The sequence below is a fragment of the Phasianus colchicus genome, chromosome 1 (assembly GCF_987193195.1).
Source record: "Phasianus colchicus chromosome 1, bPhaCol1.hap1.1, whole genome shotgun sequence".
Lineage (NCBI taxonomy): Eukaryota > Metazoa > Chordata > Aves > Galliformes > Phasianidae > Phasianus > Phasianus colchicus.
Genome location: NC_143436.1, coordinates 190242188 through 190373099, shown reverse-complemented (window position 1 = coordinate 190373099; position 130912 = coordinate 190242188). Strand labels below are relative to the sequence as shown.

The following is a 130912-nucleotide window of genomic DNA, read 5'->3' as shown; positions in this document are numbered from 1 at the left end:
AGCACTTCTTGGAACATCCATAGTGGTACAGAAATACACGAGTCTATCATTGAACTGTCTAATGAGAAGTTGTTTATGCTACAGAAATTCATAGAATCACAGAATTATGGAGTCACCAAGGTTGGGAAAGACCTCTAAGATCATCCAGTCCAACTGTAATTTCCCACGAAACCATGATCCTTTGTACAACATCTCAATGTTTCTTGAACACCTCCAGAGATGGTGACTCCACCACCTCCCTGGGCAGCCCATTCCAGCACCTGACCACACTTTCAGAGAAAAAAACTTTCCTAATACCCAACTTGAACCTCCCCTGGCACAACTCAAGGCCATTCCCTCCCATCCTATCGCTGTTACCAGGGAGAAGAGGCCAACCCCCACCTCAACACAACCTCATTTCAAGGAGGGTAGGGAGCAGTAAGGTCTTCCTTGAGTCTCCTCCAGGCAGAACAGTCTCAATTCCTTCAGCTGCTCCCTGTAATACTTGTGCTCCAGACCTCTCACCAGCTTTGTTACCTGTCTCTGGACTGAGCTGTCATACCAACAGTGTGTCTAGTGTGCAGATTTATCTTTTCCTGCAAAAGCATTCACCGTACATTGCGTATTTGAAACTTCCTCCCAAAATCAAAGCCATCCCACCAGCTTTGCTGAAACCACTACTTAGAAATGCTCCTGGGACAAATACGTGCCACCTCTTCTCATCTCATTTGGCATAGCTGTCAGTCAGTCTTTTTTTTTTTTTGTGCAGATGTGGCTGGAGCTTTTGCTGGTATGAAGCTCATCAAAAAGCCTCAGGACTAGACCTAGTAGTGGCACACTTGACTTGAGAATCACCAGTAACTGATAACTAAGGAAACCTGTCAGGAAAGTTGTGATATAATAGTGCTACATGAGAAAACTTGTCAAGGTAAGAAGGCAATCAAGAATTTATTACTTTCCAAAACCTGTACAGTTTTGCTTCTCTTTGAGTTTGTGCTTGAGCTGGATTTTTGGGAAGTCTAATAAAATTCCTTTAAACTGTTTTGTGGCTAGAAAACAACAAAACAAAAACATAAACGATGTCTGGGCACCCAGAAATGGCCTTGCCATTTTTATTCTTGTGTAGTAAAATCAATCAATACATCAATCAATCACATTTTTTTGCTTTTAGAAAACAAAAACACAGATACTACAAGAGACAAACACTGTAGGTTTTTAAACATAGGTTTAATTACATGCAAATTACCCCACTGTACAGGAGCTCAAGTCCTTTGTTCTCCAGCCCAGATTCACTTAAGGAAGCAGACAGTGCTTCTCTGTGGTTCCTCCCAAAGGGGGAAATACTCTCCCTGCAAGTCTCCAAAGCAGCTCTGCTGTCATAAGCATTACTCTTCAGTCCTTCATCTGCACAACTGTCTCAACCAGAAAGTTTGCCAGTGCAGCTACAGGGGAAGAGCTGGTAAAGCCTCGTAGAGACAGAACCAAAGTTAGATCAGTACAATATATCGCTTCTATCAAAACTGCAGAGGATGTTTCTCTTGAAACTGCATCTTAAGGTTTTTGCCTTACTGAATGTTGTTCTAGTCCTGGCATTGCTAAGTCAGCAAAACTGTAAAATAAGCCACGCCTCTGAGCCCTGCCAGTGGGAGCACTTGTTGTCCAGGTTAAGTAGGATTCATACTGCTGCTCACGCTTCTATTCACATTTAGAGTTGTACCTTGTTGACCTCTCTCAAATAACCACAAGCTTTTTATAGCTGGATTATCTCCTATTTAGAGCTAAGCACCCGGGTTACTCTGAATGCGAGTGCCTGGTTTTGTTTGTAAGGTCAAACCGAAGGAAACACTGGAAATGCAAACTCTGGAAAGCCCCCAGAAAATTCATTTTATTCTCCCAGTGTTGGTGGTAGGCAAGTAGAGATGCATGGTGAAGGAACCATCTGCTAGCATTTCTGTACATACGAAGTTCAACGTGTAACTTTTCCAATACAGTTTGCGTTTCATGGTCTCAGAAATTAAGACAACCTGAATATATTCAGTAACAGATTATTTGATATGCTGATAATTACGAAAAATTCAAACACTGACTTACTGAAAAATATGTTTAATATGTCTAGACAAACCTGCTAGCCTGTATCACACTTCAAAGCTTTGCAAGACAGTCCTGACAGCTTGTAATTTCCATACCGTTTTCATTGAGGTGGGTTGCAAACAGCAACAAGCCAAGACTGAAGGCTAGAAATAGGTAGGGATATAATAGTTAAATCCACACATTCCTTGGTTAATCTACAGTAAATGCAGTGATATAAAACTGAGATATATGAAACATTTGGGATGATATTAACAACCCTGGTGCCTGATATATGTACCTGTCATAAACACTGTGATAGTAGGCCTCTGACTTCAGCTAGCTGGGTACCAGCAAGAGCCTGAGACCACAGCAGCTTGTATGGTCAGCAGCAGCCTGAGCAGATGTGAAGAGGGCTCAAAGGCTCATGTAGTCTTTTGAAACACTGTGTTGTCACAGCTGGGTTGTTAGCTGTCCCCGAGTTAGTCTGAAAGCTCTTCTTGGGTCTTTGAGAATGAAGGGCTCAAGGCCCAGATATACTTTGCTTTGGCATTTCTGTGTCATCTGCAGCTACCCAAGCAGATATTTATGACTGCTCTGCATTACCTGTGACTGCTGGGAGACATTTTGCTGGGTGAAGTTCTGGGTTGCTACAGAAACTGTCTCTGTAGATCCATCCGATCAAGCAAGGCTGTAGTGACAAGGCTTGCACTTTCAGCAAGAACATAAATAATTCACATTTTTGCTGGCCTGCTCTCCTTGCCTTTCCTACAAGCAGTCTGAGGGCCCAAGGGAGAGCAGCTGTGATTAGCTGGAACACGCGTATCAGAATTAAAGGTGTGTTTACTAAAATATATTTTCAAAACATTTTGATTCAGAGCCCAGTATTTTTTTTTTAGAAGAAGGGCAATGAGCAATACTCTGTCAGCGGTTTTTTAGAAAGATAACAGGAGGAGTTCTTCTTCCAACCCAAACTGCTCCTATCTCATTGCATCACACCCACCAGTTACCTCTCGCTGCAGTAAGCTGCCCAGGAGCAGCTGCTTTCCTGACTGATAGAGCACAGCCACGTGCCAACCGTCAGCTACCCCCCTCAACCCACCCAGCTTCTGCTCTTCTGATCTGGAAGTTCAATGCTTCCTCCTGCAACAACAATGTCCACTTTTACAGCCAGTTGTAATGAGTTTGGGATAGATGTCAACGAGTATGGGATAGATAATCTGCAGCAGTGTTTGGCAATCTTAGTTTTCATCCGCCTTTTGCAATTCTGTCGCAGAGCTTTGTGAATGAATTCCATGCAGTGAGATAGCGTTCAGTTTGTGTTTGGCCTTTGCTAAAGGCATGGCACGACCTTTTTGTTATGTTTCAGTGTGGTCTGGTAACAAGCAGGCTCTGTGGTATGTAATATGTCACCTCTAGATAAGTAATTTTTGGAAGAAGCCCTTTGGCTCTTAGATGTCATTTGTCATCTCAGCGGTCAGCTGCATCTGCTGGAGGTTGTGGTTGCTGGGAGCTGCCATGCAAGCGGGCGGCCCCTCCTGTCCTGATCACAGCTGTGTCTGGCTGAGGGATTATCCATATATTCTGGTGTTTCTGTGCATTGAATCCTTTTTGAATGTTGTGAAGTGTGTGTGGGAGACTGCATCTTTCATTGGTCCTCTTTTCAAAATGTTTGTAACCTACCAGCTCTGTGCAGCAAACTATACAGAGCCTGAAATGCTTTTCCTGGTCTCCCTCCCACCAAACTCAACAGCATATGGATCCTCCTTGGGGCAGAAACCTATTCCAGCCACTGGGATCAATGCAGATGCCATTTCTGGCACCAAAAGCAGTGGCAAGGTATGAGCGATGATGGATGGGTGTTGTGATCCGTTTGTTCTTCAGATCTTTTTGGAAGAAAAAAACCAGCTGCCTCACTAGCTCTTCCTCATCCTGTATTTGTGCCACTGATGGTTCATGCCTGACTGTTAGTCTGGCATAGAAAGAAATGTGACTGTGGTGATGAATCCATGGTGGCTGCTACTCCTGTCCTTATAATCTCCCAGATGCTCGCAAACAACTTTTTATCTGCTCCAGACTGAAGGAACTGAAGATGACTGGTCATTAACTTGTTATTTCCAGAAGCCAAATCCATCAAACCCTGCTCCACACATGGCATGAAAGCTGCTTGCCTTGCATAAACCCACTAGAAAAGCTGGAGGTAGTTTACATAACACATCTGCACACATCTGCAGCCTGCATAAGCGCTGTTCTCCACGAAGCCCTACTGAATTGCCTATCTTTAATGCTTTTTTCCCTCTTTGAGGGAAAATCTTCTTACACAAACAAGGATTTAAATTGGTTTGAGATCTTTTTTTTCTAATAAATTTATGTTGCTGACGTCTTTGTCACCCACTACAGAAAAAAAAAAAAAATTAAAAAAAAAATATATATAAAGGAATTATAATCACAGAATCACATAATTGCAAAGGTTTGAAGGGATCTCAAGAGGTCATTGAGTCCAATTTCCCTGCTAAAGTGTATATATATACATATATAATGTATGTGTTATTTTCTTAGCAAAGTTTAAGATCCTCTTTAATCTAACAGAAGAACACTGTCTATCAGAAAATGCATAGTTTGTTTCTGAGATGCAGAGTAGTTTTCCCTGAAGTCAGCAGATCGGATGGGTGGTGTTTGTTCCTTCTGGCTCTTTGGTTGGATTAGAAGGAACCTCTGTGAAGTTAATTTGATGTTGTTCCTTGGGGTGATTTTCTGGGAAAAAAAGTTGTCATTCTCTTCTAATTTGTTTATATGATGAGAAGTGTTGGTATTGGGACCTGCTCACACTATTGCTTTTTATTCTGAAAAATTTCTGTGAGTGCATGGAATTGTAGAAAGCCAGAATAAGAGTTGTATGGCTTGGAAGGCTCCTCTGGGGGTCATCTATTCCAACCCCCTTCAATCATTTAGGTTGGAAAAGATCTAAAAAATCACCAAGTCCAACCATCAGCCTCAACTACTGTGTCCTTTCACTGCTCTGTGTCCCTTAGTGTCTCTTAAATGCCTCCAGGGATGGGAACTCCACCACAGCCCTGGGCAGCCCATTCCGATGACTGACCACCATCTCCATGAAGAAATTCTTCCTGATATCCAACCTAAACCTCCACCGTGCAACTTCAGATCACTCCTGAAGAAGCCCATCTCCCCTAATCCCGTCCTGGACAGGCCCCTTGAGGAAATGAATATTAAAAAATAATAAAGACCCACAATGGGCCAGACTCTGAGGTCACTTACGGCCAAATAGCCATATAATGCATGGAGAAATGGCAGCATATCCAGCACAGTGTCTCTTGTGGTCTCAAATAGGCTCTTCCCTTTTTCTTCAAACAGGATTTTCCTGTTGCTGTGTGGGGGCTGGAAGGTTTAACTACAGTCTGACTCTTCCTGCTGCTGTGACAGTAATAGGCTCCCAAGAATCTTCATGGATATTGAGTAAGGAGGCACTACCTGGGTGGAATAGCTTTCCTAGGTACAGCTTTTGTCATCACAAAACAGATAAGGAAGCGATCCCAACCCCCCCCCCAACCCTTTACATTAAAGAATATTTTTTGACTTAAGCCTATTTTGTGTCTCATAAGAAGATTAAAAGAATTAAAGAGGAACCAAGCAACCTGTTTAGTCCATTTAATATTAAGCATATGACACATTGCTTCATCTTTTGTGGGGCCAGAGTAAGCAGAAGGGCATCATTACACACCTTTTGTGCTGCTCTTGGCTTCCAAGCCATGTCTTCACCCATCTTCAGAGGATCTCACTGATAATGCTGTTCTTCAAGAGCATCACAGAAGTCCTGGGCTGATTCCCAAGTGCTTTAACCATCCACCTGACTGAGTTTCTAACAGGAAAAAAACTCCAACAGCAGTTTTCCTACATGCTACAGAAGGAAAGGAGCACCCAGCTGCCTAATATCCCTGTCTATTTGCAGCGCTGATCTTGTCCAAAAAAAAAAAATGCTTCCAGTAAACACTATTCAACTTGTTAATCATAAACCTGTAAACCATTAAGGTGCCCTCTTTGCACTGGGAGCATCAGGCAGGCTGGGGTTTGCTATGAGGATCACCATCTGGAGGTGTGCCAAGGAAGGCAGTGCTTTGGGCAGGTTCCTTGTGCTCAGCTCTTGCCTTGTAGTGCCTGCGGAGTATGGCACAGCGTTACATACAAATAGACAAGGGGTGAAAGGTGTGTTTTGTCATTAACAACTTCAGTGTTGTGAAAGGAGCCAGAAACTATGCTCGTACTGAAACATGCCCTGGTGTATATATGTGTGTACGTGCTGACCAGCTGCTGGAGTGCAGCGGGACTCAGCAGCAGCAAGGACATCAGTGGGTCCCTGATAAAATGTATCCAGATAAAAAATGGATCACTGGGACCTGGTTTTTCTTCTTCTTTTCTTTTCAGCAGAAATTCTTGCTTCCCCTTTTGTACTTTTTTCACCTCACGCTGCTTCTGCATTAGGAATAAGGAAGCACACACATAACTACTTTTTCTACCCATCCTATGCATAACGCTGCAAAACTTACACACTGGCACATGAATAGGGGCAGCAAATAGGCTTTGGACAGGCTTTACACATATCAAAAAGGGCCCCATGCTTCAAAATTTGCAAAACCACAAGTGTTTAAAGGGGAAAAATCCAACTGGTTAATGTAGCTCAGTGCAGCTTGGCTCTAGTGAGGTGCTTCACGAGTCTTTCTCTGCCTTGCCATCATATCACTCTTCACCTATGTACTCAGCTTGTGTAAATAGGAATGATCATGATTGCACCTTAATGTTTCCAGGCCAAAGTTTAGCAATGGATTTACATTTAAATCGCTGTGTTTTGCAATCCAGTCTTGCTTTATAAATGGGCAAATGAATACACTAAGTACTGGGCAGCAGAACACCATTTTCAGCTTTTAACTAAGGAATTCACATTATAATCTTGCATGACAGCTACAGGAAGGCAAATTCATTTTGGAGGTAATAAACATATAATGATATTAGCAGCATGGTAGAGTCAGCAGATCTCAAAACACAAAACACAACTCCAGAAAGCCGATTTTTACTAGAACATGCAAGTACTTTTAAGCAGAGAATGCTTTTATTTAAGCAGAACTTTAAATTTATAAATGAATTTTCCAAGGAACGTGATAGATAATAATGAACAGAAATAGATACTGAAAATGAACAGACAGGAACAGAACAGGTACTGCCTCTGCAGGCTGGGAAGGTAGGCTGAGTGGTGGTGGCTGTTTTGCCCTGCAGAAGTTGGCTATTGCTCTACATAATTGCCTGCTTGGTCTTGCTTGAAACATGAGTGTTCATTATGGGCAAATGTATTTGGCAATTGTTTATCTTGTATTGATTAATGGAGGTGAATAAAGGTGTGCCAGCACGTCCAAAGGCATGTACTTATAACTGATAAACAGCTCAATTCCCAGCAGTGTGAGATGGAAACTCTCCTGGTCTTTGATTCTGGGGATGCTGCAGTCTATGTGCTCGCTCTGGAGGCATACAGAGGAGGCTTAGGATTTCACTCCAGAGCTGCTGTCTGCCTTCTGAGCCCATGACATGGGTTTCAATGTGATGAATTGAAACAGATCTCATGTCCTGGGAATGGACTGCATCCAGAGGGAGAGTGTGCAAATGTAAACCTCCCAAAGTGCATTGCTTGCTTAATTTACATTTAATTTCACCAAACTGTTTAAAAAACAAAGCAATGTGCTGTATTTTGTATTGCCAATTTTATTGGCAGTTTTAGTTAAGTCAACAAATTGAAATTAGCCAGTTCCCAAGTTAATGCAGCAAATAACTGGATTACAATAACAATTCTTTTTTTAACCTTCTCTTAGAATTTAACTATTAATTTTTTTTAGTCTGGTTTTCTTTTAACCCGGAGAACCCAGCACCTTCTTAGCTAATTGTTTATTGACGTGGTTAACATGGTGGCTCTTGGATATTAAGTGTGTAGTTTGGTCTCAGGCCAGTTTAGTGATGCATGCAGACAGTAGCTGCACCTGCAGGTCAGTGCCAGGTGGTTGGTTGTACTGTGCCTGTGCCACAGCTTTGAATCTCACTGTTACTCCACGGTAGCAGCTTGATGTGGTTCTCTGGCAGTGCTTGATGCGGTAACAAAAGGTCTTTTCAGACATTTAATATGCAGATGATGGCTGAGTCATCTCCAGCAGCAGTTTGCATACAGTGGGTGGTGATGCACTGGAACAGGTTGCCCAAGGAGGCTGTGGATGCCCCATCCTTGGAGGCATTCAAGGCCAGGCTGGATGTAGCTCTGGGCAGCCTGGTCTGGTGGTTGGTGACCCTGCACATAGCAGGAGGTTGAAACTGGATGATCATTGTGCTCCTTTGCAACCCAGGCCATTCTATGATTCTATGATTTCACTATGAGAAACAGCACTCAGGCCGTTCAGCAGCTATAAGAAGCAAGGCTTGCCCTCCTCATCTCTGGCTGTGGCTTGGTGACACAATGTGTGACATTGGGTCCCTGCTACCAGAGCAGATAATGCACACATACTCCTCTCTGTCTGTCTTGTCCTCCTGCACCTGCTTCTGTGCCCATCCCAGCACTCTTCTTTTTCCAGGAAACTCTTAAAATAACTTGGGAAGGCAGAGCACAATTTCCATTGTGTTCTTCAATGGCACTCATTATCAGATACATTCCAAAACTCAATAAAGATACTTTAGAAATCACTAAATTTTGGCCACATCATTACTATTTGTTTGTAAAGTGCCTTGAAAGAGGCCACGTTTAGAAATGAATTTTGCTAATATTTACCACTTAACTTTATATAGATGTCTGCAGTTGTCCTGATTTCAGTGGCATTGTGCAAAGCAGGCTAAGCAAAATCTGATGAACAATACATGAAATACATGCGCCCATTTTCATACATGAAGACTCCTGTTCACCCGTGCACTGCCACACGTAGTGTGCGAGGGTTCTGCCTTTCAGATGAGACTGCAAGACCACCATTAGCATCTATTTGGGTTTACAAAAATAATATTTATTCAGTACAGTACCTCCCCACAGCCATTCTTTTCTTGTCAATTCGAGTCTTGTCAGCCTAGCCATCAGCTTTTTAAAAGCCCCCTATGTTTTCCTCTTTGTGTGTGAGGGGCTGTTCTGGCTTGGGATGGGCTAGATACCTCTCCTATAAAGAAAGGCTGAGGGAGCTGAACTTGTTCAGCTTGGAGAAGAGAAGGCTTCAGGGAGATCTGCTTGCAGCCCTCCAGTACTTAAAGGGAGCTAATAAGCAGGAGTAAAATCAACTTTTTGCATGGGTAGATAGAGACAGGACAAGGGGGATGGTTTTAAACTGAAAAAGGGGAGATTTAGACTGGATGTTGTGGAAATATTTTACTGAGAGGGCAGTGAGGCCCTGGCACTGCTGCCCAGAGAACTGTGGGTGCCCCATCTGTGGATGGGCTCTGGGCAGCCCAGTGTGGTGGTGGCAACCAGCCCACGGCAGGGGGTTGGAACTGGATGACCTTTGATGTCTCTTCCAACCCAGATCATTCTATGATTCTGAGATGCTTCTATGATTCATTTTGGTTGGGGCATTTCAGGGACAAGTGAAAAGAGGAAGATGACAGTATGACAGCTTGCCCTCCAGCTTCACTGCTGCTTTCAGTCAGATCTTGGATTCCTGGGTACTTGGTTTAACTAAATTTCTGAGAGATACAAGTGCTCTGCATGCTGCTTAGCACCTCCACAGCTCTAAAATTGATCTCTGTGTGTTAAAGAAACGGCACTTTTTATGTACACTTGGGTTTTGCATTGCTGATTTATCTTAGAAGACAGACGTGTCTATCCGAAGCCACCTGTGGCCAGTCAGCAGAAGGGTAATGAGTGGTATTTTTGTCTGCTATTGTACCAGTGCATACTTCCTTCCTTCATCTTAGTCTGCAGCATGTGTTGATTCAGTAGAAACCCAAACCCTGCAATAACTACAAAGACTTTAATCATTGCAGTCCCAGCTGGTTGTAGTGCTTGTTTTAGTTCAGCTAAACAAGAGTTTAAATAGCTTGTGAATAGATGTTTTCACTACAGTAAGTTCTCTTCCCCTTGGCTTCTCACAAGATGAAACATCATCATAGCATTGCCACGAGGCAGAGATGAGACATCTGCAGGAAAAGCAAAGCTTGTTTTGCAGAAAAGACTCAGCTTTTTGAAACAGAAGTAGCCCCTCCTCTGAGCGTGCATTCTCTTCAGACATGTCACAATTTCCATATTGCTAATGTCCATCCCTTCCATTCCTTCCTTGCTGATTTTGGCAGAAGGCACATCTGAATCAACTAAGTGGCAACAAATTCCTGCTGTGAGGAAATAAGGTCCCCCTGGGAAAACTGAGCACTGCCATTAAAATGTTCCACAAGAAAAAGTATCATGTTGCATTCGTATTTCTCTTGCCAAAGATTTTGAAAGATTCTGCCTCGACAAGAAATGGGAGCAACCATCATGCGCTATCTTTTGTAGACAAGGGATACAATTCCCAACTGTGCAGTTCTGAGGAAAGGACTTACGTTCTGTTTTCAGACACCTCTTCCATTTCATCCCTTAGATGGTCAGATTGAGGAATAGATGGTTGGACTGGATGATCTTGTAGGCCTCCTTCAACCTTGGTGATTCTATGATTCTATTCTATGGTGTACTGCAGTGATTCAAAAAAGATTCCAAAAAGCAGAGAAATAGAGTACAGCTTCCAACTGAAGTTACAACATGCTTTCTTTACAGTTTGGTTCTATTTAACAATGCAACAAGCACTGTAATCACGATGAGACTGGAGCATGACCTTCTCACATCTCATCTATCCATCTACATGGGTTGGCCATGGTATGGAAAACAAAAGCAAACCAGAGCTTGCCTCCTCTGTGGAAAAGATAAAGGCTAAAACACTGATATAATTTAATCTTGCTTTAGGGAATCAAAAACTTGAACTCACAGTGAATGCAAGCATTTATTCCCCAAATTAAGAACTAGACACAATTTGATTTTTTTTTTTTTAACATTTTACTGTAATTTCTATCAACAGTAATGGAATTCAAAACTTTTCCCCAGGAAGGCACAGCAATTCATCCAGAAGTGATGTGTTCAAGTAAAATCTCCTCTCTGCTGCTATCAACCCAAAGTGTAAGATGTGGCAAATGAGAAAGGCTGTTCAGGGAAGGCTAAAGCTTTACAGATGAGTCAGTGTTTCACTGCATCACTGCAAACAGGAAGAGGCTATTTTATAAATAATGGGTCATTTCCATAACCTGAAAGCCCACATGTGCACTAACAGGTCCTTGCAGCAAGGAGTCACACACCAGGTTTTCCATATCGTTAACCACAGAGTTCAAGCAATGGGCACACTTAAAACCCTGCAGGTAGCTCTGCACAGCCTTGTGTAGACTGGAAAGTGTGCTGGAAGAGCCACAGAATATAATGATCCCATGAATGTATCCCTGTCTGCAATAATCTCATTTCTAATGACTCTGTTCCTTGAATCTTTTTAATAATTCCCATGGCATTTATCTGCCTTCAAATAAATCAACCACCCTTTTTGCACTTTGGACACAGTGTTGGAGCTGGTTCAAAAGGCTTTAGCCTTGCAGAAGGCAAGGACACAGATCCTGCTTGTGTGTGCTTGCTGTTACCTGTGTTTTGTGGAATGGAGAGCCAGAAATAATCTGCTGTTTGTAGCCACTGTGGAAGATGCCTTGGAAATCTTCAGTCTTCTGCTGGAGTTGGTCTCTACCTTGCTCTATTTCTGCAAACTGATAAGGGTGTTACTTACTGTAGCGGATGCTATGGCCTCAGCTGTGCTACACATCTGGAACCATTCAAAATGAAGACTGCTGGTCTTCATTTTTGTATTTGTTTGGCACTTAGAGCACTTCAGACAGGAATTCAGTTTTGAAAATACAGCTCCTGAACTGAAATCACAGATAGACATTTTTGAGTTTTTGTTCAAATGTGCTTTTTTTTTTTTTCTATATAAAAAGCATTACAGTAGGAGAGTTCCCAATATAGCATCCAATACAGAATATGAAACACTCTGTATTAGAACATGATAAAGTTTCTATCATCACTTACTATTGCTGTTCATTAGGTACTTCCTAACAGTCAACAGCCTGAACACTTGTGCAATTGCTCCCACATGGAATTCTACTGATTTTACAAAAGCTAATGACTATCTGCTAATTATATAAGTAACTGTTGTGGTTTCTGCCATCAGCTGTGAAATCAGATCCCATAAAAGATGATAAACTCCTACAGACCTTCAGAGATAAGGCAGGAATTACCCACTGTTAGTAACATCAGCCAGCAGACATGCTGGGTGAGGCTTACTTAAGCTAAATGTGTAGGTATCTTTGAGCTGTCCTAACTTCTGCTTCCTTTGTAGTCAGCTGAGAGGAACAGACATCTCAAGAGAGAAATTAGTTTTCCTGTAACACAGCATGAGAATTGAGCCCACTTGGCATTATAGTTCTCACATAATTAACTGTCTAGTTGTTAACTGTCAGAAATAGGGGGATTCCACATGAGAATAATTATACATGCACAAATAACATTTGGGATCAGACTTTGGCTAGCCTTTGTTCTACAAACCTAGATTCTCAAATCAGGATAAGAGATGTCCATGGTCCTCTTTGCAGGCTGCAAGTAAAGCTATGGACTGGGCACGTACACGCCTCGAGTCTGGTGATACCCCACTAATTCCATGCACAAATCTAACAGCAGAGTCTTAGTTTCAATCCCTAATCAATGCTAGAGTGCTGCCAATTTATTCCATTACTTCTTTCATGTATTTTGGTCCAGAACAGAACCAGCAACTGGAGCAGCCTCCCATGTCAAAGCAAGCAGAGACTCACACATCTGACACGTTTTGCAGCACTATGTAGCACCTGCATACACTGAAGGCTTCAGAGGTGTGACTTGAGCAGGGGGGACCTTGGAAAGGGCTGAGCTCCTCTCCCTGCCTGTTAGCATGATGGGTACTGCAGTTCTGCAGTTGGGGAGCCATGCTGTTCCCTCCCATTGCAGCCACAGCCAGACATTGCTGGACCTACACATACAGACATCCCCACAAGGGTCTGTGATGGGAGAGAAGACCAGCAGGATTTCTGACTGCTAACGTGATCTATGTTCTCTTTGCAGCTCTGTAAGCAAAACAGATAGGCCAGCAAACCAGACCTGTCTGAATACCAGCTCTGAGAGGGCATGCATTCATTTTGTTTAAATCTAATTTTGTTTGTGAATCTAATGGAGCGCATTAAAATACAGAAATACTGTAGAGGTAAAGAACTGTTTAAATCTCCTTTTAAAAAAATGTTATTAAATAGGTTTCCAAGGGATAATAGTGTTAAGAACACTGTAAAGAAGGGCTGTGTTGGCTGCAAAGTCTTTTCACTATTGCACATCAGTAGTGACTGCTTTGTTTTTAGCAACACTTGTGTTGTGCCTTCACTTGATACCTTCAGCATGGCACTTCTGTCTGAAGTACTTAAGGCACATAACCATAGAGGTCTACTATTCAACCCTGGGTGTCATCAGTTTAGGAACTGGAAGGAGCTACTTAGAGAAGCCATCCAGCACAAAGCGTGGTCCTGAGGCATAAGTGATTTACCCCCTGAAGGTACCACCACAGGACCCAGGTCCTCTGAAGCTTGAGCTCAACAACTTTTGTGTCTTATGGCCCGATTTTAACATTAGGTAAGTGAAGAAAAGGAAAGAAGGGAAGAAATAAGAGACTTTTTTAGCAAGGTCTGTTGTGATAAAACAAAGGGAAATGGTTTCAAGCTTGAAGAGGGGAGATTTCAATTAGATATAAGGAAAAAGTTTTTTACAGTGAGGGTGGTGATGCACTGGAACAGGCTGCTCAAGGAGGCTGTGGATACCCCACCCCTGGAGGCATTCAAGGCCAGGCTGGATGTGGCTCTGGACAGCCTGGTCTGGTGATGTGGTTGATGCTCTGTCCTTGGAGACTTTCAAGATGAGGCTGGATCAGGCCCTGGGCAACCTGACCAAGCTGTGGTGTCCATGTTCACAGGGGAGTTGGATGAGATGGGCTTTAAAAGTCTCTTCCAACTTTAAGGATTAGATGGTTCTATATGAATATTTGAGTAACTGCATGAATACATGCAGCTGTAACATAAAGCATGAAACAAATGCCTAAGAAATGTCAATTGTTGGCCTTTGCATAAAAATGACTGTATGAAATGGAAGGTTTTTCTATAGGCTTTTAACTGAAATACCAACTAAAAAGTAAGAAAGGGTCAAACTTTTTTCCCCTCACCACCTCTCTGAAGGACCATTTGAAAAAGAGTAGCGCCACATTTGTGTTGCAAGCTCAGTCTTCCTACTTGGCAAAATATTTCAAAACCCTAATGCAAGATTTCCAGGTTAGGGCTAAGGAAAAATATTTGATCACATCCAACCTTCCTTTTCTTTCCTAGGATGATGAGATGCAACAGCTGGAGGAGTGCAGCCAGCAGTTGTCACCAGCTCCAAATGACCACACAAATATGGAATTATGAGGGCTTTTGTGCAGAGTGAATACTGACTGTGAAGTGCTGTGTACAGCCAACAGGGAGCTACTACAGAAAAGAACAGAGACAACTGGGGTGTTACCTAGAATGAAATAGTGACAACTCCAAAAGCCCTTCATGGGTGGTGGATGTGAGCAAAGGAATATCTTGTATTTACTACTGTACCACTGCCTGACTGCTGAGGGACAAGTTCCAGGTTCCAGGCAGCCCGGGGCAGCCATCCCACTGTGCCCTACAACGGTAACACTGCCTGAGGATGTGCATTTAAAGAACTACCTAAGCACTGAGAAATTTCAGCTGCATGGTGGCTTTGGGAGGAACAAGGCTGGCAAATTGACTGCATCTAAGAGGCAGAACTATCCACTCCAGAGTGTATGACTGAGCGTTACAGGAAGGCAAGCATATTCGAAGCCAAGGCTCTTGGCTGTTCTGACTTGTGCCTAAATTTACCTTCAGATAATGAAGAACTGTAGCAGGAGACTGGGATATTTGACATAACATCATACTCATCTAAATGAGGCAGCAACCACTCAGAATGAACGGCAGCAACATCATCCATACTGGAGATCTGCAAAGCTGAGGTGTTGACAGTAACTTGTGAGAGTCCCACACGTACCTGCTCCTGTGTCCAAGCATGTCACATGCCCTGATTCTCCTGACAAGGTTAATCCACAGCCAAAGAACCTTCTCAGGGATGAGAGTTGAAGAGACAGATGGGATTAAAAACTTTTAACAAAGCAGAAGCATTCACACAAACTGTATTGTCTAGGACACCTCTGAGCTTTCTCAACAGGGAACTGCCGCTCCATTCCAGGGTTCTGTCAGCAACACATCACACTCTTCTATTTTTCCTTGACTCCCTTGGCTTATTGATTTATATAAAGTGAAAAATTGTGTCAAGAAATAGAAGCAATACGTTATAAATACATATAGTGTGTAGGATTGGGCCACCCCACTACCCAGGATTTGAAAGGAGCTTTTAGCTGGCAGGGATCTGCAGGAGGGTTAATGGACTTCATTGGGATGAACTCATTAACAACACAGTTCTACATCCCAGGTGAGATGCAGCACCCACTTGGCTGTGCAACACCCTCCTGCCAATTCACACCAGGACTGCATCTGCTTCTTATTTTTCCAGAAAGCTTAACAACAGCAATAATCCCTCTGGGGACTATTTCAGCAGAAATGGCTACAGTGAAAGCAAAGCCTCACAGAGGACACAATTCACCAGAGTGCAGACAGTAGAACACGTTTGCATGGTAAGGAATTCCACTGTGTACTCTTATCAAGAAGCACTGCAAAAATACTGACATGGAAAACACCTATCTTATATGTGAAATGGCTGAGTTCCCAATTCTCTCTGTGCATATCTACCTTGCCATTAAATAGAAAGGGTGTATTTGGCTAGGTGTGCAGGAGTAACATGTAAATCCTTTACTGTAAGAAATTAATTGCATCATATGTGTACCCTCCGTAACAGTTACAGAAGATAAAACTGTGGGAAACCTGCTCCACATCTTACTCTAGATCTCTCATCGTTTGCTTGACTACACCTAGCATCACCAGTGCTGCTCACAGACATCGTGGTTCCTCAAGCTCAGAAGGCAGCACACAGCAAAACACTCAGCATCAGAGACCTAAAGGAGAAAAACCAGCATTAACCACCACGTACATGAGGGACATGTAGCTGCTCCTCCCCTACAAACCAAACCCCACCTTCAGGTGCATGATTTAATGAGTTGAAAGCTGCAGCAACCCAAGGACTGACTTTTGCTGTGTCCCCCATCACCAGCTTTTACTGCCTTGTCACAAATGCTCTCAACCATCTCACTGATCCACTCCAGGTTTTCAGAGAAGTCACACAAACTTCTCATGCTTCCAACTTTGGCTAAAGAAAAGCATGCACAGGGCTGGACGTGTAACAGCCTGCTAATCACGCCGTTGCTGCAGACAGACCTGCTGGCATGCCTGGAACAGTGCAGTGAGGCACAGGAGAGCAAAGGGCAAAAGATAACACTGAGCTCCTTAAATGAACAGTGCCATCCAGTCCGTATCACACAGCTGCGATCTTGGAATTCAAAGCCTGGGGAATGCATGCCCCAAAAGGCTCTGAGTACAAGATGGCTCTGGGATAGATGAATTCAGAACCAGGGAATGAAAGGGCAACTCTATTTTCAAGGAGATAATAGTCAATCTCAAACATCTATGCTAGTTTTGAAATCTCTCTCCTATACTGAAGCACACCAGAGCTGTTACGATATGATCATCCCTTTCACTTGAGTGCCCTAGGGCTCGTGTATGCAAGAGCAAGGTTCAGAACAGATCTGAGTTGTGCAACACAGCACGTAAAGCGACTGACCCCAGCCTGTCCTTTTTGTAGTTTCTGCATGAGCAGATCATCATGCTGTTCTTTCATGAAATAGTGCAACCAAGGGCTGTACGAGTAGGCAGTGAATTCACAGTAGAACGCAGCCTGGGTGAGCCTGACTTCGGTGGACTGAAGCCATACACAAATGTTAGTGCTTACTAGTATTCCACTAAATTATATCCTTAGGATGCTGCATGTAAATAACTTGACAGAATAGAGCAAGCAAAACCATGGGAATGGAAGCTTGGCTAGCAGTTTGAGCTACTTACTGTTATTGTGTTTTCCAGGAAGAGGTACTTGCAGAGAAATGGCAAAACCAAACACAAAATAGTTGGGTTCATGATGAGGTGGGAAAAGAGCCAATGAATGACAACATACTGAAATTATTTGGGAAAACCCAACAGGGAGCTGGGGAGAGTCCAGAGGAGAGCCACAAAGTTGATCAGAGGGCTGGAGCATCCCCCCACGAAGACAGGCTGAGGGAGCTGGGCTTGTTCAGCCTGGAGAAAAGGCGGCTGAGGGGTGACCTCATTGCAGCCTTCCAGTACCTAAAGGGAACCTACAAACAGGAGGGGAGTCAACTCTTTGAAAGGGTAGATAACAGCAGGACAACGGGAAATGGTTTTAAGTTGAAGGAGTAAAGATTTAGGGTGAATGGCAGGGGGAAGTTCTTTACAGAGAGAGTAGTGAAGTGCTGGAACAGCTGCCCAAAGAGGTTGTGGATGCTCCATCCCTGGAGGTGTTCAAGGTCAGGTTGGATGGGGCCCTGGGCAGTGGGGTCTATTACTAAATGTAGAGGTTGGTGGCCTTGCATACAGCGTGGGGGTTTGGTGCTTGATGATCCTTGAGGTCCCTTCCAACCTGGGCCATTCCATGATTTTGAGATATGAAACTCCCATCAAAGGCAGGAGCAGCAAACTCAGGGGATTCCAGCAGAGGAATGTGACACCTCCTGGCAGCTGGGTGCTTCTTCACATTGCACTGTTACTCACCCAAAAGGAAATGCCTTATGTGTGTTAATGAATGCTCCAACTGCATTGCTGTTAATGTGCTCACACTGCAGATGTTTGGATTTTCAGATGAATGGCACCAAAACCAATGTGTAACTTTGTGCCACTGCATCTGAATAGCCAGAGAAAGTGAGCACAGTGTTATACATAGCCACGGACTCCAGAATTAGCAGTTTCCTTGCAGGACTTCCTTATGGCAATACAAGATTTGACACAAATTCCCAGCTGTCTTACGTATGTTTTTCTGCAAACCACACAAAAGGACAAAGAACAGTGTTGGAAGTTTGCTGTAACTGAAGGGCCACGCTACCTTAAACATACCTTACAGTTCTCTTTTCTAGAAAGTTATTTTCAGTGAGCTCTGGATTTCAGTAGTTTGTGATTCATGAAGGAAAGAACCCCTACCTATCCCCTTTACCCCTTGTTATTTTTACAAGCATGAGAATTGCCACCGTGCTTAAGGATTTGTCAGCTCACAAACTGGCACAGGCACACACATGGGCTCACCAGCAAGATGTGGTACAAACCCAGGCTTAGAGCTTCTCCCCAGGCCTACTGGCAATAGTGGGGCCTGCAGCTAACAAACCTCAAAACCCAACTTGCTTTGTACAACACATACCCCTTTGTGCAGCACGTACCAGCTACAATTATATCAGTGCATCCCAAGTGTTAACTTGTTCTACTCAGAAGCGCTGAGGTTCTTGTTGGTTACACAAAAGTGGGGACACAGCCAACCACAGGGTTTCCATCCAGGCCTGGACCCCAGCCAGGTGTGCAGAGGTGTATCTGCAGTGCAGTGCTCCAGTCCCCATAGCTCTGCAGGAGCTGGGTGGGCCAAACAATAGTACTGCTTTTTAAATAACAAAACATGGTCTCATTTGACCAAGGCTAAAGCTGTGCGAGTAGTTCTGGACTGTGTGGCTCTCTTTATGGTCTCAAAACAACTACCCCTATTCAGTTGAGCAGCAGACACTCATCCATTCCCTCTTCTCAGGAAGTTTCCGCCACTGCTAGTTGGGAAAGTGAGTTTCCCCACAGCTGCAATCTCCTGGACTCAGACAGCCTGCACTTCTGCCAAGGTCCATCACCGCATCCTGATTAACAAGTATGATCACTCATCCCCCCCATCCAGTGTCAAAAATAGAAGTAACTTCCTGTTTCACCATTGCCCATGAGTGCTCACTTAAATTCATGGAAGTTCCACGAGAACCTGAGGTTTCCTCTCTATTAAAACTGGTTCCTGTGAGGCCACAACTTGCAGTAGCCTGTGCACCCTGCACCCCATGTTGTGTAACTGCTATTGAGCTGCAGAACACGTCCGCAACACCTGAAGAGGCTCTTCTTGTGCTGAAAAACAGAACATAAAAAAGTTACCACAGGAATCCTGAGGTCTTCTAAAAATGTAACAATTGCTTCCCCTCAGTTTCATTTACAACACTTAGATACAAAACCCTTCCATTCTCACCTGTGTTTTCCCAAGTTTTCACACTACACAGAGGTACTTACCTACACCCAGCTGAATCCACACCCTTACCTTGAAGCTGTTACCACTCCACAAAGCATTTCTGTAGATCACAGAAGGAAACCATCACAGCAGCTTCTCCAATGTCAGGATCAGAGCACTCATTTCAATGCATCTTTACCTGCTTTTTTCACAGGCCCTAAGGCAGCAGTGCACCAGTGACTCTACAGCTCTCCCCCTTCATCCAAAAAGGCTGCAGACAACAAAGAATTTTGAAACTCAAAGAGAAATAAAAGTTGTGTCACCTCTACAAGCCATTATGAAAACCTTCCCACCCAGCTGACTTGTGTGCTTGCAATTACACAGGGTCAACAATTAGAACACACAAACTGAGAGAAGGCCAACATCTTCACAGTTCTCCGAGCTCTGCTGACATGGGATGGTGACCCCACAAAAACAAAACTCCTTAAAACTTATCCAGAAATGCTTTTACACTCCATCTTGTATATGCACACGTTTTTCATGTGGATTGCAGGCATGTTTTCAGTATGTCATCCAGTGAAGGCTGAATTTACAACAAAGTCTTTTAAGTTCTAATTAGGAGCACAAATTTACCATGATGAAAGCAAGGAAAGCATACAAACATGTACTAATTGTTTCTTTGCAGAAGGCCAACACATTACACATTCCTACTCATCCTTGTTCTCTGTACCACCTTCCACGACTTCCAGCTGCTTCTCCTCACTCTCAGGGCACAGAGCAGTTGCTTACCTGACTGTACTCAGACCAAATTCATTTCTGCAAAAAGGAAAACGTGTGGTTTCTGCAGCGTATGATGCTGGTACAGCAAAGCACAGACAAACATGACAGCTTAGCAGGTTCAGGACCATACAAATACTTGAAGCAGTTTCCATAAAATGCATTAAACCAGAGTATACCCATGTATTTAGAATACAGCAAAGGCAGGCCTTCAGTTCTTTAGTCACTTCGTGTCTTTTCACATGGAACACTGACACAGTGCTTATTTCTGCAATATGGCTTTAAGCTTCTTGTGGATCTCACAATTAAGACCTGCTGGGTCAGGAGGTAAGTGGGTGTGAGCATTTCCAGAAGAACAGTGTAAGAAGATTACCTAAGTTTGAGATAATACAGGTTTTAAAATTCCAAGTTCTAAGCAGTGTAAAATCTAGCCTGACAAATATTGGGTACCCCCAAACTGTGGTGAACTATACCACACAGGAAACGATTTGTTGGGCACATCAAGCATTCCCTTCATTACTTTTTCACATCAATTCTCTCCTCATTGAGACATCAGCAGGATCTACACCATTGGATAAAGAAACACATAAAACAGTGAAGTAATTTCATCTGTAAAGCAGAATCCTTGTCTCCTACCCAGAGCAGCAGCATGGAAACAAGATGGATGAAGGAAGAGAAGGAATCATTGCAGGTGATATCAGTGATATTTAATACAAAAAAGCAAAGTATGTAGTTACTATGTCAGCAAATTTATCCTGGACAATTTCATATCCATGTTTTCTGCCATTTGTAGAAAAGACACACACACCCTATCACACTACTTACCATCATTATTTGGTATCATCTGCACAAACATAAGATGAGCTTAGCTTTAAAGTTTAAGGACAGCAACAGTTCTGATATATAATACTATCTGTTTTTTTCCCCTTCAACAAAGCTAAAGCATTCACATAGAGAAAAAAAACAACAAAGAGAGTGATGCTTTTAATTCAAAATTCTTCAGATGCGTAAAACTAAACTGGAAATTATAGTAGCAGAAGAGCTTTATATTCTCCTCTTCTGTGATGAATGAGGCAAAAATGGCTAAGGTGGGGTGGGCAAAAGCTACATGAGGTGTATGTGCTGTCCTAAGATGCCTGACCTTTTGTGGGAAGATGTAGAAGGCAAGAAGCTGGCTCAGATCCTTTGACAAGAGGGATGTGGATTTAAAGAGATAGAAGGATGGCAAGTAACGCTACAATACCAACAAATATTTCAAGACGCCAAGGTTTAGGTTTTGTGATGTGAATTAGTCAGCATCTCATGATAGTCCTTCACCATCTGATAGCACCGTGGGGAAGACAGAACACCACGTCTGTGCAGTTTACTGTGAGGTGTTATCCTGAGAAATTCACTGCACTTACCTCCAGGAGGAGCCAAAATACTTTAGAAAAGAAAAACTCGCAAATTCTTTTTCCTGACCTATACCACTACTGGGCTTTGGCCCATACTTCCAGGGAGCCTATGAAATTCTCCAACTCCTCTCAATGGAGTATCTTCTTGAAGGAATAAAACACTTTATTTCACAGGAATCAGCTGTAATGAGAAACAAAGTTATTTAACACACCATACAACACGCTGCGCTTCCTCCCACTTTGGAGTAAGGATTATTTCAGCAATAACCACCCCTTCCCTTAACAGAAATTCACCTCCCCTTTGACAAATTCCGTGACACAGAGCACCACACAAGCAGCAACAATGCTCAGTGCACAGAACTCTACACGCCATTTCCTCAAAGCAGCAGCCAGGAAGAGGGTGTGAAGCTGAGGCAGCACACAGTGGGAGTGCTGATAAAGACTAGCCAATGTGACACAGCAAGCACTGCTTAGAAAGCAGGGAAACAAGGCAGCTCAGCCAACTCAGGCTGGCTGAGAGAAGCCTGGAGAAAAGAAGGCTGTGGGGTGACCTCATTGCAGCCTTTCAGTACCTAAAGGGAGTCTATAAACAGGAGGGGAATCAACTCTTTGAAAGGGTTGATAACTGCAGGACAAGGGGAAATGGTTTTAAGTTGAGGGAGGGGAGATGGAGGTTGGATGTCAGGGGGAAGTTCTTTACTATGAGAGTGGTGAGGTGCTGGAACAGCTGCTCAGAGAGGTTGTGGATGCCCCATTCCTAGAGATGTTCAAGGCCAGGTTGGATGGGGCCCTGGGCAGCCTGGTCTGGTATTAAATGTGAAAGTTGGTGGCCCTGCATGTGGCAGGGGGGTTGGAGCTTCATGACCCTTGAGTCCCTTCCAACCCTGGCCATTCTGTGATTCTGTGAGAGAAATGAACCCCACAGAATGCCCTGGGTTGGAATGAACCTCAAGAATCATCAAGTTCCACCCCCACAGCCACAACCATCCTTCACATTTAATACTAGACCAGGCTGCCCAGGGCCCCATCCAAGCCGCCCTCGAGGGTTATCCCATTATCCCACCTTACCCTCTCCCCGCGCGTGACTCTATAGATAAACGGAGAACAGCGCGCTGAGCAGCGAGCAAAGCTCCTCCTGCTGGCCACAGATCGCCCTCAGCAGCCACGCACCCCCAGCTGCAGCACGGCCCAACGGCCCCGCAGGCACACGCTGCTCCCTGAGTGCTTTCCCGCCTCCGCGCCGCCTCAGCCCCGCAGACAGAACGCACGAAGGGCGGGCAGCTCGGCGCCGCGTTCCGGCAGCCTCCCCTCCCGCCTCAGCGCGGTCCCGGCTCGCACCGCCTCACACGGCCGCGCACCCACCTCCGCGGGCGCCGCTCTCCGCCTCAGGACCCCGCTAACCGCGAGCCGCCACGGCGCCCTGCCCCTCCGCTTCCAGCCCTCCGCACCGTCTCGGAGCGGCCGCCCAGCTCCCCGTTTCCCGACATCTCGCAGCCGCTCCTCCTGCGCTAAAGCGATCCCACGCCACCAACATGGCGCCCGCCGCCCGCTCCCCCCCCCGCCCTCGGTCGCTACCTGGAGGCTGCGCGGCGCGGGGGCTGCCGGGATACCGAGTGCTCGAGCCCCTTCGCTCCCTACGGCATCCAGGCGCCAAAAACTACAATTCCCAGAATCCTTTTCTCCAACCAATGGGAACGCGGCGCCTCTCCCTCTCGCTCCGCCCCCGCGGGCGAGAGGGTGATGTCATCGCCCGTTCATTGTGCTCGCGCGGTGCCGCCTCCCGCTGCCGCTGCCAGCGCCGGGCACGGCGGGGGGGGGGGCGCGGGGCTGCGCCGCGCTGCGCTCCCGCTCCGTGCCCTGCGCCGTTTGGGGCTGCCCCAGTGCTGGACCGGCACACCACGCCCCACCCCCTTCCAGCCCGAGGTTTCCGAACGCATCCCGGGAGCGGCAGGCAGCCGCACGCCGGCGTTCAGCTCCCTGCTGGGGGTGAACGGGGCTGCCCTGTGCCCGACCCCGGGGGGGGGCGGCAGCGCGGCGCGGGCTGCCCGGTGCCAACCCCCGGGGGGGTGGACACAGCCGTCCGGCCCCGCTGTGCTCGGCTCCCGCCTCGTTTTACGGTCGTGGAGAGGGAGGAAAAATCCCAAACCAGGTGAGTGCTGCGCTCCTTTTCTTAAAAAAAAAGAAAAAAAATACAGAACGTGCGGGGATTCGAGGCGGTTTTTCGTTTAGGGTTGTTGAATTGTCCCCCCTCCTTCCTCCTCTTCAATGCGTTTGTCCAACGCACGGTGCATTGCCCAACGCGGGGAAGCGCTGCCGAGCGGGTTTGGGGAAAGGGAGAGAGAAAAAAAAAAAAAAAAAAAAAAAAGGAAAAAAATCCAGACCGAAGGGGAAAAGCTAAATTGAAGGGAGAAATCCAAATTTAGGGGAACGAAGCCAAATTCATGGGGAAAAAAACAACAACAACAGCAAGAAATGACAGAAATAATTCGGCTACGGAGCGCTGCGCGTCCCGGGGAGCGCCGGGGCGGGGATGGGGACGGAGCAGCGCCCCGCGTGTCCCGCATCGCACCGGCGGGCTGTACCGCTATGTTATGTCATGTATTACCGTTATGTCACGTATTACCGCTGTGTTATGTTATGTATTGCCGTTATGTGACTGCTTGCTCCCATTGCCCCTCCTTTCGTGATGCACTGAGATCGGGCTGGAAAAGAAACAAACAAAAGGACCGACCTCGCAAAAAGTCGCATAAGGGGGGTGTTTGTTTATTCGTTTATTTTTTCTTCTCTAAGTTTTGTTTTGTTTTTAGGATGTTGTTAAGGTTTTTCCTTGTTTTTTTTTTAATTTTTTTTTTATTTTTTAATGAGCCTTTGGGATCGGTGGTGCGTGGTCCTGCAGGATCCCCCCCCTCTGAGCCCTTTGCAGTAGGTTGGGGTTCAATCCTGGCTGTGTGCAGTGATTTCAGGCTCCGTTTCCCAGCTACCCGCTTCCTTATTCCAACTTCCATGCTGTCGGACACAGCCCTTTCCCTATTGACAAACATGAGAGGGCAGCTATTTTAAACTTCTTAACAACTTTGTGCTCTGGCAGAGCTCCATTCTGCCGCATCCTCTTTGCTCCTTGCGAGATCTTCTCTTGCACATTGCTATGTCAGTGCAAGATGCAAAGAAACTTCCCCAGCATGGCACCCCATGGGGCTTTTCCCCTTCTCCAACCCCGCTGCTGCAGCGTGGCAGGGTCCTCTTCTTCCTTCCTTCCTTCCTCTGCAGTACAAACTCTGAGGAGATGAACAGCTACATGTAGAGGAGTTGCCTTTGTTGTGTCATTTTTTTTTTTAAACCATATTTATTTCCTGGAATGCCATTTTCCTCTTTATTTTAGAAGGGAAGGAACTGGGAACCTAACGCAGGATTTCCCTTCCTGCCTATGAAGGAGAAGTCTTACAGCAGTGATTTCATTAGGTGTGAAGGTGGCACTGGGAATGACGTGATCACTTGAGAGCATATCCTGGGAACTGCTCTGGGAAATGGTGATATGGAACTTGCAGGAAGGAGCACAAGTCCATGGGTTTGTGGTTTAAAACTAATGCCACTTCTGTGATGATGCTGATATTGGATGCTGCTGTCATCTTTATTTGCACTTCTATCTTTATGTAGATTTATTGGGATCAATGCTTTGTTATTATTGACTTCTGTGCTGGCATCCAAGTTACTCAAAATGTAATTGAAGAGGAATTTAAACTGAGACAGGGGAGGTTTAGGTTAGATATTAGGGGGAAGTTTTTCACTCAGAGGGTGGTGAGGCACTGGAACAGGTTGCCCAAGGAGGCTGTGGATGCCCCATCCCTGGAGGCATTCAAGGCCAGGCTGGATGTGGCTCTGGGCAGCCTGGTCTGGTGGTTGGCGACCCTGCACATAGCAGGGGGTTGGAACAGGATGATCATTGTGGTCCTTTTCAACCCAGGCCATTCTATGATTCTGTGATAAGTAGTGCAGAAATCTGTGCTGTAAGATGAAATTTTGCTTTGCAGCATTAGACACAAAAATGGACCAAAAGCTGCAAATCACTCAGGAACTCAGTGACTGTGGGGCAAACACAAAGCTGGACTCAGGAATTCCTTCCTTTTCAGTAATTGGAATCAAATGGTTTCAAACTGAAAGAAGAGAGGTTTAGATTGGATATAAGGAAAAGTTTTTTACAGTAAGGGTGATGAGGCATTGGCACAGGTTGCCCAGAGAGGTGGTGGATACCCCATCCCTGGAAACACTCAGGCTGGAGAGGGTTCTCAGCACTGGATCGAGCTGTAGGTGTCCCTGTTCATTGCAGGGGAGTTGGACTCAATGGCCTTTAAAGGTCCCTTCCAACTCAAATAATTCTATGGATTTCCTATCCAGGAATTGAGGTCTGGGGAGGAAATGAGTTTGTTTGAGGAGGAGGTGGTGGAGGAGGGTTCTGTGCCAGAGGCTGAGCTTCACTACGGGATGGACAGGGCAGGTGATGGTTATGGAGCTTTCCTCTGTTATGCTCCCCTTTTCTCCAGCCTTGCAAAATGTAGAATCAAAGAATTGTAGAGGTAGGAAGGGGCATCCAGAAATCATTCGGTCCAAACAAGAAATCATAGCAGCTGGGGATTGAATAAATTCGCTAATTCTTAAAACATTTCTTTTTTCTAGGGCAGGACCAACAGTATGAATTCAAGCCTTGCCCTCAGCAAGGACTGAGAAATGTGGCAGGAGCTAATTCCTGCATTTTGCCATCAGCTCCCAGGCAATAGGACAGCTAAAGATTCATGGCAGTAGTGTGACCAGCGTGGCAGGAGCTTGTGGGGAGGGCATGCCCAGCAGTGCTGAGGCTGTTGAAACTGAGAGGCTTGCATGAATGCTTGCAGAGCTTGAGAACTGGGGGTTCAGTAGACAATAAAATGACCTTTTTTATTACAAGGTGGATTTCCAGTGCTAAAACCATCCGGGTATGTAGACAGAGGTTTGGGCAGAGATGTGTTCTGCAGCCCAAGCTGGGCTGGTGCTGAGTGTTACGTGACCTAAGGCAGTGTTTTGATTCACTCTTCAGCTCCTGTGATTTCATTTTGCAGCAAGTCACTTAGCTTCCTTCCCTCCCATCGATTCTGTCAGTAGCTGACTAACTCCTCATTTTGTTTTTAATGGCTCTCTTACAGTGTGAAACAGCTGTTCTGTCATGTTTGTCATGCAGTCCTGGTGGCTTATGGTCATGAATTTATATGGAGAGAGTTGGGTCAAATATTTCTCAGGTGCTAATATGTTGAATTAATTAGGGCAGAACAGGACTTGAACATGTCCCTTGTCAGTACTTAAACAGAATCTGCACCACCTGAAAGTATGTCACTGTTACAGTAGTTTTATAACTAAGCTGTGCTACTAAGCATTGGCTCTGAATGTAGGACAAAGGCAAGGGTATTAGTGAGATTTGTGTTGTGGTGTTATTTGATTTCACCTTACGTAGATAAAAGTGATTAGAGGGCTTGTTGCGTTGGGCTCTGGAGGGATATTGAGGCTGCAAACATCTTGAGAGCTAATTGCTGTTTGTCACCTCACCTGGAGTTACTGCTCTTCCACTTCTCTCTATGAAAGGACTGTATCCTGCAGAATGAGTTTAAATGAGGAAATAAAAGGATGTTACAGGTGCCAAAGTTGCAGAAGTCAAGTGATGCCTGGGTGACCCGGTCCTGCTAGAGGTGCTGGATGCAGGAAGGAACGTGATGCAGGGCCCCAGCAGCCCAACCCATGGCTGCACTGGGCTGCTCCTCATCTGCCAGGAAGTCACAGGGAACTAAACTGTGCTGTTTGACTGTGTGTGCACCGATAGGGAAGGGGCTGCTAAAGATGCTGGACTAAAAGAATGACGTGTCTGATGAGGAGGTCATGTTCTGCCCTGAGCTGGTTGAATCTGAAGGCGCAGGGACTTGTCAAGCCCTCTGGTCTTTCTAGCAGTCATAGAATCTTAGAATGGCCTAAGTTGAAAAGGACCACAATGACCACCTAGTTTCAACCCCCCTGCTATGTGTAGGGTCACCAACCAGCAGACCAGGCTGCCCAGAGCCACATCCAGCCTGGCCTTGAGTGCCTCCAGGGATGGGGCATCCACAGCCTCCTTGGGCAACCTGTTCCAGTGTGTCACCACCTTCTGAGTGAAAAACTTCCTCCTAATATCTAACCTAAACCTCCCCTGTCTCAGTTTAAAACCATTTCCCCTTGTCCTATCACTATCCACCCTTGTAAACAGTCGTTCCCACTCCTGTTTTTTTACATTCCTTTCAAGTACTGGAAGGCCACAATGAGGTCTCCCCAGAGCCTTCTCCAAGCTAAACAAGCCCAGTTCCCTCAACCTTTCCTCATAGGAGAGGTGCTCCAGCCCTCTGATCATCTCAGTGCCCTCCTCTGGACCCGTTCCAAGAGCTCCATGTCCTTCCTGTACTGGGGGCCCCAGGCCTGGATGCAGTGCTGCAGATGGGGCCTCACAAGAGCCGAGTAGAGGGGGACAATCACCTCCCTCTCCCTGCTGGCCACCCCTTTTTTAATGCAGCCCAGCACACAGTTGGCCTTCCGGGCTGCAAGCACACACTGCTGGCTCGTGTCCAGCTTCTCATCCACCAGGACCCCCAAGTCCCTCTCTGCAGGGCTGCTCTGAAGGGGTTCTTTGCCCAGTCTGTATAAACACCTGGCATTGCCCCAGCCCAAGTGCAGCACCTTGTCCTCCTGCTCCAAGGTATCATCCATAGGTACTGAAGTAGTGAGAACTGTGGAAAAAGCTGAGATCCATGTTCAGGACTTAGATCAATGCCTTCGTTTTGGAGGTGAGTGTTGATGTTTCCAGGTGATCAGATGCCAAGTGAAAGGGATTGCTGGGCTTGGAGAAGAAGTTACTCTCCAGCTGCCCAGATTTTGGTTTTGCTGTACTGTGAACTGTGCTTTCAGTAATAAAAAGCTGACTTGAAAAATAATCATTAGCACTTCTCTGTGATTTAAATTTCATTGCCTGAGCTCAGAGTAATGGAAAATAGATCAGTCAAAGCTTTTTATCTAACAAGTTTCTAAAGGCAGCCAGCTTCATTTCTAATTAGTGAGAGGTTCTCTGTAGGACCATCTTCTCTGCTTCCAGGGCCTGATACATGTTATGTTCGTGACTGTTGTGGATGCAGCACTGGAAATATTTATTTCAAATAACTAATTTTCTTAAAAAACACACCAAGGCAAACTTATACATGTATAACTTATTTCTTGGACAGCCTGATTTCCTGTTAACAACCTCAAAAAGTCCAGTAAGAGGTCTCTGTGCTGCTAACAGAGCTCTTTACTGCCTTATTTTCCTAACACTGGAGGTTTAGGATATATTACAATGGTGTCTGAACCTGATCAACAGAGAGGAAGAGCCTCTGAAAGTAAAGTAGTCCTGTTTGGTTCATGCTCTATAGTTATTAATTAAAATATCTGCAGAATCAGAAAAGCTTTCACAATTTGTTTGGTATTCCCATGAGGTCTTCTAGAGAAATGGGATCACTCCATTCTGAGATGAATAAAATGTTTGGATGTGAGACTTGGGCAGCCTCTCTCCGTTATTCTGAAGTTACCATGAAAATATTGGCTCATTCTTGAGGAAGAGGTGAAGGGAAATGACAGCTTTTTAATTCTTGCATCTCCCCTGCAGTCTGTGGTGTATCACATCCTGTGGGGAAAAGGTATTTATGCTGAAAAACCTACAGTAATAAATTCAATTAAAACCCCCACAAAGATGGAGGTGATCTGTAGCTTTCACAAGGGCACAGGGGTGGGCTCTGGGCTCCAGAGGACCCTGGGGAAATCTGTTTGGATTCATGGACTGGGCAGCCCATGATGAAGGTGGGCAGCTGGAAGTTTGAAGTTCAACCTGTGCGGTAATGGCTTCCAGCTCTGCACCTCCTCTCTGTAATCCCTCCATGGCATGAATACAGAAAAGGGATGCCACTACAGACAATTTTAACACTTAGCAGCAAATTCCATGTTCTCTAACCAAACCCTGCTCTGGTGAAGTCAGTATCCATGCCATCCCCAGCTCCTCCAGGCGGTACCTGCCTCCAGTCTCCCCATTCTGTAGCCAGAGGAGTTCTGCGTTGCCCTCCAACTTCTTAAACATGCATCTGATAATACAGACATCCAGCTGTAAATATTTACTCTAGGGACCATTACGTGGTTATGGGGCAGTTCTCAAACAGTGCTGGGTATGAAAAAAGTCCTGCAGAGGTTCTAGCTGCATATACCAGAAGCCTGAAGCATCAGAAGCAGAGTTGGTGCCTGATTTCTCTATTGCATTTGTCCTTGTTCAGAACAATTTGTTCCTTCTAAAAAGGGAACCGTGCCCATTTTCTTCCAGCCAGCAGTATTCACATTTCAAAAATATGGTAGTAGCATTTTGCTCGAATAGATGGATGTGTGTGCGTGCACATCAAAAACCCTCCAAATAATGTCAGGTTTCTGTTAACTCTTTAATTTCAGAAGCCAGGTAGGAACTGCAGAGTATGAGCTTTTCAGGCTAGTGAGCTTGTGATTGACTTATTTATAAGAGAGAAGCACGAGTGTGTGGTTTGGTTGGAAGCTGCTTTGTGGTGTCTATAGGGGTGAAGTTTCTTCTTGTGCTCTTGGGTGCTGCCAAGTGCTGACCATCTCCCCTATGAATATGGTGTGTATTTGGTGCAGGATCCAATCCTACATTCCATTCTCATCTACCCCCCAGCAAAACTGGAAAGTTATGTTCATACTGTGATCCTTAGGTAATTTGCAATGTTCCCACTGTGCTTCCAGATCTTGGAAGCTAATTTTGTTAATCAGAGTTTTCTTAATTAGGAAATCTTTATTTCTTTTGCTTATATATGTATTTATATTATTGTATATTATATGTATATTGTTATATTTAAGTATATTATTCATGCATTTATCAAGTATATTTTAAGCAGTTCTGCTGTCTCAGTCCCCTAGAAAAGCCATCTTGCATTGCATTCACTCTTGGCTGTGCCAGTAGTCAGTCCTGTGGTGGAGACCAACCCTGTTTTGCCAGTATGGGGAATTCTTAAAGCTCCTCATGGAGTTGCTGCACTGCTGTGCTTCCACCACCAATAACTTGGTCTTCCACACCGTAAGCCTTCAGTCCATTGTCAGTGTTGTCTCTAAGCTGTTGTGCAGCTGGATTAGGAAACTACTTGTTTAAAGAGAATTTTATTTTATTTTTCCTGTTTTTTTGGATATTTTTGCTAAGTTAGCTTTCTTGGAACAGCGCCTCCAAACCAATTCATTTTGCAGCCATGCAGATGCTTACCTGGTATTTAATTTTAAAAAGTCTCTTCTATTGAGAAATTCACAGAACCATAGGATATCCTAAATCGGAGGGGACCCACAAGGATCACCAAGCCTCTCATCCCCCAGTCTGTGCTTACAGCCAGGGCTGTCCCATCCCAGGTGAAGCACCCAGCACTCGCTCTTGTTAAAGTGAAGAAATTCAGAATAAATTGAGCGTTGATGTGCACAACTAAATAACCAAGGAATGCATTTACTGCGGGCTGGGGCTAATCCTGTTCGAGTAAAGGAGGCTGATTGTGAAATAAATATTAAATAAAGTGTCTCATTAAATTGTGCCGTTTTACTAAAGCTGTCGCCGCAGGGAGGAAAAACCTGGCGTGAATTAATGTTTGTTTACTTCAGCTGTCAGTCAGCACGGCAGTGAGCTTGCTGCATCAGTCTGCAGAAGGGCCATTAGTACCCAGGACATCCCGCTTCAATGTCAAACTCCTTGCTGAAAAATGTGTGGAACTGCATGAAAAGAGATTTCCATCGCCTTAACGCATCTTTCACAGTATTCCTTATTTTGCTCGATGACATCAGTTCTTGAAGATGCTGGAATGCTGTAAAAATATCTCCTGTTCAGTGTTGGGTGGTGCATAGTAAATCCATTTACTTATGTCTGTATCTGATAGTTGAAGGGTTGCTCCTGAACCTCCCTGGTGCGATGCAAGGCCATTCCCTCTCATCCTATCAGTGTTACCTGCCAGGAGAGCCAACCCCCACCTCACTGTTATCTTCTTTCATGGCATTGTAGAGTGCAGTAAGGTCTCCCTGAGCTCCCTCTTCTCCAGACCTAACAATGCCATATCTTTGTGATAAGACTTTTTTTCTGCCAGTCCCTACTTTGTACTGTGAGAATCTGAATTAGCTGCAGCTTGTTGGTGCTATGGTAGTAAAAATAAGCTGTACCTGGGTGTGTGGGGTAATCATAGAGTGATAGAATGGCCTGGGTTGAAAAGGACCACAATGATCAGCCAGTTCCAACCCCCTGCTATGTGCAGGGTCGCCAGCCACCAGACCAGGCTGCCCAGAGCCACATCCAACCTGGCCTTGAATGCCTCCAGGGATGGGGCATCCACAGCCTGCTTGGGCAACCTGTTCCGGTGCCTCACCACCCTCTGGATGAAAAACTTCCTCCAAAACGAAATTAGTGATCTATAGAATGAATCTTTAGTTTCACTGCAAAGCGATCTGTGTATAATTTGCAGTTTTCTCTAAGAGAGCTTTGCAGGCAGAACAATTGAGCTGTGCATCTAAGTGCTTCATGATTAAAGGCAAGGCACTCCCAAACTTTCTGTCTCCTGGTTGCCTCCATCTGTAAGATTGAGATAACCTCAGAGGGTTGCCTTGAATATTCATCAGTGATTTGTTGTGTGCTGCCGATGAAAAGTGTTATGGGCAATGTTAACGAAGCTAATAGCTCAGCCTCTGCTTCACATTGATCAATATTTCAGCCATCTTCAGTCTCCACACAGAGCACTAGCAAATTCTGAACTGGGCTTAGTCTGTAGATGACAATAATAACTCGTGTTTATGCAGGGCTTTTCCTTTGGAAGAACTCCAAAGAATTTTATGAACTGTCATGCAAGCTCTTGGCGCTGCATGATGGGTTTTGTAATGCGTTTGGCAGCAGTGTGTGAAAGGAGAGGAAGAGAGAAATAATGGTGTGCGTGGTGAGGACGGCGCAGGTAGGTGAGTAAGGAGTCAAGCTATCACTGCCAGAGCTGTGGCTGAGCTTTGAGGTGATCTGGGATTCCTAGAGCTCATCTGGCTGTCATGCAAAATGCGACATATTTCTTGCGGTCCCATTGCACTGCAGCATGAATTCAATCCCAGTGAAGCAGAAAGAGCACGGTTTGCTCTCAGGGGTTTCCTTCCTGCAGACCATGTGCGCTTCTGAAGATCATCATTCCAAAACTGTGGTACAAAAATGTGATGTCAGTGATTTCTCAGCTCGAGTGACAGCACGTCTCATGTCCTCTTACAGAGGCAGAAGTCACAGTCACTTGGAGTTTGCTCTGTACGTCCAAAAGAGCTGAAAGTATAGCCCAGAGAATTTACACTCCAACTGAAATCCCATTAACTCTAAATCCTCTTTGGTAGCGTAAATCACTTTGCAAAGATGTTGGTTAAGGATTTGTTATGTTCGATTGGATCTGTTCTCTGAATGATGGAGCGTTGTCTTCTCTGAATCATGGACACCTAAGTTGGGTTCTCTGAAGTTGAATGTTGTAGGTCCCAAATGCTGTCACCGGGGAGAGATGGTAGATTCAGAAGTGCTCTGAGGTGCTTATCTCATTCACATATTAAATAGGGAATCCGGGTCTTTTATGAGAGTCAGCTCTTCAAAGGTAGTTAAGAAGAAACACTGCCACTGGAGGTGCAGTGCAGTCTGCCGGAGCAGAATCACGTGCTGCTGCTTTTAAAGCCTTGACACAGGGTTCAAGCTATCAAATGAAAAATGATTTTATCAAATGGAAATGGTTTTAAGTTGAAGGAGGGAAGATTTATGTTGGATATCGGGGAAGTTCTTTATTATGAGAGTGGTGAGGTGCTGGAACAGCTGCACAGAGAGGTTGTGGATGCCCCGTCCCTGGAGGTGTTCAGGGCCAGATTGGATGGGGTCTGGGCAGCCTGGGCTGGTACTAAATGTAGAGGTTGGTTGGCAGGGGGGTTGGAGATTTGTGATCCTTGAGGTCCCTTCCAACCTGGGCCATTCCATGATTCTGTGAAATCATTTACTAATGAGAAGTTCATCAGCTTTTGTACATCCCATGTGAGAACATATTTCAGAGAGGTTTTGAGCACTTGACCAAATGCTGAAGCTTCAAGAGCTCAGAATTACTGAAAACCAACCTAGAGAGGATCGGAAAGTGGGTACCATAAATTAGTACCTACACCTGGAAGCTATGACAGGAACACAGGGAAGAAATGTGTTGCTGCTGTATGTGCTTTTGTTGGACAGCAACAAATGTCCAAAGCAACCAGGCAACTGCAGCTAAACAGGAATGGCAAGAGCCTGTCCACCTTCATTACAGTGTGGCCACTAATTTGGCCTCATTCCTGCTTGCCTGTTGATTGCAAGACTTGTAGAAATCGGATTCTTCTTGTAAGTTTTGCTGAAACAATTCTTCCTTTGGAACCTTCTGGCACCTGTTTACGTGATTGCAAAAGACTGCTTTCCATTTCAAAACGGAAATAAAATGTACATGACATTTCAAGGAAAGGAGAGCTCGTCAAAGTCAGATTCTTGATGGCAGTGTTCAACCAACACTTACATGCTGTGGAGGTCTGCTTGCATTGTAGCATCTTCAGGGTTGGTCCGGGCAAACTAGTACTTCTGTTTGGAGCTCCATCATCCCATGGCTAATGGAGACATCGTAAGTCGATAAAGCACAGTTTGAGGCTTGGCTTCCTGCCTGTGCCTCCCAGTTATATATGCACACACTGAATTTTACAATAAAAACAAAACACCAAGAATAATTATAGCCTGCTGAGTGATTTTATATTTGGGGTATATTGTGTTGCTGGGACTCTTAAAGCCTCTGAGTCATGGATTCTGGTCTTTCTAGATGCTTATAATTCTCTGTGTTCTATATTTTGCTAAACCCCACCCCTCATTAAATATATGTATTGATGACAATCAGTGACTGCATTCATGTTTAATCTAGTACATTTTTCAACTTAGGATCTCATTCACCCGTATTGTTGTAATTGGTCCCCCCTAGAGCTACTGCTTTTAAAACCTTGACACAAGGTTCAAGCTATCAAATGGAAAATGATTTTATCAAATGGGAAATGGTTTTAAGTTGAAGGAGGGGAGATTTATGTTGTACCAGAGTACCAGAAGTACTCTGGTAATTAGAGGAGAGGTTGGTTTGCAAAGGTTACTGTGACACCTATAACCACTCTATCTCGTTTTGATCCTTTCATTACCTATGCTTATGACTTTGTGTCATCTCAAGTAGGACCTGCTGTTTGTGTGCAAAATGAAGGAGGAGTGTGAATTTTTCATTTGCATGTTAATGGAGCTTTGTCTGGGAAGGTATGATGAGGATTCAAGCAGTGCTGTGCAGAAGAAGATAACATGTCCAGTATGCAATTAACTTTGATGGCTTGTAGTTCTGGCATTGCTAATGGCAATAGCATTGCTAAAGGCCTTTGTCTTCTGGTATTTCATGTGGACCAAGCCAAGTGATATGATTTAGGGAGAGAATTATTATGGGATATGCCTTCCTGTAAACAGCATCCATCTCCTCCTAGGAAGGAAGTGCTTGTAATTTGTACACCCTCTTGAAAGTGAGGATGTATTAATTGGGCCTTAATATGTGATGTGACACATAGGAGCACAGTGGTAAATATTGTACTCTGAAACTAGCTGAATTTCTCATGTGTAAGACATGCATGTCACTGGGAATTTGGGTTATTCTCAGTAAATGCACTGAAGTGCTGATGTACTGTTATTTTGTGAAGTTAGTTTGGCTTTGAGGGCTTTGTCTAAGGCATTTTATCCTCAACTTCTGGTTTTAGAAAGGAGCATCTATTATTTTATTCTAACCCTGAAATGGTTCCCAGTGCAGCATGCCTCAGAGTGTGACTGGGGTCATTTGTCCTCCTTCAAAGGACAAGCTCATATAATGGCTGTTTTGACTATAGCTGGAAGTGTCACAGCACTCCCCATCATGTTCCTGCTTTTGTGTGGGATGAACTCCCTCTGCCCTGTCACAGAAATCCCTGTAAATACAAAAAATGCATCTTACATCACTTGTTCACGTCCCTCATAACTCCCTACCTGGCTGATGTTGCCAAGGAATTTGATGGTGAGTTTAAATCGTGTGGCTCAGCATCTCAGCTGGAGCAGGGGAGGTTCTGGGTCCTTTGTGCATCAGACCCAGAGCAGAATAAATGACGTGAGAGTAGTGACCTGGCATTTCCACCTAGGAATAACAGGCCTCAAGAAGGGAGCCTTGCTGCTTTAAATATGGGGTGGTTCTCTAGGCAGGACTTGTGTGCATTACACACTGTGTTTCATCATTGCTTGCTGAGGAACTGTGCAAACACAAAACACAGCTTCCACTGGGCAAAGCTCAATGTTTTCTGGTGGGTAACAACAGGTCATGGCCATAAATGCAGAGAATGAACTCATTTTAAGCAGCAGTCACAGATGAGTTGGAGGGAGGACAGCTTGTTGCAGAGATCTGCCCATGCACATCCACTTGTGTATTGGGGATTGTGGCTGGGATTTATGTGAAATGGCTGTGGAATGAATATGAAAAGTAATAATAAGGGAACCAGTGGAAGGGAGAGCAAAGGGAAGCCCTGAAGTTGCAAATGAAACATTATCATTCAACGATGTTGTTGTTGTTGTTGAATGGATGCCAGCGAATGAGATCTGTGAAGGCCAGAGGTCAGTCACAGTAACTGAGGTGTCTGGAGGTGCTGAATGGGATCAATCCTTTATTTGTTAATTAATTTATTTAAAAAGGATTCCCCGATGTACTTGGCATGGAAGAGCTCTCTTGTTAACAGACCTTAAGCCAGTTCTACAAATACACAACCTAGGTTAATGGCAAAGCTGCCAGTGGTGAGGCTTTGCATGGAGAGGGTAGAACAGTCCTCTGGAGCAGTTGGAGCTGAGAGCTTTGAGAAGAGGTGGATATTGACCATTTTAAGCTGGAAAAGTTGTAGAGAGGTACAGTTGGCTTTTGGAGCTTCAGAGCTGCTTTAGCTATCCAGAAGTTTAACGTGTGTAGCAGAAATACTGAATGGCATGGTTTAGTGAGCATGGTGCTGGTGGGTTGATGGTTGGAGCAGATGACCTTAGTGGTCTTTCCCAGCCTTAATGAACCTATGGTAAGTAGTATCCTTTTGATGTCTTCTGCTTACGGAAAATTACATTAGGACTGAAAGGCTTTCCAGTGGGATCCAAGGAAGGGAATGGCAGTAGGATATGAGGGAAGGATGTAGGCAGCTGGAGAGCAGCAAAGTTTCTCTCTGCCTGGAGAAACGAGGAAGACCATGGAGGGAACACTGTGCTGCCACAGGTAACTCCTGTGTTCCAACACTGGAGGTGGGCAGGGAGAGGGGCAAGAAGAAATGATTATCTGCTTGGTGTTGGTAGCTCAAACTTTTATACAAAGTTTACTACTTGAAAGGGGCATTTCCTGAGTGCAAAACCCAGAACTGCTTCCTAGAGAAAAACGCCTGCCCTGCTACACCTTTCTTGGCAGTTGCTGAGCAAAGACAAGTGTACGTGTAGGAAGGATAACAGAAGGGCAGTGGAAGGCATGCGTAGTGACTGCAGAATGAAAGATAGGAAAAAAAATGCATGGGTAGTTAAGAAGAGCAAAGCTGAGTTGGGAGCAGCAGGGGGATGAGTCTGCAGAGGTGAAATAGTTTATTGAAGAGACTGTGAGACTTGGATCTGGCTACACAGAGGCTGATCCCAAATGTCTGACCTTGGGCAAATAACTTCATCTGTTATTTTTCCCCATCTGGCCCATGTGTACTGAGATCTCCAAGGTGGGAAATAAAGCTCACAAAGTGATTTTTGTGTAGTAGGGAGGATGGTGAGGTCATCAGCCTGGCTTGGATTACTGTAGTAATACAGTAATTAGAAGTTACAGATACTTCTAGTCTGTAGATTAGAAGTTACTCTTAATTATGAAGAAAGGGGAAAAACATACACAGTGTGCTCAACCCGTTCGTTCTGTCAGATCTAAAGGTTGTACTTGTGGGCACATCTGCAGGATGGAAATGTACACTCCTTGCAAAAGTTAAATGCTGAGTGAAAGTTTTGATTTGGACTCGATGAGCCTTAAAGGTCCCTTCCAACTTGGGATATTCCGGGTTGTAATGTGGGCCTTTTAGAGGGTTCTTCCAACATAATAGCAGTAACAGAACATCGGTATATTCTTCCAAAGCAAAACTCCTTTTTATGATGTTGGGGTCTGTATGGCCTTCTGTAGAGGCTGGTGTGAATGAAGCTTGCATCGTGCACTCTGTGATACAACCCAGCAGCAAGCAGTGAAAGCATGGACAGCCTGAGGACTGGGACAGACAGTGAAGCCACATTGTAGAAGCTGTAACACTGCTCATGTTTTTTTAAGTAACCCTACTGGCATTCAAGTTACCTTCATGTTTTTGACTTGCTGGTTGTTGTAAAAACACGATGAATGAATAATTTAACCTCAGAGCCGTGTTATATTGTTGGGTTTGGCTTCCTGCACATTCATCACAGTGAAGATGTAGGTCCTAAGGGTGATGGGGATGATGTTTGTAACCGTGCTTGAGCTCTGCTTTGCTGACTTCGGGCAAACACAAGGTGACACAGAGCTCCAAAGAGCAGGCAGCGTCTGCACTGACTTCTCAAGAAATACACGAACAAACCGTGCTTTCTGTGACCTTCATCATCTGCACCTTCAGCGAGTGTACCTGGGAAGCCTCCCTCTGCGCTAACCCAGTTTTGTGGAGGGAGAAGAGAGGCTGTAGGTTGCCAAGAGAAGAAACTTGGAGCGATTTCAGTGAGCTCCCAGGGCTGCCAGCTTCCGCCCTGCGCTGCGCGTGGGGCCACTGCGGAGCAGCAGCAACCAATGCAGCAGATTAGTGAGCACACAGTGAAATCTTGGATTTCTTTGCTGGAAATGAAGTTCTTCACTCCAAAGGCTACAAAAAGCCTTTTGTTTTACTCTTTCTGATGTGGGGAACTTGTTTTTGCCATAAGCCAGCTTACGTTTCTCTGCCAAAATGGTGCTTAAACCCGTCTCCTTGTTTTGCACCACAAATGGGATACTTGATGCTTAAAGCCCAAATTTTCATGATTGTTTGGGGTTGTTTTGTGCTTTTTACAGCAAACCAAAAGCCTGTCAGTGAGTTAAAAGCATGTATTTCATTACTGATGCATGGCTCGCCTTTAGGTGACTCTTGCTATGATTGGCACCAAGATTTGTACTCCAACCCTATTTGTGCTCAGTTTTGGGAATTCAGATTCCCAAATATGAGGCACAGTTTCACCAGAATACACATCTGCTTTGTAGTTTTAGCAGTGGTGCATCTTCTGACTTTCCACAGAGCTGACCCAAAGGCTCTTGCTCTTGTCCCTGCAGGTGTCTGATGTGTGGATCAAGGCTCAGGATGGCTTTTGCCAACTCGTCCTTGCCACTGTCCCTTCCTGGCTGCATTTCTCCTGCCCTGGTTTTGCTGGGACTCATGATGCTCCAGCAGCCTCTGCAGGGCATCTTTATCACAGAATCATAGAATTATTAAGGTTGGAAAAGACCACTAAGATCATCTAGTCCAACCATTGACCCATCCCCACTGTGCCCACTAACCACATCCCTCAGAGCCACATCTCCAGGGACGGTGACTCCACCACTCCCTGGGCAGCCTGTGCCAATGCATTTTTGCTCTTTATAAGAAATTTTTCCAAATATCCAATCTGAACCTCCCTTGGAACAACTTAAGGCAATTCCCTCTCATCCTAGGTCCATCCAGTCCTTCTACACTTCCGATTTTTTTAATATTTTCTCTTCTTTTATAGTCAAAATTGCCTTATAGTTTCTTTCTGCCACTTCTTTTTTTTTTTCTTTTAAACCTAGATTTTACAGCTAAAACATTTATTTTCCCCATAATCTGTAACAATTCCAGGTATTTCCAGCTAAGCAAATACCGCAGTCCACATGAACCCAATTTTGCAAGCTTTTGTTACTGTTTGCTTTTTTCATGCATGTATCCAGTTCTTCAAGCTGGCTAAATATCAGTTGTTCCATTGCGTGACTATTCCAGGAACACTGAGGTGCTTTTACTAAAAGGGAGCAGCAGTGCATGGTAGTGATGAAGATACCAGTCTTGGAAATAGTGGGCGTTTGGGCTCATCCCTTGGAGGAAAGCTAGATGGAAAAGCAAAGGAATTTGGAAAGGTGGAATTTGCTTGTTGTCACTCAGTTGGCTCACTGCAGTGCATGTGTGGAAGTCTTTGCAAACTGTCTGAAAAGTTGGAAAAAAAAGAACAAATAGTGACCTTAAATCTGTTTTCAAACTTCAGTTTTAAAGCGATGATTCCGCAAAAGTCCCTTGCACAGAGCTTTGCTCACTGGTCTCCTTGTGAAACGCTGAGAGGGAAAACTGTTTTACTAAATGAGAATGCCTTCTGCTCAGTTTTGAGTTACAATTGTTGTTATTGGGTAATCTGCTCGTCTGTTAAAGAACAAATGGTGTCAGTCCAAATAATTTGATATCAACTTAGGGAACGGCGAGGAAGGAACAAATGGGAGATGTTACATACCCACACAGAGGCACAAGCACAGTCTGTTCATCTCATGCCATTTCCTCTGACAAGCTGTATCCTAAAGAAAAATGTCAAAGTCTTTATGCGTTTAAGAAGCTGATAATGCAGGGTTTTTTTGTAACCAAAACACACTTTTCTTTCAGCAGTCAAGATCTTGAGCCTTGAATGTAACTAACTGGCAGTGGCCTCAGGGCAAAGTCTCCCAGCTAGGATGAAAGACATTTGCTTTGCCACGTCTTTAAGGAAGAAAAAATTGTCTGGTGCCCCTTCCAGTTCAGCAACTGTCAGAGAATTCTTCTTGCTTGCAATCACAGAACCATTAAGGCTGGAAAGAGCACTGGGATGTAGTCCAACCATCAACCCATCCCCACCGTGCCCACTAACCACGTCCCTCACAGCCACATCTCCACATCTCTTTATCATCTCCAGGGACAATGACTCCAGCACCTCCCTGGGCAGCCTGTGCCAATGCCTCACCACTCTTTCTGAGGAGGCCCCTGCTTTCTTCTTTACCATCTCTCCCAGCATCCACCTACTCAGGGAGTAATTCGGAAATGCTCTGGACTCTAAAATGCCAGAGAACAGCAGTCATCTCAGAGCAAGGATGCTGCAGTACTCGAGGGGTACCCTGCCCCAAAGTCCTGTTCTCTGTGCTTTTGGCTTATTTTGTGGGCAGAGGAGCCAAGCCTCTTGTTGTGGGTTGTGGTTGGAATTCCAGCAGCTCTGGCAACCTCAGTGCAGTGGGTCATGGTTAACTTATGAAGCTTTTGTGTTGCAATTCCATGTTTCTAAGATGAAAAGTTGTGGAAATCTGCTTATCCCATCGTGGGTGCACACCTCCTGTTGGTGTGTTCATATTGAGTTGCTGCCCTATGAGCACAGTTTGTCCCTGGAGAGGAGGAAGATGAGGAATCTCCTGCCCCGTACACAAAAGATAAAGGATCCAATCTAGTTGTACAAGGCTAGGTTGGATGGGGCTCTGTACAACCTGATGTAGTGCCTGATTTAGTTGTTGGCAACTCTGTCTGTGGCAAAGGGTTGGAACTGGATGATCTTTGAAGACTCTTCCAATCCAACCCAATCTGTGATTCTGTCATACCAGTTGTCTTTGTCATACCCTGTTGCCTTTAATTTGCACCCCTGATCACAGCAGAGCTATGAGGTGATGCCCACTGATGCCATCACTTTGCTCATCTGTGGTTCTTGCATATGCAATGACTTTGAGTGTGACACTGCAGTTCTGTACCCAGTTCCTTTTTGGGGAGCTTGTGTTTTTGTGTTTTCCATTAGGGAAAAGGCTGCTGCTTTCCAGTGAGTCACGTCTGCATTGTGCAACTTCTGTAGTCCCAGCAGATGGGGGTGGGAAATGTGGCAGGAAGGAGCCTGGCCCATAGAGGAGCATCACTTCCAGCAGCTTACAGCAAACATGATCCCTCGGGGTCCTGTTGTTCATCCCAGACAAAAGGCTGGAGCAGAGTGCAGAGGAAGGCTTACAGGAAGGGAAGGGCTGTGAATAAAATGGGCAGAAGAAGCCGTGGTGGTGAAAGGGGTGATGGAGAGCAGCAGGCATAGCTGGAAGGAGCCAGCTCTTGGGGTCCTGCTTTGGCTGCTGAAGTTCCAGCCAAAGGAGCACCTACCTCTGCTCAGAAATTCTGCTCTGATAAGATGTGTGCATTGCTGTGCAGGGTTTACTGAGTGCATGGGTTCATGAGCTGTTAGCAGGAAAACGTTCCCTTCTAACCATGAAGAAAAGGCATTTTTGTTGTTTCCTTTCCTACAAAACACACAAGTCAGAGAGTTGGGGATTTTCTTTGCCATGACAACCAATGGAACTGCAGAGCTATGTGATTTCTTTATCCTTCCTATGATTAATTTTTTTTTTTTCTTAAAGCCACGTTGCTGACTGTGTTGGGAAACATCAGGTGGTATTTGTTTTTCTCATGTAGATTAGGCAGCGTTTTATTGCATGTTTGCTTGAAAGGCAGAGGAAGCTGGGGATATTGATACTGCCATGACTCATAGAATTATAGAATGTCCCAAGCTGGAAATGCACCCATAAGGATCATTGAGTGCCAGCATTTATCCTCTTTTAAAAATTGCTATCTTCTGCTCAGGAATTTCCCCAGGGTGCCAAATAGAGACTCAACACCAAAAAAACCCAACAACACAGCACACTAAAAACATCCCCTGGGGCTGCTCTGTTGCTAAGGAATAGAGATAAATGGTCACACACACGGAGCTGATGTGCCACCCAGCATCTCTATGGCTGTGGCAGTGTGTTGGTGTGAGCTCTGTCACTGGGCACTTCCCAGACTGCAGTGGAGGACTGCCTGCTGTTTGCTGTAAGTACAGAAATCAATGATTTTTCTGCTTCCTAACATTAGCCCCACGGAGGTCAAAACTTCAGCGGGTTGCTGCCAGGAGATTGGGATCAGGAAAGGGTGATTTCTAACGTGTGATAGAAATAAACCATTGAGCAAAGGGAATGCACGTGCTGTGCTTTGGGAGATTATGGGCTCTGTCATAGGGCTGTCACATGCTGACAGCATCCAAAGGGTGAGTACTGGTGCTGCAGAATCTGCAGTTGTGCCACCTTGTTCTCTGCAAATGCAAAACTCCATCAGCAAATCTCTGCAATAATTTATTACCTGGGTGGCTGGAGATGGGGAGAAGCTGAGCTTGGGAGCAGAGGTGAGCAGAGGTGAAGACATGATTTATCAGGACCAGACTGTTGTGACAGGTGCTGTACTTTAATGCGTGCACACACACGAGAAGCTTGGTGCTGTGGGCTTCTGCCTGCTTTTCTCCTCAAGGCACCACTTGCTGCTTCAGCTCTAAATAATAAATCTGAAGGACCCTTCCTTTGGAATGCTGCCCCTTGGGAATGATGCTGGTGCTGGGGATGTTATTCAGACAGCATGCCCAAAAGCTGTTTGAGTAATGTCTCTGCAGAGGTGGGAGATCTGAAGCAGAAAGCTTACACCAAGAACTGGTGTTTTGTCACTTCTGAGGATTTCTTTTAGTGTCAGTTTTAACCCATGCAGACTCTTGAATTGCAGCCAGCTACCATGGATCACAGAATCACAGAATTGCCAGGTTTGGAAGGGACCTCAAGGATCATGAATCTCCAACCCCCCTGCCACATGGAGGGATGGATAACTGTGCTTTAGCAGTGGATTTGGATACGTGAAAAGTGCTGTCACCATCTGAAAGTCTAAGTGGAATTGAGAGCTGGCCACATGTTTGTTAAAATTTGGCCAGAAAATGGATATAAAATCATCATCTAGGTTGGATGACTTTCAAGATCATCAAGTCCATTCGTTACGTCATGAAGAGATTTATGGTATTCCTATAGTAACCTTGTTTGGGAGCCATCATTATGAGAAATGGCAATGATGGAGGTATTAGTGATGCTGAAGGTACTTTCCTATAGAAATGAAATTCTGGGAGGTGCAAGCATGGCCAGCAGCTGCAGGGTTGGGATGGTTTTGTGTCATCACTCCTGTTTTGTTTCCTCTTTGTGTCATCACTCCTGTTTTGTTTCCTCATTTCAGCCATGAGCTGCTCCTCTGAAAATGAAACCACTTTGTGTTTCTGCAGGTAAAATTGGAGCATTGCGCCAAAACCTGAAACAATGAATAGACACAGCAACTCGTAACCATTGCTTTGGTTGAGCTTTGGAATGGGCTGCAGTCCCAACACTGGTGGTATTTAAGAGACATGTGGATGGGGCCTAAGGGAGTGGTTTAGTGATGGGACTTGGTAGCTCAGGTGGGTGTTTGCACCTGGTGATGCTGAAGGTTTTCTCCTACCTTCAGGAGCTGCTGCCTGTCCTTTGTCCCCAGGCTCCCACTGCCATTTGGGGCCATGAAGTCACCTGCAGCCTACAGCCGAGCTGAGTCAAACCTCGTTCTGCTCTCCCATCCCCAGAATGCTTCCCATCTGGATTGGGACTCAGCTGTCAGAGTTTGAGCTGCCTCAGAGGCAGCAGGGCTTAGATTGGCTTAAACCAGTCGTGAAGCTACGCCCAGCTCTCTGTTTTTTTTTTCCCCTTTCTTCCCCTTCTGAACAACTTGTTTTCATGAAACATCTGCTGCTCTGGCAGATTCTTGCGGTTAGAAATATTCTGGAGCCTTTCTTTGCAGAAGTGCAGCTGCCTGTGTATTCCTTATCAGCTCAGCTGAAGGCTTGCTGTCAAATGAGAGCATTTTTGAGGAGAAAATGCTTGTGCTGGCAGTGTGGCTTTGTTACAAAGCAGAGGTTTATGTGTGCAAGAACATACGCGATTCTACAGGTAAAACATGCTTCCTGGGTGGAAATGACTGAGGGTTATGAATTGCTTCTGGGAACTGATGCACTGTCTCCACCATCTTAACAGGGGTCTGGAACTCTAATTTTATTGTACTCCTCTGTCACTTTGTGTTCAAAAAGTATTACATTCTGGAAATATTCCATTAAAATGCAGCAGAGCCCTTGGGAAAGCTTTGTTACAACGCTTTGGGCTGTGACAAAATGTATGAGAGATGCTACGTAGGGGTCAAGCTTCTCAATGATGTGTTATCCCTCCAAATAAGGAGGATGTGATGTGTTTATTTTTTTTTTCCAAATAAACCTGGTTTATTTATTTTTAATACGGTTTGTCCTACAGCTGCAGTGTCTTGGCTTGTGCAGTCTAGGCTTTGAGTCTTGCTGCTTGTAGCTGTAGTGGGAGAGAGAGCATCTCCTCTTTGGAGACCTGGTGATACAGCATGCAGGCTGAACCTAGCAGAAATGAGTGGCAAGATACTGTCTGCTCCTCAGGAGGTGTAGCTGTCTGAATATTAACAACATCAACCCAGTGGATGAAGTGTGGTGTCAAGAAGGAGTTTCTTCTTGCTTATTTCTTCTTCCCTTCACTGCTGATATTGATCACTTACTGTTGTATTTTGGAAATGTTACCTATAAGTCCAGTGTATCTTTCCCAAACCACTGATCCAGGAGCCCAAACTTAAGCTTTTTGTGGATCCTGTTGTCTGTTTTGAACAAGCAGCAAACTTCCATCTCATTATAGGAGTTAGCCTTTTGATTGCTACAAATAGGCACAGGTCTTCTACCATTCACCTACCCTTAGCCCAAATTTCTGCTTTTGTTACCAAAGCTTTTTAGTGATGCCACATCTTGCTTTCAGGGTGCTGCTGAATTGTTGTTTCACCCCCATTGATAGAGGTTGGTGGAGCTCATCCTCTGCAAAGATCAAGGTCCTGTTGTCACCCTGAAGTGGACATCTATGTGCCACATAGCTATCAGCCTGCTCCTCAATATGGGTGATCATGACAGTTGCCCAAGGACTGGCAATTAAAAAAAACCAACATACCACAATCTCTACCACAAACAAAACCCAGTGATAAACAGCAGCAAGATAAGTCATGGTCTTTAAAACTCAAAAAAGTTTTCTTGGATGTGCTTTTATAACCCAAACTATCTAATGCCACAGAATTACAGGAATTGGAAGGGACCTCTGGAGATCGTAGAGTCCAACCCCTGCTAAAAGCAGGTCCCCTACAGCAGGTTGAGCAGGAAAGCATCTTTCACAGTACAGTTGTGGCACTCATGTCACTGGTTAACGATAAACACGCTGCTTCTGCATTTGTAACCTCATTTCAGTCATGATGTTCTGGTAAATATCCACATCTTTCCTTACCTTTTCTCTTATCAAAAATAAGATGGTGTCAAACAGTCTAATCCAGCAAATGTTTTGTCAGAATGCTGTCACCCAGTGCTGAGATATATCCACATGTGACTGTGACACCATTCAAACCCATGCCAACCCCATGAATGAATGCACCTGGGGATGTTCTTTGTATACCCACATCCCTTTCTTCTGCATCAAAATGGAATCATTCCTCCTTTGGCATTAGCACACCAGTGACGAATTTCCCTTGGGAATTGCACGGATGGGTACCATAGCTGGTGTTGCTCCTTCTCCCTTTGCTTCACCTGTGGTGGAGTGGCAGCTGCCCAAAATGCAGCTCTGTAAAGGACAGTTTTGTTCTCTGCTGCAGAGAGCTGGACACACAAAGCTTTCCTGGCTTTTCCATGCAAAGCACAATCCAGTGAATTCTTGGCTGTGGTTTTAAAAAAAAAATTGTTTTTTTTTTTTCACATTTGGGAAAAGGCTGCTGCTTTTGAGTGGATAAAACAGCATTTTTGGCTGGATTTTTGGCAATGCAATTTTTCCACCTTTGGAAGTCAGTCTGTCTGCTTTGCTGGCTGATTCTTTAACCTCTTCCATGCAAAAATGTGTTGCGGTGCAGTTTGCAACTTGGTCTTTGGAGTGACTGATGTGCACATCAGCATTTTTTTCAGTCCTAAAGAAATTATTTTTTTTTAATTTAATTTTTCAAGTGGTATGTGTGTGATTTTTCCTAAGTAATGCAGAAATTATATTATTTCATAGAATCATAGAATGGCCTGGGTTGAAAAGGACCACAATGATCATCTGTTTTCAACCCCCTGCTATGTGCAGGGTCACCACCCACCAGACCAGGCTGCCCAGAGTTGCATCCAGCCTGGCCTTGAATGCCTCCAAGGATGGGGCATCCACAGCCTGGAGCATCATCACTGATGAACAGCTCAGTCCTCAATTATATTTGATGGAAAATACCTTATTTGTGTGTGGGATCTTGCATTTCTGTGTCCATTCCTGGTGCCAAAGGGTGTTACAAGTGCTACCAAGTGAAGGTGATAGAAAAAAATTAAATGAGAAATTAACTTTCCAGAAGATGAGAAATTTAAGTGGGGAATCTGGACCAGAGGAACAGTTTTGTTTTTGATCTCTCCTGAAGAGCCTTTGGTGAGACTTAGAACCTTCAGTGACGTGTCTAACCCAAACACTGCCCATCCTTCAACAATTCAACAAAAATTGATTAGTGAGGTACATTAATCCTGCTTTTGATGCTGGTGCCAGCAAAGCACCCCAGAAGATGTTAAGGCATGTGAGGGATGAGCAGGGCATGTGAGAGAGCCAGCATGGCTTCAGCAAGGGCAGATTGTGCCTGACCAATCTGGTGGCCTTCTAAGATTGAGTGATGGCATTGGTGGACGGAGGGAACTGATGTCATCCACCTGGACTTCTGCAAGGCCTTGAGATGATGGACACCACATCCTTGTCTCTGAATTGGAGAGAGATGGATTTGAAGGGTGGACTGTTCAGTGGATAAGGACTTGTTTGGATGGTTGTTGTCAGTGCCAGAGGGTTGTTATCAATGGCTCTATGTCCAACTGGAGGCCAGGGATGAGGTCCATATTGGGACTGGTACTCTTAAACATCTTTATTAGTGACATAGGTGCTGGGATAGAATGCACCCAAAAGATTGCTGATGATGCCTAGGTGAGCAGTGAGTTGATAGGACAGAAGGAAGGGATGCCATCTAGAGGGACCTCCATGGGCTTGAGAAATGGACTTGTGAACCTAATGAGGTTCAGCAAGGCCAAGTAGAAGGTGTTGCACTTGGCTCAGGGCAATCTCAAATAGAAGGCACTGCGCTGGATGTCATCTACACAAAGACTTTTTTGTCGTTACAGAACAACAAGAGTGCATGAAAATCTAAAAATCGCTCCTAAATTTGAGACTTGCAACCTACAGCATTAAGAGGAAAGGGCAGATGGAGTGGGCAGTCTACAGTTTGTTGTCTGTGGAAGTGGGTAGAGCTGGTATCTGCCTGTAGGCCATGCCAAGGCTGGGCCTTCTGGTGTTGTGAGCATAGGCATCACCTCAGAGCATCTTGCTCTCCTAAGCAACTGCCCAGTGAAGCAGAGCTCCTATTCTGGGCTCTTCTGAGAAATGATATTGGTACTGGATTTATCTGGTGAGGCACAAGTCACTGGTTGGGGTGTTACATGTACTTCTTGAGGCCAAGGAATGTGTGACGTAATTGAAGTAGGTTGGTGAGCTGCAAGTTTTCCCTCATGGCAATAGAGGAGAGGGGGAGAGCTGTGTGCTCTGTGCAATCACTGATGCAAAACCCCTCAGCTTTAGCATTTTTATTAATTACAGAAATATCTCTGTAAGACATGAGAGTTTGTACCTGCCACTTATTTCACTTGGTTTCTGTAAAGAAGAAATACCCTGAACAAGGATATGAGGAACAGAAATCTCTCCAAATAAAATTCTTGGGTAGGGTTGAGGTTTTCATAGTGCACTACTTTTTCCAATTGGAAACCTTGTATGCAGTGTTGGTGGGGCTGCAGTGTGCAGGGCAGCCCTGCACATCCCTGTGATGTGTGTGGCAGCTTAGTGCCTCCTGGGAGCATCAGATGGACTTAATGAGCCCAAATTTGTCAGTGGTGGCAAGTGCACGGCAAGCCTAACATGCCTTGGATGCTGGATGTAGTAGCTAACTTGTGCATGGAGTATATACATCTGTGTTTTGACTGGGCAATCACCAGGGTATGGAACTTCTGCACTCTGAACCTTCTCCCTGCATATGAGAGACTGATCTTTTTAAAGAGTCCACCTAAATGAGCGTGTGGATCCCACCTGGAAGCGGCTTTGCTGCCACCAGCACAGATCAGGGCTACGATGCAGCTAATCTCAGCTTTAATGGGAATGAAATCTCTCTTAATTCTTTCTGTTTGGATGGAAAGAAAGTTCAGCCTTGTGGAGAGAGGGAGCAAGGAAGGTGGGCAAGGGCGCAGGAGGAGATCCGGGCTTCTGCTTCTCAGAGGGACGTGAGCTGGGCTCGTCCTTGGCAGGCACAGGAACCTGCTTGAGCTGGCAGGTGCTCTGGAAATGGAAATATTTTATCCTGCCTTATGTAATGCAGCAGCATGTCCAGAGCTGAGTCCCCTGCAATTTTCTGGCCCGCAAGGGATAATTTTCTGCTTGAAATCTTGGCCTTAGTTGTGAATTTCCTTGCTCGTGTGGTGTGTGTGTTCCATGTGATTTCTGTATACATAATAGCTGCTGTTTGAACTTCAGTAATTTAGGTAAATTTGTTTATGGCTGTTGGATGATTAAGAGCAGAAAATCTTTGTTCTTTGAGTTGTATAAATACATCCAAATACACCCTGCCCTACTGGGTAGCTATAGCAGTAGAAGGGGCTGCAGATCCTCCTCTGCATCTAATTGAAGTAGGTAGTAAATGCATACTGTGGGGTTGAAAAGTAGATAGGACTGGAATTTATATTATTGGGGTTCCTGGCTTCCTTTAGTGCCTCAGTTTCAGTTTTTATCCCTAAACGTGGAGGAGCCTCTGCAGTGTGGATTGGACTGGCTGTAGATAGTTATGAATGACCACGCATGGCACTAAGCCTGCTCTGATTTGGGGCCAGTGGTCCCTGACCATGTCTGGTAAGCAGAACGTGCCCATGAAGCCTTCTGATACCTCCTGAGGCTGTGGGAATTGATAATCCATGAGAGGTGAGCGTGATGGGCTCAAAAGCCTCTGCAACTCAGGAGGGACCGAGATACTGCAGGAATGTAGAAACAAGAAGATTATTTCTGTTTTGTTCTTCTAAAACAAAGGCGTTGAAACGCTCTTTTAGACATAAGAGGTTTTTGACTTTGGATGAGGGCTGCTCATGTTCCCTGAGGACGCATTATCTGGTGATCTGGTGTGCAGAGGTTGGCACACCTTGAGGTCAGCTGAGTTAGTCTTGTTCCTTTGAAGTCTTATGCCTTTCATGAGCCAAAACAACTTGGGCAAAACCATCATCGTAGACTCTGCCCTTGTCAGGCTTAGAGATGGAGAGTTATCCTCAAGCAAAGGAGTCAAGAGAGAAGCACCAGATGTTTCATCATCTAAAAACCTCATTCATACTTGTGTGTTTTGGGCAGGGACTACAAAGACTTGCTAGTGTAAAAGCTGGTGAAGGACATGCAGGCTAGAAGTTGCTTCCATGTGAAGGAGAAACCAATCACTTCAAAGCCACTAATGCCTTCTGGATGGTTTCTGCCACTTATTTGTTACTCAGAGAGATTAAGCTTGGCGTGGTCTCAGGTTGTGACAGGGGAGATTCAGGTTGGATGTTAGGAAAAAAATTCTCTGAAATGGTCAGGTGCTGGAATGGGCTGCCAGTGGGGTGGTGGAGTCACCGTCTCTGGAGGTGATCAGTAAATGTTCAGGTGTTGTAAGGGACATGGTTTAGTGGGGAAGTATTGGTGATAGGTGGATTGTTGGACTGGATGACCTTGGAGGTCTTTTCCAGCCTCGGTGATTCTGTGTTCAAAGCCAGTCAGAGCTGAGGTGCAGCCCTCTGTGCCCATCCAAGGTAATGAGTGAAAAATTGTGGCAAAAAGAAGATAATTAGTTCGGATGATAAAGAGGGCAATGGTGAACACTGTGAAGGAAACTGAAGTGGGACAGGGAAAACAATAGGTGAACAGAGCAAATTCAGGAAGAGAGCATCACGCTGAGGAATAATCTAAAATGTGTGGAAACAGTAATCCCTATTTGCTGCAGAAAAACTCCTTGCCTTATGATAGCAGATAGCAGATAGGAATGTTTCAACTCCATCAGCTGCACAATTTCACATTTAGATGCAATGAAAAGCCCATGGCAGGTAAAGCAGAGGGCCGGGTCCTGCTGACCATGCTTACAGAAAGGTTTCTGTAACTGTGACTCTGGGTGAAGGGATGAGGACTATTGGATCACACTGGTTCTCCCTGCATGGGGTTGGCAGCCCACAGCTTCTGCATGTCCTTTTTTTTGGCTCTTGAGGTTGGATATCATGAAGAGTTCATTCTCACAGTGGTGAGGCAGTGGCACAGGTGCCAGTGAGGTGGTGGAGTCTCTGTGCCCAGAGGTTTTCAAGAAAAGGGTAGATGTGGCGCTGAGGGATATGGTGTGTGGGCATGGCAGGTGGTTGGACTGGAGGATCTTAGTGGTCTTTTCCAGCCTTAATGATTCTGTGATTGTTATTGGAGCTGGAGCTTGCATGTGTGAGCTTGCCCAGCAGGAGGAAGGACTGAAAGCACCTGTGCTTCATTACGGGTGGATCTGTACAGCCTTCTGGTCGAATTAGAGTTAAACCTTGCAAAATACCACAGTATTGTCTTGCCTGGGGAAATCACCTGAGCCTGGAACATGCCCTGCCATCTGCAGGCTGCGGTGCCACGGTGCCACCGCAGGGCCACCTCTGCTGATGCTCACCCAACCCAAACACTTGTACCCCCTGTAACTGTGTGCCAGCCTTGAGCTCTCCTCCTGCTTCGTGCCACGGCAGGGCATGTCTCTGGCTCAGCTTGTGGTCACAGTGGTGGTTTAAACAGATGTACTGGGTGGGGAAGGCTGGTTGAGGTGTGGATGAACACCCCAGCCCTGATCGTCAGCTGCGGCCCCAGTGCCCTAAAGCACAACAGTGGTACAAGGCTTAGCCCTGTGCCTGCAGAAAAGAACAACAACAGCAACAACAAAAATAGGGGAAAAAAAAAGAAAGAAAAAGAATTCTACGCTTTAAAAAAAGAAAAACAAACAAAAAAAAAATAATGTGTGATGTATTGCTGAGAGTGGAGACAGGGCAGAGGTTGAGGCACAGCTTCCCTGGGGAGAGGGAGCCTTGTGTGCGACTGAGTCAGCAGGAAAGGTCACTCAGCCCAAAGGCTCCGGTTGCAAAGGAGGGGATTTCGTAAGGGAAAATGCTGCAGTGTTTTCGTGTTCAGTGCTGACAGCTTGATAGCTCAGTGTGTGCACGTAGGAACAGCAATTCTGGTAGATGGGGGGCATAGGGCAGTGATGGTCAACCCCAACTGCCCTCTGAATTTCTTCTTTGTCCTTTGCTTTCTTTCTCCCCCCCCCCAGTTCTCCCACATCCACTGCTCCCTCTTTAGTTCTGGCGTTTAATCTCTTCATCACACTGTTTGTTTTACGTCCCTGGCTTCTCTTCCAGCTCCAGTTCGGGGGTCATTATCACATATGATTAGTCTTGGAGCCTAATGAAGGGGATCAGACATAACTCTAGGGTATGTCTGAGCCACTTAGACTTTCTGAGCTCAAAGATCTGCAGAGGAAGTTTATTTTTAAGGTTCCTGAGAAGATAAATTTGAATGTTGGGTTGTTTGGGGTACAAGTAATATAAATGAAATTGCTCCAGGGTAGCAATGCCCTCTGGGATTTGAAGAATCCCAGGGATAATTATCCAGTGCTGAGTAAGTCTCAGTAGTCTTGAAATAGCTTTTAGTAGATGATCACATTTTTCTTTGTGCTGGCTGGTCTGAAAGCTGGAAGCCATATATTAGCATTTAGCCTTGATTATTAGAGGAGCATCAACACATTCTCAACACTGCATTATCTAGGAAAAGCCACACATGGAAGCACGAAACTCTTATATAACAGCCCCAGGAAACATACAAGCACATTTGGAAGCCTGCTTTTTGAGGTCCCACTGCTGGGTGTTGGAGCACGGTGAGGTCCGAGCATCCTCAGGGCTGCTCCAGCTGTGTGCCTGCACGCCAGCTCAGTGGTGACGTGGTTGTGCAGTGACTCAGCTGCCCCTCCTGACTGTCAGCCGGTGTGATGCAGATCATTAGTCACTAATTGGTGTGGTTAGCCTTTTTTTAGGCTCCTGAAGAAGCCAAGGGTCACACTAACACCATGCAGATGAATTGGTCTTTCACCTTGCCAGCCTTTGGGTCCATCAGATGATAGACAGAGGGCTGTTTTGCTGTGTTCTGTCAGGCTGACTCAACCTTGTAAGACATATGGGGCTTGTCAGAGGACAACAATTCTCTAAGACTCTTTTTTTGCCTTCTTTTTTTCTCACCACCCTCCATCCCCTGTGCTTCCCATCTTTGGTTCCATCTCCTCATCCATAACCTCTGTGTACCAATAGATTGAGTACCACTCTCAGAAACCCAACTGACAGCTGTGGATCCATCTCTTTACCAAAGTCTTCTATGCTGTTACTGCTGAGGACAGGTGTTATTGGTCTCGACGACAGGTTTTTGCCACCAACTGCAATGCCTGCATTTTCTTGAAAACCTTCTTTTCTGGCTGTGGCACCAGCAGCACCCTTTGGGTGAACCGGAGAGGAGCTGTGCATTGCTTGCTTGGCTGCAGCAAGCTCTGCATCTGTGCTTGGTCCTTTCCATGCTTTAAGCAAGCAAAGGAAGTCCTGTAGATCTTCCCCATGTAGGCAGCCCCACCCTTGTCCTGTGGCATTGCCAAAATGCCAGTGTGAGCATCCTGGCAAGGGGTTGCATAGGGATTCTTGTGGGCATGCTATGTTCCCCTTCACCTCTTGCATCTTCTTTTCCCATTTGACATTTATGCTAAGCTGTTCTCACAAAGTTTTGCTTTGGCTTTATTTTTATCCAATTTCCCAGTGCCCCCCCCAGTCCCAGCTCCACGTGCCCTAGGCTGAAGGCAGCTCTGATGACTCACAGGATGGCACGAAAGCCAGAAGCAGGCTGAAGCCATGCAGTTGGTGACGTTGCTGGAACTGTGTGGACTCTGCCTGTGCAGTGCCACCAGCATAGGACAGGCTTGTGTCCCTTATCTGGGGAGTCTGCACGTGCTGGGGAGACCTTTGTTGTGATAGTTGGAGGAACAAAGTCCAGTGGGAAAGGAAGAGCATTTCCCTGGCAGGAAGGAGTCAAAACTCAGAGCTGTCCCGCAGCAGAGCTGCACAGCCAATGTGAGGACACCACTTCAGTCACTGCTTTGGTTCACGCTTGTCACTCTCCCTCTCTTCCAGCTGCGTAAATGAGTATGGAAGATTATGATTTCCTCTTCAAAATTGTTTTAATTGGCAACGCTGGCGTGGGGAAGACCTGCTTGGTGCGGCGCTTCACCCAGGTAAGGTTGATGTGGGAGAATGGACGTCCCCACCAGCACTGCATCTCCATGGGGGGAGTTTGTTGTCCATGCTTGTGACCTTGTCTCACCTCTATTGAGTGCATCAGTACTTGGTGCTGTACGTGGTCCTGCTGGGGCTTTTGCTATAAGGACCTTCTGGTGCTCTCTGTATGGACTTTTCATTCTCATCCCTTCTGGGCCAAGCTGCTGCTGCACAGAGCTGTCCCTAGCATTGTTCATCAGTAGGAGATAAATTAATTTGGTTCCTGGGCTATCAGCCCAGGGGCTTCTGTTAACATCAGATCCCCTTTAGGGTTTACACCTGAAGAGTTAATGGGGGCACTGAATGAATTGAAGCAGTGTGAAATGGTGCTGGCAGCAAAATGAGACCTTGTGGCAAAAATCTGTGCTCCCTATATTTGTGGCTTTACATATAGCAGCTCCCAAAAATCTTTTATTAACAGCAGAGGCTGGTGAGACAATATCTGCCTGGTTGCTGACAGTGAGTCAAATGCAAAGCTCTGAGAACTGCCTTTGCTTTTTTTGTGACAGAATAGCAGGGAAGGAACCAGGCATCTGTAATTTGGACTCAGAGTTTGCATGATGTGTTATAAAATGCAAGTTATGTTTGCTTTTTTTTTAATTTGTGCTAAACCTAATGATGTTAAACATACTCTCTGGTTGCCTGTACTAGCTGATGGCAATGAAGCTGCTCAGATCAGAAGGGTTAACTGCAAAATCTGCTGCTGCTATTCCTTGCACCTTGGCAGTGTTGCTGCTGCTGTAGGGAATGGCTGTGCCCCAAAACCAACACAGCTTTGCAGGCTGGGACACCAGAAATCAAAAAGCTCTGCTAAGTTCTTTTTGGTTGGCTGTACTCCTCCCTTCTGGAAGCTGAGAACTTCCAGCTGCAGGCTGTGCTCTGGGAGCAGGATCCAGCTGCTCAGGAGCTGCTGAGGGTGCCCTGGGCACTTTTCTTCAGGTTCCCATTTCTTTCAAGGCAAAGAAAGATTGGATCAGAGAGCCCTTCCCTTGCTTCTGTGCATTTAGAAGAGGCAGAAGGTATTTTCCCCTCTCCTTTTCCCTTTGTGCATTATTGAGTAATAGAATACCCCGAGTTGAAAGGGACCCACAAGGGACTGCAACTCCTGGCTCCACACAGGACCACCCAAAATTCAAAGCTGGGGAAATGTCATTGTTTAACTTCCCATAAGAGGTGGCAATAAATTTTGTGGCTTCTCCCAGTGGGTGCAGCAGGGATGGGTCAGCGTGCAGAGCTCTCTGGACCCAGTCCCCACTACCTGGAGCAGCAGAGAAAGCAGTCACACCTTTCAGTGCAGCTCCTTCAGGGGTGTTCTATTTAAATGATAGAAATAAGTGTCTGGGGAACTGGGCAGGGGAGGAGCAGGGATGGGGACATGCAGAGGGAGTCTTGCCTTGCTACAGAACTTGTTTAACAAAACTTTTCTTTCAGGGGCTTTTCCCACCAGGCCAAGGAGCCACGATTGGGGTTGACTTTATGATTAAAACCGTGGAGATAAATGGTGAAAAAGTAAAGGTAGGAACATGATGGCTTTCATTATAAACTCATATGGTGACACGATAGTTTGGCTTTCTTGCTTCAGCCCTCCTGCTGGATCTTAACAGTGGATCTCAGGATCTTAACAGTGAACGTGCTGTAAGGAAGAACATGGAAAGGGGAGATCTTGCAAAACTTGTCTCCCACTTCTCTTGAGTTACAGACCAAAGAGGATTGATGAGATCACAGTACTGGTGCTTTGCTCAACAGGTTGAAGTGAGCTCTTTTACTCTCCAGAATGGGGTGTTTGCAACCAAATCATCACCTTGTCCTCTGCTACCTTCAGAAACTAGCCAGGGTATCATTTGGCAAGGAGATGGGTGAAAACACACTGGGATCCAAGCTAATTCTTTACTGGGAGCTGCGGTTCAATTCCAATGCCCAAAGGCACTGACTGGTGCCTCTTAAGTCATTTGAGATTTCACCAGAGCTGTTGTGGTGTTCCAGACCTGTGAGAAGAGTATGAACTTCCTATGTCACAGAATCACAGAATCACAAGGTGGCCGGAGTCCCTGAGCTGCTCCTGGAATTATTTTTCCTGTGTTAAATACCTGCCCATGAGTATTGAGGTGAAGAACAGCATTTTTTTTCCCTTGCTGCCTTCATCTTATCTAATGGTGGGAGAGTGGGAGAGTGGCAGCAGTGTGACAGTGGCTGGATGTGAGAATGAGACCTATCTTCAAGCTTGTGGAAGTGGTGGGATGAAAACAGTGGATTTAGGCAACTTTTCAGTCCTGCAAATTTTTCCACCTGTGTTTTAGTGCAGTGTTTTGGTGTTGTTTTTTTTTCTTAGTAGAAGGTCAGGTGGAAGTCAGCTTTTAAAAGCACTTTGCTGCTTGAGTAGCTGTACAAAGTTATGGCAAGTGATGATCCTTGACCAAGAGACCTTCCAGCCTGAGGAGGTGGAGGATATCATCTAGTCCAACCCCTGCCTAAGCAGGCTCTCTAGAGTAGGTTACAAGAAATGGAGTTCATTTTTACCTTACCTACCTGCCATAATCCAGCTGTCATTGACTCCTGGTCAATGGAGGGAGAAAGGCAGTCTTGGAGGAAGGCTTTCCCATCTGCTGCAGGCACCATCCTTTCCTGGTTGCCTCCCTGCTGCCATCTGTGTGTCCTGCTGGGTGCAGATGGAGCCCCAACAGCTTTGCTTCTGTCTGAGGTCCAGGTTTTGAATGGCTGAAGTTAGTGGAAGTCAGCAACATTGAGTCTTGCTGAAAGGCAGGAGGACTCCTGTTTGCCTCTTGCATTAGTGCAGGCAGGGAGGTGAACTTGTAGATGAGGTTTTCTGAGTAAGCACTACTAGTAAGAATCAACATTTAATGAGTGGGAAAAGCAGGGATGACTCACAGCATGGAGTGGAAGAAGTGACATCTCAGTGCAGCGAGGCACTTCTGTGAGCTCGTGGAGCTGTGCCCAAGCCATGAGTGCCTCTGTGCCAGGCAGCATCTCCTGCAAAGCCACTGAGATCCAGAGCCATGCACCAAGAAGGTTTTCAGACTTACAAATAAATTTCTGGGAAAAATACTCTCTAGCTTTTAAAATTACATTGTAAAGTCGGTGGAGAGACACATTTCATATGGGAGGCTGGTAGATACCCCAGGACAACACTCTGCAGTTTAGGGGTTTTTCATCTATCTGATCATTTCTGACAGAACTAAACACACGTGCAGTGTGTGCTCTGAGAGGCTACACAACTGTGATAGTAATTACAGTGCCAGTCACCAATAAGCATCCTCACCACTACAAACACAAGGCTCTGCTGAGTGCACCTGTGTTCTTACTGCACTTTCCTATGCTTTTCCAAGCTCAGTGCACGTGCAAAATGCTGGGGCAGAGGGGAGCATCAGCTGCCTCTCAGGAAATGAACATCCAGGTAACTTTTCTGCAGGTGGAGTCAGCCCTGGCCAACAACAAACCATCTGCCACTTTTGATTTCCAGTGTTACATTAAAGCAGTATGGTTAAGCCTTTATCTGCTCACAGACCTTCACATTGAGTGCAAAGCATTTATCTACTAAGGGTAACCACTAGGCCAATCTGTAGGTATTTTTCCTGGGAAATAACTGGACAAGAACTGCAACAAAGTTGTCAGTACTTTTTCCATCTGTGGAGTTAGGAGGCTGGTTTGTTTTGAAGGGAACTCGTTGGCTCTGCCAAGAGATTAAGCACAAGGCTGCCAGGAGCTGTAAGCCAGCAACAAATTCCTTTCTCTGCAAAAATGTACTTTTTCAAAATCATACCCCACATCTGAAAGCTGCTAATGGGGGCTCTTGTTTCAAGCTAATGTATTTGTGATGAGTAGCTGACATAGTTTGACTTTGGAACTGGGCTAGAATAAGGCTTCCTCTGTTGTGGGCTGCTGAATATATGGAAAAAATTTCAACTACTTTTAACTTTTTCTTCCCAAAGCACATAGGGTTCTGGCTGGAAATCAGCCTTTCACATATTTAATTCCGAAGAGGGGTGCTTAAAAAGTAGAAACTGAAGCAGAGCAATGTGCTTTCATGCAGATATGTGTTCATTTTGATTGCTTTTCTTTGCTGCCTTTTTGAAAAGTTGTGGCTTTGGTGACAAACCAAAAGCTGTCAGAGGGTCGAGTTATGAAAATGGTCTGAGTTCGATTCATACTGGGAAATGAATGTTGTTTTTCAGGACCTGGAGGGCTTGCCAAGCAGTGGTTCAACTCATGACCTCTGAGCTGTAGTTAGGGATCACACTGATCATGTTGGGAAGGAAGGCAGCCAGCAATGGGGTGGGACCTCTGAAGGAAATGTGTTGGAGTCCCTGGATGAGCCTGCAAATCTGAGCTGGTGGTTTCCACCCTCCAATGCATCATCTCGGGATAAATCACTGAGTCTCAAAGCTCAAGGAGAGGCTTTCCTGTCGTTGCTGGGACAGACCCTGCTGTGGGTTGGACCACAGAGCAGGAGGAGACTTTTGCCTGCATCACATAGGCCAGCATCTCTGTCCCCACGAAAGCCCTGTGAGCGCTGTGGGGAAGTCGGCAGCAACGCCAGCTGACTTTGTGCCTTGCATTTCAATCTGCAAAGGCAGAAATGGAAACAAAAAAGAAGGGCTGGGGGATGGGAAGCCAAAGGGGAGAAGAGCAAAGCACTTTCTCAGCAGTGGCTGTACGCTGAAGGCGTTTAGGTCAAAACAGCACTGCTAACAAAAAAAAAACCAAAAAAAACCCGACAAAAAAAACCACCACACCTTTAAATGATGTTTTTTCTCCTCTCCCCCTCGTTCTGCCAAAAGCTGCAGATCTGGGACACGGCAGGACAAGAGCGATTCCGCTCCATAACGCAGAGCTACTACCGCAGCGCCAACGCCTTGATACTCACCTACGACATCACCTGCGAGGAGTCCTTCCGCTGCCTCCCCGAGTGGCTGCGGGAAATCGAGCAGTACGCCAGCAACAAGGTCATCACTGTGCTAGTGGGTAAGTGGCCCGGAAGGGGGGTGAGCTGCCTCCTGGGGTGCCTGGTGACAAAGAAGTGGCGTCTGCTTGATGTGGTGATGCTTGAAGTGATGCGGCGGGTCTTGTTGCCATGCAGAGCTGTACGCACAGTGAGTTTGTTTGGGTCATTCCTCCTGCAGATGACCCCGAGGTGCTGATGGAGTTGGTCTGGACTCTACAGCTGTTTGTCAAAGCATAGAATCATAGAATCATTAAAGTTGGAAAAGACCTCTAAAAGATCATCTAGTTCAGCTGTCGACCCATCCCCACCATGCCCACTAACCGTGTCCCTCAGTGCCACATCTCCATGGCTCTTGAACAATTCTAGGTGACTCAACCACCTCCCTGGGCAGCCTGTGCCAATGAGTTACCACTTTCTGAGAAGAAACTTTTCCCAATGTCCTATCAGAACTTCCCCTGGGGCAACTTAAGGCCATTCCTTCTTGTCCTGTCACTATTACCTGGAACAAGAGGGCAACCCCTACCTTGCCACAGCCTCCTTTCAGGTCCCCCCTGAGCCTTCTCTTCTCCAGACTGAACAATCTCAGTTCCCTCAGCCACTCCCAGTAAGACTTGTGTTCCAGGTCCTTCACCATCTTTGTTGCCCTTCTCTGGATGTCCTGTCTCAAGCCTAATGCTACTTCATGCAGAGGTGGATAGTTCCCATGGATTGGTCCCATAAAGCACTGAAGCATTGGTTGTTCAGCTCTACAGAGCTAAGAATGGGAACTTATTCCTTGCAACTCCCAGGCCAGATCTCTCCGTGTAATTGGGGACCTGCTCAAGCTGGGGATGTGTGCAGGCTGATACTCCCCATAGCTGTGGACAGCAGAGTCTTGGCTCAAATGTGGGAACCAGCTCAGGGTGCAATAGCAATCTTAGCATTCGTGGATGAAGCAGAGATGGAAAAATGGGTATTTTTGCATGGATTTTAGGGAACCTAAAAATAAATACTGAATGTCATGTTAATCTATAGCAGCTTCAGCTCAAGCTGAAACAGACCTCAGGCCATCTGTCTGCTACAAGCAAGGTGAAAGTTATTTTGCTTACCCATGCTTCTCCTTGGTCCGCTTTTATATACTTGGTAGTCCAAGACTTGACTTTTAAAGGCCCAAGATTATATACAGAGAAATAGAAATGTAACTTGGGGAAAGCCAGAAAGTTTCATCCTGCAATGCCATTATTTCCTTAGTAGTTTGCTGTTTACAAGAAAAATCTAGAGCATTATAAAATACGTTCAATATGTCTTTAAAGATCTTTTGAATTTTACATGCCCTGATAGTATTGCAAGTGAGCCTTGGGATTTAAGGAGCTTCCATGCAAGAAACTCATTACACTCCATAAAAGAGTATGGCTCGTGTACAAATGGCACAGAAATAATTAATGACTAGCAAATGTATACATTAATTTTTAGGGAACATTAAGTTAATTATCTGTATCTGCTGTATGAAATATAAATGATGAGTGCCATAGCACCCACTTTGAAGATGGTAACACCCATGAACTGCTTTGAGTGATAATTTGTTTAGAACTTGTAACTTCAGTGTATAGAGTGGGCCCAAGACTTCTTTGGTCAGAAAAGAAGAGGGATGTTGGATGGAAGGAAGGCAATGGGAGGTGGCTTGCCAGTGGAAATGCAGCCATCTCCCATGGGTGCTCATGCCTGCTCCAGGACAAGGCTGGGAGAAATTTCCTCCTGAACCTGCAGAGTAACTGGACACGGCCCCCTGCTATCCTGTGTTTTGTTATCTTCCTTGTAAGATTAATTTATGGCCCAAGGATTGTGTTCGAAGTGAAGTGGTCAGTAACAAGCTATAATCATATCAGATCTGTGTTGGAGACGTTAATCAATCCCTTGATAAAATGAGCTCTGGAGGAAGGGGCTGGTTCCGTGCCCTACCTTGCTCCGTGAGCCCCCCAAGCCCATCCATGCTCCAAGCCAGACTGCTCACAGGTATATTTAATTAAACTAGGAGAGCACCTTCTGCACCAGACTCCCTTAAAGCTTGTAATGACATGAGGAGTATCACACTTAATGTCTCACATGCTGTAATTGACAGTTTAAGTGCTCCTCAGAGCCAGAACGGGAGAATTTTCAATAGATATTAAAATGGAAGTCCTTTAATGTCCTCTTTAATGTTGATAGCAGCAAACAAATGCACTAGTGCTAAATTAAAGCTGACTGACTTGGATGTTCACAGGGCATGTTCCATTAGGTGAGCTGATATTGAATGAACCCAGACCGTGAGTTGGGGAACCAATTATTTGAAAGGGAAAACACTGAAAGTTTCACATCAAAAGCACTGTCCATGCATATGGAATTATTGAATTGTTTGAGTTGGAAGAGGCCCTTAAAGGTCATCTAGTCCAACTTGCCTGCAATGAACAGGGATACCACAGCTGCATCAGTGCTCAGAGCCCGGTCCAGACTGACTTTGAGTGTCTCCACAGATGGGGCATCCACCACCTCTCAGGGCAACCTGTGTCGGTGCCTCACCACTCTTATTGTAAGAGCTTTTTTCTTATATCCGGTATAAATCTCCCCTCTTCAAGTGTGAAGCCATTTCCCCTTGTCCTATCGCAACAGACGCTGCTACAGAGCCTGTCCCATTTTTTCTTACAGACCCTTGTTAGATACTGAAAGGAAATCGGTACAGCACCAAACTTTTCCTTATCCCAAACTTCTGTTTATTTTGTTTTGAAAGTCAAATTAATTTCCTCTCTACAATCTTCTACCTGTGCAGGTAATAAGATTGATTTAGCTGATAAGAGGGAAGTCTCCCAGCAGAGAGCAGCGGAATTCTCCGAGGCACAGGACATGTACTATCTGGAAACCTCAGCAAAAGAATCGGATAATGTGGAAAAACTCTTCCTGGACTTAGCCTGCCGGCTGATCAGAGAGGCACGGCAGAACACCCTGGTGAACAATGTCTCATCCCCCTTACCAGGAGAGGGGAAAAGTATCAGCTATTTGACTTGCTGTAATTTTAATTAAAGAGCTGGCATGTGATTCCCCATCCGCCATGGGCCCTGAAGATTTTTCACTGGGATTTGTCTCCTCAGAGGGAATTCCGCCTTGACCCATCTGACTTCCTCGCAGTCAGGTCGCAGACCTAGAAGCATGGCAGGCTGACAGCTCCAGCTGCATGGCAACGTAGCAGAATATAACGTGGTTCACATTTAATTTTTCTTGCAGTCTCTGGAGTGGGTTAGGAGAAAGGAGAGTTGCACAAGAGCTTCATGTGATGCAGAAAATGAGCTATCGCGTTTCCTTCTGGGGGAGATAAGAGCAACCTCTCTTGGGGAAGATTTGGAAGAGGTCAAAATCTCTCTTACAGAACAATGTGTTCGTTCCTTTTTAAAAGAAGAAAAAAACCAACCATGAGCACTGACCCAGGACTACGCTGGCAGTCATCCAGGCTGCCAGCTGAGTGAATTCTTGGGACGTGTATATAGCGTCTTTGTGGAGGAAGGTGTTTGAAATAGTGTTATGTCTCTCATCTACAGGCACTTTCATGAACGTGGAATAATAATAATAAAAAAAAAAGTTATATATCTCAACATTTCCAAACAACAGTTTGAGAAGGCATGGATACAGCTCAGTTGCTCCCTTTGGTGCTAGCAGTTCAGCAGATATTCCATAGACCAAATGTAGTTTTACTACATTGCTGTCCTCTGAATGTGTAACCTAGACTGATTAAGAAAAGAACACTAATAAGCACTGTTCATTAAAATCTCATTACCTCTTTTTCTAGGCCTGAACATAGCGAGAAACGACTGTGCTTCTTTGATACCCACTGCAGTATGAAAAGACTTCCTGGAAATATAATAAACATGTAACTAAGAAAACGTCCCTCCTCTAATCAGTTATGTTCAAAAGTGAAAAATGCCTTGGGAAATGTTACTGGTGGAACAGAAGAAGTGCACCAGACATGACCAAAATGTTTTGCGCGTGCTGATTGTGCAGAAGGGTTCAAAGAGAGCACAGTTCATGTGGCAGCCTGCAATATGTCTGGGTTAAAAATAAAGCTTGTAGATAAAGTTCCTGCTGGAAAGGCAGGCGTATGATTTTGTAGAGAAATTTTTTTTTTTAATGCTAAATGGAAATAGCAGCAGGTTACAAGTGGCATCGTTCTGTGTCTGACCCATCTGGCGATCACCTTATGGAACTGTTCTCTGAGAAGCTCTGGAAGGTATCTTCTTGACCTCTCCTCTCTGCTAGAGTAGCTTTCACATTCAGGGCTGTAGAGTCATTTAATTTACTTGATGTTTAGTGCTCTTTATCTCAGACTCCAGCGTATGTGTAACTATTTAGGCAGTTTCTATCTACAAAGCCCCTGAAGTGGAAGCATTGTGGAATCTGTATTACACCTCGAGTGCCATATGCGAATGATGCAAATTTACACACTGACCTTAAAGCAACATTGGAATATAATGAATGTGCACATGGAAGATGATTTTTAGAAGTTTGAGTTCAGTTTAGCTGATCCAGGTATTATCTCTCCGGACAATTACATGGCTGTGATATGCTGTAATTTAAAGTTAATCACCTTAATATCATTTGGCATTTACTGAAGACTATAACAGAGCTTTTGTACTGACGTAAAAGCTGCCAGTAAGTTCCTCTTGAAAATAATAATAAAAAAAAGAGAAGTAGCATTTAAAAATGCTTTTTTACATTTTCCTGAAAAGATTTCTTTGGGTTGTATCATGGTGTGCCTTTGATCAGTAATGGTGATACATGTATTTGAGAGAGAGGGGATAGTTGCATCATATGGCCATTTAAAATATTTTCTTGCTAATTTTACATCACTTTCTTCTTTTGTGATTAGTGCTAAAAATGAAGAAGTAGAAATTGTGGTACAAATTTTGCTTGTTATTGAGGTAAGACTTTGCAAAGTGCTGCTGCAGTCATTAGATGTTGGGGAAGTATGACTGATGCACTGGCCTGCACCAGTCCTTTTTGGTCTCTGCTCATGATGTCATCCAGAGGATTTAGAAAGGTGTGGGACTTCATGGCTTCTGCTCTTCTGAGTTGTGTGGTACAGCTTACAAGAGCACTGTCTTTCTTAAGCATTCCCCAGATTGCCAAACACAGCCTGATTTGAGCTTGTTCAGACCACCCAACACCAAAACAGCTGCTTCTGTTTATAGCAAGACTCAGGGTGTTACAGGTAAGGTAACACTCGAGTTAAAAATCAATATTACATTTAATTTCTAAAAGCTTTTACTCTCCAGATGCTGGGCTTGATAGCATATAATTGAGAAGAAGGGCAGGGCTCTTTGGTCAAGTGAATTGAGGAGGAAGGAGTCTACCTGCTGAAATATTGGTTGGTTCCTCAGCCTGGCTCCCAAAACCATCAAAGCTGGGCAGGTAAATCTTGTTGAATATCAGTATCAGTGCATTTTCAAATGCTCCTTGCATCATTTCTGGAAGTTGTACTCTAACACATCATCATGACTGAATGAATCAAACAGCAGAAGTTGCTAACGTTATTTTCTTGAGAATTCTCTTGGAGGTTTCCAGAAGGCAGAGTCTCTTTTCCAGTCCTTTCCTAACTTGTAGGTGGCTATTTTGGAGGCTAGCTACCTAACTCCAAGCATTGGTTCTTATTGCTGGCAAATCTTTGTGCAAGACCTCCAGCTCCAGACAGCAGTGTGCACTTCCAGAGATGTGTAGTTTTTGTGGTAGGGCCAATGTTGCATCTGACTTCTCCAGGGACAAATCTGAAGTGATTCCTTTTAAAGTTAATTCTATGTAGACTGTTAAGAAATTGAAAGGAAGCAAGGGTGGTGTGTTTGATTTTACAAGGTAATAAGCCAAAGCTGTAGCTTGAAACATGTTTTTTTTTGGTTTTTTTTCTGCAGTTAACAAACACAGTACTGGTTCAAGAGGCGATGTTTTATTGCAGCAGCTCCTCTGCAGGAGTAATTTTTCTCTACCTTCTAATATCCCTCTGGGACATAAAACCCATCTTTCCACCTAGCACTGAGGACTTACCTTCAAATCTGGTCCTCCGCTGAAGGCTCTGCAATCAGAAGAGGAGCTTTTTCAACAGATAATAACAACATATGTTGTAGCAGATTGATCAGAGAGTTGAAAAATTAAAGGAGATCTAAGAATACAAATCCCAGTTATCTGACAATCATCTCTCCAACTCTGACCAGCACCTAGCTGGATGATTGGGTTTTTGAGAGAGCTGACAGTAAGAGCTTTGTGATGCTCCATGGGTTGAGTGTCCAAAACCCATACAGAATCAGTGTGATGGGCCAAATTTGACTGGACATGTTCTCCACTATCAAGAGAGCATGGCATTGCTTTTGGCATAGCTACTAGGTTTTTGATGCTTTTTCAGAATGATACTCTCACACTCATGGTGTAATCTTCTTAGTTCTGGGTGAAAAATGGGTATTTATAGTAGTCCCCTAATTAAACCTTTTCTTTAAATGTTTTAGCACGTTGAATAGCTCCAATCAGAAGCCAATGTTGAATGGCCAATAGGTTTTTGTTTGCTCTTTAGCAAACCTGTTTGGAGAGGTTTCTAAAAGCATCTCCTGAAAACTAGATGATCTAAGCTCTGTTATCCCATTCAGCTGTTGATTCCATCAGGATGATGTTGGGTAAACCACTGAGTGTTCTGTGCTTCTGCTCACTCTTCGTGAGGTATACTTCCATCATTATTTTTCCTTAGGCATTTACTGTAATGTGCTGGGAGAAGCCATGATTCCCCTCTGTTCTTACTCAAGTTCCCCACGAGAGAGCGAGTGCTGGGAAAAAAACAACCAATGTCTTATCTGCCCTTCAGGAAAAAGTGTTTTGGTGGAAAAAATGGAATTATTGGGTCTCTCTTCCTACCTCACATCTCACTTTGATGCACAGGTAAGTCGCTTGAGCTGCAGTGGGATACGTGTTTGTGCTGAATGCTAAATGGCTTTGTGATCATTACTTAATGAAAACCACATGTAATGAGACAAGACGCTTTGTTCTTTGCTGTAGAATGCGTGAAACAGCCCTGACAATCTGCAAGCCTGCTGGTGCTGTTTGTCTTTTTGAAATAGCTGTATCAGTAACAGTGGGCTCCTGCTAGTCTACATTTAGTGGCTAATGGCTATTGAATTCCTTCGGCATCGGTAATAATAGCTGCAGGCAGAGGTTGACACAGCAGACAGTGATTTGAAAAGAGGGAAAGTCGAAATTAGTGATGCAGAAGCATTGTGGGTGTACACAAGTGGGACGACATGCTTTCCCCAGCTTTTGCTGGCAAGGGCTGCAATTAGTTATAGTCAAACCCACTGAGTTTTGCGTTGTTCCTCATCCCAAAGGACTCCTGTTTGTTCAGCTGCTTTTCCACTTGTCCTGTCTTTCCAGCATGAAGAACTGTCTGTAAGTCATGCTAAGACGTTGAGCTGATGTAATTTTTGTAGTTGGAGATTGAATTCACTTGGGAAACAGGTGAAATTCTCTAGCTGTTAAAATAGGCTGAGCAAACACATGGGATGCACAGTCTTTTGGAGGTGCCATCGTGGCCTGGCAGGACAGGAGATGCTGACATAGAGAAAACCTCTCCTGGATGTGGGGCATGCTGGGAAAGAGCTGTGTAGAGCTCAAAATGCAAGGTGAAGAGATGGTCCTCCTCTTGAGATTTCCTCAGTCCAGTCCTCTTTAAAAATGCAGTTGTGACTTAGATTTTGATTGCTCTGGATTTTAATAAGGGATGCTTTGAATTTGAGTCTTACCTGAGATTCTTCTGCCGTGTTGCTTTCAGTATCCAAGAACCCAATACCCTTGTACCCCGTGCTCCCCCCAGTGTCTATCAACTGGGAGACCTTTTTGAGTTTGAGAGTAAAAGATAGTTTGTATTGCTGGTGAGCACACGTGGAAACTCATAAATATTGGTATTGGTAAGGGCTCGCCAGAAAACACATTGGAGCCAAAGAAAATACTCACTTCTAGTATCATAGAATGGCTTAGGTTGGAAGGGACCCATCCAGTTCCAACTCTGGGCTGTGGGCACGTTGCCACCTACCCTCCAACCTGTTCTTGGGCACCTCCAGGGATGGGGCACTCACAGCTTCTCTGGGCTGCCTGTGCCAGGGCTTCACTGCCCTGTGAGTAAGAATTTCTTCCTGACATCTAATTTAAATGTCCCTTTTTTGGCTTAATGCCATTCCCCCTTCTTCTAACACTATCGAAGTGTAAGGCCAGTGAAAGATGTAATGTCAAAATCTGGCTCTGAAGCCACCCTCTCTTTCCTTGTACCAGATAAGTCCTCTTGTTGATGTGAGTAGTAATTGTTCTAGTTGCTGTTCACAAAGAAAGGATTGACATTTTGAAGGACAGAGCTGTTTTCTGATGGCACTGAGCAGTGGGGAGCCGCTTGCTTGGCTTCCCACAAGTGACCAGAGCATCCAAAGGAAAGCAGCCCAAAGGGAACCAGACTTTGAAATGCAATCACCCATTTGAATTGTAGCTAAATGTCCCATAAAGGTTACAGATCTCCCATCTGCCTCCTTTTAGGATTTATTTTGGCCGGGAAAACAGACAGCAGGGCCTGCTGCCTTGCTCTGACTTACCTCGCTCACAAGCTGAAAGGACCCAAAGCCTCCTGCTGCCAGGCATGCTATATCTGGCTGAGATGGATGGCCGGCTGTCATCACCCAGGGATGCGATCACACCCTTTCCCCTCTTGTGAATGAGCTGTAACTTAAACCAGGAGTAAAAAGTATGCAGAGTTAAGGGTGCTGAGTTTTTTTCCTCCAAACTGGGAGTCATGGATCCAGATCTTATCATGCCCTTCCAAGTATGGAGGAGGTAACGGGGGAAGGATAACACAGATATAGCTGAAAATGAGATGACAGTGACTAAGTTGTATTGGAAATTTAGCTGGAAATCAGCACCCAGATCAAGCTGTGGGCGTCGCTGTTTGTTGCAGGGGAGTTGGATTAGATGGCTTTTAAGGGTCTCTTCCAACTCAAACTATTCTGTGATTCAGTGAAATGTCAGTAATGGGTTATTCTGGTTTTAGGAGTATAGCAAGGGTTAAAAGCTCAGCTCTCCTGGCCATGGATAAACAAGAGCTGGCTGTGCTGCACTCGGGTTGTTTTCACATTAATATCAAGCTATTAGCACTTCCTGGATGTGATCGTGTCCTTTGAAGCCATTCTCCTTTTCCAGCAAGTTCAGAAGATAATTTTAGCCCTGATTAGTGCTATAATTAAATAACTGAGTCCCAGGCAGAGGCAGCAGGTGCCACCCATGCCACTGCTTTTTCCACCACTCCTCACGGGGGAACGTTCCCGAGGATGTGTGTGTTTGTGAGCACACCGCAGTGTTGTTCTGCAGAGCATCTCCTGGAGCCCAGCCTGCTTCGCTTCTGCTTGCTTTCTTCCTTGGCTGTTTCCTAATGTTTGTGACTGTCCCCTCTGTGCTGTGTGGCCTCACTGCCACCGCTGCACCACAACATAAGGACATGAAACATTCACCAAGGGCTACGGTGATGGGGAAGGGTCTGAGGGCAAGGTGTGTGAGGAGCAGCTGAGGTGTGTGGTGTGCTCAGCCCACAGCAGAGGGGCTGAGGGGAGGCCTGATGGCGGCTGCAGCTCCTCACAGGGAGCGGAGGGCAGCTGGGCTCTGCTCTGTGTGACAGCAACAGGGCCCGAGGGAACGGCATGGAGCTGTGACAGGGGAGGGGCGGGTGGAGGTGAAAGAAAGGGTCTGCATCAGAGGACAGTGGGCATGGAGCTGCTGGAGCTCAGGGAGCATTGCACAGTGCTGTCAGAAATTGGGTTTGGATATTGGGTGGTCCTGCACGGAGCCAGCAGTTGGGCTTCATGATCCGTGTGCGGCCCTCTCGGGATGTTTCATTTCTCTAAACTACTCTTACCCTTTCAGAGGATGTGATCAAGGGCTCTGGTGTCACATGAATGTAAACGTAGCGCTGGAGAGAAAAACAGCTCCTTAAGCCAACATTCTGGGGGAGAAAAGGCCACCTAATGAAAGCAGGGAGAAGATCTGGTGCTTGTTGCTGTGCTGGCTTTGAGCCTCTCTCACTCTCTGGATTCTAGAGAAATAGTTTGAAATGTGCAGTTTTCAGCATAATGAGATGCGCCGCAGCTATGTCACATCCCTTTCATTCCCCACAGCTGTTTACAAAAGAAAAACAAATAACTCAGCCTGCTGGGATGGGAGCAGCTGCAGTCACTCAGCTGTCAGTGCAGGACGGGCCTCTTTCTGCTCCGCTTTTATTCCCACTTCACTCTGTTCTGCTGCGCACATTCGGCTCTTCTGTGAATTTGCAGATGATGAGGGTTTTTTCCCCAGCTGCCTTTGATCTGTACAGAAAGACTCACCCAGATCTGCTTTGAATCCATTAATATGTTGAGTAGGCATTTTAATTTTCTGTTTCCTGGCTTGTTTCCCTTTGTCATGTTACCGAACTGACAAGTTCTCTGTACTCTGCCTCACGTTTGGCTTTTTAAGTCTAAAATGTTTTTCCTTTCCTTGAAAAGCTCTGATAATTCTTAGCGATCTTATCAAGGTGTTTTCACTTCCACAAAAGAAAAACTGAATTGCTCTCAGTGTTGATTACTACCAAATCAATCCTGGAGCACGTAATTCTTTTTACACCGTGAACAAAGTACATTTTACACCATCATCTGCAGCTTGAATTGTAGTTTAGAAGCCTGCTGAAGCCCTAAAAGCTGCATTTTGTTTGCAGCTTCCATGCCAGTGAAATCACAGCATTAAAGGAATTTCCTGGGCTGGAGCTTTTCCCACACATTTGGCTGTCTTGCAAAGACCCGCTGTCTTTTCCCCCAGTAATTGTGAATTTAGCACAATGTACAGAATTTTAGCAAGAACCCTGATTGCTCAAACGCCCTGAACATGTGGCCAGGAGGATGAGGAGCAGACACGCTTCTTGCTGATCAAGCACAACCATTTCAGTAGAGAGAATGAGCTGCTCTCAGTCAGGCCCTTGATGTTGGGTGGCTGGGACAGCACGGCCTTTGGGGAGGGGAGGTGTTAGAGGTCACCAAACTGGGAATAGTGGCCTGTCGGAAGCATTGGACCTGTCCATTTATTTCCAAGTTCCCGTTGTCAAGTGTGGTACAGTGGGGTTGAGAAAGGAATGTATTTTGGATGACTATGATGATGAATGTATGATGCTTCATGTTTATTTGTAATGTCCTTTTTATACTTAGAAATCGCTGATATCTGTATCTGTATGTAAATAAATGTTTAATCCTTTCCAGCTGGTGTTTAAAGTGTCTGATTTGATTGATTTTGGTTAGCTTTGATCTGCAAAGTTGCTTTTAACATAGATACGAGACAAAGTGATTCCCTTTAGGACGTGATTCAATTCAGATCTACAACCGCTGAGGATTCTGCTTGAGTTCAGCACCCCGCACTCCCAGCAAGGGCAGAGGTACAGCTGTCATCCACGGGAGCGATGTCCCTTTGCACTAAAGCAGCAGAAAGGAATCTGTTTACAATCAGAGCGTTTACAGCGGCATTGGAAACACCAAAGAAATGCCCATCGCAGTCACTAGAGGGTGGTGTTCGGCAGAGGGAGCATCCATACCCGAAGTCATTGCAAACAGGCTGCTGCTCCAACTCCTGGGATGGCATGGATGGTGGCCACGTTTGAGCTGGCTTATGTTCTTTGTTCGGTTTATAATGCTGGTTCTTCAGCCCTCACCTTGCTCTTTTCATGCCCACAGCTGGACTTCCCTCATTATCGGCCTTTTTTGGGTGGAGAGAACCCCCCACTGAGCACACCTTCCACGTTAAGCCTTCAGCCTTTTGGTCAACATGTAAGGTTTGCATTCAGACTCATCCTGAGGATCAGATGTTTCCCTTCTGCTCGCACTTGCACTGAGAAATGAGCTGTGAAGCTTGAAGCCACCATGTGTCTTTTATTGCCTCTTCCACTGACTTTGAAGGTCTTTTCCTTAGGAAATGGCCGGCATGAGTGCTGGGCCATCTGCTCCGAGTTTCGCAAGGAAGCAATAAAACAGGAAAAGGTATTTGGAGAGAGAAAAGTTGCTGCAAGCTTCTAGGTAGGAACTGGAAATGCAGGAGGAATACAAAGGCTTCCAACAACAAGAGAACAACCTGCACAGGGGCAGAAATGCTCTGTCTTCATGCATGTAGATCCTTCGTCCAGAGCACCTCTGCCCAGGGTCTGACACACAGTGGGACTTTTTGGCCTCACTGGTGTGCAGCCTTCCTGCATAAAACAGAAGGCTCTGACAGCTCTGCATTCATTTCAGCGGTATCTTAGAAACAGTTCTATCTGAAAATCTAGTCTTGATTTATGGCTTTCTAATCTTAGGGAATCAACCATGGACTTGGTGGGTATTTTTTCAGTTTTATTGCCTTCAGAGTTAAACATGCTGTATTTCACTTCCCCCCGTCAATTAAATCAAATCAGCTTGTACCAATGCTGCTGCTTACTGTAATATGGGGATATCTTTACCACTGAAGAAACAAAGTCATGCTGGGTGAAACATTTCATGCCAAGGCACTGTCAGTACACAAAGCAGAAGTTCTGGCAGTGGTTTAGTTCTAGATGCAACAGATCCAGCATATCACTCCATGAAAATCAAACCCCTGTGGTAAAGTGGGTGTTTGTCCAGTTCATCACAAGCAAGCACTTAAAGAGCCAGAGCTATCATATGCTCGTATCATGCAGCAGGCTGTAGTTTTAAGCATATAATTTATTGCTTAGGATACCAATCTCTTAAAAACTCTTTCAGTGGTGCCTTCCCTGTGCTGAGTGATAGGAGTAATGCTTTCTTTCCCTTTATTTCTTCTGCATAAAATATAAATTCATTTGCCATTTCCAGACAGGCTACATTTCCTCACTCTTTTGAGTGGATGCCGAAAAACATCTCACCTACACTTGAATTTGAAAAAAACGAGACACGTTTACAAATGCTCACTCATTTACCTAAGTCTTTATTGCATTGTTCAGAGTTAATTTACAACAAAATAAAGTAATTGCAGAATTCTCTTTTCCTCGTCTGCGTGGTGCAAAGCTCTGCAAATAAATATAATTAATCTTAGGAAGACATATGCCAAAAAGTATATAAACAATACAGTTGTTTTAAAATAGTTCTTTCATCCAACTGAGTCCTCCCAAAACACAATAACACAGCATAAAAATATCCTTTTTTTATTGTTTTGACTTATGGAAAATAGGGCTCTGTGCTTGGAAGAACAACTCAGGAGACCAGCCTGTTGCCCCTTCCATTGAAACCCTTGAGTAATTTGCACGTGAGCTGAGATTCTTTCCTTCTGAAGAAGAACAGCTTTCCAGGATTGTGTCATTTAAAAACAAAGCCTTGGCAATACCTGCAGACACAGGAGTTGCTAGAACCGTGGCTCTATTCACAGAGTTAAATCTCTCACTCCTGAAGCACACATCTTTTTCACTGTTCTCTTTGCTTCCAGAAATAGGGTTCCTGTCAGCATGCTCACAGGTCAATTGTGAGTCCCAGCTCACTGGTTTTATGCTTAAAGATGCAGTTGGTTTCAATCTCTTGTTTGCAGATGGAGTGATCCACTCCTCAAAATTGGCAGGTGACTGGCTGTTACAGAACTGCCGTGGAACAGAGCTCCTACCTTCTAAGTCTTCATTGCTGCTCAGCCTTTCACGTTTCACTAGCCTGCCAGTAAGCTGCTGTAACAGAGTGTTCTGAAAGGAAGATCTAGATCGCTTGCATTTAGAATGCGTTTTAGTGGGATTTTCAGGGGTGAATACAGTAACAGAAGGGCTGTGTTCCCCAGCAGGCCACAGTTTTTGCAGAGGTTTTGCCACAGGAGTCGACTCTGAATATGGAACAAAGTCTTGAGCACTAAATGCGTTGCAGCCTGAATCATAAAAGGAGCACGTTACTGGTGTACTGTGCTTACGAAAAGCAAGAGGGGTTCTATGTAGGGAGGACGTCTGTTTTGAACTGTTACAGGAAACATCTCCAGGAAAAGGTACCAATTTGGGAGTTGTGACCTTTTCTGTTGAAGGATCTTCCTGTATCGAAGAGTTGCTTGACTTATTTAAGGATTCTGCAGCTTTTGCTCCCTCACCTGCATTCACATCAAAGAGATCAGCAGAAACATTGTAGCTTCCTTCAGGGCAGCTCCCATTCCATATCACCTCTCTCTTATTTATACTTTCGAAAGCATTTTCATGTAGCTCTATCAATGGTTTTATCTCTCTTTCATGTATCCTTCTTATATCACTGGGAGTTGCTGGACCAGAGTCCCATGTCCCTGTGAATATAAGATCTTTTCTTTGGTTTGGTGTATGAGAAGAATTTTCTTTATTTTCACTACCAGATAAACAGCTGTCACGTGCAGAATGCACACAGGTAGCTCTCTTGCTCCTTTGTATACAAGTTTCTTCATATTCAGCAGAACAAGGTGGGCTGATAAAAGAACAGGCTGACTTTGAAACTTTAGCATTTGCTTCTTTGGACTGTCTGCTTCTTTTGGAAGCAGAAGTCTCAGATGTTACTTGCAGGGACTGTGATGGAGTAAGTAGATGAGAGTGAGGTATAAAGCAAGATGCTCCACATTCCTTGTCAGCCGAAGATAAAACACTACTGAAAGAGTTGTGCTGCAACACCTCATCACTCAGAGGATTTGGACTGGCCTTTAGACAAGCAAATGATATGCTCTCCCAGCTGTCCTTCTCTGCTGATGGCAAGAACCTCCCTGACGCTTCAGGTAAGACACCAGCTACTGGGGTTTGCCTGGGATGAGATTTGTTACAATTTATACTCAACTTGCTGTTCTCAAGGCGGCCACATTTACCTGCATTGAGATTAGGTGATGTCACAAAACTCTTGTGTTCTATTCTGGCTAAAAATTCATTTAGGCTTTCTGAGAATGGGAGTTCATCCCAAAGCATTGAGTCTGTCTGAGATGCTCCAGTTAGATTTACATGATTAGAAGCTGAGATATGTCTCCCATAAAAAGGCAACTTCAGGGATTTTTCTTGGCAAGAATAATTTTCACTATTAGTCTTTGGGTAAACGATTTTTGATCCAAAGTCTAAGGGATTTTCTAACAACCAGGAACTGTTTTGAAGTGAACACTCAGTCTTTGAAGAAGAAATTCTCTCTAATTTATCAGTGGCAGAGATTCTGTCAGCTTGACTAGGCTGTGATCTTAATTCATTTTCCTCTTTATTCCCTTCCTTCACTGAAGAGCTACAAAACTGTGAATCCAAAAGAGTTTGATTGTTAAAGCTTACACTGCATGATTCTACAGAGACAGGCCTCCCCTCTTCTTCATGCTGTTCACTCGCCAGCTTTCCCACTTCCAGAGAGGGAAAATCTTCTGCTGTTACCCAAGCAACAGATGAAGTCAGGCTGAAGGATTGCTGCCAGGATCCTAAAAAACTTTCTCTACCACTAGATTGAACAAAACAGGAGTTTCTGCTCAAAACAGACAAGCTGCTGAGTTCACTGACAGATTCATCTACCGGAGCTGAAGATGCATCAGGTAAGTATGGGCTGTTATTATTGTCCCCAAATTTCACAGACTGCAGGAGCCGACGGAAGTAACTGATGACAGTAAAGCCAGTAACAGCAGCATTTGGCAGGAAGATCTGGCAAGCTATAAGGTTTTTTGTACCTCTATTAATTCTGGAACAGTTTTGCAAGATGCTGCTGGCAGCAGAACATGCTCCATCTTCACTTCCATAACCCTGAGGAAGGAAAGAAAAAAAATAATAGTATAGTGCTTTGTTTTAAGACAGAAAAAATAATTAAGGCATGTCTTCTAAGTCAGGATTTAATGTAGGTCTCCCTTTTTAGTCAGAAATGCAGGGAAGGGAAGACAAAACAGTCTGTCACACAAAGCATAACTCCCTGGGAAATAAGTACTGGCAAAGGCTATAAAGGGCATCACAGTATGAGGTACTTTCCTCATTGCAATTATGCAGAATTCTGGAGCTAGAAAAATGACCGTGAATTCTAAGGAAGGACTTCACAGAAATTTTCCTCCTCCTGGTAAGGCAGTGGGGGCTCCAGGTCTTCCTCCAGAGTAGTTCTGTGCAAGTGACCACCTGCCTAATGCCTAATGCTCTTCTTTTATCTAGGAGGCACTGCACAGAACTTGAAGCAAAACATTCTGGTACCAAGTACATGACTTGGCAGCTCAGCTATCAAAGGCAGCGTGGTATTCTCTATGTGCTACCTCAACCTTTTGTATTCAAGAAGCATTTAGATGTTGTACTAAGGGACACGGTTTAGTGGGAAAATACTGGTGGTAGGTGGATGGTTGGACTGGATGATCTTGGAGGTCTTTTCCAAGCTTGGTGATTCTGTGATTCCATTAAATGGAAAAAAATGACAACCTTTTTACCCCTCAGGTTTATTTGGAGCAGAGTATTTCAAAGATGCAATTCCTTATATCACCTGCTGCATTCCCCAAAGATACTGCAGGTGGAAAATGACATTTAAATCAGAGAAAATTATCCAATATTTTGAGAAGAAGGTAAACCACCTTCTACCTCTCCCTCAACAACTGGCAATGCCAGAGAAGACAAAAGCTGTCTTCAGATTCAGCCATCCTCCTACTCCCTGACTCTGTGCAGGATGCAAAGATCGAGGCTGAAGGCTGTTAACCAAGACAACACCCTCTGGTTGTAAAGCTTAAAAGTAAAACTTGCCTTAGAAGTTAATATAAATGAAAACAAAAGCAGTATATTGTTTCTGATTTTTATCTGGGAGAGTGCAACTACATGCACAACTGAACATGATACAGAAATGTTATAGCCAAAGGCTGAACAAATGGTCTTAGCATAGGTGTTCGGGCCATGTGTGCAGATGAGTAGCAACAAGGTTACTGATATGCAGAATTATTTCTCATATCTTTAAAGGCATCAAACAGAGAGGCAGTGAAGAAATTTAATTTTTTAGAAATTTTTTTAGTAAGAAATTTAAGCCATAAGGTCCTCAAACTTCCACTGCATATGCATGCCATGAGGAGAATCGCAGCTCAGGCTTGTATCTATTGGAGATGAAAAACACTTGTGCCAGACAGGATTTATAATACGAACAACTCTCAAGAGCACCACTTGAAGTGAGCTTAAAATACAGTTCCCACGTAAATATTACTAACAACTAATATTTCCAAGTCTGTTAAACACATGGACAAACCATAGATGCATAACACTGAGCAGCTGTACTTTATCAGCATTTTTAGACTCTTAAATCCAGAAATGTTAAAATGCTGCGAGGGGATGTGTGTGCATTTCCCTACATTTTAGAAACCAGGAGACAATGCAGCATGGAAAAGGTGAGGCAGTGCTTACAAAGAAATCTGGTTTTTGCTTGAACTGCACATTTTGTTTCGCTTCTTTTTTTTAATATCCTGATTGCAAGCTGTTACTGACACGCACAGGAGCTGGAGTTGTAGAGTAATTCCCACACCCAGGCCCCAATTTTCTCCTCAGAATAACAACATTCCAAGATGTTTTGTTTATGGCTCTAGCTGGATACAAGCTAATGAAAAACTCAATACTACAGAGTAACATGGATTAAAAATTACCTTCACTCCAAATATAAATCTTTTTCCAATGAAACAGGTTTCAACTGCTTGAACTAACACTCCTGGAGATGCAGCTTTGTTTGTTTCTCCTGACAGCTGATTAAAGTCTTGAATACACCTTGAGTAAAAACACACAGAGAAGTATTGCACGAGAGGAAGCCTTACATAGCAGTTCAGCTGTAGTACAGGTAGGTCTATAGGTAGCTACTGTGTTAGCATCAACTAAACAGAATGAAACAGGCAATTGTGAGCCTAAAAATTGTTCAGCTCATTTCATCTATTGCAATGAAATAAAGTAAAACTACTTTAATAGTTTATTATACATACAACTTTTGAGTGTTCCTTGTGTGTCTCCAATTTTTGTATCAGAACAACTGTACTAAGGGGCATGGTTTAATGGGAAAATATGGGTGATAGGTGGATGGTTGGACTGGATGATCTTGGAGGTCTTTTCCAACCTTTGTGATTCTATGATTCTATGATTTATGTATTACAGTGCTGTCATACATGCTGCTATTTCTTACACATCCTTTCTGCCTACACATTTACAGAGATGGCAGCATCTACATTAAGATATGCAAATAGTTTAGGTGTTCATGGTAGTGCAGCAATCTAGTGTAGAATGGCAACCATAGAAATATTTATTATATTAATATCAGAATTAAAAAGTATTCATCCTGGACCAAATAATAACAAAAGTCAGTGGGAAAGAACAAGCAGTGAATGTATCTGAGTATCCTACTGCAAGTTTCACATATCAGAAAGTCTTGATAATGTGGGTGGTCAGGCTCTAACAACAAGCAGCCTTTCTTAGAAATCCCTCATTGCATAAGGAATACCTGTTTTTTTTTCCTCTAATACAACCAGCTTCACACCTTTTTCTTAATCCAAACTGTAAACCAAATCAACAAGAAACAAACAACAATAACAACCCTAAGGCTCTATAAGAGCCATAAGAGTTTTCTTCTGAAAACTTGAGGAAGAATTATGTTTATATTTCCCTGGAAAAGGCAATTTACTTTTGATGAAGAAAATTCCATCTTATCAAATCTAGGAGAGAGCATCCAAGCAAGAAGCCCAACCAATCAAACTGTGAAACTTAAGTTGTCTTCAGTAGATCAGTAGAGGATCTTTTATGTAGAAATAATCCATCTCAAAACGTCAAGCTTTCAGGAGGAAACCAAACTTGATCACTTTCTCAAGGTGACTGGTACCTGGGAAATGCTGGCAGGGAGCACTTCAGCAGCTTCTTCCTACTCACCTCCCCATCATCCGTGTTTATCTTAAATGCTTTTCGGCTGAAGAAAAAGCAGCAGCTGTATAATTAAAAGCAATTAATTCCTTACCTCTGCAGATTTCCTGCAGTGACGCCAAAGAATGGATCTAAGCAACTTCCAAACACAGTAATGTCAAACAAATCATTTGTGTCAGCAATCTTTAGGGACAATCTGTATCTGTAGCCTGCTTCTTCAGCTTCACCTGTGCAGCCACATTTAAGACAGTTAAACCTACCAGAAGAGAGTAAAAGAATAAAAGAAGACTGAATACACGAACTTCTGTTAATCACTGCTGAGATAAAAACTTACCTGCAGTTGCAAATACTACTGAAATAATGGGTCAAATATTCCATTACAAATTTTTTTTTTTCCCCCTCAGTCTTTATCCTTTGAGGCATTAATATTTAATACCTAAATTCAATACCTAATTCAGTACCTAAAGGGAGCCTACAAACAAGAGGGGAATCAACTCTTTGAAAGCGTTGATAACTGCAGGACAAGGGGAAATGGTTTTAAGTTGAGGGAGGGAAGATGTAGGTTGGATGTCAGAGGAAAGTTCTTTACTATGAGAGTGGTGAGGTGCTGGAACAGCTGCACAGAGAAGCTGTGGATGCCCCATCTTTAGAGGTGATCAAGGCCTGATTGGATGGGGCCCTGGGCAGCCTGGTCTGGTATTAAATGTGGAGGTTGGTGGCCCTGCATGTGGCAGGGTGGTAAGAGCTTCATGATCCTTGAGGTCCCTTCCAACCCTGGCCATTCTGTGATTCTGTGAATGCTGCCATTAGCTCAGTAACGGGCCTGTGTTACTACAGAATCCCTATAGCTTCTTTTATGGATTAAATGTTAGCCTGATGTCAATTCAGAGATACAGTGGGCTCAGAATGACCTCTGGGGGAGTCACTATGAATTCCTTAGCATCTGTCTCTGTTTTGTCCTCTTCTGGAATTTTTCTTTCTATAGCTTTAGCATAAAACCTAGATTTAAATAGATTACAAGGAAACAGCTCAGTTGCATGTCCACCTTCAGCATGTGAATCAATAGATATTCTTACTTTGCACAGCCAGCTCTTTTCATTTTGTGCTGATATTCACTGATTTATTTTTCCTCTATGCATCGTTAATCTGACATAACAGTGGGGAAAAAATGAAAGCTTGCATGTTTCTGGACAATAAGCAGAAGTGTCTTAGAGGACTGGACAACGCATTGAACATACAGAACAACAAGAAATAAAAGGTAGGATTTGACTTACAGAGGCTTTCAGATAATACCTTCTAGCCTAGGGAACAGCACAGAACTGAGCTGCAGAGGATACAGTTGGAAGCTATTGACACACATCATTCATTATCCTACACTGTCTTTCAGCATTGCATGGCACTTAACACAATGGAAGTCCTGATGCATAACCATCTCCAAACTGCTGCAGGAATACAAAGAAACCCACATAGTGCTAATTTCAGATATTTATGCTACTTATCATTGATTTCTTTGATTACTCAATGATTGGTAACGTATTGTTCAGATCTGAGACTTCTCAGACCTCTCTGACTGTTAAGGACTGGAGCACCTCCCCTATGAGGACAGGCTGAAGGAGCTGGGCTTGTTCAGCCTGGAGAAAAGAAGGCTGCGGGGTGACCTCATTGCAGCATTTCAGTACCTAAAGGGAGCCTACAAACAGGAGGGGAATCAACTCTTTGAAAGGGTTGATAACTGCAGAACGAGGGGAAATGGTTTTAAGTTGAGGGAAGGGAGATTTAGGTTGGACGTCAGGGGGAAATTCTTTACAGAGAGAGTGGTGAGGTACCGGAACAGCTGCACAGAGAGGTTGTGGATCCCCTGTCCCTGAAGGTGTTCAAGGCCAGATTAGATGGGGCCCTGGGCAGCCTGGTCTAGCATTAGGTGGGAAGGTTGGTGGCCCTGCATGTGGCAGGGGGGTAGGAGCTTCATGATCCTTGAGGTCCCTTCCAACCCTGATGATTCTGTGATTAACAAGGCACATGAGATACAGGACATACCTCCTGGAGTCCAGGATCAGCCTCGACAAGCAGCTCTGACAAGCAGGGTAGATGAAGCAAGAGTTCTGGACAGAAATTACAGAGGCAGCCAAGAGTTGTCTTGCACTACTCATGTGCTCACTGGATCACCTGAAACAGAGAAGCCAAAACGGCTCATTGAATTCTCATGTTCCGAGATATTAATACTGACTGCTTTTAGCTGGGTTTCCCCAACGCTTTGAAAGGCAATCCTCAGGAAACAAAGGATCTCTGTGAACAGCAGCCCCATTCAGACAAGTACCACCAGCCTTAATCCTTCAAAAGAAGTGAAGATATATAATAAGAAGCAAACATTCAGGAAATTCATATAATGTTCCAGCTAAATCATCAGATATTAAATAAATAAATAAATAAATAAAACAAAACAAAGAAAGGCCATATAAAGACAATAAGCCCTATAAAGGAAATGCTGCTCAGCTGTCCCACATGGCAGCTCTTGCTTTAATGATGCTCTTTATGATACTGGCTGTGATGCAAATCCAGATAGGTTCAGGACAACGTGGCTTACATAGAAGACGACTCAAGTGTCGAACACAGTTGAACCTCCTTTTGCTTCTTACACACTGAGATGGAGCGCAGCATTTATGTCTCCCCACGGGTTGTATCAGGGGATCCCTTCAGAGCCACGCAGCCAACACCTCCACCTGCCACGCATCCAGCAGCGCCTGCTGCCCCCTGGCGTGCAGGAACAAACACGCGCCTACGGACCTTACGTTGCCGTGCTTACCTTAGGGCTTTGTCTCCGGAGCGAGGGCTGCGCCGCCTCCCCGGCAGCCCTCAAGGAGGCGCGGAAGGCGGAGGCCGCAATGCGACCGCTGTGCGGTGCCGCAGCCTCGGCGGCTCCGCGCTGCCCTAACTCGGAGGAGAACCCGGAAGACGGAAGTGGTTGGTTGCTAAGGGCCGTTGCTAGGGGCGGGGCGATGCGGCGCTCATCCAATCGCAGAGCCGCTCCGCTTCATGAGCGAGGAGCTCATCCGCAAATGGGAGCGGGCATGCAGATCGGAGGGCGGATCACGTGCGCCAAGCAGCCAATCGCTGTCTTCTCACCGTGCCCAAAGTTCTCATGTCACGCCTTCCGCCTCAGCCAACCAACCGCGAGAGAGCGCGCGAATTAACCGCAACCGGTAACCAATCGGAAGCCTTACTAGCTTAGTGCCCGCCCACCACGTGCGAGAGCATAACTCCTCCCCTTCGGGGCTGCCCCTCAGAGTGCCCCGTGCGGGGCTCAGGGGAGGTGCCTCCCCTCAGCCACCAGCGGGCGGGCGGGCCGGCCGGCCGTCTATAAAGCCGCGGGCCGGTGGTTAGCTGCCGTTCAGCCTGGCGATGCTACAGATGCTGTGTCTGCGGTTCCTCCTGCTCCTCTTTTTCCTCGGGTCGCTCGGCGCGCTCCTTGCTCCCCGCCGCCGCCGGGGGATCGCGCCGCTGCCCGCCCCGTACCTCACGCGGTACCTGACGCAGCAGGTAGGAGCCCGCCGGGCTGCGGGTCGTGAGGGGAGCTGGACTGTGGGTGGAACCCGCTGAGGGGAATCCTGACGGGACAGGCTGTGCCTGAGGGGTTACTGCTGTGGGCATCTTTGTACCCGTGTCCGGAGCTCCGTAGTATGTGCTGAGTGGTCATCTGTACCCTGAGAAAGCTTCCGTATTTGAATGGGTGGCTTTTGTTCGTCGTAAACATGAAAGAGATTTCTGTTGTTGCTCTGAGCTTTGTTTTGCTGTCAGCTCCAACGGTTCTCAGTTTGTTGGCAAAAATCTGTGTCCAATACAGAGGCATCCATGACCATAAGGTGGCTTAGGTAGCAAGGGACCTTAAAGGCCATCTTGTCCCGATCTCCTGCTGGGGGCTGCGTTGCCACCTGCTGGATCAGGCTGCCCAGAGCCCTGTCCAACCTGGGGTCCTACAAGTGCTGGTGTGCTGCCCTTGAAACCTGCTTGTTTTTATGCTTTCCCCAAAGGAATCAGCAGCTCCTTCTGGCATGTCTGCATCTTGATCTTCTGCCTCATCTTGTAAGGCAGGTAATGGTTCTTATTAACTGGGATGCATGGTGAGTGGAAAGGGTGCCTTGTAGTAGTGTCTGGCTTTGTCTGGGGGCAGGCTTGTAGCCTCTCTTTGAATCTCATGCCCTGGACTAAGCAGGGGAGCTGTGGGTGTTGAATGCACAGAGTTAGGTGAATAAAATATCTCCCGTTAAATTTATAGGAGGTGACTTCGTAATGGAGGTTTCTTCAGCCTGGATGTGTGAAGGTTCAGGAGAGACCTCATTGTGGCCTTACAGTTCTTGAGAGGAGCTTATAAACAGAAGGCTGAATAACTCTTTACGTGGGTGAATAGTGGTAGAGCAAGGGGGATCAGTTTTAAACTAGAAGAGAGGGTATTTAGATTAGATGTCAGGGGATTTTTTTCACCGAGAGCTTAGTGAGGCCCTGGCACAGGTTGCCTGGAGGAGCTGTGGATGCCCCATACCAGGGATACTCAAGGCCAGGCTGGATGGGACCCTGGGCAGCCTGAGCTGGTGCTTAATTTAGTGGTTGGCAATCCTGCCTGCTGCTGGAGGGTTGGAACTAGATGATCTTGGAAGTCCCTTCTGAGCTATTCTGTGCTTTCAGAGAGAACAAATAAGAAGAACATAAAAATGAAATCATTTTGGTGTCCAGGTCTTTGTTGTTAGCATTGAGAGGTGGGCAGGGAGCTGTGTCAGTGGGAAACTAGCACTGGGATTTCATTTGTCTGTAGTCTGTTTCTGGTCTGTGCGTGGCCTTTTTCCAGGGGTCTGTCTGTATAACCTGTGGTATTTCTGTGTTGAAAACTTCTCTATTGAATGCTTTTCAGATGTTCAGGTAGTGATTTGGGTTCCTCTTTTAATAATCCTTAAACTCATTGCCCCATAGGATAGCACAGGTACCTTCTGCAGCCTGCAGTCTGTTTTGGACAGGATATCAATCCGGTAGTAGTGTTGTAACTTAAAGCATGACACATAACTGTAGCATGCTGGTTGTTACCTATTGCTGCCCTAATATTGATGATAATCATTCTGTGCCGTGATCTGAACTGCTCTTTGTCACTGTGCTGCTGCACTTCTGTTCTCACCCCCATTCAGTTGTGATGTCACTTGGTTATTGTTGGGTGCCATGTAGCTGACAGCAAAATGATAGAGCTGCTGTGTGCCTGGGTTCTGTGGATTTAGGGGTAGATAAATGTTGAGAGAAGGGAAGGAAGAATCCCACTGATTTTAAAACAGATCTTTGTTTTAAAGGTGTTGGCAGAACTTGCCTCCTTCAGTCTTTCCTAAGTTTCTGTCCCTTATGCAAACAGAATCATACTGTCTGTGAGTACCTGCTGTGGGAAGGAGGGTTCCTACTTAATCACAGGGTGGGACATAAAACTGTTTCTTACTGGAAGCAGAACATGCAGGATCTATGCTACATATAGGAAAGGCAACAGCAGAAGGCTGCTGTCTGGAAATTTGTAATTGCATTATGGCTGTGTAATGGAATATAAACACTGTGATTATGATAACTATGTTTATGATATTAACTAGGGGTGATGATACTTTGCTGCCTCTTGTTGATGTTTAATTGTTTACAGTGAAGTTGCTCAGGGCTTGAATCATCTGCTCCTGTTCCATGCTGCTGTTTCTTTTGTAGCTGAAGTTTGTTCTTGTTGTTTTTCTTGTTGATGAGTTTATTATCACTTGGAAATACTTAAGCTCATGCACTATAAAAACAACTTGACAGTACAGCAAAATATGCTGTAACAAAAGAAATGTTTCTTGCACATATTTGTATTTAAAAAACACTTTTTGAATGCTACTTAAATATTTAGTACTTCCACACAAGACAACTCTGTGAAGTACAGATAGTGGTTTGCTTGAATCTCGTTGCTTAAAACGTCACCCATTGAGCACTGTAAATCATTCATTAGTGTTGCACTCTGGAGAACAGAATTTCAGAAGCTGAAAACTTTCATGTAGATTCACAGTCTAAGTACAACTTTTTGGCATGGAGACCTTTGACATTGCCTGAAGGTTTAGTGACAGCATTTACTGATGCTGATGTCTGAATTAAGCCTGATATTTGTCTGCTTTCCTAAACATGGGGAAGTAACGGGTTTGTAGTTAACTTGCATTGAACTTCCTCCTGTTTGCCATGCCAAGTGTCTGGCACCCTTGACAACAGGGTTAAAGTCTAGAACTCAGAAATAAGTCAAGCAGTGTCTCAGTGTGACTAGGATCTTAGCCTGTGTGCCCTGGACTGTGTCCCTAATGATCTTAATTATTTTGGCTGGGGGGGGAGGGACAGGACACGGCCATTTTTCTCTTAATATGCAGCTGATGCTTTCAAGGCCTCTGCTACTCCAATGCACAAATGACATTACCTGGATAGAAAGATCCCTCATGCTGCCACAAATAGGTATGCAGCCATTGGAAGAGGAGCTGCCATCACCCACATCTTTAGTCAATAAGCTGTATCTGTACTGGGGAAGCTGATCTCCTTTACAGTTCTGTTAGGCTAGTGTGGCTTCTATTGGTAAGACTAGCCTTACTTATGCTTTAGTATTTTGCTCATGAACTGTGGTTGGTGTATTAAATTAATCCATTTTTAAATGAACATAAATATGTAAAATGTATGGAGCTGCAAGTAGAAGGCCCATCTCAATAGCCTTTTTGTAGGCAGCTGTAGCAGTGACCACAATGAGGAGTCACTGGAAAGACACTGAAGCATTTGAGAGCTGTCTCCTCCAAGTAGAGACAATCTCATGATGGGGAGGGTTTGGAGTCAGGCAGCTTTTCTTTGGGGAGCCTTTTCTTGCACCTCTGGATTCCTGTTTTCAATGCACCTACCAGCGTTATAAACATTGAAGCCTGAAAATTTTTGATGCGCTAAATGTGGTACTGAGTGGATGACAACTTGAATTTAGTGAAATTTAAAGACTTCTCTGTGATAAGCTGGCCTTTTTGAAAAGAGTGAATCACAGAGTCACAGAGGTTGGAAAAGACATCCAAGATCATCCAGTCCAACCATCCACCCATCACCAATATTTCCTGGTTACCACAGAATCACAGAATGGCCAGGGTTGGAAGGGACCTCAAGGATCGTGAACCTCCAACCCCCTGCCACATGCAGGGCCACCAACCTCCTCATTTAATGCTAGACCAGGCTGCGCAGGGCCCCATCCAATCAGGCCTTGGACACTTCCGGGGATGGGGCATCCACAACCTCTCTGTGCAGCCTGTTCCAGTACCTCACCACTCTCTCTGTGTTATGCAGGAGGCTGACCCCCATCTTTCCACAGCCTCCCTTAAGGCAGTTGTAGAGAATGACAGGGACTCCCCTAGGCCTCCTCTTCTCTAGACTAAATAATCCTAGTTCCCTCAGCTGATCCTTGTAAGATTTGTGCTCCAGATCCCTCACATCTGCATTGCCTTTTTCTGGACACACTCTAGGACACTGATGTCTTGTAGTGAGAGACCCAGAACTGAACACAGCACTCAAGGTGCACCCTCACCAGAGCTGAGTACAGAGGGATGATCACCTCCCTGCTCGTGCTGGTAACTTTCTGATACAAGCCAGGGTGCCAGTGGCCTTCTTGGCCACCTGAGCATGCTGCTGACTCATGTTCAGGTGAGTGTTGACCATCACCCCCAGCTGCATTTCTTCCACACAGTCTTACAGCCCTTCTGCCCCAAACCTGTAGCATTGCCTGGGGTTGTTGTGGTCAAAGTGCAGGACCTGGCACTTGGTCTTGTTGAACTTCAGCCCAGCTATCCAGCCTGTCCAGATCCTTCTGGACATTGCCTGCCTAACCCCATGCAGGCAATATTGGTACTTCTTCCCAGCTTGGTGTCATCTGCAAACTTACTGAGGGTGCACTCAATGTCCTCATTCAGTTTCTCAGTGGAGATATTAAAGAGGACACGCCCCATACTGACTCCTGGAGAACATCACTCAGGACTGTTGGCCAGCTGGCTTTAACTCCATTCACCACCCAGCCCTCCATCCTGTTCTTTACCCAGCGAAGAGCCACAGGCTGCCAGCTTTTCCAGCAGAATAGTGTGGGAGACAGTGTCAAAGGCTTTGCTGAAATCTAGCTGGACTACGCTAAGAGCCTTTCCCTCATCCATCAGGCAGGTCATTCGATCACAGAAGGAGATCAGGTCAGCTAAGTAGGACCTGCCTTTTGTGAACCCTTGCTGATGGGGCCTGTTCTCCTGGTTGTCCTGCATGTGGTGTGATACCACTCAAGATGATGTGCTCCATAACCTCCCCTGGCACTGGGGTCACCTGTAGTTCCCCAGATCCTTCTTGCATCCCTTCTTGTAGATGCAAGTCATGCTGGCAAGCCTCCAATCCTCTGGAACCTCTCCACTTGATCAGGAATGCTGATAGACAGTGCAAAGTGGCTTGGCAATTACCTCCATCAGCTCCCTTGGCCCACTTGGGTGGATTCTATCTGGCCCCATGGACTTGTGACAGCCCAGGTGGAGTAGTAGGCCTCTAACTGTTCCCTTCTGAATTTTGGGGGGTTTATTCTGCAACCCATCCCAGGCTTTCAGGTCAGGGGGTAGAGTACCCTAAAGGTAATTGATCTGACTTAAGGAGATAGATGTGAAGAAGCATTTAGAACCTCAGCCTTTTCCTTATCCTTAGTGGCTATGTTCACTGCTGCATCCAGTAAAGGATGGAGATTCTCCTTGGCCCTCCTCTTAGTGTTACTATATTTGTAATAAAGTAGTGTTATCTCTTACCCCAGTGGCCAAGTTGAGTTCAAGCTGGACTTTTGCCTTTCTAATTTTCTCCCTGCATATCCTTTTTACTACTTCATAGTCTTCCTGAGTTGCTTCCCCCTTCTTCCACAGGTGGTAGGCTTGTTTTGTTTTGCTTTTCCTGGAGCCTCAGGAAAGGTTCTCTGTTTATCCATACCTGCCTCCTTCCCCTCTGGCTCGTCTTGCAGCACAGGGGGACAGACTGCTCCTGCACTTTTAAGACTTCCTTCTTGAGAAGCATTCAGTCTTCCTTGACCCCTTTACCCTTCAGGAGTGAATCCCAATGGACCCTCCTTACCAGGATCCTAAATAGTTCAAAGTCTGCCCTCCAGAAATCCAAGGCAGCAGTTCTGCTGTTCTCCTCGTGACTTCACCAAGAATTGATAGCAGAGGCATCACATGCACCCAGAATTCTCAATTTAATAATTGATGACTGTGCAAGACTTGATGTGGTGATGGGCCTTTCTCCACAATCCCACTTTGTGTGCACATCACTTTTTTCTGTAAGCAGCTATGAATTGGCCTAAGAACCAACACAGCATGTACAAATAAACTGCTGTTCAGCAAGTTTCTGCATCTGTTCCTCCTATCAGATTATTTCAAGCTAAGACGCATCTGTTTTGTGGCCATTTCCAGAAGATTGGTTTTGGTTGCATTGAATCACTTCTAGATTTCATAGCTTAGTAAATGCATGTAAAAGTCTGTGCTCACATTGTGTATATGTGAAAGGAAGCTTTTCAAGATTTGGAAGTAATGCAATTTGATCTCTTCTGGCTACACCAGGTTTCTTTAATGTCTATCCTGTGTTACAGGTTGAAGCATTGAAGAATGGAAAACAAAAGTATAGAATCATAGAATGGCCTGGGTTGAAAAGGAAAAGGGTTTCAACCCCCCTGCTATGTGCAGGGTCACCAACCACCAGACCAGCAACCACCAGACCAGGCTGCCCAGAGCCACATCCAGCCTGGCCTTGAATGCCTTCAGGGATGGGGCATCCACAACCTCCTTGGGCAACTTCTTCAGAGAAGACCTCATTGCACTCTACAACTTCCAGAAGGGAGACTGTGAGGAGGAGGGGTTTGGCCTCTTCTCCCAGGCAGCAAACAGGACCTGAGGAAATGGGGAAATGAGGAAAGTTGCACCAGAGGAGGTTTAGGTTAGACATAAGGAAGAACTTTTTCTCTCAGAGAGTGGTCAGGCACTGGAATGGCTGCCCAGGGAGGTGGTGGAGTTGCTGTCCCTGGCAGTGTTCAAGAGGCATCTGGATGAGGAGCTACGAGATATGGTTTAGTGCTTGTGGTAGCAGTGGTAATGGGAGAACAGTTGGACTAGATGATCTTGTAGGTTCTTTCCAACCTTGTGATTCTATGTTTTATGGAAGTGCCAATTCAGAAAAAGCCAGTGAATCCTGGAGTTGTTCTGCTCCTGACTGTGAGGCACAGATTTTCTTGAAGATATTGAAGCAAATTGAAATCAACACTTTTAATTCTGTCTAGCAGTTATTTGGCAGCCTTTTGTGTGTCAGGTTGGTGTCTCAGAATAGTAACAAACATTGGGAATGGTTAAAAAAAAAAAAAGTTTGGCAACACAATATAATAGCACTTCTAACTTCTGGTAAAGGAAAAAACAAGTGATTTTTTTTTTTACATAATTTTAATTGGTACCAAGGGGCTGTGTCAGTGTGCAGAGCAGTGATGCTGATGATTGTATTTTGAGGTGCGTTATTTGGCGTGTGTGTTTTACTCATCAAGCAGTACAGGAGTACTTGGCAGCTCTTACTCTGTGATTTCATAGTGTGATTTGAAACGGGAGCTGTAAGCTATAAAGCAGGCCTGTAAGCAGAAACAATAGCAGTCATTCAATGCACAGGAAAACAGGGAAGTACTTGTTAGAGCTTGTCAGTGAATTTTTATTTTTATGCACTACTTATCTGGGGGTCACAGTGCAGGCATAATCTGCTCAAATTAAGCAGGAAACACTTAATTTCCTCACAACTTGCAGTCTCTTCAGTCAAGTGAGCAGTTCATACAAAGGACTACAAAAAGCATTGCTTGCTCCCCTCTCTGGAAATAAGCATCTTTATCTCAAGCTTTAACCGTAAAAAGCTGTGGTGGGTCTCTGAAGGATTTCCATCTTTTTTTAATAAAGAAGGTCTAAGGGACTAAAGAATAAAGAAAATTACACATGGCTGAAGTAGCTAGCAGTTCATAAGCTAGGTATGCACAAGGTCTTAGAGAGCAATCCTGCTAGCGTGGTTGAAGTTTCCTTGTTGTGTTACCTTACCATGCCAATCACCTGAGCTGTTGCACTGGTTTGTTTCTTTAAGTCTTCAAAATCTGAAGAAACACCTACAGTTTCTTTATTCCATAAATTCTGGAATATGTAGGCCTTGTATCTAAAGCAGTCAAACTTTGAAGGAAATCAATAGGAAAATCAGACTGAATGCAGTGATCTTCTGTATGTTTTCTTAAAGGTTACTTTGTCCCCAAGGCGCAGGAAGTCAGAATTAAAGGTGGATGGAAGAATGGAAGCAGTTTCTTTCAGCACAGTTAGTAGACACTGTCCTCTTGGCTCTGTGATGGGGGTTTTCTTTCTTTAATTAGTCAGTACTGACCTCTGGGCTTGGTTCAGCCCTTCTGGGAAGGTGTTTGTGGAGTAAGGCCTACAAAGAATCTCTGGACAAGGGCTGTTCACTGAAAGGCCTGGATGTGTGGGATGCAAGCGTGCAGGGAGCTGCTGTGTGATACCTGCTGTGGTTTCTGCCTCTCCTTGTTGATAGGGACACACTTGGTGCATTTCCTTTCATTTCTGGTAAACGTGTTCTGCATTGTGAAATCTTGCATTGTGAAGCAAGAGGAGGACCTAACAACTTTCTAAAAGCATCCACAAAGGGACTGAGTATGCAGAAGAGGTAGTTGTAGGTGGTAGTTTCCATGCAGCAATTTCCCTTTAAGACAACAGGAACAGAAAGTGATGGGTATTCAGCCCCCTGCCTTCCTTAGGACTTGGACTGAGGCCAGACTGAACTAAAGGAAGTGGGTGAAAGCAAAACTAGCACTAACACAACTTCTGATTTATGCCTCAAACCAGCAGCTTGTTTTTCCTTGCTGCCTGACTTCCTGAAAATGATTTCTTCCATAGAGCTGTTAAAAACCACAAGCTGATCTGAAAATCAATGACAAATGCCTGGCCACCTACAAATGTAGAGTTTTCAGTCCTTCAAGTCACACCAGGGATGAAATGTGGGGTTCCTGTAGGTCCTAAGCAGTGGCTCCTGTCCTACAAACTAATGGCAATTAGTTTTTTGCAAATGTCTGAGGAGTGGTTCTGTCTGTGCCAAACAGGGTAGTTTGTAACCATGCTCTTGCCTGGTTTAAAGTAGGAGGGGGGGGGAATGAAATGTAAATAGAGATGTGTTCTTGAATTGTCCTATGAAGAGAGGTTGAGGGAACTGGGGTTGTTTGGCTTGGAGAAGAGAAGGCTCCAGGGAGACCTCACTGAGGCCTTCTAATATTTGAAGGTAGCATAAACAGGAGGGGAAATGTTTGTGAGTGTGGATAGTGATAGGAGAAGGGGGAATGGTTTTAAACTGAGACGGGGGAGATTTAGGTTGGGTACTAGGAGGAAGTTTTTCACACAGAGGGTGGTGATGCACTGGAACAGGTTGCCCAAGGAGGCTGTGGATGCCCCATCTCTGGAGGTATTCAAGGCCAGGCTGGATGTGGCTCTGGGCAGCCTGGTCTGGTGGTTGGTGACCCTGCACATAGCAGGGGGTTGAAACTGGATGATCATTGTGGGCCTTTTCAACCCAGGCCATTCTGTGATTCTATGAATTAAAATCTAAGGGTCTCTCATTAGAAAGGCAAATGATGGCTTTGTCATGAGAAATTTGTTCCAGCTTGATTCTAGGAAATAACTGCACTGGTATCAAGACCCATTGTGTATCCATGTGTTTGGCTCTCAGCCACTGAAGAACTTCTGGAACAGAAGTTGGGACAGCAGACCTGGATGTTTTCTTTTTAAAGTAGAGCAATTGGTAAAATGCCTTTTCACCTGCAGAGACCAAAAGGTGTTAATTCCTTGAATCTGAGCTGATTTCCTCATCTTTCCATCTCCCAGTGTCTGGGGACCCAGCAGGTATGCAGTTGCTCTGCAGTGCTTCGATGTGTTGCAAGCTTGTCAGAGGAGCAATTGCTGTCTGATACTGTTGCTATTGCAGAAGTGCTCTATGACTAGCTGCAGTTTACATGCTTTGTTTTTCAAAATGTTTCTTCCTCCCCTTGCTCATAGATGCTCAACAGAATTGGTAGTTACTAAAGAAATGATCCACAGTGGCAAGGGTAAAATCCCTAGCACTTGGTTGGTCTCAGATGGAGCTATTCAGAGCCTTTTAATTCAGCAAACGGTGGCAGCTCAGTTTCTTACAGTGCTTTGTCTAATTAGAAGAGCTGGATGGTTAACAGTAGTTTTTCTGCTTACATGCACCTCAGCTGAGGTTTTTCTATGGATCCCTTGAATAGTGTGGGATTTGCTGTAGACAAGAAGACACAGTAGTGATTGAGCTGCAGCTGAGAGAGTGATAGCTATTTCCTTACAGCTTTGAAAATATGGGAAGTAAAACTGATGCAGCTTGAGTTGAACCTCTAAGAAAGTGGCAGCTTTGTGGCAGCTTTTTGGAGAGGGGTAGAGATCAACTGAACAGAACTGGAACATACATTTGAGACTGATTAACCTGTGACATCTCAAAAGGATACGTACATGAACTCTCAGCAACACAAGCTCTCTGCTGCTTTGAGCTGAGAGCAGGGTTAAGGGGAGTGGGCAGGAAAGCTGATTGCAGTGTTTTTTTATCAGCTGCCTTGCCCACACATTGCCTCCCTTCTGCTGCAGCTTCACTACCCTGGAGTCTTGGGCCAAAAATATGGGGAGGGTATGAAACTTCTTGGGTTGTCCTGCCAGCTGCATAGCATCCTGTGATTGCTGGAAGGTTCTGCACCATTCAGTTGAAGCCTGAATGATTTGTGAAGTTATTTCTGGTCAGGAGGACCTGAGGTATCAGCTGTGGTAGGATGCTGCTAGTAGTTTATGGAAGCAGGAATTCGTTTGTTTGCGATCCCAATAGTTGCTTTGATTCCTGAAATAAAAATAACTTTTCATCCATACCATGTTTGGAAACTGTTTATTTCTAATGAGGGTTGAACTGAGCAGCCTGGTGCTTTCCTACAGCATATCCTGTAGCTGTTTAAGTGTTCCTTCATCTTTTTCATCTAAGTACTTCATCCAAACTGTGTGTCACTGGGCAGGGGTAGAGTTCCTGTCTGAGGGTTTCCTCATCGCTGCATTTTAATTACTAAAGTGATAAATGAGTGCCAAAACCAGACTTCCTTAAGCAGTTTTAGCCTCCCTAGAGCAGATGACATGGTTCCTGCAGGGCAAAAGGAGCTTCAGTAAGATACACAAAACATGATTGGAGTCAAAGGGCAGTGTGTTCACAAGGACTGAGTCACAACTGGGGAGATCCTTCCATTACAAGGATTTTGAACCTGCCAACTCAAATCTGGCCTTGCTGAATAATGGAGAATTGCTGTTTTTCTACATAAAATGGAAGTTGGAATCTATAGACAAAAAGTTTGTGTATTACATCTGTGTGCTTTATTACATGTAAAAGGTAAAATTAGATCTAATGACAAAAACCTAAATTGCTATAAAACTTCTGAATTATAGGGAATATGAAAGATGCATCAGCAGTGACATCAGGACTGTCACTGAATTCCAATTTGATTTATTTGTAGGACTTTGAAGTTAGTGGGTCAGTGTAGCCTGATGCGAGAGAATGCAGTTTGCATCACTGTGCTCTTCCAGAGAGCATCAGTTGATCAAGTATGTTAAAACTGGTGCTGATCTTCAATCTCAGGTGTGCCTTACACAAACAGCAGCCTAGTGAGCCAAGAATGCAGAATTCCATTGGTGAGTACTTTGTAAACATCTCACACTTTTAAAATGGAAAAATTAAAGCAAAGCTAATCTTGTCTTTTTGTTTTTTTAAGTCTCTTGGGGCCATCTGAGATCATGGATCTCATGACTGAGTGAGATGAAACTCAAGGGCTGTATTACATAAGCATGTACAATAAGAGGAAGTAAAGCAATAAGATTGGTGATGGGGAGACAAATATGCTAATGTTTTATTTAATTTTTATCTCTGTTTCCATGTCTCCTTAAAGAGGTAGATAGTGTATGTATTTCTAGTGGTACTCTATTGCTGCAGTGGTTTTTAAAGCTGGAATACTTAACTGCACATCACTGCACTTGCAACAAAACTTTGGGCCTCCTTAAATACAATTGTACAAAGATGGCAGGGCAGTCTCTGCTTTCTTGAACTTCCAACTCCGATGGAGGAAGCAAAGATGCTAAGAGAAAACAAAGCTAGTAGGGCCAGGAGTCCCCCAGCCTGCTGGGAGTAAAGCTGGGCGTTGCAACACGGTGGTGAAATCCCAGGGAGGCTGATGCCTGCTGTTCACACAGGAGGATATCCTCAGCCTGTCCTGCATCTTCCTGTCCTCAGGAAATAATTCAGACAGGATGAGCACTCAAAACAACTCCATCACCACTTAATCCTTAATCCTCTGGCTTTTCACCAGTAAAACAACTGACTCAGCTTCAGGTGAGACATCTAAATTTGGAGAAATAATGCTATCACATAGAAAATTGAAATGAGACGTGTCAGGAAGGCTTTGCTTGAGCACTTGCCAGAGTCTCTAAAGTGTAAAACCATCAGGTATACGTTTTCCACCTCTGGTGACATTAAATGCATTTTGTTAGATACTACATACTATGTTAGATACATAGCTACTCTACGAATTATGATCTCTTCTTGGAAAAGCCTCAGCTTTTTTAGGGCCACAAAGATGATTGGAGGGCTGGAGCACCTCTCCTATGATGGAAGGTTGGTGGAACTGAGGTTGTTAAGTCTGGAGAAGAGAAGGCTTTGGGAAGACCTTGTCATGGCCTTCTACTACTTGAAGGGAGCTTATAAGCAAAAGCTGGGGGAATAAGAGAATTGCAGAGATTGGAAGAGACCTCAGGAGATGAAGTCCTGTTCCCTTGCCAATGCAGTTCCCTACAATGTGTCATACAGGTAGGCATCCAGATGGGTCTTGAATATCTCCAGAGAACGAGACTCCACAACAGGGTGGCAGAGCACCCAGAACTTACTGTAAAGACGTTTGCAGTACATATAAATCCTCCTATGTTCAAGTTTTAGGTCATTGCTCCTTGTCTTGTCACTACACACTACCAAGAAGAACCTGGCCTCATCCATTTGCCTCCCACCTCCCTTTAGATATTTACAGACATCAGTCAGATCTCCCCTCAGTTGTCTTTTCCCCAGAGTGAACAGATCCAGATTACTCAGCCTTCCCTCATGTGAGAGATGCTCCAGGCCCTCTGATGGACTCCTAGGAGATCCCTGTCTCTTCTGAACTGGGGAGCCATGAACTAGATACACTATTCTAAATGTCACCTCACCAGGGGAGAGTAGAGAGGAAGCATGACCTCCCTCAATCTGCTGGCCACACTTCTACATGGTCTGATAGCAATAAGACAAGGGAGAATGGCTTTAAAATGAAAGGGGGGAGATTTACGTTACATGTCGGGAACAAATTATTTATTCAGGGGGCAGTGAGGCCCTGGCACGGCACAGATTACCCTGAGAAGCTGTGGATGCTCCATCCCTGGAGGTGCTCAAGCTCAGGTTGGATGGACTCTGGGCAAACTGAGCTGGTGGGGGGCACCCAGCCCACAGCAGGGGGTTGGAACTGGATGTTAATTGTGTTCCCTTCCAACCCAAGCCACACTGATTTTGCTCTCTGTAGTTGTTAATGACCTTAAGGTGCTGCTGAGAAGGAAGTGGGTTTTAGCCCACGTGTCCTGTTTTGCTGTTACACTTCACTCATACCACAAGCTCTGAGTATATTAAGCAAACATCTGTGCAATAACTGATGAACATCTGTTGTGCTTTTTTTCTTCTTCTCTGGAGGAAATGTGTGTAGTAGGGTGTCTTGTTTTGGGAAGGCCATTTAAAATAAAACAAACAAAAAAACCTATTTAGAAGTCCTCTTCGAGAGGTCCACATAAGCACAGGACACGTGCACATCCAAGGTAAGGTCAGAGAACTGTGCCACATTCTTCAAGCAGATGGCAGAGAAGTGGAACAAGCCGGAGATGGCTCTTCATCCTGAGCAGATGAGATGTGCTGGAGGAAGTTTTTTTTGAGCTGAAAGATCAAAGCTGCTGGCTTAAGCCTTCTGGGACAGAATGGCCCACATGGCTGTGAGCCTGCCTGTGTTTTTAATGAACCTCAGTGAGTGCAGTTCTCAGCAGCTGTGGCCAACTTTACTCAGGAGGCAGCTGACTCCAGGTTGCAGCCATTTCACAGTGTGTTGTGTTCATACATGTGTCTTCTGCAAATCTTTTGCAAGTCTTTCAGATCAAAGAAATTCTTCTTTTGGGAAGAAATAGGGTGATTTCTTTTTTTTTTTCCTTAAACTAGATTCCTGAAGACTTTCCTACATGGAAATGAAGTTCTCTTGTTGCTTTCTTTGCCTCAGAGTTGTTGCTCTCTAAAGTATTCTCCTGCATACTGCAGGTGACAGAAGCTTGCCTTAAATTTATTTGTGACTTCTTGCTTCCAGTACTCCTCCTTTCTCTACTTGAATCCTTTTATCAGAATCTGGTTCTGTGTCAGAGATAGTGATGCAACAGAAGAGCAAAGAGATCCATTAATCCTAATTAAAAAAAAGGCAACAGTTGAAGAGTCTCATGATTTCTGGAGCAAGGACTATTGCACAACTTTTTGTTGTAACAAAAATTAAAAGTAACTCTCATATGTGGTAAATATACCTTAACCACTTATTGTTATCCAGCAGTTAGGCTATTGTACTGGGTGGGAAAAGAAAACAAAACAGCTGAATACACTTTTCCTTGTATGCTCTATTCTATCAAATTGAGCTTGAATGGCTTACTCATATTGTATAGGAGTGGAAAAGAAATTTTCTGGTTCAACTTTTTAATAAAATCTGACTTAGTCTGAGCATTATTAGCCTGTGTGTCATGTAGTCTTTGCATAGAGTTTGACATGTTTGTATTTGATACAGGATGGGGAAAGAAACTCACTTGTTGAATGAGAGCAGGCAGCCCTGAGCAATGCAGTGATGTGCTGTGGCTACACAACAGCTCCATCTGCTGTTTTTTTTCTCGTGTGTTTCTGTCTGTTTTTTCTTCACTAGGCTGCCTCCACTGAAGATTTCTATGCATAATCTTGCAGGTCAGGAGAACTGAATATGTTTTGTGTAGCATCATAGTTTGTACTTTGGCTTCAGACAGAAAGGATGGAGAATCAAGCTTTAGGGCAAGACGTTCAGTTTGAGATGATCCCATAAAAAGCCGATAGGACATGTAAGCCTATTTTTCTGATGTGATTTTTTTTTTTTTTTTTCAGCTGTTTAGAACCATAGAATATTTTGGGTTGGAATGGACCTTTAAGATCACGTAGTTCCAACCCCTGCTATAGGCAGGGACACCTCCCTCTAGACCAGGTTGCTTACAGCCCCATCCAGCCTGGCCTTGAATGCTTTTGGGGAGGGAGCATCCACAACCTCACTGGGCAACCTGTTCACTGTTTCATCACCCTCACAGTAAAGAATTTCTTCCTCACATCTAGTTTGCAATACTGTTGGAGTTTATTAAACTTTGTTAATTTGTTAGATCAGCCTTATTTAATCTTTTTAATTGCTCCAGGGTCTTAGGATCAAAGATTTGTGCTTACTGATCTTGTTTGTCTGATCTCCAAGTCACTCTTGATTATGGCTGATGTAAAAAGTGAACAAAAAAGGAACAGGTGAGTTGTTGGTGTAAAATAAGCTCAGCGTGTGTCGTCAGTACTGGAATTCAGTGAATAAACTTTAAGGGTGTGCATGATAACACTGCCATGTACTTACACACATAAGGAGCAAACTGTAAAACATACAGAAAAAAACATAAATAACTTAGCTGTATTTCAATCTGGCAGCAGTCATGAAGATAGCTTATTTAGGAGAGGAGTCTGTCCCTTCTGTCAAGGCAATGCACTGGTCAGGCAGTGGACTGTAACACAGCTGTCTTCTTGCTTCAGGCTCTCCAGAGTTCTTCCTTCTCTTTGAGAGAGGGGAAAATACACTTTGCAGCAATGTTAACATAAATTTCTGCACTCTCTATTCCAAACTGTACCTAAATATGTGGTCCAGAGCGATAGGATACTGTAGGTCAGGAACTGGCTGCCTTTCCTGAGCTGTTGAGGGAAATGAGCGCTTGGATTTGTGCATGTCTTGCTTTTTAGCACTAACTTGAGGGTGCTCTCCAAATGAGATGTAGTTCTGGGAGCATCTGAGGTTTGGCAGTTGTCGATACAAAAGCAGATGGCTGAGCAGAAGTGCTCAAGCCAGCAGATGTCAGGCTGCTACCGCAAGCAGCAGTATGAAAGGGAAGAAATGATGCTTTCTGCTGATGGAAGTCAAATTTGGGAAAGTAGAGATCATCTTCAGCTGATAACCAAAAGTGGTGTTGATTTGGGAGTACACAGAAATTAGACAGCCTAGCTCTACTGTTTAGTAAAATCTTGGGTGGCCCACGCAGGAGCTAACTATAAAAGCAATTTTAATGGATGTTTGGTGAAGGGGAATAGTGCATACAAAGCAATATGAGTGAAAGCTGAAAAACTGACCTGCAAGATTGAAAGTGAATTTCTAAGAAGCCAAACCCCACAGCTTTATTGCTTCAAGATGTGTGTGTGTCAACTTAAAATATTTCTAGGGCAGTGGCAAGGAGAACTGGGGAGGCTGCGTGAATTACTGAAAACTGCAAGAAAGGAGGAGAAGCACTTGATAAAACTACTGGAATAGTCTGTCAGTAGTACAGGAACTGGAGAGAATCAGTATTTTTCTAAGAATAAAAAGTAAACATTCTAAATTAACATATTCCATTCTAATTCTGTTTGAATTTTGATGTTATGCTGAAAGAATGAGTGAAGGAAGTCTTAAATAACAAGGTAAATCAGGAATTTTTCTAAGACTTTATATACTGTCAGGCAATGACCAATTTTCACTTAATAAAACTGAAATTAGACTTTACTGGTTAGCTATGATACTATTAATAGAGTGTGTGGCTTTTATATCTTCAGATAAGTTTCTCCTTGACTGTGTAGACCTCTAACTTTTGTTGGCTTCCTTGCAAGGCAGAAGAATGTTGATACATTAGGAATCTGAGAATATAAATTAGAGTCTTTTATCGTAGTGAAACTTTCTTTTCTTTTGTTTTTCTTCTGCAAAGTGACTGTCTGCACTTGTGCTGTGGATCTATGATCAATTTTCTCTCTCTGAAATTGGTGTTATTCATTGTTTTGACAGATTGATCATTTTGGATTTGATGAAAATCTTACGTTCCAGCAGCGATATCTGATAGCAGATCAGCACTGGAAGAAAGACAATGGGCCTATACTGTTTTATACAGGCAATGAGGGAGACATCACGTGGTTCTGCAACAACACAGTATGTATGAATTAGATCCCTGATTTTTAAATTTTAGTCCTTCTTTCCAGCAGTGGCCTACTGAAAAATAAAAACAAGAAAGATGGCATCATCATCATTTAAAGAGAACTTACAATTGTGGTTATAAGAGTTTCAGGAGAAAAAGCAAGCTGAAAAAGTATAGGAAAGATTTTAGGGGATTTGAGGTCCTGTTTGAAGTCCACAGAAATCAAAGGGAAGCACTTACCTTAACTTTCTTGAGTTGTGAAGAAAATTTGAGGAAACGCTCTGTGGTGTCTGAAGCTAAGGATGAAAGTTTGGACCAAACTAAATCAAACCCATTGCTTAGAATGCTTCTGAGTAAAAGGAGGGGGTTTGATTGCTTTATTTTCCTCTAAGAAAACTAAGAAAAATATCAAGTGAAATGAAGGTGCCTAGGAATTAAGAACAGATGCTTGTTCCTTTACAAAATCCTTGGAAGTTATTACTTCCCTGACATGCAAATAATAGAATCACTAAAATTGGAAAAGTCCTTCAAGGTCATCCAGTCCAAATGTCTACCTATCACCTTTATTTCCCCACTAAGCCATGTCCCTCAGTACAACGTCTGAACGTTTCTTGCACGTCTCCTGGGACGGTGATTCTACCACTTTCCTGGGCACACAGAAGGGAGTGTAGGCATTTTTCTGCTACTTCACTATAAAATCCACTGGTGCAACAGCAGCTGGCCTGTGCAGACCTGAACTAACCAAGGACTGTTTATGCACTTTGTTCTGGCAGCTGGTGATCTGTCTGCCCCTTTGCATAACTGGTGGATAGTAAAATGTTGCTGTCACCAAGTAATAACAACTTGTTGTGATTACTTATCACTTGACAAGTGTATTAAGCAATATGCATTGTATTTTTATCTGGAATGGTTGTCTACCTTCAGTATTTTGCTACTTCAGTGTTACTTTAAAACCAAATTGCAGTGTGTCTTTCTGGTTGTATTTTGATAGCAGTATCTTCCTCATCAAAGACCAAATTCAAGGTGCAGTAGACTGGAAGTAGAGACTTTTAAGCAAGGTGAGTCAATCACTTTCAATGTCTTTTTTCTCCAACCAGGGTTTTATGTGGGATGTGGCTGAAGAACTTAGTGCCATGTTAGTATTTGCTGAACATAGATATTATGGAGAATCCTTGCCCTTTGGAAACGAATCTTTCAGTGTAAGTGTTGTCTTTGCTTTCTTCTTTGCATGTGTTCTATAAAAACAAAAAACTGCTTACTGTAATTCTTGTTGGTGCAGCAACTTCTTGCTTGAGTAAGATATGCTAGAAAAAAGCAATTATCCTATTTTTGTAACTACTGATTACACATTTTAATAAAATCTAGGATTTTCTAGCACCTCAAAGGACACCTGCAAAAATTATTTAGTTTGTCAGGCACAATTTTATAACTCAATGTGCATAGAATCATAGAATCATAAAATGTTTGAGGCCACTAAGTAGTTTTACATGGGTTGGTCAGAATGTAATGCCTCCTATTTGTTTCTATAGAATCATAGAATCACTCAGTTTGGAAAAGACCTTAAAAATCATCAAGTTCAACCAAAACCTAACCATATGACTTTAACAAACCTCCACTGAATCATGTCCCTGAGCACCACATCCAAATAGTTTTTAAACACATCCAGGCATGGGGGCTCAACCACCTTCCTGGGGAGCCTATTCCAGTGCTTCACAACCTTTTCTGTAAAGGAGTTTTTCCTGATATCCAACCTAAACTTGCCCTGGTGCAGCTTGAGGCCATTTCCCCTTGTCCTGTCACCAGTGAGAAGAGACCAACCTCACTCTTGCCGTGAGCACCTTTCAGATACTGAAAGAGAGCAATAAGGTCTCCCTTCAGCCTCCTTGTCTCCAGACTAAACAGCCCCTGTTCCTTCAATCTCTTCTCATATGGCACATTCTCCAAGCCCTTCACGAGCCTTGTTGCCCTGTTTTGGACCTGCTCCAGCACCTCAATGTCCTTTCTGTACTGAGGTGCCCAAAACTGAACACAGTACTCGAGGTGGTGCCTCACCAGTGCCGAGTACAGGGACAGGATGACTTCCCTAGTCCTGCTCATGACACCATTCCTGATACAAGCCAGGATGCTGTTGGCCTTCTTGGGCACACTGCTGGCTCATACTCCCCAAGCCTGTAGGGTTGCCTGGGGTTGTTGTGACCAAAATGCAGGACCTGACACTTGGCCCTATTGAAACTCATACTGTTAACTTTGGCCCATCAATCCAATCTATCCAGGTCCCTCTGTAGTCCTTTCTCCCCTCTGGGCAGATCAACACTCCCTCCCAACTTGGTGTCTGCAAACTTACTGAGGGTGCACTCAATCCCCTCATCAAGAGGGGATTAACATAAAGATGTTAAATAGAAGCAGACCCACTACTGAGCCCTGGGGGACACTGCTTGTGACCAGCTGCCAACTGGATTTAACTCCACTGACCATAACTCTTTGGGCCTGGCCATCCAGCCAGTGTTTCACCCAGAGAAGTAGTTTGGGGAAAAGAGACTGCTGCCAGATATTGCTGTATAAAATGCTCCTGTGTTCTTTGTCTCAGGATTCCAAGCATCTGAATTACCTGACCTCAGAACAAGCTCTGGCAGACTTTGCAGTACTAATTGAGTACTTAAAGGAGACCATTGCAGGAGCCCGTCACAGTCCTGTCATAGCCATTGGAGGGTCTTATGGGGGAATGCTGGCAGCCTGGTTTCGGATGAAATACCCCCATGTGGTAGTTGGGTGAGTTTAGTACTCTGCTCTGTGTTTGAGCGGGACATCTATTACCTCTATGCTATAACTGTTACAGTACTGGGAGAATTACTGTAATTCAAGCTGGCTTCATTTTTTCACTGTTGGGAGGACAAACTAAATCACTTAGAATTTAGGAAAAGGTATCATCTGCTGCAAAAATTAGCGGGTGCTAGATAGCCTATACTTTCAGAGATGTCTGATTGGGGATTTTTTTTTTACTCAAAAAAGAAATAATTTGGAACATTGACTTTATACCTCCCAGTGGCTTGAGTCAGGTTTTTGATCTCTTCAGTGCCTTGTTTCCTCTGTAGGATACAAGAATAGTAATTCTGTTCCTGTTGCCTGCTAAGGAGTAGTTCTGAGCAAAGGCTGTCTTCAGTTGAGTTTGCAAATGCCTAGTGAGAGAATTAGCTGCTAGATGACACTCAGCTTACTTTACTATTTGTCAGAATTTTCACTTGATATATTTACTGATGTCTTTGCACTAGCTTCCAAGACTTGTAGCTTTCAATAGCCTTTGCATGTAGGCTTACAGAAGAATTTTGCAGCGGTGTGGGTTAGTTCATCTAGGTGTGAGTGTCTGAGTTGAATTATAGATGCTGCTTAAATAGTGGCTGTGGCAGAAGTATTGCCCAGAGGGTAGATAATCACATGGCAGGGATTCAGTATACATGCATTTCTTCAAGCAGTCTTGGTTTTGTATTCATTTGCAGAGCACTGGCAGCCTCTGCCCCTATCTGGCAGTTTGGTGATTTGGTTCCCTGTGGTGCTTACTTTACCATAGTGACTAATGATTTCAAAAAGAGTGGGACTGGCTGCTCAGAAAGCATCCGGAATTCCTGGAATGCCATTAACCACCTTTCCTCAACAGGTAAGACTTTACCACTAGCCTTCAAATGGCTGCAATGTTTAAGATTATGTTATGACTTCATAAAATTAGTGTCGTTGTATTGTGCCTTTAACCTGGAGATGTACAGGTGCTGGTGGTCAGTCTTTTTAAGCTATATTCTTGGATGTGTTCACTGTTTTTGTAAGTGCCTGTTCTGTTGAAGCATGTGCTTTATTCATACGTGGCAGGATTTGGAATCCAGAACCAAACATCCAAGATCAGATGAGCTGACTGTCTTTTCTCTTAAAAATGAATAAATAAAACCTGGTAGGATGAGTTAGCCAATTCACATCAGGAAAGCTGAACTGGTGAAATTTTAGACCAGATAAAATAAAAAAAGCAAAGACAAGAAGAATTCCGAGATCCATTTCATACATTGTATTTTGAGCTAGCTGGATTGAAGTTTTTCATTTGTTAGTAGATAATTGCTTCCCATATAAAAAAAAAAAAGAGGCCAAATAACCTTTCAATCTTTGCTTTTTGGGTAATGCTGCCTGAACTGTGGCAGATCCATAAGCTGTAGTATTGAGGTTACATTTCCCATTGATTTAGCAATGTTAAAGCTTCATCTGCTCTTGTATCCCACATGCTTGTATGTGGGATAATTTCACCAGGTCAGCTACACTAAGTGAAATACTTAGTAGCAGCACAACTGACCTATGTGATAATGACACAAACATTTTAACTGTAATGTTTTTCTTTTTCTATTAAAGATGCAGGTTTACAGTGGCTTTCCAGGACATTTCATTTGTGCAGCCCATTGAAAAATCTTCAGGATGCTGCTATGTTGAAAAGTTGGCTGAGTGAAACATGGATAGACTTGGCTATGGTGGACTATCCCTATAAAGCTGACTTCTTACAGCCTCTACCAGCTTGGCCTATACAGGTAACTGAGAACTCATCCCTTGGAGTGATTAAAGCCTGGGCTTTTGAAGTCATTTCCACTTGGTTTAACTCTCCTTCTCTCTTGGTTTGCCTGACTGACACAGGTTGCATCAAGAGCCAAGAATTTTTTTTATTCAGGAATTGTAAAATTTCAGGTTCTTTGTAATAGTATAGACTGCATAAACACTGTTTAATGATGATGCTCAGGGTATATAATAACATAAAAAGATTCTAATAATATTTTGAATGTCCTTTGAAAAGAAAATTATATCCCATCAGGTATTGTGTATTTCTTGCAGATTTAGACTCCTGTCTCTCCTCTTCCTTGCAGGAAGTTTGCAAGTTCTTAAAGGACCCCAGTCTCTCTGACAAATTGTTGCTGCAGAATGTTTTCCAGGCAATAAACATCTACTACAATTATACAGGAGAAGCCTCCTGCTTTGACATGTCTGAGACTGCAACAAAGAATCTGGGCCAGCTGGGTTGGTACTATCAGGTGTGTGTTCCTTTCCTCTTAAAATTGTGACTTGGTAAGTTTTTTGGGGGGCTAGAGGAGATGGGAATTCATGTTACTATTAAGATATTGGACCAGATATAAATTGAGGAGGTCATGTAGGCACCAGTGAAGACCCTGCTTGTTTGTTTATTGCTTTAAAAGAACCTCATTCTTCAAAAACAGAGAAAATAAAGGGATTACAGCAATATTTCACAGGCAGGGTCATCAATGATTCATGTTTGAAAAACACCTAAAAACAAAAGCCCAAGCTATATCACTTTTTCTGTCTGGCTTAGAACTTGAACGCTTTACTATGCAATTTTTTTTTTATCACATATCCTATGAACTTCTAAAGACAGGTAAACAGGAATGGACTGAGTTAGATTAAGTGCCACAGCGGGAGCGTGTTGGCTTCCAGGCTATAACTTTTTTTAAGGTCAGGAAATCTTTTTGCATGAAAGATGAAGCTTTTACTTGACACGTGTATTGTGATAGCTTGATGGTAATCTGTAAATTCTGTGAGCCTCTTTATTTATATACTGCACAAATGGCTCCTGGACAGTCTCTCATTAACATCCTGTTGCTCTGCTCTCCTTCAGGTCTGCACTGAGATGGTGATGCCCATGTGCACAGATGGTGTCCATGACATGTTTGAGCCTCAGAAATGGGACTTTGAGGCACTTTCAGATGAATGTTTCAAGCTGTGGGGAGTGCGACCTCGCCCCTCTTGGATTCTTTCTATGTTTGGAGGGAAAAACATCAGTTCACACAGCAACATCATCTTCAGGTGAGCCTTGTTTGAATTGTCTCCTACCAGTTTAGTCTGGTAGTGATCTGTCTGCAGCATTCCAGCTGAATAAATTGGATTCTGTCAAATGTAAATTTCTTCCCCTCTGGATTCCTTCTTATCTAGTGGCCAAAGTCCGGGTTTCTCATGCTGGTAAATCTGTCTAGCTTTTAAGAAGCCAGAGTACTGTTTCTTCCACATAAAAGCAAAGTCTAAACAAGTTCTAGCTGTAACATAGGATCTTGATCACTAGAATTGTTGCTCTTGGTGATAGCCTTGTGGACTGCTAGTGTGACATTCCTCTTTAATTTTATTTCAAAAAAAAAAAAGCAGATTAGGGAGCTTTCACTTCCAGTTGCTGCTGTCAACAAAATCATGCAAGGTCTGAAAGTAAAAAGCTGTTCCTGTTGTGGTAAGGCATACAAGTAATATAACAGAAGTGTCTAACACAACTTAGTGCGTGAACAAAATGTAAAAATGTTTCACCATAGTACAAAACTATGCATGCTTCTTGCTATTGAGTCTTTTCTTATTCTTAAGGTTAAACCCTGCTCAGCTTTCAATAAAGGGAAGGTTCCTCTAACTGTACTTCTGCTGTGAAGGGGATTCTAGTTGTGGACAGCTTAATGCTTGGCTGTTCATTAGGGTCTTATGTGGTAGAGAGACATTTAATAAACCCAGCTGAAACCTATGCCCTCAGGAGCTGTGATTCTGTACTCACTGCCAACAGCAGGCATCTCCTGGTTTACATTTTGTAAGGCCTTTTCAGGATAAAAAGAAAACCCAACACTTAAAAGTTGGAATTAATGTCTTGGACTTGGTAAACAGTTGTCTACTTTAAAGTAAAAGTTGTCTTGAATTGGGAGTTCAGCTGTTAAATTCAGGTTCCAAAAGCCTGTTGATTTCCTTTCATTTGTCTCTTGCTGTTTCAGTCCCAGCAGGATATGTGCTCCAGAGTGAGAAATTCCACCCTTTTTTGGAAAGCTTTTCCTTTAAATTAAAAAAAAAAAAATTGCTCTAACTTAATTCTTGTGATGTTACTGATTTCTAATGTGCAGACCTGTGAAACATTAGAAATTGGCTTTGTAAATGATAAACGAGCAAACAAATCTAAACAAGTGTTTCAGAATTTATGCCTACTGAAGGAGATTGAAATGAGAAAAGCTTGAAAGCAACCAAATGAGTGAAGTAGTGCTGTGCACACAAAGCTTTGTGTGTCAAACTGGGTTGCCTCTCTGCAAACAAACACGTTGTCAACACTGTACATTTTATATAAGAGCTCTCTATTCTCAAACACCGGAGCACTTAATAAAAAATATCCCTGTGTCTGCTGGGGGATGTGGCTCCCTGTGGGTTTAGAAGCAGTGCATTAGTGTTGAGGAACTTGCACAACAAGTTTTGCCCAGGAAGGGAAGAATGCTGCATCTGAACAGAACCAACATGGAGTGGATTCACCCAGCCATGCTGGGATTTGGCTGGCGTACTCACTGTTCTTGCTGTTCCTCCCCCTGTAAGCAGCACATCACTCTGCAGATCCACGTTATATTGTACCACTCAGGCACCTTCTAACAGGTACCTAATTAAGCTGGGTGGATCATACCTGGGCGTTTCAGCTTCTGAGCTGAGGTACCCATCTGTCCAGGTCTGTATGGGAGGGGGAGGTTGACAGTGAAGGTCATATATATATATATATATATATACACCTATCTCCTATGGAGATACTGGAGCTATCTACAGAAGAAGGCATCGCTGGAAGGGGAAAAAAAAAGGAATAAAAGAATGAAAGGCAAAACAATGCCAGGCTGAAGAGAAAGGTGAGAAGTTCAGAAAACAGACGGGGGCAACTGTGAGGATGTACATACTAGAAAAGCATGCACAAACAGTTTTTCTGAGATTGTGCAAAAGTCTCTGTTGTTCTGGGTACAGCGCAAGTACTGAAGAAGCTCTGAAGATATGGTAGGGAAGGGAACTTCTTGTGGGATAGGCAGGACCCTATTCATGTTGTCAGGGAAGTATGGTGAATTAAAATCAGGACTAGTGCTGATATTGTACATTGAGATTGCTCTGAAGCCCTACTTGCCTGACTGCTGCAGGAAGGGAATTGCTGACTTTTTTTTACTTCTGCTTGCACCTGCAAACTTATGTGAGTTGGGCAGCTTTAGCATAGGGATAATCAATTTCTGTTGGTACTCAGTTACCTTCTTCTGTAAGACTGTGAGCCTTGGGATGACTTAATGGTGAGCCCTCTGTCTCCCCTCTCCTGGGCAGCTCTCAATTCTCAAACTGCGTCAGTGCCTCTGCTGCTGTCGTTTGGCAGGAGCTGCAGAGGATGCGGCCAACACCTCCCAGAAAAGCCAGGGATTGTTGTTTCCTTGTGGCATGCCTAGTTTCCATGTGACTGGGAGCAAAAGATCCAAGTCCATGTACGTCTTGAATCTCTCAGCAACTCATCCCCCTGTTGCCAAGGTGCTCTGCTGATTCAGATGACCTTTTAAATCAAATACTTTTTGCTTATTGGGCAGCTTTGTGTGCTTTTTCTCTTCCAGATGTAAAACATTTCTTTCAGTTGCAATCATTTAAAAACAGCGAAAATTAAGAGCTGTGGAGATTAAAGACATTTTTTTTTTCCTCTCCAGTGGAGAAACAAATGAAATCATAGATTCCATCACATTTTTTACTGTTATTTCTACGCTTTTTCACTTATTTTGGTCTGTGATTTCTGGTGTTGCCATGTGTTTCTTCTTTTTCTAGCATGCATCTCTGGCCCACCGTGTTCTCATTTCTTAGATATTTCTAGAAACTTTAACTGAAATACAGAGGCCAACTTCTAATGTTTCTTTTTGTGGGTGGATCCAGTGTGTTAACTGAGGAATCTATCTAAAGTCACATAGTTTCATAAGCATATAGACATTGCTTTCTTTATGCATTGAAATGGACCACTTATGGGAAGAACAGTGCAGGAAAGGAAAATGACCCAGTAATCCCTACAACCTCTGAAGTCCGAAGCCAGGAATAAAAGATGGAAAACTTACTTCATTTCCACCATTGGCTTGTTCTGTGGACCAGACATTATTTGGAATCAGATTTGCAGCACAAGGAATGCTTTCATTGGCTTGGAGAGGAGGAGGAAATTATATTAAAATCTTCCTGTCACAGAGGAAGAGCTGTTGGAGGCAAGTTCAGGGGGACATGAACCTTTCATGGCAAAGCCTCTGAGATGAATCTGCTGCCATCTCTCTGTGGTGCTACACGTTATTATAGGAACCAGCAAATAGTTTATGATGGCATTCTAGCCTTGTTTAAGCTACTGATAGCTGTATAACTGTTGAGAAGGCACCTCTGATGAGAGGTGGGAACAGGGCATGGAAGCAGGCATGAGGTCTATTTGTCATACATCTGCCAACTGGTTGAAAGTCCATGTGGATATGTTGATGTGAAGTGCAGCCTTGCTGCGGTGCCCTAATGAAGCATTAATTCCTTACAGCAATGGTGGCCTGGATCCATGGTCTGCAGGTGGAGTGACCCAGAACATCACAGATTCCCTCGTGGCAATTGTGATCCCAGATGGAGCTCATCACCTGGACCTACGTAGCCGCAACCCTTGTGATCCCAAATCTGTGCAACAAGCTCGGGCTTTGGAAGTCCACTATATGAAGCAGTGGATTGCAAAGGCCAAGCACCAGCACTGAAGTGGTACTGTAACAACTGTGGTCGTTATACCTCTGCTGGCTTTGCTGGGATCAGGACTGCTCTGTGTTGTTTTCTCCTTTGGCTTTTCTCCAGTGCTGTACTTCAGGGTAGAGTTTCTGTTCTAGGCTTGATGCCTTCCTTGTTGCACTATATGGCTGTCCTTACTGCTTGTATACATAATGGATTAAAGAGCAGTGCTGTTCATGTTGATGCCAAACTCCCCCTGTATTCAGTGGGATTGAATTTTGGACATCTCAGCCCTCAGCTGGTGTAAATTGTCATGATAATGGCACAGAATGAGGGAACAGAAATTGCACCTTACTGCAACTGGAGAGGGAGGGAAGGCATGGGCAGAAACTGGCTGTGAAGTTTGTAAGGAAACTAAACAGCCCTTACCCTTTGGAACTGATGCTGGGAAAGAAATAAATCTTTATTTTTTAAACTAGTTTTCTGGAAGTTTATTAACATAGCTGCCTTAAGTGGCTTTTCCATTCTGTACTACACTGAATGGTCAGGGCTGGACCCAGACTCTTGCTCATAACTGGCTGAGAATGCAATCTGCATCAGTGTTTTTATTTCTTCCTTTGCTATCTATCCTATTCATGAAATGCCACTGTGATGATGGTTGCCAAAGAAAACTGGGTGTGTTTTGTGTGTGTGTATATATGTGCATCTCCCATACACACTTAGCTTTTTTCAAATCAGGATGCTTTCAAAGCCATTCTCTTGAAGAGCAAGTGTGACACTTTGCTGGGTAGATCTTACGAAGTGACAAATAATTGGGGCTGTGCCTTGTGTGGGTTCCTCCCTCTCCCCCCATTCTGTGTATTGTTCAAATTCTGCATGATCTGTTTGCTGATGGCTCTTCAATAAAAGCCTTTAAAAAAAATTGTTTGCGGGACGAACTATTCAAAACACAGAATGCAGCTACCCTCTTGGAGCAGGCTAAAGCATGGTGCTGAGCTCAACAAGCCAGGTGCACTGGGCTTTCTGTAAGACTTCCAAACCAGACAAACTGCCCTGATTCATGAGGCAGCATATTTGACATTAATAAATGGCTGGGGCAGCCCCCTCATTTTCCAGCTTTGGCTTCATTCACACTGAAGCCCTTCTTCAGAAAGGCTTCTTTGCGGTTTAAAAGACAACTGCATTTCAGGAAGACTCAGGCAAGGCTTGTTGTCCTCAGGCTCTTAAAATTCCAACTCTGTTGAAAAGTTTTCTCAGCTTGGCTGATATGCCTGATAGTTCAGGATTTTCCTAAGACACCAAGTGGTCTTTTCTGTTAGCAGTCTCCTCCTGCCCTCAGGGAACAAAGTGAACCCAATGTTGAAATTTAATCTTTTAATACATACCTGTGCCTCTCCTTTCCATTAGAGTTCCTGACTTTCTCTCACCTTATTCTAATGTATTAAATCTCAGCATAAATACTGTATTTGAATCTGAATGGCTCATGCTCTGTTTTGAGCAAAGTACTTAGAGAATGTAGAATTACATTAACTATTTTGAAGAAATCATATTTAAAACAATTGTTCAGTTTTATTCAGTCTTTTTCTAAACCTTGCTATCTGCCAGACTTCAGCAGTGAGATTCTGTGACTCCAGTGCACTTTGGATCAGCATTTTGCAGCTTTGACCAGGTTATGATTTTGGTGACTTTCTTTCTGTTACCAGTTGTTCTTTCTTTTTGTTTCTTCAAGTAGCCGAAACCTTGAATATGAATATCTTAAGCATTCAGACCTTTTCTTAAATTTTATGTACACGTTAATGTATGCTGGTGAGGAACTGCCTGTGTGACTACCTCATCTAAATGTTAGTTCTTCTGATTGCTCATGTAGGTGAGAACAAAATGGGTCTTGGGGAATTGCTGACTTCTTTTTTCAGGCATATAATGATGGGCTGTACTTCATCTCAATCTTACTGGTATAGTTCATCTCAAGCTCTTGGTCTGTGTCATGAATGTTTTGAATTTAAAATGTATGTTTGCTACTAACTGAGGAAAACATTAAAAAGAAAAAAGGAATGAATGACATATCCAGCACATGAATCTTACTGGTGCAACTGCAGTTTGTATCAAAAACACATTAAAAACATCCAGCGTGAGTTTCTGGAAGTGAGTTTTATTTTGTAAGGACAAATATGTGCTTGACTGGGATGGAGTGGGAAAAAAGCTAGTGAAAATGATGATCAAGTTGTGCGCACAACGCAACTCCAGATGTTGGGAGCATCTCTGCACTTGTTTGGCTGTGTTTGCATTTTGGAGTTTTTGCTGCCTGGTGAGGAGCAGATCTGTCCACTGGTTGTTCCCTCCAGGTGACCATTCTGAATACAGTCCTGCTAGTTGTACTGAGGATAAACCACTGTGATTTTGGAAGCTTGTTTCAATCCCAAGTATGTATTATGTAGCAGAGATGAAAATGGTTTCAACTGGCAGCAGCACACAGCACTCTGGGCAGGTGACCAGGCTGATGGGGGCTGACTGTGCTATGCAGGGAGCTATCAGGGAGGGCTGAGGCTGCAGCATCTTAGGAAGGCACTAAGTGCCTTCTGCTTGTAGTTTGTTGTGCCTGTAGGCAATTTCAGCTTTATGGACAGTCAAATATTGTATCATCAAAGGAAGCTAAAGAGAGGAAAGCATCCTCCAGGAACCTGAAGCGTGATGTCTAAGTGCATGCCAAGTGGGATTGCAGGGCAAGCTTTGGCTCCCAAATTGTGCCCCAGCTATGTTGTCACTGCTTTAAATAAACACGTTTTTGTTTGACTTTTGTTTCTAAAAAAACAACAGCAACAACAAAAAGCTGTTTTGTTTCAAGTCTGATCTCTAAATGAGTTGAAAGTATTCATCAATGACCTAGAAAGCTATCTGTGCATTGAAGATTTTGCATGTGGGATACGTTAGCACTCTTCCAGGACTAGTGTGGGATCTTTCTGTCTGTTTGATGGTCAGGAGGGATGGCATCAAACCAGTGAACAGCTTTGCTTTGCTGCTCAGGTAACACAACAGCAAAAGTTCTGAAATTAGGACAGCGTCTGGGATAAATGTGGTTGTAAGGTGTGGGCATCTCCACAGTGTGCTGTGCTAACCCTGTGTCTGTGGTACCAGGGTGTTTCCTGGGTGGGGAGCGAGCACTCCTCCGGCTGCCCCCTGCGCTGATGGTTTGCAAAGTCTTTTAGCTCAGTCCCCTGGTTTAGAAAGCAGGGGTAGTGCAACCCAAAGAGGGGGGATAGCAAATCCCTTCCGTTTGTCTTGTTGTTTTCTAATGTATGCGACCTCTCTGGGTGGTTTAAGCGGTTTAGGTACTTTCTATAAAAGGGATCTTTTAATGACAAAACTAATGTGATTATCTTACCGAGTGTGAGAGGCGTATTCAAGGTTTAAAGAAAATCTGTTAGAATAGCTGAATGTATCTGCTTAATCCTTTCTCTAATGTGAGTGGACAATGCTCTGGGAAGCAATTGGTCTTTCTTTCTTGGAGTAAATGCCTGATCTCCAGAGGTAGGAACTGTTTGCAGCTTTTATACCCTTATGCTTCACCTTCCAGAGAACACAAAGGCACAGGAGAGAGGCAGGGAGCTCTCAGAGGCAAAGATTTTCCTCAAATAGCCAGGGGTGTAACCAAACGGGTCCATCCTGCAAGCTGCTGAGCACCCTCTGCTCCCTTTGACGACAGTATGAATGGAATGCCCTTCTTTAGCCAGCCTTTTGCTAGCAAAACTCTATTTCTGCAACACAAAATGCAGAAGGGGTTGCTGAGCACTTGGGGAAGCTGAATTGCAGCTGTCATCTTGTTTTGTGTCATGAAGCAGCACTTCCTATGGAGAGCCATTGGCTTTGGGGAATTCTCCAAAGGTCATTTTTTCTACATCGTCTCTTTGGAAAGGTTTAGACTTCTGCAGGGGGAACGTGGCTCTGATGAACGAGGACAGCATGGAGGGGTGATGCTGCAGGACGCAGGAGGCTTTGACTGGTACTGACCTGGCATCACTCAGCTCTGCCCTCCATAGGGTACTGCTTCCCTACATTCGAGGGCTTTGTTTGCAATCTACAAATTAGGCTGTGTCCTAGCATGAATTTTCTGACTGAAGGAAGAGCAGTTCGTAAAAAGAGGCCTTGGCATCTCCTCAGCAGGCTGCTGTGTGATCAGCAACTGTAGGATGGTTCAGGCTGGGGGTACCTCAGGGCCCTACTTCCTGCTCACAGCAGGGCCACACCAGGCTGCTCAAGGATGTGACCAGCTGGCTTCTGAAATCCTAGAAGGATGGAGCCTGCACAGCCTCCCTGCTCCATATGGTGGAAAAGTTTGACGTTGTCTGAACCTCTTGTTGCTGCTTGTGTGTTGTTCTCATCTTTTCACCACGTACCTCACTGGATTTCCTGGCTCTGTTCCTTCAGCTTGGTCTCTTTGCTGCCAGAATCCACAGCAAGCCCCAGCACAGCTGGTTGTCCCTCAGAAATCCAGGACCTTCTTCACAGAGCTGCTCCTCAGCCAACTGGTCCCCAGCTGCATCACTGCAATGAGTTATTCCTTCCCAGGGAAGAACTCTGTGCTTAGTTTTATTGGATTTCATGAGCTTTTGTTGTCTCTTTCCTTCAGATTGTCTGAATGGAGCCCTTCCTTGAGGGTATTAACCATTCCCTCCAACTCAGTGTCATCTACAAGACTAAGAAAAGCTGGAGAATATGAAGCTTGTGAAAAATTGCCTGGTTTAGTGGTTGGTGACCCTACACATAGCAGGGGGGTTGATACTAGATGATCATTGTGGTCCTTTTCAACCCAGGCCATTCTGTGATTCTATGATTATTTTCTGTTACAGACTGTAGCTTGGACTGTTCTTAAAAGCTCTTGCTTTCTGAAGTATTTGCAATATTAAAATAAGGCAGAGTGCCATCTTTTCTGACTAGCTTCAGCTGGTAGGACAAGGCAGGACAGCCCTATAGTTCTCCGCTCTCAGGATCCTGATGTCCAGAAGTTGTGGTGATGAGTTTTAGAAGTGTCATTCAGTTAGCACAGTCTTGGTGTTGTGATGAAAACAAACCCAGTAACTTCTACAGGGGTCTGTGGACCAGCTTTAACAGCTAAGGAAAAACCTGGAATGGAGAAGAATGTTACCTCCTTACAAGCAGCAAAGGATATATTTTTGGAGGATCATAGAACCATATAAATATTTGGGTTGGAAGGGACCTTGAGTATCATCTAGTTCCTTCTGCTGTGGGCAGGGACACGTCACACTAGACTAGGATGGTTCATATGGCCTCTTCTGAAAATTTAGCCTACAAAGAGGAGGGGAATCAACTCTTTGAAAGGGTGAGTGACAGCAGGACAAGGGGAAATGGTTTTAAGCTGAGGGAAGGGAGATTTAGGTTGGACGTCAGGGGGAAATTCTTTACGGAGAGAGTGGTGAGGTACTGGAACAGGCTGCCCAGGGAGGTTGTGGATGCCCCGTCCCTGGAGGCGTTCAAAGCCAGATTGGATGGGGCCCTGGGCAGTCTGGTCTAGCATTAGGTGGAATGGTTGGTGGCCCTGCATGTGGCAGGGGGGTTGGAGATTCATGATCCTTGAGGTCCCTTCCAACCCTGGCCATTCTGTGACTCTGTGATATGTTCAAATGAGTCTTTGAGAGAACTGTATCACCATTACTGTATCACAGGTATAATATAACCATTTACTCATTGAGGAATTTGAACCAGAATAAGCCTAGAGAGATCTTGATTTCTTTTCTTTAGGAGGAATGCTAATCTTCTTGTGTTCTGCTGCTGCCCAAGTGAGTTGAGTGGTGCTCCAGGGCTGCTCGGCGCTCCCAGGGAAGTTACCCAGTGCATGTGGCCTCATGCTGGGGGACTTTCAGGAATGATGGCAGGCATGATCCCGTGGACCACTATTTCCATCACTGGTTCCTCAAGGACCCAGAGCCTTATTTCCACACCTGCATACACATCAGTTTGATAGGAAGAACCCAACCTCTTGCTGTGCCAGATGCCTGTTGGTGTTCCTCCCAGCATCCCGCAGATCTGCTGCCCAAAGCTTCCCGGCTGAAGCAGGCTCTGGTGCTGTAGAGCCATATCACTTTGGTCCAAGGGCAGAATGGTGTCCTCAGCTCTATGAAATGTGTATCCATGTGCAAACGTGCATGGGAAAAATAGGATTCATCCCAGAAAAAAAAGGAGTGACATTTTCCCTGGCAGCCTGCTGTTATGTCTGACCTTGAAGGCTGGGGTCCTCGGCTGCTCCTCAGTGTTTTACTGTGTGGCTCTAGAGACTGGGAGAGGAAGCAAGGGATGTTATTTCCTTGCAAAGAGCAGTCCCTCTTCTCGATTACCATGAACAGGGCCACTAAAAAGGCCAGGCCCTTCTGGGTCAGGCTAGAGGAGAGGGAGGCTCCTGCTTTTCCTCCCAGCAGATGAAGTCAGCACTTGCTACGCAAACGAGACTAATAAATGTTGGAGCAGCGGGAGGTGAGTGCAATCAAGTGCGAGAGCCTGAGTTATAGTGGTAGCCTGCTGAATTCCTGGGTCACAAAGTAATTTACAGAACAACCCAAATGTCATTCAATAATTATTCAGGCAGTCTGGAGCCCAGGGGGCACAGCCTCCTGCTGGGTGTATTATTAATACCATCAACAAGCAGCAGGATGTTGGTGTGAAGAAAAGAACCACAACACGAGCGTGTGAACCTACGGGACAAATGGAAACCAGTATTAATAGGATATTGTACTGCTCCCTAATGAGTGAAAAATCTCTCTATCTTGTCCTAGCAAGTTGTTCAGCAAAATCTGAGTGTTTCCACTTCTGACAATGAAATTGCTCTCGGTGGTTTGCAGCAGAAGGGAGGAAGATTGGTGTGCTGGTGGCCGCCTGTTTGTATCTCCCGGCCTCTGAGATAGTCTCCATGGAGACTGATGGGGGAGGTGGTTTCTAAGCACCCCAGAATAATTTAAATTAATATCCAGTGGACAATGTAAACCTTCTCTTTGACGTGGCGTGGGAATAAGCGATCACAGAGCTCAAACTGGGTCAGCTGAGAAGGAAGATGGTGCCCCAGCACAGGGTGTGATCAGAGCCAGGGGCTCAACCTCTGCTATCTCCCTCCCTCCCTCTTGCCCCCATCCTTCAAAACCCCCACAGTTGGCTGCAAAGGTGCAGTTAGGAGATATATGGGCAAAGTCTGAAGTGAATGGAGTCTGAATCATAGAATGGAATCATAGGATGGCTTGGGTTGGAAGGGACCTTAAAGTACATCCAGTTCCAAACACATTCCATGACAGGGACACCTCTCACCAAATCAGACTGCCCAGGGCTCAATCCATGCATATGGGACAGAGGTTTTTACTGGTGACTGGGAAGCGCCCTGGGCATTGAGCACTCCTGGAGCATTGCTGAGGTTGTTATGGGAACAGTAGCATCAACACTTTTACTTGGGATACGTGGACTCAGTAGTTCTCTTTGGTCCTTAAAAGTGCAGAATGAGTAAGTGCAAGCACTGGCACAGGTTGCCCAGAGAGGTTGTGAAGTCTCCTCCTTGGAGACCTCCAAAAGCTGCCTGGACATGGCCTAGGGCACCATGCTTTGGGTGTCCATGCTGGAGTGGGGTTGGGCCAGATGGACCCAGAGGTCCCTTCTAACCCCAACTAGTATGAGATTCTTGAGATCTCAACAGAACTGTGCAGCTAATTGAAGCTGGCTATGTAGATCTGCCCAGATTGGGCCAGTTCATCCTCTACTGGATGAACCTGCGAGGTCACCAGACCAAAGAGTCCCAAAAGTATTCAGGGTGCTGAATGTATTCAGGGCACACAGGGATAGGCAGTCCAGGAACATATGTGGATGAGATTTCTGTCTGGAAGTTGGGAGCACGAGAGCTCTGTCCTGCAGCCACGGAGAGCAGCCACAGCCTGAGAAGAAGCTCAGTCCTATTTCAGCAGACAGAAATGGCTCAGCTTTTCATGACCTTTTTCCATGTTTGCCCATTTTTTGAAGATGGTTTTTTTTCGCTTTGCTTTTACTCTGCCCGTGTAGAGATGATGCACAGAGGGCTCTGATGTTGCTCCTATACACTGGCCCTTCACCTCATCAACAGCTTGCCAACGTATTGCTTGTAACATCCATTGCCCACACATCTCCCTCCTTGACTTCCTCATCCCAACACAAGCCACGTCCAGAATTCACTGCCATTTTGTGCCTGTGCTGCTGGTGGGACCCAGGAAGAAGCAGCAAAGTATATATTTTTCTGATGTTAGCACCTAAGAACAGGATCACCAAAAACACCTTGATTTTCCCTTTTGTGCTTATGCACAGATGTTGTTGCTGATATTCAGAATTACTAATTCATACTCTCTGGACCCCCACTGAAAAATAAAGTGTGTTTTATCCTTGTTCCCCAAGTGCCCAATACAAATGCAAATTAGCTCTGGGCGTAGATGTTGGTTTGTTTTTTTCCTGGCTGCCCATCAGCCTGGTGGGGCTTTCCTCACTTGTTTTGCTCAGTCCCTTCGTCCCTGTGTCTGTGGTGAGGGTCAGAGACCTGCTCCATTCCCACACCTCTGCCCTCCTCCTGCTGCTGCTGCTGCTTGGTTAAAACCCCTCTGGTTATTAACCCTTTAAAAGGTTTTCCTCTGAACAAGGAGAGCTGATGAGCTAAAATCAAACTGGCATCCACTCAAATTTCCTAAAATCATAGAATCATAGAGAACCCCGAGTTGGAAGGATCATTGAGTCCAGCTCCTGGCTCCACACAGGGGCACCCAGAACCCAAACCTGATGTGTGACAGCGTTGTTCAATTCTCCTTGGGCTCTGGCAGCTCGGGGCTGTGCCCACTGCCCTGGGCAGTCTGTTCCATGCCCACTGCTCTCTGGGACAGAACCTTTTCCTGATATCCAGCCTGAATCTCATTTTGGTCAGGTGGGCCACTGAGAACATCAGGGTACTTTATATTATTGCTTTGTTACATCTCTGCCATGCACGGTTTGGCTCCTAGACAAAATTGGGTAGGAGGTCATGGCAGTGGGTTGCAAGCCAAAGTCTGGATGGAATAAAGTGGCTCTGAACTTGTCTGTGGCTTTATATAGGTCAGCGCTATTCAGGTAATAAAATAGCTGAATAGGGGACTCCTAAATGCTCCCACAGAGCTCAGAGCAACCAGTGCTTGGCCAAAGCCACCTAGTAAATTCATGTCCTATTCACACAGACACAGATTCTCTGTGCTGTTTGGCTTTTTTGAAATAAATGATTTGTAACTATTTAAAGCTGCAGCTGAAGAGACCCTCACGCTGGTATCAGATGCACCCAGAATTACTGCAAAGAGAAGTCACAACCAAAGCCAGTCTGCAGCCCAGTGAACCAGCAGAGCTGTGCTGAACATCACTGCCTGGCATGACCTGGCTTGGTGCCACCACATCCTCCTGCAATATAATACTGACATATTCCTGCAGTGAGCTCTGGCTAAGTAGGAAGGAAATCCTGGCAATAGGGCCTGCCCTATCTCACTTCGCAGGGCTCCACCAGGAGGTTCCCACAGACTTTCTTCCCCGTGGTTCTGGCTGCGAGTTGAGGCTCAGTGCTGAGCTACGGCGTGATCTGGAGGCTCAGGATTATCCTGAGCTGCCTGGGGTGAAAGATGGATGCTAGGAGCCACCAGACCCTGTGTGCCACTCTTGTCCCCTTCTCTACCAGCTTAGCACAGAGCATCCTGCTCTGCAATGGATGCTGCAGCTCAGCCACTTCCTAAAAGAGACCTCAGAGTTAAAAAATCCATTTGTGTGTGCTTCCTTTTTTTTTTTTTTCTTTTCATCTTCTTTCCTGCTGCTATTCAGTTAGCATGAAATAACCCTCCAAATCAATCCGGAAGAGATGGTTTGAAACTGTTGCTGTTTTCCCATTGCTAATTGCTGCTCTGAAATCCCATTCGAATCGCTCTGAACACACAGCCCGACGTTCTGAAGCTAAGTGCCTACCAGGTATTTTGCTCACAGGCTTTTATTTCCTCGCAAAACACAGCCCTGGCTCCTGGTTAGCTTTTAGTGAGACAATAGCATCCCCTCAGTACGTCTTGTTTCTGAAGTAGAGCTGTGTTTTGGCAGGAACCAAACGCTGCAGCTTTTCACAGAGCCAGTGGCACAGTTTGGGGCTCGTGGACCCAGAGATGAAGCAGTTAATTGCCCTACTGGGAAGGAGGAAATTTCTTGTAAAAATCCAGAATCTGGTTAAACAATGTGGCCTTTTATTTTTCAGCCTTGGAATCAAGCCTGGCTGCCCTTGTAAACAAAGAAAGGAAAGAATCACTGAACCAACCCAACACATAAAAACTGCCCATGTCTGTCTTTGAAGTTCCCTTTATGTTGTTTGGAAAACTTAGGATTATAGAGGTTTCTTTTTTTTTTTTCTTTTTTTCTTTTTTTTTAAAGAAAAAGAGGGATGGGAGCTAAGGGAAACTTTTCTCTTAAGCAGAGCAGAAGTCATTAATTAAGTATCCCATTCAGCCCTGAGGCACCGGCTCATCAATCAGATTTCTTATTAGCATTCTGATGACCCGTGCGACCCCCGTCTCTGTACTGTCTGCAGGAGGACACGGAAAACCAGACCACACACCAAATGCAGGGGGATTATTTGGTGCTTGTCCCTGTTCTGGGGGGACCAAGCAGGGAAGAGGGATGCTGCCAGATGTTGTTGGTTTGGGTCGAGGCGATCATAACGATAACAATAAGAGGTGGCTGGAGGAAATCCCAGGAGCTGGGAGGGGGAAATCGGCAGTGTCTTGTGGGGCTGGGACATGGGGATGGTGGCATCACATGGTCCTGCCACACCTGCTGTGGTCACAAAAGCACCAGCTAGAGCATAGTGAGGCTGAGCAAGAAGCAACGGTGTGAATCCAGAATGGCTCTGGAGAGAGTGTTTGTGCTCCCAGCTGGGAAGTGAGTGAACTGAAAATATGCTAACAGCTTTGGGCCAACTAAATAGGGGATCTTAGTGTCCTCATGGGGAGTAAGGATGCTACATATAATCATATAATCATTAAGAGGTTCACCGTGCTTCTGAGAGAGCCAAGCAGCAGCAGCCCCTTTGGCATGTGGATTTGCACACAGCCAAGGGTGACACTGAATGGCCACAGGACAGGGACATGGTGAGGGGACATGATGAGCTCCCGTCATGCCCACAGAAATCTCTGTGCAGCCAGATTTGGGGATGAAAGAGCACAGCATGGATGATGTTCCTGTGACACTGTGCTGGTGATGGATACAGGACCATGTTCTCCTTTGGGTCTTAGTCCTGCATATCACTACTGTCATAGCTCATCTCTGAATTTAGGTGATATCCCCTGAACAGGCTGCTCAGAGAGGCTGTGGATGCCCCATCCCTGGAGGTGTTCAAGGCCAGATTGGATGGGGCCCTGGGCAGCCTGGTCTAGCATTTAATGTGGAGGTTGGTGGCCCTGCATGTGTCAGGGGAGTTGGAGATTCATGATCCTTGAGGTCTGTTCCAACCCTGGCCATTCTGTGATTCTGTGAACCACACCAGAAACTGGCAGGGATTCAGCACTCCAGGAGATCAAGCCCTCAAGGTTTGGCCCAACATTAAGCAAAAAATCCTTCCCACTAGGCAGGGAATTAAGTCTGATCTTCAGCTAATACCCAATGGATAAACGTCCTTCTCTTTGAGGCTCATCCTCAAGGCAGAGGGCTGCTCTCATTGTGTCAGCCAGAGCTGAAGGAGACATCGGGGGATATGCATCAGAGATCCTTAAGAATGATATGTCTGCTACAGCAGCTTCGTGTCCTCTCCTTGACAGAAGCCAGAAGACACTCTTGGGAAGATCTAGAAGAATTGGATGAGCACAGAGTGATGCATGCCCCCTAAGCGTCCCCATTCTTCTGCAATCCATGCCTTGGGGATCTCTGACTGCAGAGCTCTGCGTCATCAGATGATGCCTTCTGGTCCTGTACAAGTGATGACAGTAACAAAAGAACAGTCTGAGACATTTGTCAAAATGACTGTGGCTGCAGATTACAGTATTTTCATAGTATTTTATAGTATGTTATGGCATCCTATTTGCTTGGCAGCCTCCATATCCTCGGTGTCTATGTCCTATGCACATAAAAAGAAGTCATATTTTTGCTTGGTGACATAAAGAGCTGGAATGGCTTAGCTGGGCAGCCTTTATGTGATGATGGTGCCTGGTCCAGAGCAATCTCACAAATTCACCTCTTCTCTCAGATCCCTTCTCTCCACAATCTAGAGGCCTAAGGAACCATCAGTTCTTGGGATTATTGCTGGACCTTTCTATGTGGCCCTTCATGTCACGTGCAAATCATGGACATCAGACTGTGAGGCTCATCTCTACATCCTCATCACAGCAGTTGCTGGTACACCAAAACTAAACATATATTACATATTAAAAAAATCAGGGTGTGTTGTAGATATCTGCAGTTTGTCTCAGTTTCATGGTCCCTGCTAACCAAAGTAGCACTTGATCTAGTTCCTCCCTGAGGTATCCACTATGGCCTGTGACTGTCAGTTGTCTTTGTGTGCTGTGCCATGCTATTCAATACTCAGAGTATTTTGAATTTAAATCAATTAAAATGCCAGATATTTCTCTGATGATGTAATTTTTCCCAGCAGAGTAGCCTGGGAAGCAACAAGTATAAAAGACAGGAAAGGAAGAATGTGGTGTATTGGGTAGATAATGCTGCAAAAGAGAAAAGATGGGGCAAAACTTGCTTTGTGGAAGAACAAAAAAAATGCCCATTTTTGAGAAAGAAGGCTCAAATCTCTCTCCATTAAAGCAAACGAGGATGTCAGTCTGTCTGGGTGCAAGTTTGGCAGCTGCTGAGCTGGTCCCTGGGCCATCTGATGCAGTGATCAGATGTTGTTTGCAAACACTGCATAAATTAAATTCCGTGTGCACTGAAAAAAATTTAAACAGGATCCCTGGTGCCAGCAGCTCCTCTTATCGCTTTGAAGCCTGTTTGCATTCCCTGGCAGATAATCACCATGACTAACAGTTATCTGCCACAGCCAATTTTACCAACAAAATCTGTCTTCTGACCTTAACTGACTATTCACAGAAATGACAGTTCCCACCCCCCAACGGTATAAATGCTAACAAAGTTCTCAAATCTCCCAAGGAAATAGGTGGGTTTGGGGGACACTTTGTGTGTTCAGACTAAGATGTAGTGAGTGTAGTGAGTGCTCCAGGCAGCTGGATGGAGGGCTGAGTGCCTTTCACTTTTCTGCCTCAGTTTTTGTGGCAATTTCCTTCATCTGATTTATGTCTTTTGTCTTTGTGTGGTGCCTCTTCAAATACAGAAAGATTTGTATTCTAATATAGAAAGATATTGCGCAGCTGGATGGCTAAATTAGAGAAAATGATGCCTTTCTCTGCTGTTCTCTAATACTTCTTTTTGTCCTGCTCTGCTCTGCGCTGTACAGCCTTACCTCGAGTGTTGGGTTCAGGTTTGGGCACCACAATATAAGAAGGACATAAACTATGAAAGGTGTTCAAAGGAGGGTTATGAAGATGGAGAAGGGCCTGGATGGCATCTTCTCAGTCTTTTCACCATGAGGCTGCACATGATGCTGGGAGCTGGGCCCGAGACCTGGGAAGGAGGAAAGACCAGAGAAGTTGCACATAGTTCTGCCTGTGGCCACTGAACTTTTCACCTTCACATTTCTAATCTAACAGGACTCTGCTGCCCAGATCTATGCTCTTTTTTGACCCATATTTCCACAGAAGTCCATTCAGATGATGCACTCTCGTGGGACAATAGCCAAGAAGGCAAGGAGCACTCTCTGGCTACATATAGGAACTTTTGGTACACAATGAGTTGTTTAAGCACTTGAGAGTTAACATATCTTTCTCAAGAACTGAAATCCTTCATTTGATCTGCCCACCCCTTCCAAAATTCAGTTTGTTTCATGCTATGCTTCTAAGGAAAACCCCCATCTAAATAGTGAGTCTGATGCTGTGTTCCCTCTGCAGTGGTCCATATCTAATGGTCCTCATGTGAAGAGCAGAGCAGAAGGCCCAAAACTGCAGAGTATGGAAAATGATCCCTTGTGAAAATAATCACCATCCTCCAAACAGGACTAAACAAATTGTCTCAGTTATTGGAATAGGCTGGCCAGGGAGGCAATTATAAAGCAGGATTCAGCTTCAAAGCAGGAAAGTTATACTGGAGCTGCCTATTCCTCTCCCTTAACAAGAAGAGGAGCTGAGAGTGAGAATCTTACCCAGGTCTTCTTCGTCAGACACAACCAGTGATTTTAGGATTTTTTTTAGTTGCTCATTGGAATCTGTGTTCAACAACATCTTATGGACTTACAGAGACAAATGAAGGCTTCAGGGATGGCTGTGCGTGTGTGCAGACTGCAGTAGCTGGGTCCTACTGCAGCTCTCCATGGAGGGAGCACTGAAAACCTTGTGTGGATTGCTTGAGGAGGGCGGGCAGTGTATAAATCATAGAATAGAATCAGAGAATCATAGATTCATCAAAGTTGGAAAAGACATCCGAGATCGCCTAGTCCAACCACAGCCCATCCCCACCATGCCCACTAAACCACATCTCTCAGTGCCACATCTCCACAATTCTTAAAACAACTCCTGCAACGGTGATTCCATCACCTCCCTGAGCAGATGCTCCATCCTCCAGCAAGAATACCCTCAGGACCGGCGAGAACAGCACCAACATGCAAAAAGGGAAAAGCCTGAACATCTTGATGAAAACCCAGGCCCCTGCCAAGATCCAGCCGGCACCTCACATGAACCCCTGACATATGTGGTGGTGTGGACACACTAAGCAGGAGCGGCCATGTTCCCACCACTGGGCATGCAGAGATATGACAGCGTGCCAGAGGGTCTGCAGGGGCTGAGGGGGGTAAAAACCCCTGATGTAGAATTTAAAATGTGCTCTAACCTTTTCTGCAAACTGAAAGCAAGAAAAATGCTCATAAAACTACTCTTTGTGCACAGAAAGAAGTCCGTTTTTATACTGTTGCTAAGTTCCTTATTGTTTTCTAGCTGTTTTTTGTGTTTCTGTGGCAGCCTTTTCTGTGGGCCTCTTTCAGTGACTTAGCTATATTGGCCTGCAGATAATTAGATCAGTGCTATCATTTTCACTGTCCTTTTTCCTCTGGGGCGATTTGCATGATAATGGCAGTTTGTGCTTCTCTGTCTCCCTCTCTCTTTTAACAAGGCACCATTTCTAAACATGAAATAATTCAGGGGACAATCTGTGAGTGGTTCTGTTTTGAAAAGACTGAAAACATCTGGTTAAGAAAGCCTTTCTGGTAACCAAAACGTAACATTTTTGTCAGTTACAGCTCTCCAAATGAATTCTTTTTTTACAGTATTTTCAGACTGTGTGTCTTATCTGTATGCAAACATCAGAGGATGCTGTCACTCTTGGTATGTACGTGTATATAATGATTTATTATCTATTTACCTAGGTAATTTATAGACAGTTAAGATATTATGATTTCTGTCTTAAACACTAACAAATACTATGAACATTCAAAAGGCAGCTCTGTACCACCACATGGTTTTAAATGTTTTCTGCTGTGAATGAAGACTTCTGCCCAGCAAGATATGCTCAAATCCCAGCCTGAGAATAATCCCACTGAAACCCAAAGCTTAATTTAGGTGGCTGACACTACGTGCTGGCTTGTGTTGTGCTGATTTATGGTCTGGCACCTTCTGGGTGAGAAAGATGATCCAGTAATGCAGATATCTCATAGCAATTATAACACACCAGGGGAAAAAAAAAAGTTTTCTTTAGTAAATACCACCATTTCAGTAGCTGAGCCCTGAGCCCCAGCACACAGTGCAGCAACAGAGCAGCTCCGGAGGTGCTGGAGGTAGCTACATTTCTGCAGATGCACTGGATGAGCTGTGGCTGTGCCAGGTTTGCTTAAGAGACAAAAAGGACTAAAGATTTATGATAGCATCGCCATGGGCTCAAGTACCTGAGGTCACCTCCAAATTAGGGACTCATCTGCGTGGTTGAAGCATTGTCTTAAGCTGGAGCAGGAAGAAGGGCTGAGCCCTGAGGAAGAAAAAGCTCTGCTTAGATTCTAGCTACACAGAGAGAAGATGCCATATATCATAGGAAGATTTTGGCATGGCGTTTCATGGCTCAAGAAAATTGGTTATTCCCAAATGGAGGACAAAGAGGTTGGGACTCTCACTGATTCACTCAATGACACTCAATGGGAATGGCTTTACTCAATGGGAGTTTGTGCCTTCAGTTTCAGTGACCACTTGGAAATAATGAAAAATATTTTTGCATCATTTCCTAAATCCTTGCCTATTGTGTTAAGTAAGCTTCAAGGAGCATCTCTCCTCCCCAGAACCACACAACACCCTCTGGCAGAGCCTCTCAGGGAGACATGAGGTTACCTACACTGGTCCCATGAATAATTATGCAAAATTTAGACTGATACTTTGTAGCTAATTCTCTTCCTGAATGCTCATGTTTCCAGAACGTATGAAAAAATACTGAATCTACTAAAGGTAACTTCAGTGATGACCTGCAAGTTTGCATTTATCACCTTCATAATTATCACAGAATCATAGAATCACAGAATTGTAAGGACTGGAAGGGATCTTTAGAAATCACCCAGTCCAACTTCCTTGCTTCCTTACAGTGGGTCGCACAGGGAAGTGTCCAGGTGGGTCTTGATTATCTCTAGAGAAGGAGACTCCACAACCCCTCTTCACATGAGATCATAAATAAGGTGTGTAACACAGCTGTGGAACAATACCTAGGACTGTTCAGGTGAGGGAGGATGAGATGGCCCTGATGGAAGAGCTGATTCACCACTAAGCAACCCCAGCTACCTCACTGAAATAGGGAATTCCACCCATAAAACCAGGAGGTGAGTCAGGCCCAGCTGAATGATGGACCATTCTAAGCATCCAGGATGACTACAACATGTGGGCCATGTTTTGTCTGAGTCCTGCACTCCTCATATGGGCAAAACCATCCAGATGTTTTATACATAATATGAACTGGGCTCTGTGGAATTGGTCCAGAAAAATCCCACTGTTTTCAGGGAGGAATATATTCCAGAAGAATGTGAAAAACACAACAAGGTGAAGAGAAGGAAGGGGAAGCTGTGGCCAAGGAATCCAGAGATTGTAAGAAAGAAACAGGGCTTCATCTGCAGGGTGCTAAGTCTGCATTCCTATGTCTGATAATAAGTTAATTTGAATAAAAGAGGACCTTAGAAAGCTTCTATAAGATGTAGTGATTTCAGGCAGATAGGGACTGGGTAAGCCACACCACCTTGTATCTGTGCACATACACTGAATTTAGGTAGATACAGTCACTCTGCCTGGCTTCTGTGGAATATGCCCTTCAACCCCACTTCTGATTTTACTGAAGATTTTATCATCAGTTTTTCTGTCTTTATTAGCAAGGAAGCAAACTGTTGTCGTTTAACATTTCTCTGACTGTTGTCAGCATAAACTTCCTGAAGATTTTATCCTGTTTGCAGAGATTCAGTGAAATGAAGATTTTTTTTAGGTCAACATTTTCTTCTGGCAGACTGAGCCTGAAGTGCACTTTATTTCCCTTTAATTTAACAGCTCCAGCAGCTTTTCCAGTTAAATCGACTGTTCATTATTGAGCCCATTTATGAAGGGCTGTGCAGTGCAGTTTAATGAATCCCTGGCACAAAGCTCCCTTTCAGTGTAGGGAAAGAATAGCAGCCTATTTAGGTCCTGTAGGGCTGTATGTCAAAGGCTGCCTATAATACTTGTCAGGGAAGGGCAGAAATTCCCACTGATATAAGAATGTGCAAGAAATCAACTTGCACAACCAACTTGCAGATTAAGATAGGATCAGGAAATGAGACGGTAGGTTTTGGATAGCGACACCTGTTTGGGCAGTGAGACTTTACCATACCTTCTTAACCATATCGGTCTGTATAAGGGGCAGGAAAAAAAGGGATCCTCCCTCCCCTTTTGCAAAGATGTTCCTGCTTTCATGCTGCCTTCCTGATGCTGCAGTGAGAGGAAAAGGAGTGCTGGAGAGTGGGGGCTTGGTTTGCCTTCTACCAGAGGAGGTTTGGTGGTGATGGGATGAAGCTTGGGATGCTCCTTGCTCGTGTTTTTAGCACGACGTGTTTCCTCTGGGCTGGATTCTACTACCCATCCCTGGGTCAGGACTCCACAAGCATTGAGAGGACTTCTGCAAGTGCTTGCAGCTGACACTGTTAAGCTAGGCAAGGCTTACTGCTCTGCTTTGCCAAGGCAACCTTTCCTGGCCTGCCCAGCCCACAGGGGTAACAAACTGTTCCCTCACCAGAGGCTGACTGTGTGGCAGCGAGCTGGATCTGCTGTGCCAGCAGGCACCGTGCATCCCTGCCTCCCCTTAACTTGGACTGTCAGTGTGCTGCTGGAAATGCTGCCTGCATAACCTTGGTTTCATCTTCAAAGTAGACTGGAGGCACCAGGACATCTTCCCCAAGCATCTCTAAGTTTGATCCCAGCTTGCAGATCAGTGCTTGCTGCCGTGCTCAGGCTGAGCAAACGCAAGCAGAAGATGATGTCTGGCTCTCCTGACCACTGGGCACGAGAGGTGTTTTGTGGGAACAACCAAACTGCTACTTCCTTGGAAGAAATGAGATTTCTGTGCAAGTTGTTACATCATGTGGCTTAGCAAATTTCCCTCCAGGCACTGCCCAACTTGAGGTAATCAGCTCTGCTTGAGAGAACATGGAGAATAAGCATGTTTAATGCAATTATGAAGGCTTTCTAAAGCTCCAGACCTGGTCTAGAATATGTAAATTTGGCCGCCTAGCATGACTGAATGCAAACTTTGCTTTGCATGCCTGACAATTGTTTTAATGCTCTCCAATTTTTCGGAGGTAATAAAGTTTCCCACTAAACCATCTCTGAGCTCTCAAAGCTGTTTAATTGAATGAATTCAGCCTTACAGAAGACAAGCCAGGGCTTTCAGCTTCTTTCTCAGAGCTACCGGATATTTAGCCACTCTGCATACAATGCCACCCTGCCTCATTAGCAAACCCCTTTAGGGCTGCTATGAAATACTGCTGCAGTAATGCCGAAGCAGCTCCCAACCTGAGGACAGCTCAGATGCTGGCTGACCCTGGCCAGGTTGGAAACGGCCCTGAGCTGGGCAGATAGTGATGCCCTATTTTCCAGGCTCTGGTGCAATTTCAAGCGGTCTCAGAACTGCCTAGCAGAAAATGCAGGGGATGTGTATGTTGTTCTTTACATTTCCCCATCAATAAGGGAGCTCAGAGCAGGCTGCAAAGCTTGACAGGGCTTGACGGACCCGAGGGTAGCTAATCCGTGTCGGCTGTACTCGAGCTAAGCAGTTTAAATCCACCTCTTATGTTGCCATTCTTATATGGAGAGATATACGTTTCCCATAGCTCGTCCTCTGAAGCGGGGATCGATCCTCTCCATGCAGAGATTTTGGCTGCAGCCAAACCAGGTTGGAAATGCAGCCTTGGAAACAATCTGAGTGTTTTAATTCTGTGCTGCAACTTGCTGTGAGCAAGCTGCTGCATTGAGGTGCTTCGTGAGATACTGAGAAAATCAGCACTTTGGTTTTGTAGAGGATGCTGAGCCTTTTTTTTGTCACATGAAATATGTGCTTTCCTCTCTTTTCTCACTCCAATACTTGTTTGTTTTGCATTCAACCGGTGCTGGAAACCACAGTGGGGTGAATTTGGCTGGACTTTCCTTTTTCCCACTAAGCACAGTCTGAGGAAGGAGCCTGCCGCCCTTTTCTTCCACACTTTTGCTTTCTGGCTTTTCCATTCTGCTGCGTTTCTAATGAATTGGTGCAGATCAAGGAAATCCATTTCAGTCAAAACCAGATATGTCTCTTTCTTCATATGTGGACATACAAACCTGTTAAAAATGAATCTGGAGCAAAAAGGGTTGAGATGAGCTCTAAAGAACCCCGAGTCCAACTGCTGGCTCCACCACCCAGTATCCAAACCCAATGTCTGACAGCACTGTGCAATGCTCCCTGAGCTCCAGCAGCTCAGGGCCGTGCACACTGCCCTGTGCAGGCTGTTCCATGCCCACCGTCCTCTGGCTCAGACCCTTTCCCTCACCCCCAGCTGCCCTGTCACAGCTCCATGCCGTTCCCTCGGGCCCTGTCGCTGTCACACAGAGCAGAGCCCAGCTGCCCTCCGCTCCCTGTGAGGAGCTGCATCCGCCATCAGGCCTTCCCTCAGCTCCTCTGGGCTGAGCACACCAGCCGCCCCTCACACTCCTTGCCCTCAGACCCTTCCCCATCTCTCTCTGGAGCCCTCCTGTGCAGGGACCGCACCGCTGCGGTCCAGGTCGACGTGTATACGTGCTCCGGGGGGGCCAGCCGGTGCCGTGCCCCGACTTCGGGGCGCAACGTTGCAGAAGACCGCGCACCTGCCCCTCCGGGACACGACCCACCCGCCCCCCGCTCCGTCCCCGCCCGCCCGGCCCCTCGCCGTCGGCGGGAGGCGGGGATGCCCGTGCCCGGCCCCGCGCTGGTCCCTCCTCCTCCCCCGCCCGCCGCTTTTTCCCCACCGCCGCCGCCTCCGCCGCCCCGGTCCCGGTGCAGCCCTGCGGAGCTCGGCGCCGCGGCGCCCCGCCGCCGGCCATGGCCGTGCCCGCCGCGCTGCTCAGCCCGCATCACCTCCTCTCCTTCTGCTTCCCCGCCGGCGGCCTGCTGGGCTATGCCGACCTGGAGAAGGGCTACGAGGGGGGAGGAGGAGGCGGCGGCGGCGGCGGCGGCGAGGCGGGGGACTTTAAGGAAGCCACCCGGGACCTGCTGAGCTTCATCGACTCTGCCTCCAGCAACATCAAGCTGGCGCTGGACAAGCCGGTGAAATCCAAGCGGAAGGTGAACCACAGGAAATACCTGCAGAAGCAGATCAAGCGCTGCACCGGCATCATCGCCCCGCCGCCCGCCGCCGCCCCGCCGCCCCCCGCCTGCCCCAAGCCGCCGCCGCCGCCGCGCCGGGAGGGCTCGCAGGCGGGCAGCAGCCTGCAGAGCCGCAGCCTGGCCGCCCTCTTCGGCTCCCTGCAGCCGGGCCGGGGCTCGGCGGGCTCGGACGGCGGGGGGGCGGCGGGAGGCGGCCCGCGGAAGGTGCCGCTGCGGGACCGCAACCTGCCGCCCTCCTTCTTCACCGAGCCGGGCGCCAAGGAGACGGAGAAGGGAGGCGGGCCGGAGGCGGCCGAGTTCTTCGAGCTGCTGGGCCCCGACTACGGCGCGCTGCTGCCCGAGCACGCGGCCCCGCCGCAGGACGCCTTCCCCGCCGCCCGCCCGCCCGCCGAGCTGGGGCTGGAGCACGGGCTGTTCGACGCCGCGCCGCTGCCCGCCGCTCCGCACCCGCTGCTGGGCGGGCTGCTGTACCCCGAGCCGCCCTGGAGCCCGCCCGGGCCCTGCAGCCCCGCCAAGAAGGCGCCGGCCGAGGCGCTGCGCCCGCTGTACCCGGAGCCGGCCGCCGGCGGCGACGCCTTCGGGCCGTTCTTCCCCGAGTGCCCCCTGCCCGTCCCGCAGATGCCCTACGAGTACGGCGGCGGCTTCCACCGGGCGGCCTACACCGGGCTGTAGGGCGCGGCCGGCCCCGGGCCGCGGGCACCTCCGCGTGGGACGAAGGAAGGGCGCGGGAGCGGCGCGGGGCTGCGGCCGGGACCCGCGGGGCGGCGAGGAGAGCTGGGCTGGCCCGGCGCGGGCAGGTGCGGGGCTGGCGGACCCCAGAAGCGGCCCCGGCTCCCGCTGGAAGGGCACCGGCGCCGGGGACGCTCCGCGCTCCTCCTCCAGCCGCGTCGCTCCGATCAAACTGACCCGTTCGATTCCTTCGGGTGTTTTTCTAGCGGGCGTTAGCGTGCGGTAGGGCTGTGTGCCACCGGGCGGACGGGACGCGACGGACGCGTCCGAAGTGACATCGCGACCGCTTGTGAACGATTTCGGTTTGGAAGTAAAACTCGAGTCAGCAACCTCCGTGCTGTGCTGAGCGTCGTCCCCAGCCTTGCGGGCGGCCCCGCTGGATTTGCAGCCGAGGACACAAAGGGGAGCGAGAAGGAAGCAAAAGCGAGCCGCCGCAAACGCCGCTGCCGCAGTGCGCGGTGTGCTGAAATCTGACGGCGTCTCGCAGGATCGTGCGAGCAGAATTTAAGTGACAGCGTCGGTTGCGGACAGAAGCGCAGCACGGCCGTGCCATCCCTGCAGACGGCTGGATGTCTTTCAGGAATGTGTCAAAGCTCGGAAAGCAACGCGGCTCGCTCTCATTGTGTACAGGAGATTATTTGATAATCGTTTAAGTTATGTAAAAGAGTCTATGATAGGTCCTGTAAAAATAAAGCTACGCAGTAGATCTAAGAGCCGTGCTTCTTAGTGCTGTCGAAATGCAGCGTTGCAGTGTTTTTTCACCGCGTCTCCGTCCTCTGTAAGGGTTTCTTGGCAGCAGTTAAGACAGGCGGTGCTTATTGTCTTTCCTAAATCTTTTGAAACGCTGTATTTTATCCACAGCGCCCCGTGCTTGTTTTGCCTTCATTTGTACCGGCTGTTGCTTTAACTTGCTTGAAAGAAGGGAATGCTAATATGCTAGAAAGCCCGGGGTTGGAAATGGTTACAGTTATGAAAACAGATCAGAACGCTCTGAGGTCTCCCATTGAGATGCGGGTCTTAAAAGGCAGTCCTGCAGCCTGGCTCCCCGCCAGCCCCGAGCCCTGTTTGTTTTTGAAACGGGATTCACATACGGATAAGCCTGAGGTTTCCCCTCGGCGCTGATGAGTCCTCATGTTGCCTTCTCGCTTTTCAAAGTTAGCTGAAAAGTAAAGCCTTTTTTCTTCTCGTTCATCCAGCTGGATTTAAGCCTTAGGAGACTTAGGGTCAGGATCCGGAAATAAACCGTGAGATGAGTCGTTTCTGAAATTGCCTTAATCTTACTTTTAAACAGCAAGAACTGTAAGGTAGATGTAACTTAAACCGCCTCTTTCCACCTTAAAAGTTGCCCGAGGTGTTGTGCAACTATGGAGATGAACCACGATGGATGAACTGCTCCTGTGTCCAATTGCTGGCTCGAGCTGCACTCTGTTAAAGAAATATGCTGCTCAGGGTAATTTAAGCTTCACAGAGAGTCTGTGCAGAGCAGTGGGCTG

General features: G+C 45.1%; 4 protein-coding genes across 5 annotated transcripts; 3 read left to right on the top strand and 1 right to left on the bottom strand.

The window, feature by feature from the left end:
• The first annotated feature begins 23390 nt into the window (after window positions 1-23390).
• On the top strand, window positions 23391-70567 carry RAB30 (RAB30, member RAS oncogene family). 2 transcript variants are annotated; one of them, XR_016463466.1, is made up of 6 exons: window positions 23391-23755; window positions 53912-54012; window positions 55487-55570; window positions 58852-59035; window positions 61798-64427; window positions 65746-70567. XR_016463466.1 is itself a non-coding variant. In XM_031612460.2 (5 exons), the coding sequence occupies exons 2-5, from the start codon at window positions 53920-53922 to the stop codon at window positions 62046-62048; spliced, it is 612 nt and encodes a 203-aa protein (XP_031468320.1). In that variant the 5' UTR covers window positions 23391-23755; window positions 53912-53919; the 3' UTR covers window positions 62049-70567. The 2 variants fall into 2 exon arrangements, 1 of the variants encoding a protein (XP_031468320.1); XM_031612460.2 differs by having other exon boundaries at window positions 61798-70567.
• Window positions 70568-70867: 300 nt separating this feature from the next.
• Window positions 70868-80834, bottom strand: DDIAS (DNA damage induced apoptosis suppressor). Its single transcript, XM_031612427.2, has 5 exons — window positions 80672-80834; window positions 79906-80034; window positions 77963-78124; window positions 76617-76734; window positions 70868-74769 (listed from the first exon to the last, which is right to left on the bottom strand). The coding sequence occupies exons 2-5, from the start codon at window positions 80016-80018 to the stop codon at window positions 72232-72234; spliced, it is 2931 nt and encodes a 976-aa protein (XP_031468287.2). The 5' UTR covers window positions 80019-80034; window positions 80672-80834; the 3' UTR covers window positions 70868-72231.
• Window positions 80835-81145: 311 nt separating this feature from the next.
• PRCP (prolylcarboxypeptidase) lies at window positions 81146-109926 on the top strand. The gene is made up of 9 exons (XM_031612411.2): window positions 81146-81405; window positions 98144-98284; window positions 99368-99469; window positions 100858-101039; window positions 101765-101922; window positions 102654-102826; window positions 103157-103321; window positions 103921-104108; window positions 107593-109926. Exons 1-9 carry the CDS (start codon window positions 81268-81270, stop codon window positions 107795-107797), a joined length of 1452 nt encoding a protein of 483 aa, XP_031468271.2. The 5' UTR covers window positions 81146-81267; the 3' UTR covers window positions 107798-109926.
• An 18398-nt stretch (window positions 109927-128324) lies between these two features.
• FAM181B (family with sequence similarity 181 member B) lies at window positions 128325-130149 on the top strand. The gene has a single exon (XM_031612424.2). The coding sequence runs from the start codon at window positions 128406-128408 to the stop codon at window positions 129360-129362; it is 957 nt and encodes a 318-aa protein (XP_031468284.2). The 5' UTR covers window positions 128325-128405; the 3' UTR covers window positions 129363-130149.
• Window positions 130150-130912: the final 763 nt, after the last annotated feature.

What these genes read in the sequence shown, in the direction of transcription:
- RAB30 (XM_031612460.2), top strand. Translation starts at nt 53,920, where the DNA reads ATGAGTATGGAAGATTATGATTTCCTCTTCAAAATTGTTTTAATTGGC. An exon ending in TAAATGGTGAAAAAGTAAAG is followed by an intron (nt 55,571 to 58,851) that starts GTAGGAACATGA and finishes TTCTGCCAAAAG; the next exon opens with CTGCAGATCTGGGACACGGC. An exon ending in GGTCATCACTGTGCTAGTGG is followed by an intron (nt 59,036 to 61,797) that starts GTAAGTGGCCCG and finishes CTACCTGTGCAG; the next exon opens with GTAATAAGATTGATTTAGCT.
- FAM181B (XM_031612424.2), top strand. Translation starts at nt 128,406, where the DNA reads ATGGCCGTGCCCGCCGCGCTGCTCAGCCCGCATCACCTCCTCTCCTTC.
- DDIAS (XM_031612427.2), bottom strand. Translation starts at nt 80,018, where the DNA reads ATGAGTAGTGCAAGACAACTCTTGGCTGCCTCTGTAATTTCTGTCCAG. An exon ending in CTGATCCTGGACTCCAGGAG is followed by an intron (nt 78,125 to 79,905) that starts GTATGTCCTGTA and finishes CTCTTCTGGTAG; the next exon opens with GTTTAACTGTCTTAAATGTG. An exon ending in GATTTATATTTGGAGTGAAG is followed by an intron (nt 74,770 to 76,616) that starts GTAATTTTTAAT and finishes TTCCTTCCTCAG; the next exon opens with GGTTATGGAAGTGAAGATGG.
- PRCP (XM_031612411.2), top strand. Translation starts at nt 81,268, where the DNA reads ATGCTACAGATGCTGTGTCTGCGGTTCCTCCTGCTCCTCTTTTTCCTC. An exon ending in CGCGGTACCTGACGCAGCAG is followed by an intron (nt 81,406 to 98,143) that starts GTAGGAGCCCGC and finishes TTGTTTTGACAG; the next exon opens with ATTGATCATTTTGGATTTGA. An exon ending in TTGGAAACGAATCTTTCAGT is followed by an intron (nt 99,470 to 100,857) that starts GTAAGTGTTGTC and finishes TCTTTGTCTCAG; the next exon opens with GATTCCAAGCATCTGAATTA.